Here is a 144,179-nt window from a genome sequence, read left to right on the forward strand (position 1 = left end):
TGCCAGTTCAACAACCCGTCGAGGCTGCTACAAAGCCTCATCAGTGCCCAGGAGGACTTGTGAGAGGGAACATTTATAGGCTCTTTCAAGCCCTCCCCTCCAATATTCATTAAAGGAGAAGAAGGCCTGGCTTTGCTGGGTCACATAAAAACATGATCCCATGATTTCACTCAGCCTTCATTAGCAGCAGTGGCGTAGGAGGTTAAGAGCTCGTGTATCTAATCTGGAGGAACCGGGTTTGATTCCCAGCTCTGCCGCCTGAGCTGTGGAGGCTTATCTGGGGAATTCAGATTAGCCTGCGCACTCCCACACACGCCAGCTGGGCGACCTTGGGCTAGTCACAGCTTCTCGGAGCTCTCTCAGCCCCACCTACCTCACAGGGTGTTTGTTGTGAGGGGGGGAAGGGCAAGGAGATTGTCAGCCCCTTTGAGTCTCCTGCAGGAGAGAAAGGGGGGATATAAATCCAAACTCTTCTTCTTCTTCTTCTTCTTCATTAGTGAAAAACCTCCTCTCCTCTGTTTTAATCGCAGTGTCCTTCAACCAAAACATGTTGTCTAAACTCTTCTAAATTGAATTACAAATACTTTGTCCCTATGAGATCTTGCATCGCAGCTTGGAATTTATTGTTGTGCAGCTTGATCATCTAGTGATCTTCATAGGATGAGAATCCGAATCCAGAGTTCTCCAGTTCCTAGTCCAATTCGAAACCGCACTGCATATTTTCTCACAGGAGAATTTGCAAGTGGATTGTTCTTTCGGCTATGAATCCATCGGTAACAAGAAGGTTATCTCAATGATTATTGCTGTATTCATGGGCTGGATTTCTGTTCGTATTCGCAAGTGTCTGTCACAACCAGTCATGAAAGAGTTAACGTCTGTTGGTATGTCAACAGGATGCTGAGGTGATATTGTAATGAGCTGACCTGTCGATTAGCTGTTGGTCAGTCAGATAGCCATTGCTCATATGTTAGTGAGCATGTACATCAGAAGTTATAGAGCTGATTTGTTTTCTTTGCTCTGGAAGCATAGAATAGAATAGAATGTGCAGTGTAGCAGAGCATAGTAGAGCACAGGGACAGAAAGAAATAGGATGGAGTCAAGATGTAATCTTGTATAATTAGTTCGGTAAATATGTAACGGAGCAGTACAGCATTTATTTGTTTTTATTCCATTTAACCCTGCCCTTTAAGTTAGTAAACATTTATATAAAGCAACTCAAAGTATCTGGCTCTCTTTTCTAGTGGATGCTGCTTCTGTATCTCTGCTAATTAAGAATATCTTTATATGTATACCCACAATTTTCCAATTTGCAGAATGTATACAGGGATTATTGGGAGGTGAATGAGTGTTTTGCTGATACACTTACAACCTTCAGCCTCCTTCACAAATTTAGTAAATCCTAATAAAAGTAACAATCTCTGCATTGTGCCAGTAAGCATTTTAATTTCTCCCCACCCCCCAGAATCTGTCTTTCCCAAGGCCTGCACCTAGTTGCAAAATGCATTAGCACTAATGTCAGAATTCTTACAATCCACCTGGCATTAAAGAGCTGTAAAATGTTACCATGTGGATTTTCTGGACAATGTCATTTAAAAAAAACAATGTGTGCAATGGAATTAATTAAGAGGAGGAACATGTATAAAAACCATGTATTTTTTACTGTTTCTTATGTACCATAACATTTGCAAGAAAGAAGGGCCTGGGAAAGCTGTGTAGTGCACAGGGCATCATATCGGGAACGCTTGGAAGGAAGCAGATGGAAAGTTTGAGGATGGAATCAGAACAGATGGGTAGTCGGATGGTGAAATCTAAACAATGGCATTTTGGAATTTACAACACAGAATGTAGCCTTGAATCAATGATGCTCTAATAAAGTGTTAAAGAAAGGCTCCGCTGTGACCCAGGATGCTTCTTTACAGAATCTTAGGCCATTCATGCACAGCCAATTACAGAGTTGTGCTGTCGGTGTTACTGGCAATGCTGCAGCAACAATGCTTTTGCATGGGCGGACGCTCTGTAGACAGGTAGCACATTGGCTGAACCCCAGCACTTCGCATGATTGTGAACCTGGGGAGCTTAGCAAATGGCGGGTCGTGTCCTTTTGTGGTTTGGCAGTTTGCATGCAGCCCCCTCACTTCCTGCCACAAAAACAGTGTTCAAGCAAAATGTAAGGATGCTGTGTTCAAGACTTTTCTTTAATAGTTCACCTTTTTAATGTCGAACGTGTTGATCTACTGATAGATTGATAGGTTGATCCATTAATCTATTGATAAGAGTGAAGATGAAAATTAAAAATTATATTAAAAATTATAGCACGCATGCACAACCGAGAAGCCGCGAAACGTCACCCCGACCCCCGGACACAAGCAAAAAGCCAGCTGATGGGTAATGACTGTCCCACTGCAAACAGGGCAGTGGGTCATAATGCCGAACATGCCCCGAAACAAAGACTCCTCCGCCAACTCTCTTTGAAATTGCGGAAACCTCACCATGAGTAATTGACTGAGTTGAACCTTCTTTACTGGCAATTCTCATCTCTCCCAAATGTTTCCTACAAACTAAGCCTAAGCATGTTTACTTGCAATTAAACTCAGTTAAATTAAGTGGGGATTACTCTCAGGTAACTGTACAGAAGACTGCACCTGCAATCTGTTTTCTGGTCTCCCCCACACCATTTTTTCTGCATATTGTTCTACCCAACCCACCCTTTCTACTCACTAACACACAATAATCAAAATTTAAAAAAATGGAAAGGTTTTTATTTTAATTTCTGTTGTTTCTTATGTTATGATTGTTACAGCCTTGGCCTAACAGCAACATATAAACCTGTTGGAACAGAAAGAAATCCAGAACATGCTGTGATGTTCATGGGATATAGGATCTATATCATTTCAGACAATTGCTCCGACTTTCCCATTTTCAGCCTCCCCCCCCCCGCATCCCGACAACAGAAAGCTCAGAACTAAAATCCAAGTGAATTTGTTTCATTAGAAATTAAATTGTTTATGATACTTTATGAAACACCCATTTCAGTGTCCTCAATAATGGAATGCTGTATTTATGAGGCAACACATATGAAAGGTAGTATAATTTAAGTATTGTAGAGTTATGGCATGCCAAAAATATACTACTTTTGTCATTAGGGAATTGTTACGGTAAGCAAAAGAAAAATTGGAAACACTCAAATATAGAAGGTCCTAAAAACACAGTGAAGTTTTATGGCATATTGTTCTTTGGTGGTCTAGCAAAAAAAAAAAGAATGCCCATTCACATTCTAAGTCTTGATTGATAGTCTTTGATTTTTACATTAAAAACCACATAAGCGAGCTTAAGAAGTTGTTGCAAATGTGCTTGGACCAAGAGTCCAGGGTGAAATTATTACAGTATTAGACTATCACTGAAGGAACCTGAAGTCAAATCTTTGCATAGCCAAGACGCTCAATGGATGATCTTGGGTCTGCCACCCTCTAAGCCTAGCCCAACTTCTAATGCTTTGGTTTATTTTTTATTTTACTTTATGTCCCGTCTTTCTTCCCAGTGGAGATCCAAAGAGGCTTACATCATTCGCTTCTCCTCCATTTTATCTTCACAACAACGCTGTGAGGTAAGTTAGGCTGAATGTATAACTGGGCCAAGGGTTGCAAACTTCCATGAAAAAGTAGGGATTTGAACATGGGTTTCCCAGATTCTAGTCTGTCACTTTAACCAGTATACTGTGCTGGCTCTTTGGTGTGAGGATGAATTGGAAGCAGGAGATCCATGTATGCTTCTCATGTCTCATTGGAGTGAAGGCAAAATGTCAAAAAATTGATAGAAAGGGGTTAAGCCTTTTCCAGGCTCTGCTCCCTTACTGTGTTTACTGAGGGCCCCATGCTCTCCTCATGCCCCCCTTGAAGCCCCTAACAACAGGCTACTCGAAGAAGCAACATGGGCAGCAGGGGTCCCAGCCGTCATTAATCTAGTTGGGCTGCCAATTTCCAGCTGGGGCCTGGAGATCTCTCAGAATAACAGCTGTGGAAGAGGTCTTCAGTGTTATTAAGAAAAGAGTTTTGAACAGAGAATTCCAACAGATGGTGGAGGCAGCCAATAAAACCTGCTCCCCTGAGTTCTGGGAATCTCCTTTGATAGATTAACGGCTGTCAGATATCTTCACCTATTGATTGAGGCTCGGCGGCGTAGAGCACTTACTCTTGCTAGGCGTAATGTTCTACCTTCCTGCCTCCAACAAGGACGCCATCTTGGGATTCCATATAACGATAGGAAATGCCCATGTGACCAGGACTGTGTGGAATCTGTATCTCACATGTTGTTATATTGTCCCTTCCATGTTCAAGATAGGGAAATGTATATAACCCCTTCTTGCGTGAAAGGGAAGGGACAACTGATAAACTGAAGGTTATATTTCTTTTAAACAGTCATTGCTATGGGGTGCTGGAAGCTGTGGCCAAATTTTTAAATGGTGTAATCTTAAATTGTTCTAACTTGCATTAATTGGGATGTTGTGATGTTATGTTTTTGTTTATGTATATGCCAGGTTACAGGGATCAGTCCTTCTACAGAAAATGGCTGTTTTAAAAGGCATGTTGTCTGGTATTATACCTCACTGTGGTCCCTCCCTTCCCCAAATGCCCTCTTACAGGGTCTTCCTCCTAATTTCCTAGAATTTCCGCACTCAGAGTTGGTAGCCCTACAGATCTTCTTGTGAGGTACTCAGAACTCAAAAGGCAAAGTGCACCTAAGCTTTGAAATCCAACAGTCCATTGAACACTTTTCAAAGGAAATGTGGGTATGTGGTAAAATTTGATCTGGGCAATCATTAGGTCATGCGACCGAATGCCATTTACGTACATGTGTTCTCCTTGCTTACATTACAATTTTTAAAAAATGCATGCATTTCTCCCTCTTTTTTAAATGCATGCATTTCTCCCTCTTCAGCACTGATTCCTCTTTCAGTTCTGCAATTCCCTGCATTTTATGATTGCTCCCAACATGACATTCCCCCCATTCTTGTTGCTTGTCTGTATGGCTGATTATACCCTGGTGTTCTGTCCCACAGTGAAGGCAGATTCTCTTTGGAGCAGACTTTCTGATATAGACACCATATCCCCCCTCTCACACTCACCGTGCCGCAGATCCGATAATCTCTGTGGCTTATGAAAGTGGGCAAAGAGCAACCTTTTTCCTGGCTTTGAAGGGAACATGAAACAGATGGTTCTGCATTACTCTTTACTCAGACATTTTGGTTCCACCCAGCCTTCCCACCTCTGCTTCCAACAGTAGGGATGCCTTTTTTAAAAAAAACTTTAAGCACTTGGACTTGTATTAGATCTATTGAAATAATGCTAGATCTAATACAGGAAACAAATATTTCAATAGATCTAATATGGTCCATGTGCTTAAAATTTTTTAAAAAAACACCCTCCTGATCATTGGCACAGGTGGAAGCAGAGCGAGAAGGCGAAGTGGAGCCAAAAATGGTTTTGAAAGGAGCAAGGAAATCAGCGATGGGTGGGTGAAATGGGGGCTCGGCTTGGCTCACTTTGCAACAGGGTGATTGGATAAAGGCAGAAAACTGCAGGGAAACTCCACTGTGAAGTGAGCAGCTGCAGGGAAAGTGGATCATGCGGAATGGGCTTATATCTACCAACTGATTTCGAGACAGGAAGCACAGCACTCTCAGCCAGAAATAATAAACTGTGCACTCATCCACTACATTATGCCCATCAGTTCATCAAGCTAAGTTTTTTAAAAAAATGCTTGCAGGACCAAGTATTTATTTTTTTGTTTATTCATATGTTCCTCTGTTTATTTACCTGTGTTTATTTAAAACATTTACACGTTTGCCTTTTTCCTGACCAACTCAGGTATCAACAATGTAACAACAGCAATATAAAATACAGAATCACAGTTAAAGCAGTAAAGATGGAAACAATCAATAAAACGACACGATAAAATAACACGAAATAAACCTTATGTGTAGATTAAACAAAAACATTCCCTGACTCAGACTGCCCCAAAACTATCTTCAATAATTCAGACTGCCCCCAAAACTGTTTTGAATAATTCTGACTTACAGGGTAGAACCTCCTTAACCTCTTCCTAAAGGCTGTTCCGTAAACATGGGGCAGCCGCCTTCGGGGATCGGGTGGTATAGAAATTGAAGATATAAATAAAAAATAAAATAAAATAAAAATATCTATTCCCTGGCCTCTGCAGAAAATGCCCTAGACAAGGGGACACAGATATGGGAGTGCTCTGTCTGTCTGCATTTTAATCCTGCCTTGTCAAATGCAACTTAGAGAAGCATACATCATTCTTTCCTCTTCTGCTATAACTGAAAATGGAGAGGTGAACAGAAATCTTCCTTCTCATTCACTGGCCAGTATGCACAATGCAGGGAAATAAACGAACCAATCCTACTTCCCTTACTTACTAATTAGCTCCTGGTCTCATTGGCCAGGAGATGAGAAGGCTGAGGCAAGCTTCCTTCCTATTGAGTCATTGGTTTTTTTCCACAACCAAAATAAGACATCTTGGGGACATCTCAAAAAAAACCCCAAAACCCATCTCTTCATTTTTTGTCTGGACAACATTGATAAAAAGAACAAAGAAAAAAGGAAGAAGAAGAAGAGTTTGGATTTATATCTCCCTTTTCTCTCCTGTAGGAGACTCAAAGGGGCTTACAATCTCCTTGCCCTTTCCCCCTCACAACAAACACCCTGTGAGGTAGGTGGCGCTGAGAGAGCTCTGAAAAGCTGTGCCTAGTCCAAGGTCACCAGCTGGTGTGTGTTGGGAGTGCACAGGCTAATCTGAATTCCCCAGATAAGCCTCCACAGCTCAGGTGGCAGAGCTAGTGGTTTTTCCCCCCTAGCCTGGTTTCGGGTTTTTTTCCTTCCTAATGCCCGCCATTTTCTACTGCTTGACTCCTTTATTCTGCCCACCATTTGCTAAAGTTTCCCCGGGACGTTTGCTCTTCAGACATCACTGCTGGCCATCTTTTTAGCTTATCAGCTACGATTCAACTCAATGTTTCCTGCCAGTTCCAGCAATGCATCGTTTTTAAGGTTTTAAATGTTATTTGGTGTGGTGTCTTCAAAGACACGAACACGATATGAGAATTGGATGTGTTTGTGTCTTCAAAGAGAACTCATCAAAAATGTTTAAAACAGGAAAGCTAAATATTGCCAGAATTGGCTCATGTACCTTATAAGCTAAAAAGGTGGCTAGGGGCAATGCCTGCGGAGCAAACATCCCGGGCCTTTGCAAATGGCCAGTGGCATGGAGGAGTTAATTGGCAGAGACTGGTGGGTTTGAGGAAGACAGCAACTGAAAGTGAGCTGTGTGATTGGATGGGAAAAATAAGTCATCTCCTGAGCTCCTCACAGCAATTAGGAGACAACTTTAAGCTGACTTCAGAAAAAAAAAAGATTGCTAGTTTAGTATTATCAAAAACTCCCAGGGTTGAGCTGAAATAAAACATCCTGATGATGTTTTTGGGGGAAAAGCTGTGTGGAGTCCCTCCCCAAAACTCTTCACTTTTATTTGTGCTGTGCAGAAAGGACTATTGGATAGAGTACTGTGCTATGCTTTTTAATTTCTCTGCAAATAAAACAATTTTGAAAGTTTTTTTCTCTTTTAAATATGGAGGAAAGGAGTCTAGCCTATCCTTGAAGGAACCCTGGTTTTTCACCAGGCTGTCTGTGGCCATTGTCCTGGCATGTGGTTCCATGACCTCTTAAACGGCATTGGGCCACTCTGGTTTGCTTTGACATGGATACAGTCATTGACTGTGTTAATGTGATGCATGCTGGGAAGGTTGCCATATAATTCCTGCCAGAAATAGATCTTCCGCCTGCTTCTGCTTTGATCTTGTAATACCAAAGCCATTTGACAAATACCAGGGAAGCCCCAGTGTAGATTCGTGATGCCTCTCAGCAGTGGCCAGAGTGTAACACATGTGCCTACTTTTGTCAGTGAGGCATCTCCTGATGCACTGAAGAACTCACGGGAACGTGAAGGTACAAAAGGCCAGTGGAACCTGCTCGGTCTCAGGCAGGCCCAACAAATTCACAAAGAAATGACTTCGATAAAACCAAGCCACCAGGCATGAATAGTCCTTTTCTTTCGTTTTAGCGAAACATAATAACACTGAGATTTGTAAGGGAGGGAAAGAAAAGCTAGGTTAATAGCATTGTGGTGACGACAGATGGCAGCTGGTAGTATTCCCTGGAAGAGAAGTAATACACCCTGACACAGCTCTGAGGCAGCCCGAGAAGAATTTATCCCAGAAATATTGGACCACACACGTGCTATGATTACACTTAGGTTAAATTCCTTTCTCTGTCTGACTGTTTTAAATACTCCAGAGTTTCCATTTCTCTCCCTTTGAGATTTTTCTCTCTGCATACGTGTATGCCCTGGATTGTCTGCCTTTACATAATTTTTCAGGTCTCCTCAGACTTTCCAGACATTGAAGACAATACTTTCTAGCCTTGCTATGAGACACAGGGAGGTGGGATATCATAGGTGGAAAGCAAATATCATTTATTTAGTTTACTGTCATATTTTTACCACTATACCTGTGGGAGGATAATCTGGATTTTCTGTCTGAAGTACCAGAATATTGGGTGGTATCTCTGAGTACTAAACATATGGATCTCTGGAATGATGCTTGGGTGCTCATTTGAAAAAACTGGATCAGATGCCGCCCAGGAAATTTGCAATTGCTCTAGTTAGTCCTCTAGGAAAGAAATCTGTGGGTATAATCTGGTTAAAGCAAAGCACTTTTAAACTCTCCGCCGGGACAGAGTGACAGCTACAAACATAGCTTTAAGAAGAAACTACAGCTTCATAGAGAATATGGTGACTAGTCATGGTGACTAACCTCCTTGCAGGAGGCAGCATCATGGGAACTTGATTTCTAAGCTTTGTTTATGGCTACTTCAGGGCAATTGGTACACAACAGGATGCTGAACTAGATCAGTGGTTCCCAAACCTTTTTGGGGTGTGGTCCCTTGGCTTCCAGACCATGTCCTTAGTACCACCACCCTCAGCTGAAGGAATGCCACACTGTAAACTAGAGCAAGATCCAGCCCCTGCATCATCTAACAATGTTCTGATGTCCTACCAGACCATATAGCTTTAACAAGGGTGTGATCTGGAGGTGGGGCAGAAAGTGTCATTAAATCAACTACTGGCCACCCTGGCAAGAGGTGTTCTGAGGTGGTTTGCCATTGCCTGCCTCTGTGTAGCAATCCTGGACTTTCTTAGTGGTCGCCCATCTGAGTACTGACCAGGGCTGACCCTGCTTAGTGCCTGAGATCTGTTGATGTCAGAATGATCTAAAGCTACATGGTGCAACAGAACTTCCTGAAGCTATCTGGGCCTCAGTATAGATTCTGCCCAAATGGGCACCTCCTGGGAAATGGGTGTATGACATTGAATTCCACAGATTTCCTTGAAGACAGATGAATGATGGTGCAGTACAGTGGTTACAGAGTCTGACTAGGACCTAGGATGACAGGGTTTGAATCCCTGTTCCCCCAGGGATGTTTGCTGGATGACACTGGACCTGTCAAGCCCAACCTACCAAACAAGCTTGTTGTGAGGATAAATGGGAGAAGGGGAAAATGATGTGAAAAGCCACTGTATGTGTAAATGTATTAAGAAATAAAACCTACTGTAGTTTTATATTGTCATATTTTGGATTGCCAAGGCAGAAACCCAAAACACAGTGTGATGATTAATAAGCCAGATACAAATATTTGGTATGGCTTTTAGTACGAGCATCTGTTTTGTTTCACTAAAATACTATATTGAAGTTGACAGAAAATGAAAAAAACCCCCACATTCTTTGATTATTTGTACATATCACGCGCTGTCAAGCTTTAATACAATCTTCAAGCACATCACTTACTCTTAAGTAGAATTCTGCTTGAATGAGAGGATGTATGTGAGCCATTTAGAGTGTCTCTGCAGCTTTTCTTCGGTAGGTCTATAAATTAGGATCTAAGAACTGAATCTGAAACTCGACATATATATTTGCATTTTATTTGCCCCCAGATAGCTTCTGAGGGTTTGCTGGCAAAAACTGCCAGCAATCTCTTTAGGGCAACAAAACCCTTCCACCACTGCTTCCCTGGTCACAAGCTCTTTTAAACCTGCTTTTCCTTTTAAAAATGACTTTCGGGGGCTTTGTTGCATGTGCTCACCTGTAAAAAGCAGTAAGGCCTTGAGAATTCCTTTACGGCATTTGGTGTCATACCTGGTGATGGTGGTGAAAAAAATGTTGGGGAAAGAACCTGGGCGGTATAACTGATTACAGAATTGGTGGGTTGGATCCGACCATCTTTTACACTAGAGAAAAAGAGAAAAGAGTCTACATCAGTGATGGTGAACCTTTGGCACTCCAGATGTCATGGACTACAATTCCCACCAGCCCCTGCCAGCATGGCCAATCCCAGGGGCTGATGGGAATTGTAGTCCATAACATCTGGAGTGCCAAAGGTTTGCCACCATGGATCTACATGATACGCAGAACATGTGAGGGTTTACTGGCACATGACTGGACTCGTCATTGGATGTATATTGGCGGAACTTTCTGTAAACAGTGTGAGTTCACTTGGCAGTCTGAGGGAGCATGGGGGGGGGGGTGAACCTCTGGTTTTCCTCCCACCAAGTTTGCAGAAGCAGACACTGTGTGTGTGTGGGTGTCTCCATATTTCCTTCCTGGGATGGAAAGGAGATAGTGAAAAACCCTTATGCTGTCCTTTCTGGTGAAAACTCCACCCCTCCCCTGCCCCTCACAGTGCTGAGCAAGTGAGTGCTCTTTAAGATGACTTCCCCAGAGGATGCATATTGGTTATATTGTGTAGTTTGGCCCTCAGTACAACTGAAACAGCAGTCCCTGAATTGTCACACTGAAAATGGTAGCTGTGTACCAGGTGCTACCGTATGTTGAACATTTCATACGTGATCGCTTTTAGCAATAGCGAAAATTGGGATATTATGCACATCTAAATATTTATGTGGATGTACATTTTGGGCATTTTGGGGAGCTGGCCTTCTTCACTTGCATAATAATCCCATTTCTTCCAAAGAGAGCTCGTGGAATAAGTGGCCATTGAAATCATCCACAAAGGCATTATTTTGTGCTTCTGCTTGCTTTCTAAGATACAGTGGCCCTGCTTGTAAGTGTGACCTACATTATCATTATATAATGGGATGAAATTAAGGATAATTGAGGCTGATAATCATGGGGGGAAACATCCAACAATGAGATCTGTTTGAGCAGGGGAATACACTTGTAGGGAAAGGCTCACCCCTTGGGCCTTTAAAATTCTGTATAGATCATTTAAAGTGGGAAATACTCCTACACTGGTTTGGAAAAATCAGCTAAGAGATATTTTTGCTTATGTACACAATGCTTTTTAAATCCCGCCCATTTCTTTTTTGAGCGCTTTAAGAAGTTTCTGAAAATTCTTCCAGTCTGTGCTAAATGGGTGAGATATTACAATTAAATATTGTTAAATACTGGTGATCGTTAGCATTCCTAGGACTCTCCTGCATGCTTTGTTTATGCAACATGGAATTGAGAAATGTTTCTTCCAGCCTTTATGAAATATTGGCAGTGTCAGTTCTCATAACCATCAGTCTGCCAATTATTTGACAAAATGTGCTGATTATTGTAGCTGTGCGGCAAGTGGTCTCTCTGCCAAAATACGATTACCATGTAGTCTTTTCTGCTCAGAGGACAAAGAAGGTGTCCTGGGAGCCTCTCGGGGTATTGCCACATGCTGTACTCGAAAGTTTTTTTTGTGACTTGTAGCATTTTGAATCATCTACTTAGTAATATGGAGAAATATTGCAGCTTTGATTCCAGGGGTTTTACTATTTGCATATAGTAATGGACCAACTCGACCCTTGCAGGCAAAAACAGCACATATAATGAGAGGCTTTGGTAAGGATGGGAATTGGATGAGATCACCTCTTTCTCTCCTCTGGAGAATGTATAGAGGAGGAAACCATGTGTTGCTGGGAGATACAGGGAGCTGAGCTGACTCAATAGGGGACACTGTGGCCCTCAGTTTGTAAAATCTGAGCAACGATGTTAATAATATGTCTTTTTACAGATCATGAATACATGGGGTTGCTATGTAGTGGGTGGGAGTAGCTTGACAGCATATAACACGCACCTACTAATGGAGTCCAATGACTTGTTTCTGCTAACCCCCCCCCCTCCCCAGAATTCCACTGGCATGTTAAAAACTAACATTTATTTAATCAGGAGCTTTCATGAATCAACCTTGCTTCTTCAATGTATTGTCGAAGGCTTTTACAGCCGGATTCAACTGGTTCTGGTGGGTTTTCTGGGCTGCGTGGCCATGGTCTGGTGGATTTTGTTCCTAACAAAATCCTAACAAAAGGAGCAGCAGTGGCATAGTGGCTAAGAGCAGGTGCACTCTGATCTGGTTTGATTCCCCGCTCTGCCGCTTGAGCTGTGGAGGCTTATCTGGGGAATTCAGATTAGCCCAGGGGCAGGGAACCTGCGGCTCTCCAGATGTTCAGGAACTGCAATTCCCATCAGCCTCTGTCAGCATGGCCAATTGGCCATGCTGGTAGGGGCTGATGGGAATTGTAGTTCCTGAACATCTGGAGAGCCGCAGGTTCCCTACCCCTGGATTAGCCTGTGCACTGACCTTGGCCTAGTCACAGCTTTTCGGAGCTCTCTCAGCCCCACCCACCTCACAGGGTGTTTGTTGTGAGGGGGGAAGGGCAAGGAGATTGTAAGCCCCTTTGAGTCTCCAACAGGAGAGAAAAGGGGGATATAAATCCAAACTCCTCTTCTTCTTCTAACGTTTCTCCTGCATCTGTGGCTGGCATCTTCAGAGGTGTATCACAGAGAAACAGACTTTTCTCTGTGATACACCTCTGAAGATGCCAGCCACAGATGCAGGCGAAACGTTAGTAACAAAACCCACCAGAACCACTTGCTTCTTCAGTTGCTATGAGGAAGAAATGCTTTCAGCTAAACCTTCAGTTTATGGAATAAGTCTTTTTCTTCTGGAGGAAGTCTTTCTCTATCAGAGGAAGACTTTCTCTGTTGAAGAAATGCTTAGCAGCCCATGAGAAGTCATCTATTCTATGACAAAATTAAGTATTTCTTCTTTATTTACTGCATTACTGAGATATAGAATTTTACAATGCTCTGTAAATGGAATATTCAACTGCTGGTTTCTACTAATAGGGCTATTGGGTCTTGATTTTAGGTAGAAACTAGTGATTTCAAGGAGACTGATTTTTTTTCTGGAGAACTTTGATACTGTATGAGCATTCACATTTTAAAAAGGCTGCTTGGAGACATATTTTGCTCTAGCGGATGCATCATCCTGTTTCCTGAATTAATATCTTGATCAGTCAAGAATGATGCAATGAAGACGACTACCTAACATGATGGTATTTCTGTAGATAAATTGATACACTCAATCATATATTTTGGTTCAGCATAATATCACTGGAGGCAAAAGAGGGCAAAGGAGAACAGCTTAAACTAATTAGGGAACTATTTGAGAGCAATGTTAAAGGAAACCAGTTTCAACTGTGTCAAAAAGGTTCACATTTCCCCCACCCTTTTTCCGAGTCACTGAACATGGCCTACACCATTCTTTCCCTATGTCCATCTCACAACAATCCTGTGAAGTAGTCTAGGTTGAGAGTATGTGACTGCCCCAATGTCACCCAGTGACTTTCATGGCAGAGTAGCAATTTGAAGTCTGGTCTTCCAGATCCTAGGTCCGTGGTGGCAAACCTTTGGCACTCCAGATGTTATGGACTATAATTCCCATCAGCCCCTGCCAGCATGGCCAATTGGCAGGGGCTGATGGGAATTGTAGTCTATAACATCTGGAGTGCCGAAGGTTCACTACCACTGTCCTAGGCCAACATTTCCCTCATGAGTCTCAGCATTAACAAAAATAGTGAGTGGTCATTCAGTCTTAGCCATAATAAAGGAAGGACAATTTTCATTTTCAGGAACCTGACAGATGTTAAGGGCAAAGAACAAAAACATTACCATAAAGTGATTGGCATTTGACTAGACACTATCAGATGATGCTGACTTAGGCCGATGAGTGGTTTGAGTCAGCACGACTGTCCATCAGACTGGCCAAATATAGGGAAATAAATTCATCCGAAGATTTAGATCAAAATAGTGCTGTTCTGCTACCTCAGAATTCTGACACACCGTTTTGCCATCCTTTCAGTAAATCTACCAATAAGTTATGCTTAGGTGCTTATACATTAGGTTTGCTCATAGTATCAAAATTCTTGTGCTGTTTCCAGTTGTCTGCACAAGCCACTTCTGTTGTCATGTCATTTAAATTCTTTACAGCAAACTCAAGTTTTCTTGAGTTCGCTTTATATTCATAAACATGACCAAACATGTAAAACTCAACTTTTTATACTACTGTAGTAAAGAACACTTGTGGGAATATAGCCAGGGCCTTTATGTAAAACAAAGAACGGATGTCATTCAATGGATTGTCCTGAACTGACCCACAGCACAGGATTAAAATGGGCATTTTTATGGTTTCCAAGATTGGCAGAAAGACTTGCAAAGTTAAGTAATGAAGCTAGACACTGGAGGACTATATTTCCCAAGGTGCACTAAGGCAGGGGGCTCCAATGTCTTAGCATTGAAGCACTAAGAATTGATCCCCTGCCCCACCTGGCCTCCTTTCATGGTTTAGGCAGTCCTGGCCATGTGGTGACTGAAGCAGTAGCAACTCTTGCTCCATCTCCATTTTTGACTGATGGGGTGGAGGGGAGAAAATGTCTGCCACCTCTCTACTAGACTAAGCTACCAGCAGCTGCTATATCCCCACTGGAACACTAGCTTCTGCGAGCATGTTATAAGGCAGGGATCAGCAATCTTTACCACCCAAAGAACCATTTGGATCTATCGAGACGGAGAGGCCCCAGTTTGGCCCCTCCACTCACCTTTCCTGGAGGGACACGCCCATGCTACCCTCTGACCTCCAGGGCACACAGAGCTGCAGTAGAAGGCTGAAAGAGCCGCATGCGGCTCCGGAGCCACAGGTTGCAGACCCCTGGTATAAGGTATGGAGAAAGAAACCATGCACTTTTTATCCCCCCCCCCCTTCTTTCCCTCTCTCTGACCTCCGTAATTTCTGTTACCACAATCCTAAAAACAAAGTCTTTGGTGGATTCCGCACCGGGCAAATATAACAGGTGTAGGGCGCAATACAAACCATTTTTTTTTGCGGGGTGGTGGTGGTGGCTTCGCACAGGTCCTGACCCCAAAACAAGTTAGGCCCCATTTTATTGTCCTCAAACCGGGATTTTTGAAAATTGTTGAATCAGCAATACTTTTGCAAAATCCAGGATTGGAGCCGCTTCCACACAAATTCTCTCACGAATCTTTACTCCCTAGTCCACCTCACCACCTCATGATCCCCCCCCCCCCCGCAGGGTCAACTGGGAGCTTAAGTAGCTGTTATGGCATCCCCGGATCTACCATAGGGATGTGCTTTTTTTTTAAGGCTGGGATTTTCTTCTTGTGAAAAATTTTTGGGGCCCAATGCTGAAATCCCACTTGATGGCTTCCCAACTGGGCAGAGACACAGGCAGGCTTCCTCCAGTCTGCAAATATATGAAGGGAGAGAGAGGAGTGTGGTTCCTGCATGCTTGTGTAGTGCACAGGTAACAGCCCCGGAGACTTTCATGGCTTCTCTTAAGAGCTCTGGGTTCCTTTCCTCATTTAGTGGAAGCTGGGGCTCCTCCAGTCAATGGCTGCCCCAGTTGCTGCTGAATATGACCCACTGAAGAGAATCCTGCATATGGTGAGGAATATCAGTTTCCAGATGAACATTCATTTCTATTCTCTGCTATAAAACATGGAACAAAACAAGAGGGAACATCAGTATTTGGTCCTGTGAGCCTCCTTGCTGCTTCACAATTAAACGGAACAAGAGCTTCTCCTGGGCATTTAACCTTTTCCTTTTGATTAACTTTGCCGCTCTAAAGGAATGAACCCACCACACAATGCAAAGTCCCCTGCTGCAACGGCCATATCAATTTAGCAAATGGATCACTGCCCTGTGAGCTCCTTTTGAACAAAGCAAAGTGCACTTCAGACAGGAAAGCAGAAATTCTGTACTGGATTGGAAGAAGTCAATTATTATTTCAAATCATATTAATTGATGGCAGCTACAAACAGCCTCTTAGCTGGCCTTCTCCTACTGTATATGTGAGTGCCTTTTGTTGATTATTGCAGGATGAATAAGACCAGCCTGGCTAAACCTTGTGCTATATTTAGCAACAAGTTCTGTTCGTGGCCTTGTGCAGTGATAGGTGTAGCTGTCATTCAGTGAGATCTTAGCAGCACAGTGACTTCACAGGACTCCAAGGACAATTGATAGGCAATTGATGTTGCAGAGGCGGAATGCCCTTCAGAGAAGGAAGCCTGCCTCACTCCCTTTGCTTTTCTCTCTCCATAGATAAGGTCTAAAGATCATGATTCTACAGAAATCAGGAGATGTCAATAAACACTATATAAAGATGAGCTACAAAGTATTCTCACACCAAGGTATTGTTGTGATTATTCTGATGGGTGGAAATCACACACACACACACACACACAAAACTTGGCAGCAAACCAGTGAAGTATTACTGAAAAATATTATTTAAGAAGCTCATCTCGACTTTTGGCCCTGGAATAGTCAGGATGTGTAATATTTCTGGGTTCACAGATCAAGGCTAGCAGAATGAAAACCGGATTAAAACAACTTTAATATGAAGAACAACTAAAACACCATACACAGCCTAGTCATGTGATCTTAGGGTAGTCTTAAGCAACTCTGTTCAATGTATTTACCTCACCTTTCAGGGAAGGTACATGGAGCTGCTAGATCAAAGCTAATGTTGCAGAATAGGCCTTCTGCACATTGACAAATTCCAATATGAAATTAAGGCCTTGCTGTGCATTTCAGAGAGCCCTGTCCTCTCATGAATAGCCCTCAAAACGTTGTATTTATTAACAGAGCAGGGAAAAGGTTTGCTAAAGGTTAATGCTAGAATCACTTTGCCTGTGTCCTCCTGCAAAGCATCTGCGTAAATGAAAAAAAGTGCCAGATTTCCATCTGCTAGCAATGCAGTTCTAGCCACAAAGACAACTGTCGTGACGACCAGTGAAGTTAGTCTTACAAATAAAACTTGTGAACAGCTACTGCCCTCCAGCCTCCACCCACTGCTGTTAACGGCATTAAATAGCACTCTAACTAGTATTTATTTTCTTAGGCGTTCCTCATTCGCACAGCTGCTGGCAAGTTGGTCTTTGATTTAAAATAAGCCCAACAGGATGAGAGTTTACAGTCCCTGAAGGTCATGGTGTGTGTGTGTGTGTGTGTGTGTGTGTGTGTGTAGAGTGTGTGTCTAAAAGAAACATTTAGCCAACCAACACTGATCTGTCATAGAATGATGGTATTAGATATATGCAGGCTTGTTTCTCACCTATTTTACATGGCCTCCTGTCTGGGAAAAGCAATGGTTCCTGTGATTTTTCCCCCCCCTGATGAAGGTTAACCACAAAGACCCCTGGTTGTTCTGGACAACTGGTTTATAAAGGTGGTAGGAAACAAGCTTCTCTTTCTCTGTTTCTCTCTCTCCCCTGCAGAGGTGTAGCTGGGCCAAACTGCGCCTGGTGCACATACTATATTTTCTGCCCCCCCCCGCAGCGCCCCCCCGCAGCGCCCCCCCTCCCACACTTACCTTAGTTCCTTTCCTTTTTGAGAACTTTTTCAGGCTGCAGAAGGCCTGTTCTCAGTAAAAACAGCCTGATGGGAACTATACTTCCCAGAAGACCTTGTGAGCCCCAAGGTCTCCTGGGAACTGTAGTTCCTCTGGCCGTTTTCACTGTGAACAGGCCTTTTGCAGCCTGAAAAAGTTCTCCAAAAGGAAAGGAACTAAAATAAGTGTGGGAAGGGGGGGCGGGGAGAAAGGGGGGACGGGGAGAAAGGGGGAGGGGCCTGGGGGCAATTTTCTGTACCCCAGCTTGAGCCCGGTGACTCCAATCCCCTTGTAGCTACGCCACTGCTCCCCTGCCCCCTCTGTCCTGCTCCACCTTCATATACTCCTGTTTTTCATCTAATCTTGTATGTTTTAATGAATTTGGATGACAAAGTCAACCAGTCTTTTCCCAGTGGTTCTTGAAATATGATGATGAAAGGGTTAGTGTTGAGGGACTTCAATGTCCATGTTGACTCAACCTCATCTTCAGTGGCTGTGGATCTAGTGTCATCCATGGTGATGCTGGTGTCTCTTCCATATGGACATCGAGGGCCCCACTCATCAAGGAGGCAACACTCTGCATGTGATCTTTGGGGCAGGTGTGGATGGGGTCCTATCCCCTATAGAGAAGAGTGCCATGGTCCAGCCACTTCACTCTTAAGGTCCAGATTGAAATTGCTATGCCTCCCCTGCTTAGACGACGGGCATATTTGGGCCCACCTGTGGAGTCTTATTGACCTCAATGGACCCCATTGGGTTCCAGAACATCCTGCAGAAGGTACCACCATCCAGCAATTCTCTCGAAGAGCTGATAAAGAGCTGGGAAACCATGTTGTCTGAAGTGATCAAGATTGTTGCACCATGGCGTGCTTTCCATCCCTGGTCCAAATTGGCCCCTTGGTATACTGAGAAGTGGAGGAGGACAAAACAGGAACTGAGACAACTGGAGCGAGTATGGTGATGTACTCGCAATGAGGAATCGAGACACTCGTTTAGGACACTTACGAAAACCTACGAGAGTGCAGTGAAGGGGGCAAAAGAATATTTTTTGCCACTACTATTGGTGCTGCAAGCTCATGCCTGGCACGATTGTTTAGGGTAATTCGGACACTTATGACCTTGAACACAAGTCCCAAACCTCAGAGATTGGCATTTAGCTGTGAGGCTTTTTTTCATAGATAAAATCTCATCTCTCTGCTGCGAACTTCCTGCCACGTTTAATACAGTAAATGAACTAGAGGCCCCTTGCCCACCTTCTGATCCTTGTTAAGACCAATTCAGACTGCTCAACCACACTGATGTCGACAGGATTCTGGCTGCTACTCAATCCACTACATGTCCCCTTGACCTTTGCTCATCCTGGCTGGTGAAGGCCAGTGAGGAAGTGCTATGGGATCTCCTGTTGAAAATTATCAACTTCTCCCTTGAACAAGGAGTATTTCCACAGTTAAGGTTAAAAGAGGCAGTAGTCCATCCACTTTTTAAAAGACCATCTTTAGATCCTTTGGATCTGGCCAGTTACTACCCAGTTTCAAATTTAAGGAAGAAAATGGATTTGAATGTATTTTGAAATCACCAGTATTTCTAAGGAAAGTCGAGTTGTATCAATCCAGTACATGTCACTTGCATGGTTTTACTGTACAAAACCATTGCGGCGAAAAGGGAACATACAACTAAGTGGCAAGCAGTTATCAGGGAGGAAAACAATGTAATATTCTGTAGGTGTTGCTGGGACCTGAGAGAGGGAGAGAAGGAGGTAAGAGATCAATCTAATTTTTTCTCATTGTAATTACAAGGTAGGTATTAACCCATGGACAAAAGTATATCATTTACCAACACATTCTTCTCTTTTTTAAATTGGATATAAATTTGAGCTTGATTTCTCAAAGGTAGAGAGCTATTCTACTATTAAGCGTTTTATAACAATAGGGTGTTTAGGTATTTTTTGTCTTCTTCCAAGTATATGATAAAACTATCTCAGATTCCCCCAAGTAGGTAAAAGGTAAAGTTTCCCCTTCAGTCCATTATTTAGACCCTGGGAATTATCCATGAAAACCAGTGATTTCTTAGAACAAGCTATTATTTTTGTGGGAATTGTTTGCCATTGCTTTCCCTGGCTATTCTTTACCCCCTAGCTATGTGCTAGGTACTCATTTACCGACCAAGGAATGGATGGATGGCTGAGTTGACAGCTGCCAGGATATGGTCTAATCCCCACTTGAAATTTGCATGCAGATCCAAACCTGTTCGTTGTGAAACTGGGTCCTCTTCATCGGAGTTTCTCCCTCCCCACCGCAGTGAGCACACAGCAGACACACCCGGTTGCAGAACTCTTGGCAATCCCCACTACCAGACGAGCTTGCTTTGCCGGTCTCCCCTGATTGGCTGGCGTGCCTTGATGGAAGTGGGACCTTTTCCCACTCTGGGAATGTACATTTGTAGAGGTGTGTGATAAAACAAACAGCGTGTAAAAGTTTAGATTTAACTATTTAACTGTACAAATACATGAGACTGTAAAACCATGAACGATTCAAAATTACAGCGTTTTGTTTTAATGTTTGCATCCCCCCCCTTCTGCGCACAGCCCGGTCCTTAAAGCGGAAATAGAATAAAGGAAAGGCTAAATTATTGCATCGGAGTTCTAAGTTAGTTTACCCCTAAATTCACGTCACACTCCAGAGCAGGAAGCAGGTCAGGGTTTTAACCCTCATCCCTCCCCCCCCCTCCCGGATCAGCTCCCTGAACTATATGTTAGTAGGGTCCTATCCCACTTTTTAATAGGTCCTGCCAGGCGCGGGTTAACATGGAGGAACAAGAGCACCTGAAGCGGGATCTACCCATTGGGGAGGGTCGTCCCTCAGAGCCCTGGATTAGTTTGTGTTCTAGAGCCTGGCTAGAGACGGTGAATTAAGAGTTAGACCTATACGTGACCCACAGGGGGCTCGAACTCCTAACCGTGTGAGTGGCAGTGTAAGCACTTAACCACTATGCCACATGGCTCCTCCCCAAGTAGAACCCTGGAAAAATCATGGGAAGTAAAATGCAGAGACTGAATTGCAAAGTAAGAACTCATTACCCACTCATCCCTTACATTTTAATGAATAGACAACGATAGACTAGAAAGAAAATCTTAACTCTAAAGGCCCAGCATGATAATGAGGTTATAAAAATGCTCCAAAAATATTTCCATAAGCTGGCAGAGAGAGGTGGGACGGAAGGAGGTCGTTGTACAGAAGCCTGCAGGCATATTTTAAAATGTATTGGGTTGTGAGTCATTAAAGGGGGGGGGGTAGCCCATATGTTTGGTGTGTAATGAATAAATAATATTTCTTACTTTTATTTTAATGCAACTGTGATTTGCTGGCATTAACCACCTTTTTGTAGGAGCAGTAGTCACTTTTGATAGTGTCATGCAATTAGGTATTTGAAAATTATCCAGAGGTTGTAAAAAAGTTTCAAAGTCCAGAGTGCAACCAACTTCTATACTTCAAGTTCCTTGAGCCAGTGGTGGGATCCAAAAATTTTAGTAACAGATACGAATGATTTAGCACAGATACGAATGATTTAGCACCGGGTTCCCCATCATGTGTCAAGGACTGACTTTCAATAGATCGTAGTGAGGGAGCTGCTCTGCTATGTACGAAACACCGATCAAGAATCAGGTCATCTATGAATGATTTAGCACCAGGTTCCCCAGTGTGTGTAGAGGGCTGATTTTCAATAGATCGCAGTGTGGGAGCAGAAAGAATCAGGAATCTCAGCAGGGTCAGGTCTTGGACTGGCTGGAGGCAAAGCTCAGGAGGTGTGGCACAAAGTAGGCGCTGGGAGGGCTTCCTCTTCAGCAGAGGTCTGTGAATGGGAGGGAAGGAAGGGGCCGGACCTGAGGCCAAAGGCTGGAGGGAGAACTCATAGGAGGAGCAGAGGATGGAGGGAAAGGAGCAATGAGGCAACTCTACCCAGATTAGATAAATCAGGGATGGAACATGGGAAAGAGGGACAGACAGGTGATGGTGGAGAGGGATAAAAGGGAAGCTTTGATGGCCAGGGAGGATGTAGGCTGAAGGGTTTGCTTGCCATCGCTACACTCTACAGCCAGGAGAAACAGGACCTCTTCTGGGTGAAGCCTGACTCCACTCTGAGGCCAGATAAAGGCTCCAATAGACACTTTGGAGAGTCTGGGGTGCTGGCAGCTCCAGGGGGCACCTCACAGACAGCCCATTATCCTTGTAATGAACTTGCAATCCACCTCTGTTCTATGTGTTTAATTGATGAGTACTCCAAAAGCAGCAAAACTAACAGTTCAGCCTTAAGCAGACTTATACCACTTTGGCTCCTTCCGCACATGCAGAATAATGCACTTTCAATCCACTTTCACAATTGTTTGCAAGTAGATTTTGCTATTCCACACAGTAAAATCCAGCTGCAAAGCGGATTGAAAGTTGATTGAAGTGAATTATTCTGCATGTGTGGAAGGGGCTTTAAGCCCATTGAACTCAGTAGTCCCAGTCAGTTTAGGACTGCAATGTATTACACTTATTAAGCCTGTGATGGTTGATACTCTGTTCAGCCTGGTGGATCAAAGTTATGAAGTCTGCTGGAGAACGTTTTTCTACATTGTTGGTGACCAATGCAGGGGGGAAAAGCCTCATTAACTGTTGAAACTTGCTGCATTCTCTTCTTTCAATATATACTTTGCCCTGCCAGTGTCTACCTGCTGTCATCAGCCAGTTTAGGGTTACAGAGTAAGAAATATAAATAATAGTAAATGGTCACAGCGTACAAAGGCACTTTCTGCTGCCGGATCTTCAGTTTCAGTAGCCTCTGTATAGACTCAATGGGAGTTTTGCTTTCCCAAGTGTGTTCAGTGTCACCAGCTTCAGAGCTACAGTATCAGAGTTCAGTGAAACATCTGCTCAGGAGATTAGAATTACATCAATGCTGGTGGCATTGCAGGAGAAATGGTGTGTGGAGTCACTTTGAAGGCTAAGAAGTGCTATTCAGAATGTTTGTTGGGAAGAAAAGCGAATTGGCTGAACGCAGAAATTCCATCCTTTATGTCTCCTTCCCTGTCAAAAGCTCACACAAGTCATAAAAATGTCTGGAAATACAGGATCAATCTTATCCCGGCTAAGTTATACATGCTGAAGGCCCATAAGAAATTATAGGAGGGTGGAAATAGTTTGGAACCCCCTCCCCACCTCAAGATTCTCTAACTTCTCAGGGGACTGAGTGGGCTGATTTCCCTTCCCCCCCCCTTTTAAAAACCCAACTGGCCCTTGGAGGAAGTGCGTGCGCGCTTTTTTATTTAATTTGTAATTCTATTCTTTTGTATCCCTGGGAAGTCCCTCGAGTACCCCCACAACAGGTTGAGCGCAGAGGTGAATTTCCACTAATAGACCCCCCCCTTCCAATTGTTCCCTTAAGGTCCCCTGCCACCCAGGAGCAGAATTGCAGGTAGCATTTCAAGCAAAAGAGGGGAAGCAAAAAAGTCCAGTCCCAGTGATGCGCATTTAGGCAGATAGATGGATCATAGCGTTGTAATGGTTCCTTCAGCATCATTCAAGAAAAATATACTGATGTATGAACATTTGCAAAAAACAAAAAAACAGGCATGGTCATAATGCCCCAGGGATCTTATGTGCCGTGGTGCTTTCCCCCCAGTTTTTTACTCCCCACTGCTCCCCGGTTCTTCCCTTGCTGTTTCCGCATGGCCCCAGGGTGTGAGGGAGAAACTATGGATTTTAGGCCGGTCTCTCTGTGTGTGTGTTTGAAAGTGCCCCAGACAGGAGGGGATGATTCTCTCAAACACACATGGATTTAGATGGGTGGGGTGGGTGGTTGGGTGGGTGGAGGGCACCAATTCTGTCAAGCCTGTTGATTGGTGGGGCAGGCCATAGTTACGAGGCAGAAAAAATGGCCCCGGTTCCAGTGGTGGGATCCAAAAATTTTAGTAACAGGTTCCCATGGTGGTGGGATTCAAACTGTAAGCATTAAGCATGAAGTAGGGCTAGGCTGGGCATTCAGGCGTGGCGGAGCATTTCAGGGAAGGGAGGCATTACCTAGGTGGGGCTGGGGGCAAGGCCCTTGGCAGCCGCTGTGCCGGTCCTTGGGGTGAGACTGGGTGGGCTGCTGGTGGCAGAGCGGGGGATCAAGTCCTGCCTGCTCTGACTGTGAAGCAAAAATTAAATTCTTGTTAAAAGTGGTCTTGCTTGCTATGGGAAGAATAGAAAGTGAAAGTGGGGCTTGAGGAAATATGTCCTTACAAGAAATCTTGTGATGACACACATTTGCCCCCATTGCACAGCAGATGCCTTGACCGTAATTGGCCAGTAAAAACCAAAGGAGGAGGGGAAAAATTCTAGGGCCATTACGTACTTGTTGTCTGCTCTTCAGTGAGCGTACATTCTCCTTGGGTCAGATTCTCGGTTCTAAACACATTTTCCCTGCTCCCTAACTCACTGAGCTGCAGATCAGAGAATCACCATGGTTTTTGAAAGCTGGTATAGTGCAACTTTCCCCCTGCCTTTGCAGGGAAAGTGTAGGAGATGGCCATGCATTATTCTTGTCTTCGATTTTTCTCATATGCTTCTCTGCCCTCCTCCACCCACAGCTTTTCCAGCTATGCTGTTCTTTTTATTTTCACTCTGCTGTTCTATCAATAATTCAACAGACCAGTACAATCGACATGTTCTATTGAATTATAGATAGACCAAAGATACCCCTACCCCCCAAAAAAAAGTCAGCAGGGAGGTTGCATGGAAAGGAAGCAGTGGGAGGGCAAAATGGTGGATTGGATCAGTGCAGCTAGGGATACTGCAGCCAGAGACTTTAAATGGAAAACTTGGAAAAACCCACTGTGAAGCACACACAGCTTCCCCACAAGTAGTAAGCACATTATAAGAATTTCTATGCATGTGTACAGGAGAGGAAATGGGCTTAGGAGTGTTGGCTAAGGCCTGCTTCTACCTTGCACCTCACAGAGATTTATGTATGAGCATTCTACTGCAGTGTAGCCAGATCGTTCCGAGATGTACAGACTAGGAATAAGAATAATTGTACCCACGTTTACATATGGAACTGTTAGACAATCACTTTCGCATGCTTATCCAAGCTGACTAATTTTTTTTTCTATCGGATTATGGCAGAGTTCTAAAACTTTTTTTTCCAACTCTGCATGAATAATGTCCCGTGAAGTAATTTTCCCTTTGAAGTCTTGTCTGTTTTCAGTATGAGTAAAAAAGGAGAGATACCAGAACAAGAATGAAGTGTTGACTAATAACAAGACTGATTGATTGACTCAGAAGGGTACGAAAGACACTCAGACTAGTGCGGGGATGACTGTGGGAGTATTTTGACATAAAGCTGTCTAAGAAAAGGGAGAAGATGACTTTGTACCATATGTATCCCCCCCCCTTCTTTGTAACCGATCTCTGAGTCGGAGGTCACAAGCCAGCTGTCACGCTTGCAGTTTTGTTCAGCATTCGAATGAATTATATTCCTTTTTCAGTTACTTATATCTTGGGTGGCTGAGGCTAGATGAATGCTTTTGTTTCTTAAATTAACATCTTATGAAGATTTTGAATTAAAAACAGGGTCAGTGGGGTAAGGTTTCAGAACGAAACCGCATGCTCCACTCAAACAGGTTGTTCCCCCAGCAGGAGTCATTAGATGTCATACTCTGTGTAACTTCCTAATTGCTACTGACACAGAGGAGCCTTTTGATCACAAACATGTTCTGCTAATTATTTAATCTTTAACAAGATAATAACACGTTTCCGCACATACCTTGACTAAGGAGAAAATATTTGCCCGAAGGCCTGATACATACATGCTAGTCTGGAAAGGAATGCATGAACCAAAAAAGGTCTGTTGATTCCAAAAAAATGATTTTAGTTGCAATATATGGGACACTTTCTCTGTTCTTCCTTATTTTTCTACGTATCAATCATTCCAGGTGGAGGTGATTCTCTGGGTATTTAACATGGCATTTTTTTTAGCCACATAAAGCCTAATTTCTCAATTTGTTGCATCTCTACTTCTGTTTTACTTTTTTTTCACCCAGTAACTGTTTTTTTAGTAGCTTAGTTGTAGCTAATCTGTCCAATTAGAGCATGTGTCCCCCACTCCTGATTCAGCCCAAAATGGTCCCCGAAATGCTGCTAGGGTGGAACTAGCACATGAGAAAATGATCAGTTGAGTACTGAAATCCTTTGCATTCTTTATTCTCCCCTTGGTAACAAAAGGAAAACGAAGTACTGCAGAAGTTGGTGGGATTGCTACTCATACATCATTTTTAAAAACTTGCAATGCAGTCCTATTCACGTTTAATAAATCACAAGTCCCACCGTGGCCAACAGGATTTGCTTCCAGGGAGGTTTATGCAGGATGGCAGCCGCAGTACACTGAAGAATTTCTTTCACAGGAGGGAATTTCCAGCGCGTTAAATCCATATTGAGGAATAGTTGGTTTGCTTTTCAAATTTCCCACTGCTTTATCATGATGCTATGCCAACTGACAGTGTACATTCCGACTTGATACTCTTTCCATGCTCTTAGAAATAACACAGTCAGCATTTTCTTGGGCTGTGTATCAATCCAAAAGAAAGTGTTCTGTTTCTGTATGGCAAAAGAGACAACACAAAATAGTAGTAATAGTAATAAGATGTTTTGCGAGAAAAAGACAGTATGTGTTCGTTTCAGTTTAGTAACTCTTAATACCATAATGTCTCAGGATTCCCAGATCACACATGATATTTAAGGTGCATGAGTCTTGATGTACTCTTAACTACCACATCACACAAACTTGATACAAGTCCAGCAACACTTTAGAAATCATTGGATATTTCTCTCTCAAAAGCTTATACCTTGAAAATCTTGTTGAAGAATGCGTTGACACTCGAAAGCTTATACCCCTTCCCCCAAATCTTGTGGGACCAGGGTGGGACCTCTATGGTGGGATCTACATTTTTGGAAGGGGGGGGTGAAAGTAAAGAAAATGCCCCTCATACATACATACCAGCCCACACCTCTTCTCCCCCCATGAATGTTTAGAACACCCCATCCCCACAGTCTCATGTGTCCAAAGCCTACCATGGCCACTGTCAACATGTGGTCATTGAAGTGGGTAGCAGGAATAAATGGAATTAGAACCTCCAGGTGGAAAAGAGGAGGGTGCCTTGCCCAAGGAAAGGAGGAGATTAGCAACACCAAGGAGGGTCAACTGGGCACACACCCTGCAGAACAAGCCATCTCTTCTAACCCCTCACCTTCCAGCAGCTGGCTAATTGAGGGACATGGTACACACACTGCAGAAACAAGCCATCTCTGCTAGGCGAATGAACTTCCCTCATCTCCTAGCAGCAGTATAAACGGGGGAATGGGTTGTGTGCATTGCAGACTGAGCCATCTGTTCTGGACATTTGACCTCCCCCCCACCTGCTGCCACCTTCTCTCTGCCTTCCACCATTACCCCACCTAGATATGGCTCTGCTAGATTCATATCTGGTACAACATGCAAACTATGCTTCACAGTTAGAGGAGATGGGAGCCTTACTCACTAGAACATAGGTGTCAAACTCGCGGCCCTCCAGATGTTATGGACCACAGTTTCCATCATCCCCTGCCAGCATGGCTAATTGTTCATGCTGGCAGGGGATGATGGGAACTTTAGTCAGTAATATCTGGAGGGTTGCGAGTTTGACACCTGTGCACTGGAACATGTGGAAGATTATCAGAAACTCCTGGCTTTGCTCATCCTTCAAGACTGTAGGGATAAAAGTGACATAAACCAGGCTTGGAGAGCCCATGTCTCAGAGCTTCTCTTCAGTGGGCAGATCATCCCTCCGTCCCAATTTAGCTCTTCATCCAGAAATGCAGCACAGTATGAAAGCTGCCTTTGGAATATTCCTCACAACACCATCAGTGTGCCTTCTCAGACCCATTTCAGAGAGACCACCCCCGAAGGGTGAGAGAGTTGTTTGGTTTCCAAGGCCTTTCTGTGTTTGTCCTTTGTGTGGAGATGCTGAACAAGGGCATTAATTAGTGCATGGCCTGAGTATTCTAAACAAATAAAGGAGGGAACAACAGTATAAAGAAAGATATGTGTTAGCTACTGGAATTGTGTTTTGACATTTATTTTGGACTTCATGAAGGCATACAGTCTTCTGAGATAATTGAAGAAGAAAAATAAACAGTCTCATTACCATTGGATCTGATGATGAGGGGAAATGGGCTGGGAAAAAAATCCTGGATCGTAGCTGAGCACTGTTCCACATTTAACAAAGGGGACAAGCACATTCTCTTCGGCCGTGCCATTTGTCCATTATGTTTAACAATCTAATTAGAAAGGCTGTGTCGAATTGAAACACATAATAGAAATAAAGAGACAAACCAAAACCAATTCTGGACAGCTGTAGTTTGCAGCATTGGACTGCCGTTCAGCTTTTTTTTCCAATGAACCCTCAGTAGGTGCCCTCTATCTATAGGTAGGAGGAGAACATAGTGCTTCTAAGAATGGGTGCAATTTCGATTATTAGCAAACAGGTTCTCGTGCAGTTGCTTAAGGAAATTGCTTCTGGTTTCTCTTGCTACTAGGCATGTGGACCCCCCCCCCCAACACACAGCCATTTAAAGTCAGTTTTTTTAAAAAAAAACCTTGAGTTTTTTCAGGAAGTGGGTGGGGCCATTGTAAGACACTGCTTGTATTTGACTGTCCTTATTTAAATGAATTTTCCAGCCGCAGCCACTGGGGGATCAGGATACACTCTACATACACGCTACAGGGGTCAGTATTATCAGTCACAGACCAGGAAAAGGATTTGGACATCTTAGTTGATAGGTCCATGGGAATGTCAACTCAAAGGAAACATTTCTTCACGCAATGTGTGATTGGTGTTTGGAATATGCTGCCACAGGAGGTGGTGATGGCCACTAACCTGGATAGCTTTAAAAGGGGCTTGGACAGATTTATGGAGGAGAAGTCGATTTATGGCTACCAATCTTAAATCCCTCTTTGATCACAAGTTACCGTGCCTTAACAGACCAGATTGATGGGGCCCCAGCAGCCACAGAAGGCCATTGCTTTCACATCCTGCATGGGAGCTCCCAAAGGCACCTGGTGGGCCACTGCAAGTAGCAGAGAGCTGGACTAGATGGACTCTGGTCTGATCCAGCTGGCTTATTCTTATATTTCTATGTTATTTCACTTATACACTTGCTTGCTGTAGAAAAGACCAAAACTCTATACTGCAGGGATGATTAGGAAAGGAGTTGATAATAGAAACTGCAGAGATTGTCATTACCCTTATATAAAACAGGAGTAGATGCGGCCGCACTTAGATTTTTTTAGTGTTCAGTTCTGGTCGCCACATCTCAAAAAGGATATCGAAGAGATAGAAAATGTGCAGAGAAGGGCAATGAGGATGATTGAGGGATTGGAGCACCTTTCTTATGAGGAGAGGCTGCAGTGTTTGGGACACTTTGGTTTGGAGAGGAGACATCGGGGGGGGGGGGATATGGTTGAAGTCTATAAAATTATGCATGGGGTAGAAAATACTAGAACCAGGGGGCATACATTGAAAATGCTGGGGGGAAGAATAAGGACTAGTAAAAGGAAACACTTCTTCACACAACATGTGATTGGTGTTTGGAATATGCTGCCACAGGAGGTGGTGATGGCCACTAACCTGGATAGCTTTAAAGGGGGCTTGGACAGATTTATGGAGGAGAAGTCGATTTATGGCTACCAATCTTGATCCTCCTTGATCTGAGATTGCAAATGCCTTAGCAGACCAGATGCTCAGGAGCAGCAGCAGCAGGAGGCCATTGCTTTCACATCCTGCATGTGAGCTCCCAAAGGCACCTGGTGGCCACTTTGAGTAGCAGAGAGCTGGACTAGATGGACTCTGGTCTGATCCAGCAGGCTCTTTCTTATGTCTTATGTCTTCTTATGATGTGTCCGCCCGTTCCAGGTGGGAGATGGGGATGCCTTGGAATTACAGCTCATTTCCATACCACAGAGATAGGGTTGCCGGCTCTGGGTTAGGAAATCCCTGGAAATTTATGGGGAGGGGAAGACTGATGAGGGCGGAGTTAGGGAATGGGAGGGACTTCAATGGGTCTTCAATACCTTCCAAAGCTGTCATTTTCTCCAGGGGAACTGATCTCTGTTGCACAGAGATCAGTTGTAACAGAGTGGTTCTCCAGCTATTTCCTGGAGATTGGCAACCCTATGCAGACATCAGCTCTTATGGACAAAATGAATACTTTGGAGGGTAGAGTCTATGGCATTGAACCTGCTGAAGTCTCTGACCTGCCCAAGCTCCATCCCTAAATCCCCAGGAGTTTTCCAGTCTGGCTCTGGCAACCCTACCCCTGATCTCTGTTGGTGACTAGCAGGGACCTGGCAATCCTAAATCAGGAAGACTAGCCACTGCCAAACTTGTTAAGGGATGGTTATGAAATGGCCTTACCTCTGCCGCCTTCTTCCAGTACCTGCCTTCCAGACAGTGGCTTGGATCCAGCGCAAAGACCTTGCCAGGACTCATCTTCCCGACTCTTCCTTCCCCCAGCAGCCATTACTGACCTCAGGAAAGTTTATAGCGTCTGTCAGCACCTTCTGCTGATGGATCACACAGCCCAACCCAATGCAAGCAAGCAGTGTGTTTACCTTTCTCCCTTGTATGTGTTCTTCCATTTCTGTCTGTTGTGAGGTGGGAATGTAATGTGGACAGAGGACGAAACGGCTCATGCAAGCAAGACTCGGAGGCAAATTATATATTTAACACAGGGCTGCTGACTTCATTTTATAGAAGACTTTGCCCTCAGTAGGGTTGCCAGCTCTAGGTTAGAGATTGGGGGGGGGGGTGGAACATGAAAAAGGCAGGGTCTGGGGAGAATAGGGACTTCAGTGGGATATAAGGCCACAGAGTCCACCTTCCAAAAAGACCAGTTCTCCCGGGGGACTGATCTCTGTCACCTGGAGATGAACTGTAATAGCAGCATGTCTCCAGGCATCACTTGGATGTTGGAAACCCTACCTGAGACTCCAATCCTGCTCAGGATTACAGCCTGCGAGTGGAGGAGCAGCCACCACACCCACGTTTAGAGCCAAGGGGTCTGCAACCTGCTTAGCTCTCCAGATGTTCATGGACTCTCGTCCAGTGTGACCCCTGCACCAGCACTTGTGGCCAATGGTCAATACAGGCAGGGGACTGATAGGAATTGTAGTCCATGAACATCTGGAAGAGAATATGGAATTGCTGAACCAGTTTAAAGCAATCAAACAACCATGTTTTTTTTGGCTCTTGAAAAAAGGAAATCCTACTTACCTCCCCACTGGATCACAAGCCCTTGTGGCATTTTTGAATGGTTGTTATCCTGTAAAAATGATGTCAGTGGCTATGAGTTGAACCTGTGGCTGCCCTATCATCTAGTTTGGTCCTCCTTCTATAATGCAAAAACCTTCTCTGATTCTTTGGTGCTGCAATGATAGTTGGAAAGCAGAAAGATTGTGTTTGGAACAGATAATCAAGATAATGCTTAGCTGAACTATCAGCCGTGTCCCGTCTTCCATAGATCTGCTGAATTCACTGCCCATCTCATTCTTGATTGTATGGGAAAATGAAACTAGACAGTGACTTGTCAAGATGATTGTCAGATAGAAGGTTTCCAAAACTGGCTTTTGTGGGTTTCCTGGACTGTGTGGCTGTGGTTTGGTAGTTTTTCACAGAATCATAGACACACAGAGGTGGTTTGCCATTGCCCGTTTCTGTACAGCAACCCTGGACTTCCTTGGTGCTCTCCCATCAATGAACTAACCAGGGTTACTATTCGGCAAGTATACCTAGGACTTTGCTTCAGGGCAGTAGGCTGCAAAGAAGTAAGGAATCTGGAATTGCAACTGCACTGGGAAAAATAGTTCCTGGAATCTTGGACTGGGGCATTATTATTTTGGCAGTCACTAAGTCTTTTCCGTCACCTCTGTTCCCTGCGGCCTCAAACTCATCCATGCTTTTCTTTTTTTGCCTTCCCCTCCTCTTTCAAGCAAAATGTACCAAGTGGTTTACGAGGAAGTGGTTTGGCTATAAATCACTTATTGCGTTCTGCTTGAATCCTGGCAGTGCGTAGATAGAGAAGCACTGCCAGTTGTGCGAGAGTTTCCATGAATTTCATATTAAGAAATGTTTCGCTGTCGGAGAGATAATCAGCTAGATGAGAAATCAGGGCTGCTAAGTGCAGCCCTACCTGGGACAATGCGATAGTAATAATCAGTAGTTGTGTCTAGTAAGTTTCTAGTAAGATTGTGGATAGAAGAATGTGTCTGCCTGCTGTATTGCAGTTGCTGTGTCAAACAGGGACAAAGGAGAAGTTATGATTGTGTGTATGGGGGATGGCTTTCTTTTCTCTATCTTTCCCCCCCTCAGTTTCTCTGCACATCATGGGTAGTGCTACTAGGGGAGTAGAGTGGAAAATTAGTATATTTTACAGTAGAGTAAGTGAGAAGGATGCAAATGCTTGCCTTGTTTGCCTTCCCCTTCTTCCCCTTCCTTCATGTCCAGTTTCTAGTTGCAAAAACCTATCTTCTTATACTTTAAAAAGCACAACAAACGTGACAACTGAGGGGTTTTTAAAAACAAAATTAATACCCTTCCCAGTTTTTTTGGCTTTTAAAAAAACTGCCATTTCTTTGCATTTAGTTCTCTTTGGATCGAATGTAATACCTTATGTGTAAATTGTGTCAACACTTGTATGATTAGTGACTGGAAAGAAGGTGGACGATCTGAGGAGAGAGGACATTCTGACAGGATTTTTCTCCTAACCACTGAAAACATTCATGCAAAGATATTGAGATAAAAAGCCACAAGCGCTCCAGGTGAGAAAACAAACATCATTTTTAATCCAGGCAGCAAGCAGCAAGACTGATATTTCTTTTTCTGCTAAATTTGTGTCCTGGTTGAATATGTTCCGCAGTTGTGACTTTGGCCAACTGTAAAAGATCCTGTACAAACTGCCAGTGTTTCAGATGAATCAGCAAATTCTTAAGATTTCTGTGTCTCTAATAGTAATGATGATAACTCTAATCTGATTTGAGGTGTCATGGGGAATATAGATATGGCTGTGATGACAGCTCTCCCGGCGTGGTCTGGCAGCAGAATGAGGTTGTTATGAGGTGGATGACTTGTACCACTCCAGACTGTAAGTGAACCAGCGCAGTGTAGTGGTTAAGAACAGTGGACTCTAGTCCAGTGAACTGGGTTTGATTCCCCACTCCTCCACATGATTAGTGGACTCTAATCTAGCGAACCAGACAAGATTCACTGCTGCTCCACATGGAGCCTGCTGGGTGACCTTGGGCTAGTTACAGTTCTCTCAGAGCTCTCTCAGCCCCACCTGCTTCACAAGGTGCCTTTTGTAGGGTGGGGTTGGGGAAGATGATTGTAAACTGCTTTGAGATGCCTTATGGTAGAGAAAGGCAGGATATAAAAACCAACTGTTCTTCCTCTTCCCTTTCTCGAGGGGTTGCATTTTTCAGCGTTTCCCACCTTAATAATTCCCTGTAAGTAGAAACCTAGCCCAACAGGCAAAATGCAAAGCTTCAAGCCCCCCCCCCCCCCCCCGATATACTTATTTATTTACATCGGATTTTTACATGGGAAAACAGTTTTTAAAAGTGCTATCCCCACTGACTGTCAGAACTGCTAGAGAATCAGGACTTTCACCACAGCCCAGGATTCTTCCACTTGGCGAGCTGTGCTGAGCGTGCCAAGGGTCAGCTCTGAGAGAGAGAGGAATTACCACAGAGAGAAGTTCTCGTTCTCTTCCCTACAAAAAAGTCCTCAGTCCCCCGCCATGTGCCCCCCCGCCGTGTGCCCCCCTGCTGCGTATTGATCAGTAGCGTTTATTGAATAGGCATCGAAGCACCACACTGGTAAAGCCAGTTCTGACAAAGCTGGCATTCACAGTCCCTTTTATCCTCAAAGAGACCCCCCCACACACGTTTTCCCAAGAATTTGTGAAAAACAGCTTTTGGAGCAAAGGCGCCCCAAGGTCAGTGGCAGATAGAAAGAGAAAGCCACCTGGCTTCCTGCCCTACGAGATAACGGATGTAACACCATTCCCATGGGACAGAAGTACCAGGGGAAGCCTAGTTGTCTACAAGCATGTGAAGCCATAATGTAAAGATCAAGGGAAGAATGCATATGTGGCAGTGGATACATATAGAAGAAGAAGAAGAAGAAGAGTTTGGATTTATATCCCCCCTTTCTCTCCTGCAGGAGACTCAAAGGGGCTTACAATCTCCTTGCCCTTCCCCCTCACAACAAACACCCTGTGAGGTAGTGGGGCTGAGAGAGCTCCAAGAAGCTGTGACTAGCCCAAGGTCACCCAGCTGGCATGTGTGGGAGTGCACAGGCTAATCTGAATTCCCCAGATAAGCCTCCACAGCTCAGGCGGCAGAGCTGGGAATCAAACCCGGTTCCTCCAGATTAGATACACGAGCTCTTAACCTCCTACGCCACTGCTGCTCCTTAGCAGTAGCAGGCTGGTTACATATATCTTTCTTGCAGTAGCAATTTGTTTCTTTAAGCAGTTGCATGACTCCTGGAATGTATCTCAGTCACCTAGATAGCATCCCCCTGACATAAACTGCTTGGAGCTTCCTTATGGTTGAGGAAAGTGGGGTATAAATCCAAACTCCTCCTCCTCCTCCTCCTCCTCCTCCTCCTCTTCCTCCTCCTCCTCCTCCTCCTCCTCCTCCTCCACCTCCTCTTCCTCTTCCTCTTCCTCTTTCTAATCATAACCACTCAGTAGGATGTGAGACCTGAACTGGGAGATGTACTATTAGGAGATGGTTTATCACAGCTATTCAAAACCTCCATTTCAAATTGTTCCCCATTTTCAGCAAACTGCACTGGATGCTTTCTTTGTTGGAAAATAGCCTGACAGTGGGAGAAGGAGATGAGAGCACAGATAGGAAGCCACAGGAAAGTTCTGCACTGGAAATTCCGGCAGTGGATTAGGAGGCTACAGCCATGTCCAAAAGCCAGCTGGTTTTATCTAATAAGGCCCCTTCCGCACACGCAAAATAATGCGCTTTCAAACCACTTTCACAACTGTTTGCAAGTGGATTTTGCCATTCCGCACAGCTTCAAAGAGCACTGAAAGCAGTTTGAAAGCGCATTATTCTGCATGTGCGGAATGAGCCTAAGCCACTGGTTGCATTAATCTCATCAAAAGAAAAGGAGCTTTGGAAACAATAGATCTCAAACCGCACGCAGAAATATCTGCAAACAGTCAATGCACCCAATGGTCACTGTACCCATTGGTCACTGCTTTGCCACCATGCCAAGGAAGCACGAGGTGTTGATCCAAGCCGCATCCTTAATACTTGCCCACCACCCAAGGACAATATCATGGTAACAGGTGATGATAAATCAAACGCTTTGCTTTCGCTTTTTATGAACATTACCTTTTACGCACTAGGGACTTCCTATAATTTAAAACAGGGCCATGGCTATACATTCAGCAACATGATCTCTGGTGGTTCCATGCCCCCCCCCTTCTTCTGCCGTCACGTATGTATTAAATTAAGGGAGACCGTATTACTAAGTGGATTGCTTCACTGCAAGTTTAGTCATTTGCTTAGTGTGTTGTTTTTTAATGTCCCACAAGGCAATTGTGGTTATTCACAAGTCTATTAATTAAAAAGAAAACTTGTAAGGAAATTACGCTGTGGGTAGATGAACCATTCAGCCACTTCAAACTAAGGGAAACATAAAAACAAATATGAGTGAGTGTGGGAGAGAGAGAGAGAGGCTTCCATTCCACTGAATAAATAATCAGACAGCAGCAATTGTTTGAACTAGACTTTTACGAGCCTTGGGGAAAGCAAGCGCTTGTCATCACTGCATTTAAATGAGGAACTTTACATTTGAGGAGGAGAGCAATGTGGTACTTGGGAGAATGTTAGAAACGGTGTTAACATCAACATTAAGGGAAAATAATATTTGTGTCACAAGAGATTAAAGCTGTAATCAGAAGCCTGGGATATAGGGGGTATCAAGTTTCCTGCTCCTAGGCAAATAGAATACTTGAATGAGCCAAGGGGAATTGTATCTGGAAAACAGAAAAAGAGGACCCAGATAAATCCCTTTTCTTCACACTGTGTCCCCATTTGGAACTGCTCCCTCCCTTCTGTCACCAGCTTTTGTCTTTCAAAAAAATACTGCTGGAAATCCTAGTCCAGAATCTCCCACATCATTTGTCGTTTTTCCCTCAGAGACAAAGACAACCTGGTGCCCGAGGAAAAACCCAAACAACGCCCCCTGCAAATCCTTAAGGCAGTGTTTTCCAACCTTTTCGATGTCACGGTACCCTTGAACTCACTCTTCATATCTCACGGTACCCCTGCCATCCTCCCCCCACCTTCCCCTCCCAGTTCCCCTACTTGCCACCCCCACCTTCCTCTCCCAGGGTGAAGGGAAGCACGGGGGTGGGGGTGGGTGGGAAATGGCTGCTGACCTTGCGGCAGGCCCTGCCCCCTGGGCCAGCTCCATATCCTTGCTGGTGCCAGCAGGAGACACAGCAAAAGTGAGGGGGGGGGCTGGTAGCGTTGCCACGGTACCCCTGGGACATGCTCATGGCATCCTGGGGTACCACAAAACCCTGGTTGGGAATCGCTGCCTTAAGGATCGCCCATGTGTAATTTAAATAATCACAACAAAGAAATCCTAAAACATATATCCTAGGCCAAAAACAGCAGTGTGAAAGTGGTGTGAAAATGGTGTGAAAGAGTTTTAAATGGTGTAAAAGGGTTTATACTGTTTTCAGTATAACTGTTTTCAAACCGTTTTCACAATGCCGTTTTTGGCCCATGCAGAATCAGCCCTAGGGAGGTGCTTTTTAATTCAGCTGTTACCGGCCCCAAGACTGCAAACCAGTGGTAAGATTCAAATAATTTAACAACCGGTTCCGAAAGGATTCAGTGGTGGGATTACACCAGCTCTCTGAACTAGGCAAAAAATTAGCTACCCGTTCTACCGAATAAGTGCGAATAGGCTGAATTCCACCCCTGCTGCAAACCATGGAGTTACAGCCCTTTGGCTCCTGACTGAGGATGCCAACCTCCAGGTGGGCCTGGAGTTGTTCAGGTATTACAACTGATCTAGACGACAGTGATCAGTTTCCCTGGATGAAATGGCAGCTTTAGAGGGTGGACTATATGGAAATACATCTCCACTGAGCCTTCTCCAAACTTTGCCCTCACCAAGCACCTCTTCCAAGACCCTATGAATTTTCCAGTTGGCCTACTCCTGTCCTTCAGCTCCTTGACAGGGGCTCGGGTCTATGACTTCTTATACCTGGAGTAGGGTTGCCAACCTCCAGGTGGTGACTGGCAATCTCCTGGGATTAAAATTAATCTCTAGACAACAAAGATCAGTACTCCTGGAGAACATGGCTCCTTTGGAAGATGGACTCTGTGGTATTATGCTAAGGTGACCAGATGGTCACCTTTGTGAACCGGGACGGGCGGGTGGGGGGCAGGTGAATTTAATGCATTAATGCAGCCCATGAGGAGGCCTGCAATAACTTCACAAGTGCCTCTTCCCCTCCTGCGACTGCAGTGTGCAGGAGGCTATCACTGCTGCCCAATACCACAGAAGGCAGTGTAGCAATACCTTTCAAAAAAAACTAGGACACTTGAAAACCAACCAGTGGGGCCCCATGGGACAAATTATTTTAAAAGTGGGACTATCCCTGCGCCATTTGCGAGACGATCTGGTCAGCCTATATTATGCCCCACTGAAGCCCTTCTCTTCCAAACCCTGTCCTCGTCACACTACACCCACAAAATCTCCAGGTATTTTCCAACTCGGAGCTGGGAACCCTACCTCACCTGGAGGCAAGTTACGCAGCTAAGAAGCTGCGCAATAGCAAGATGGTTCCCAAGCTGTTTCCCTGCTTTAGGAAAGTAGGCCGAATTAAAGCTAAATCAGAGCCAGCTCCAACCTTTATTATACTGGATGATCAAAGCTAAGGTAAACCAATATTTGGTACAACATTAAACACCAATGGATGTATTTCTTTAGCTTCATATATATTTAACTGTCTGCCAGTGCATTTTTTAAAAATAAATCTTACAACAATAAACAAAACGTGTGCAGAATTCTTCAGAGGATTAAGGAGGAGGCCAAATACACCGTATGAAGGAATTCTTCCTCTTGGTAGGAAAAAAAGTAGTTTCAGATTACTTAAGGAATTTACTACAGAGACTATTATCATGCCTTATCTTTTGGACTAAGATACAGAGCTATTTGTTTTCAAAGAATGGGATAAGGTTTAGACTAGGGGCTACAATCCTAAACCCCCAACCTAGAAGGTAATTTGTTTTGCTCGACAGAGGCCTCCTCCCTGAATAAACCGTACCCAGGATTTACTGCTTATGTCAGTCTTGCAAAAAAACTCCCTCTGTTACCTATAAGAAGGCCCACAATATAGCAACAGAATAAAGTTGGATTTAGTAAGAAATTAATTGTATAATCTGGACATTTGTGTGTAGGTATTTACTTGGATGATCCATTTCTAATTCTTACCCCTCTACTTCATGTCATATGGTGATGGCGATAGGATATAAAAGGGTATAAATAGAGTTGCACTGTACTAAATTCTGATTATTATATGTTAAAATTAGTAACTTGGGATTTCAAATGATGGCTTTAAGGTTTTACGTTATTTAACTGTTTACTTGTTAGTTTTCAACATGTTGTACACCACCCAGAGCCTTTCAGGGGTGGGCAATCTATCAAATTTAAATTATAAATAAAATAAATAAATAAGTAATTAATTCACAAAAGTACACAGATTAATTATTAAGGATTGTGATATGTGCTACTATGCTTAGCCTACTGAAAATAGGATCCTACTGTGTAATTTTTGCATCATTTAGTAAGTCATGTTAAGGCTTATGCTTGCTTTAGTTCTGTTTTTGGATTTCTGATTGGTTTTACAACTCTAATCCTAATTAATAGTTTATTGAATGCCCCATCTTCCAATAGTATTGACTCTGTGTAATCTGCCTTGAGTCCAAATGAGAAACTATAAATGTCACATATGATTTGCCATTAAATATCTTGTTTATTTGCATACTGGAGTCCTGAAGATCTCATACCTTGTATGAAGGCCCTTCAATCCCATATATATTTGAAGAGTCTTACACATCTGGCATCATAATTATATTGATTTCTTTCCAGTCTAAGGCCCCTTCAGCACATGCAGAATAATGCACTTTCAGTCCACTTTGAAACTGGACTTTACTGTGTGGAATAGCAAAATCCACTTGCAAACAATTGTGAAAGTGGATTGAAAGTGAATTATTCTGCATGTGCGGAAGGGGCCTAAGTTATGCTGGGATCAAATGAAAGGTTAGCCTACTGATACTTGTCTCCCTCGCAACTGTCTGCAGTACATAAAATGACAATACGATCCCTTTCTGGCTTAGTTTATATTTTGTTACTATTGTGGGTTAGTAAGGAAGTTTACTGTCAAGAACCAATATTTATAGTTTTTTGTGGGTTTGGGCTTTGTGCAAGTTCGCTCAGGAAACTGCTACTTCTGAGGCTGCTGCTACTGATTTTTAACTTGCAAATGTATTTCAGTTATAGCTCATTCATTTAAGAAAAAAGGTGTGTGTGCATGTGTGTATGTACCTTTTTTCTTAAATATATGTGTGTATGTATGAAGAATTTTGCTAAATTGTGTGGGTGGCAAAAACAGAAACTCTGTATATTCAAGATACCGGAGGAACAAATGGCCCTTGAAGACATTTTTATCTTGTATAAATAATATGTAGTCAACAAAATAGCTGACACATGTTGATTTAGTAGTTAAGATTAAGAGATACTATCTTTTCTATTTTTTCCTCTTTAAATTTTTTAAAAAAACACACAAGAAAGGAATTGTGAGTTTTGCTTGCTCCATTTCCAGCATGACATCCCTTCAAATATTTAAACTTGGCTATCACATCATCCCTTAAACTTCTTTTCTCCACATTAAACATCTCCAGCTCCCTAAGTCTCTCTTCATAGCGAATGGATTCCAGACCTTTTACCATATTGGTTGCCTTCCTCTGGACCTGTAACAGCTTATCAATATCCTTTTTGAATTGTGGTGCCCAGAACTGGACACAGTATTCCAGGTGAGGCCTGACCAATGCGGAATAGAGTGGTAGCATTACGTCCCTCAATCTAGACACTATACACCTACTTGAATGCACAACACACCGCTCAGTTTAAAAGAAACCCTCCCTGAGTCAGGTTTGTGAAGGCATCCAACAAGAAACCCAGTGAGGTTCCAGCCCATTCCCTTGTCCCATCTCTTCATGGGAGTTTACAGACCAGCGCACTTGATACACCAGAGCCTGGCTTCTTTTTGTTGCTTTTCACAGCGGTCCACTTCTAGATGATCTAGAGCCATGGGGGAACTAGGGCAGAGGAGGATGGGGAGGCGTGCAAAAACTCAAAGAGGGAGTAACATACACCATCCCCTTCACTTTACTTGTGAAGGCATGGAAAAATTTCATACTTTCTCTGCCTTAGGAAACCACGGGGATACTCTCATCTGTGATGCAGTGAGTTCAGAAGTGGGAAAAATGTGCAATAGAGAATCTGACCTGAAAGTAAAGCATTCTTATTGTGGAGCAGACCACAGTGCACAAATGGCCCATGTCTTTAGAGGGGTTTGGGGAGGGCACTTGTAGCGAAGGGAGTCTATCAACTGAGGTCCTGGATGGTGCAGCAGGGGAAAATTTAAGGAATGTAAATTGCTTTTCCAAGATTGTTGAGAAGGCCATAACAAAAACCAGCACCCTAAAGTTAAATCAGAACAATAAATTGTTTCCTAGAATTATTATTTTTGTAACCTGATTTAGTGAACAGACACATTAGATTGGAGGTGCCCGATTTGCCCTCGGAGTGCCCTCCATTAGCCATGTTTTGAAGTCAATGAATTCCCACAGCTAAATTCCAGGAATAATATCGATCAAACACTGAGTTTTAAGGACACTAGAAATGGCTTGAAATAGCCATAACTTGAGGAAATCCAATTAGACTGAGACATTAGTGAAATTTTGAAAAATCCATGTTTTGTAAACTCCATATAATTCAATGTATTGATATATTGTCCACGAAGAGGCTTTTCACAGAGGCTGAGGATTCAACTGGTTCTGGTGGGTTTTCCGGGCTGTGTGGCCATGGTCTGGTGGATTTTGTTCCTAACGTTTCGCTTGCATCTGTGGCTGGCATCTTCAAAGGTGTATCACAGAGAAAAGTCTATTTCACACTGTATCCCTAAACAAGAAGGGAAAGTTTAGTGCTTAGGTATATTGTAATGTCCCAGGGTGGGGAGACCAATCCACTGGAGTGTTGCGTTGGAACTTACTATTCAAAGGTGTAGTTGAGTGCATTGTATTGCGAATTTGGGTTATCAATTCCATTTTAGAAATTACTAAGACCCACAGGCTTTGCTAATAAGCTGCTACTTCACTACAGAAATCAGAAGAGCTTTAAGGCAAAGAGAAAAACCAGAGGGACTGAGGAGAAACAGCCCACCACGGGAAAAATATTTCTACCTTACATCAAAGGGGAATCTGGGTCAAATAGAGAAACTGAGTAGAAAAGCGGTACCTACAGACCATCTACTAGACCCTACAGGAAAATACAGCCGTCACTAAAAGCTACGCAAAGCAAAGGACCAGAGAGACCCCCCCTCAGCTACTGCAGAGGGTATAACCGCCAGCATGCCATAGCTGTGGAAAGATCCTACATAGGAACTAAAGGCCAGCATTCAGATTCCCGTATTAAGGAACCACAGCGAGAGACCCCTTAGCCGGCTTAACCATCCCTAGAAATCTACCGGTTTACACGGAACTTGTGTATTAGAAATAAGGCTGGACATAATGCTTTTATTTAGGGAACACTAGAATTCTAGGATGAATTCAGAGGCTTACTATATCAGACTACTTTTAGAGGCCATTTAGAATTCCACAAACACTGGGACAACTTCAATAAGAAAGAAGAGGCGTTAAAAATTAGCAAAGCCCTGGCTCCCAATTGCTTAAAAAATGGGACTGATAATCCCACCTGCAATTACAATTGCACTCAACCCGCACCTTTTGCATATGGGGTTCCACCCCAAACACTTGTAGTTGGACTTCCCCCACTTCCCTGGGACATGGACCATTGCTACCACACTTCGACTTTCCCTTCTCACTAGGAGGCCCTTTCCGCGCAGGCCAAAGAGAGCTTCCACACCGGCAGGAATTCTGCCGGTGGAGAGATAGGGAGCCGTTCACTTGCGAGGAGCATGCGAGCTGGCCCCGCAGAGGAGCCCGGTAGCAGGAGAGGTGGCTCCGCATGGAACCGCCTCTTTGATCCCTCTCCCGCTCACCTCGTCGCCCGTTGTCACCCTGCTGGCCTCCCACAAGACCAGCCCAGCTACTGCCCTCCGACCTCCAGGGGTGAGGAGGACAGCGAGAGAACCGTCTTAGGAGGCCAGCAGGGCGACGGCGGTGAAGTGGTCAGTGGGAGAGGCACGGGGAAAACAGCGCATTCCCATTGAGTGCTGTTATTACGCGGGAGATTTTTTTTAGGCGGCCCGACACCACCCTGGGGGACAGGGGAGGGGAACCAGGTCGGTGCTACTGCGTTTTAGCAAGCGCCGCTTATGCGATACGGCAGCTCCCTGGGGGCAGCATTTTTTACCGTCCCCAGAGCACTCCCGTTTATAACCCGTACCGAAGGGGCCTTAGACACAGTGTAAGAACAGACTTTCTCACAGTGACACACCTCTGAGGGTACCAGCCACAGATTAGGCGAAATGTTGCATTTCCGAAGATATCACCCAGACCACGGCCACACAGCCTGGAGAGAAGCTCACCTGGGAATCCGCGCCTGTTCCATTTGAGGTGGCGACACTTGCATCATCCTTCTTCCATTGCCAGGACCCACCGAAGAAGAGCCATGGGGTTTCAGGACAATTATATTCCTGTGAGACAATTATAACCGGGCCTTGGTTTAAGTTAGGTTACTGCAAAATGTGTTTTTTGACTGTTTCTTGGGGCCATCTGTCAACAAACTCAAGAATACAAAAAATATACTTGTATACAACACAGATCAGGGCTATGTAATTGCTACAGTGAGTCCCAAGAAGATTTTTGGACTGGTGGTTCTCAAAGATCAACTCCCCTCCTTAACCACATTCCTGTTGATAAACAACTCCCAATGTACTAGCATGTACAAGCTCCAATGTACTAGCATGTATAAGCTCCAGCTCTAAAGAACCTCTTTGGATCCCAGTCAGTTTAGAAGTATATAATTATTAAAATGAAATATCAATTGATCACTCTAATGATCTAGAAAGTAAGATACTGTACAAATCACTTTGTTATAATCTACATGGAAATATTTTAATATAAATAAACTTTTTTGTCCTACATAGGCATACTTTGGTTTCAAGAAGGCAAATCTAATGAAGAGTAACAGATTGAGATTTCTCTCCCCACAATAAAATGCTTTTAAAAAAATCTGACCTTAACTTGCATAATATAGCCAACTTCAAACAATTTAGTTGCTTATAGGGTAAGAATATGCATCAGAGCCATTTAAGATGGGTTCCTACTCAGTTTTAATGAATGCGACCTTGACGTTCCCAAGGTGTCTGGATCTGGAAACATTTACAGTACATCTGTTATTATTTTGGTTCAACCTAAGTTTCTTTTACAGTTTTATTTCAAGACTGTTCCTACAAATTGCTGTGGATAAAAGGCCCTTTGCAAGCCCATGATCACAATTATTTATTTATATGTGGTGTTTCTTTTGAAAAAGTCAAGTTTGTATTTGCATGTGTCATGTTCCACTTTTCTCCTTCCAGAATGTCATGGAAACAGATATTGGAGGCAGCAGAATAGGAGCTGGTGAGACTTCATAGGAATCCAGTATCACTACACAGGGAAAAAGTAATCCTTTAGTGGACATCTGAACAGGACTGAAATTGCCTCATTCTATACTGAATGCTTCTGGATGAGGCAATTCTAGGATGAGTACCCTTTCGAATGGGAAATGTGCAAAATCCCTGCTCGACTAATCAAAACTGGTAACTTTCTTTGAAATTCAACTCCTCAGATGTTTTTCCCAAAGGTGCATGAATCATTCCCCTTAAGAAATTTCAGAACTTTTATTGAAACTCCTTTGGACTTCCCTTTGAAATTCCTCAGATGTTATTGCCTGAGGAGGAACCTCCAAACTACACTTCAGATTATGTCTTTTTAGGTGAAATCTGGTGACAATTGATGTATGTTTCAAGATCCCTTGAGAATTCTCCTTAGTTTTATTTAATTTTTGGCTTGCCTTAAAATCCTTCAAATACTTTGCCTAAATAAAAACTCTCCAGTTCACTTCAAATTTAACTTTCAGTGAAATGTTAATTTCCACAAAGGAAGAAACATTTGTATCAATGTTCAGTTCAAGAGCTATTCAGTAGCAGTTTAGAAAAAGTACAGACACTCCTTGAGAAATACTAGTAGTCTTATTGGAAATCTCCCCCCCCCCCAATTCCCTTTAAATTGTCTAACAGGAAAACCTTAACATTCACCTGAAAATTTTGTTTCAGAGAAAATTCAGAGTTAGACACAGTAGAGATTATAGAGCTATGTTTATTTTCAGGAATCTAAATTACAGCTGTGATTGGAGCTACATGGGGAAGGGTTTTAAACCTTCCAGCCACCATGTTTATGATAACCTGTTGTTCGCAGTTATAGCTCATTAAAGAACAAAATGAGCATCTTCTTGACAAAATGTTCATTTTGATTGGCAAATGTATGAAGGGATAAATGTGTTGAATTCCTTCTCTCCTGATCTGAATTGGAGCGAGGGGGAAATGAACTCAGGGCATGCACACACCCTGCGCCCCTGCTGCGGCACAGCTCGCCCCCGCCCTGTTCCAGAACGCCATGATCATTGCTGCACTGGAACCTGTTTACATGTATTGATCACTTCTAGTACTCTTTCAGTCACCGCCAGCTTCAAAATTGCTCTCTGCCATAATGTTACAGTGGTAGTGCCATATGAAATTGACAAAGCTGAGTCAATTTACCGTACTAGTTTGTATATCTGCCTCAACATGTCTAGTTCAATATGACAAAGAGAAAAAAAATTAAATTATTTTTGAAAATGGAGAAGGAAGGGGAGGAGAAAAGGTCTGAAGGAGAGGTTGGGCAACTGTACAGGGCATCCATAATGGCCAGATGTTTGCACAAAATGGTAGCAAAAAGAAAGCTACTGGAGTTACTTAAAGAAACGGGAACGTATAGCCAGAGACGTATCAAGGGGAAATGGAGCCCTGGGCAAAATGTGAGTTTCTGCTCCCCCTCACATGATTAAATGGCCTCTGTCCAGGGACATTTGTCACCACATGTCCCTCTGGCAGGTACACCCCTGCATGTAGCCTTCTCCCCCCACACACAAAGAACCACATTTTCCAATCAAATTAGAGCTGCAGTAACAGACAATTGTTACTGCTGTAGTTTCTTGTCAGTTTCCTCCCACAAAAGCAGCTTCCCTTGTCAATTTCATTCAATCTTAACTGTCAATACAGTGTATCATTGCCTTAACATTAGATCACTAATTCAGTATGAAATTCATAAAGTTGATACAGTCAACCTGACTTGTGTTTATATATTGCTAATGTGATATGACAAAGAGAATTTTTAAAATATCTTTGGAAAAACAGAGAACAAGGGGGAGGAGAAAATGATTGAAGGGAAGTTTGGGCAACTACATGGAGGTGTTTGGTGGACTGGAGAAATAAAGACCATTTAAACATGATCCCATACTCAAGGGAAGCTGGCTCAGAAATGTATAAAAACATTGTGATAAAAGTGCTCAGGAAAACTACAGGGGAAAAAAAATGAAAGAAAACATTTTCAGAACCAAATGGAGGGGGGAAATGTGTGGAATTAAAAGAAGATTATAACATTTGGTGGCAAGATATGTTGTACATAACTCATGTGGAAAAGTGTTAGTCTAAGCAATTCTTCAGTCATGAAACAGTTCCATCATGAAAGCTCTTCAGTCTTGAAAGAGTTAAGAATGCTGTTTGTGAGTAAGCAGATAGCTAGTTAGCATATGGCCAATAGGTCATCGAATAGCTACTTACCTGCATTAATAAGGTGGTCTACTGATTATCATTGGCTAATCAATATATTGCAAACTTGGATGTGCAGCGAGTCATGTAGATAATCTCAGAGAAAGTTGTAAAAGTAACTTCCCCTCTTTGTTCTAGTCTAGTCTACATTTTTTACAATGTAAAAGAAACATGTAGATCAAAAGACGGCTGTGAATTACCGTGGGCCAAAGTTGCTGTGAAGGCAGGGGTGGGACAAGGCAGGGCCCAATTCCCTGTTCAAAGCCTCAGCCAGGGAAGTGACAGCAGAGTGGTCGAAGCCATGTTAGGGCCATGGGGGAACTGGCAAGCGTCAGTGTTCTGGCAGCCGCCAGCTACGTCAGGAAAGGGGAGGGTAGCCCGAGACTTTAAAGGGCCAATCCATTCTTTGTGCCGGCCATGTGCTTGGGTGAGCTAGCAATTTGCCCGCAAACCTCACCCTTGTTTTGCTTAGTTTTGTTAATGCATGCTAGATTATCATAGCCTTCGGTGGTTTGGGGCATGGGTATTGATCTGGAAAGGCCAGGGGAAGGGAGCTGGTGAGCTAACCCTTCCCCTCAGGAATGGCCGACAATGGCAAGGGGCTACCGCCCTGCCAACAGGGCATCTGGGGAGCACCTCTTGCCAGGAGCGTCTACCCTGCAGAGCCACACAGCGGAGCGGAGCTCCAGTACGAAGCATCCGCCCACGGGAGCTTCACTGTGATGCTGATATGATCAGATCAAGACCCATGCTGCACCTCATGCTTCTATGTGATTAATAAAGAATGACTATGGCCAATTGATTTACCCCGGCCAGAAAGTATGTGGTGTGATTACTGGGCAGGGACTTTGCCCTGAATGGGCTCCACCCTCAGACAGCAACTCCCTATCTATCTTTATTGCAAAACATTATTATAAGCTAACCAGCAGTCTCTGTGATTATTTACTTTGCTAAACTATATTTTTACTTAGCAAAAAAGCCTTATTCTTGCACTGTTCAGTAAAAGAAACATTCAAGTGTATCCATCCTATCGGCTACTCTGAACAGCTCTTTAAATAGCCTCCTTTCCTTGTTTGCTATCTGTGCTAGGAATACTTCTCGCCTTCTGTGTTTGCCCCCATTTGCCAGGCTGATCCAGCTATCTCCATTTAGCTCACTACCACCCCACCCCCTGCCTCTTGGGCAAGTCTATCATCTGTACGGTAGCACCCAAGCAGCTGTTCTGTTTCTTTTTCTGTGTTGCCAATACAAAAAAGCGGAGTGGGATCAGAGAGAACTCAGAAGTTCTATTCCTGACTGTGACACAGAGTCTTTGGGCCTCAATCAAATCAATTGCTAAACTCAATTGCTAAACTCAAGATTGCTAAACTCAAGATTCAAATATTTTAGTCCCTCTAGTTTCATGGATTTCCCCCCCCCCGTTTCTGAGCTCTGCTATTATTGCCTAGCTGATTTTATAAATGTTGATGTTCCCAAAATTATAATGTGTGTGTGTGTGTGTGTGTGTGTGTGTGTGTGTGTGTATGCAAGTTGTACTGTCTTATTCTGGGATGTTGCAGGGGATACTGAGAGTGAGATGAGGAAGGTATTACAACAAGGAAGTGTATCATAATTAACTTTTAATTGCTGTGGTTACAGATTCAAGTGCTAAAACCTCATGAATTACTGGAAATCTTGAAACAAACTATTTTATAACACAGCCTCAGGCCCTTTCTGCACAGGCAGGCGAGTGTAACCCACAAGCAAAGGTTACACGAGCGGGGGTGCACTGACATACTTGCAGTCGGTGCACCCCCCTGGGGCCTTTTGCATGCCGTTCTGTGAATGGCCCTGGTGTCCCAGCTGCCCACAGGGCTGCCTTTGCAGGGGCTGCCGCTTTTTTCCTGCTCTTACCTCTTCTCGGCTACCATCTGAGAGGAGGAAAGAGAGGGGAAAAAGTGGCACGGGGAAAATGCCGGCTTCCACCCAATGCCATTTGCTCGGCACCGAATGGAAGCTGGTGTTTTCAGAGGTGGGATCCAGCAGGTTCTCACAGGTTCCCAAGAGTAGGTTACTAATTATTTGTGTGTGCCGAGAGGGGGTTACTAATTGGTGATTTTGCCACGTGATTTTTGCCTTAGTTACGCCCCTCCTCTCAGCAGCAGCGCACGGAACTTGAAGCAGTCTAGCAGGAGGTGCACCGGTGTGCGTGGCAGCCTGCACCTGCGTGCATTCGTTTCCCGCCCAAGGACCGGCGCAGCGGCTGCGTCCTTGCCACAGCACCGCCCAGGAATGCCCCGCCCCCGGAATGGCCTGTGAAAGGAGCCTCTGAATCTACATTATAAAAACTCTGAGAAAAATTCTAAATCACTGAATGGAGAATTAGAGGACATGAATTCAGCTCTCACCAAAACCTTGGAACAGTCTCTGTTTCTTAATGCTAGTTCCCTAGTGTTGACCAGGGGCTTTGACTTTTCAGATTGTTTCACAGCAAATGTAACAAGGTCTTCAATAAGTATCCAATATGCATTGAAGTGGTCATTAGTTAACCGAAGTGGTCATTAGTTAACTGTGGTCCTTGCCACAGCACCGCCCAGGAATGTCCCGCCCCCGGAATGCCCGGCTACACCCCCGTCGTGCCCCCCCAGTCCCATTGGTGCTACGCCACTGTTTGAATCCCACCACCATGGGAACCTGTTACTAAAATTTTTGGATCCCACCACTGGGCGTTTTCCAAAAGACTCACTCAATGAGCGTGTCAAGAAAATGCCGGGGGGGGGGGCTATTAGCTGGTGCCACTGCACTCCAGCAGTGGCAGCGGTGTGAACACCTCACCCACACTGGCGTTTTTACCGGCCCCTCACCACTCTAAATGGCCTGTGTGGAAGGAGCCTCCGAATCTACATTACAAAAACTCTGAGAAAAATTCTAAATCACTGAATGGAGAATTAGAGGACATGAATTCAGCTCTCACCAAAACCTTGGAACAGTCTCTGTTTCTTAATGCTAGTTCCCTGGTGTCTCTGGCTACAGCAGTAGATTGAACCTGCCTATACTTTTTAATGCAGAGTGGGTTTTGAGTGCCCAGCAAGCATTGACTAGGGGCTTTGACTTTTCAGATTGTTTCACAGCAAATGTAACAAGGTCTTCAATAAGTATCCAATATTGCATTGAAGTGGTCATTAGTTAACCGAAGTGGTCATTAGTTAACTGTGGTCATTAGTTAACTGAAAACCTATGCAAACCACAGTGAAATGTGTTACAGAACTGAAAAGATCAGTGCCATTCAACCACTGCAGTACAATTTGAATTCAGTCAGCTATTTTCACTCTGCTTTGTAGAGAGTGGATTTACACATTTTGCCAGATGTCCATTTAGGAGAACTTTAGGTCCTTATTTTGTACGTTTGAGTTTGACACCTCTAATATGCCGAAAAAACTACTGTAGTATGTTAAGGCTTGCCAAGTCTACTATTTCTCCCCAAGGACTCTGGATTTTTGGCACTCTCTTCTGGGAAATCTAGCCTTTCTGCAGTTTTTCACTAGCACTAGATTTAAACTTTAGTGCAGAAAATGAGAGAACAATTTACCACTACTAAATAATAGATTTGGTGCTGAAAAGCATTGCTATAATCTTTTCTTCCTTTGTGTTTTCTGAAAGTGTAAATGATCCAAGTACACATTATCTGCATTTTCTCTGAGGACTTAATTCTTCTCGCCAAATATTTTTCTTTCTGTTTCTGTTTTTCACATTAGAATTCACATCCCCCCCCCCCCTTATTCCTTGTTCAGGTTTCAAGTTTGCTATAGAAACCTCCCAGGACTAATTGTGCAAAATCTGAATTGCACAAATTATGCCCTCAGGCACAAGAATTGTGGAGACGATCCAGTCCAAGTTAAGCACTTTTAACTACATGCAGAAATTCAGTGGGAGAAGAAAGTACATGCATCTCTCCTATTGAAACAGATGGGACTTAACAAATTTAATATTGGCCTAATATCTTCTGGTCCAATATCTTGCAACATAATCTGAATTGTGCACAGATTTTTATTGAAATTAGAAAAGAAACATACCTTTGGTAATCTGTTAGGTTTAATTAACTAAATAAAAACATCTTAGTTGACAAAAGGACACCCTAATGAATTAGGTTTTTTTTAAAAAAAACATTCAAGTTGTTATCATCAATATTGCAATGTCCTCCCTTTTATAATCTTGATGGCTTAAATTCTGAGGTGAAGACCTCAACAAATAATTTAATAAATAATTCTTGAGGTCCTCAACAAATAATTTAATATTAAGCAGACATGGTGTATTCTGCACAAACTTCATTTTTGCCTTGTTTCTTTGCAACAGATCATGGACATTAACTCTAATTTTTCTTACCTCAGAAATGAAGTTACTTTTTTATTTATTTGTTTTATAGGCCACTCTTCCTTGGAAGGTTTGCAGCAGGTACCACTGCAGTAATGAAAATTAAAAAAAACCCAATAATATATTCCTGTCATATCTTGGTGCCATTTTAATATCTGAGGGACAACATATCAAATACAGCTGCCCATAAGGACAACAAAGTACTTCAGAAGGGAGGAATGGGAAGGGGATCCAGCTAGATGGGCACCATAGCAATCCTCAAACACAGGCCTGACAGAATAGTTCCACCTTACAGGCCCTGAGATGCTGTAATTACGTCAATTTAAATCCCCATATTAGCAAGACCAGTGGTTCTCAACCTGGGGGTCGGGACTCCTTTGGGGGTCGAACGACCCTTTCACAGGGGTCACTTAAGACTCTCTGCATCAGTATTCTCCATGTGTAAAATGGACAAGTGTTAGGCGGATTCCTCATGGGCCAAAAACAGCGGTTTGAAAACGGTGATTAGCCAGCGGTGTAAAAAAAAAAAACCCTTTTACACCATTTTAAGCCCTGTTTTTCACACCATTTTATTCCTAGCCATGTTTTGGCCCACATGCAGAATCAACTTTTTTAGTGTTAGAGTCCCTGCCAAAACATGAGGAACTGTATTAAAGGGTCGTGGCATTAGGAAAGTTTTTATCATTATTTTGCATTTGGGTGTTTATTTAGAATGTGGGTATTTTGTATTTATTTATTTACAACATCTGCTGCAGAAGTAAAAGAAAATGGAAGATGTAAATGGAAGATTCTCCAGTTACTGTTCCTTATTGTTCCAGCCACCAAAACACTGTTAAGTCACTGTAACAGCTTTACTAATTTGATTTCCTGTACATAAACAATCTTCTCTGGGCTTTGAAGAGTTTGACTAAAAGTACAAATAGGTTCAAATTGCAATAATTCAGCTGAAAGCATAAGACTAATCCATCTTCCTTATAAATCAGCAACACAGAAGTTAATTAAAATGTAAACAATGGGGTGCATTGTTCCAGAGAGGTCTGTGGAAGAAGGCTTTGACATTCTTTCCATAATGGCTTTTACCTGACTGTTCTCACTGCTGGGTGAGGTTTAGTGTAAGATTGCATTGCCAAATGAGTCCCTTCCTTCCCCTTTCAATGGAATACTGTTTTCTTTCTACATTTGTTCTATCCTTATAAATAAGAATTAACAGACAGAAAAAAGAAAATGGAATCAAATCATAGTTATAATTACAATTACAAAGACTAACAGTCGAACAACATTATACATATATAAAAATTAAGAAACATTTATTTATTAAATTTATATGCCATTATTGATGTAAACTCTAACAATCCAAAATAGGTTTAAAAAGCACTGATGAATGGTTAGAAATACTATTTTCTTGTATTGGTGATTGTGATCTGCATTTTCTGTTTCAATTTTGTTGTTCCTTTGCACAAAGAGTTATCTCTTTATTTTTCAATTATATTCGTGCACCAATGACTCACTACACATATATATGTACGCTGCCTGGGACCATCGTATCTTCGAGACCGCATCACCCCATATGTCCCTGTATGGCCTCTTCGATCAGTTGAGGCCAACCTACTTGTGGTCCCTGGCCCCTCGGTGATGCGGCTGGCCTCCACACAGGCCAGGGCCTTCACGGCTCTGGCCCCGGCCTGGTGGAACGCTCTTCCTCCAACTGTCCGGGCCCCGCGGGGACAACCCGAGTGAGTTCCGCCAGGGGGCCTGTAAAGGCCAGAGCTGTTCCGCCGGGCCTTTGGAGGAACCGGCCGCTGATGGTGCCTCCCCCTTTCATGGCCCTCTGCCTCATGGCCCTCTACATCTGGGACCTGCCATTCCTCCCTCTTGGGGAGAGGATTTCAAATACGGAGCAGCTGGATGCCATTTATATTTATTATTGTATTTTTATTGTATTATATTTATTATTGTATTTTTATTGTATTTTACTGTATTGTATTTATAAGATTTAGCTTTTACTGTTTTATCGCAGCTTTTAAAGATTTTGCCATTTTATTATGTTTATTGTTGTACACCGCCCGGAGCCCCTCGGGGATAGGGCGGTATAAAAATCTAATAAATAAATAAATAAATAAATAAATAAATAAATAAATAAATAAATATACATTGCCTGTATCCACGTTAATAATTTTTCTTGTTTGTATGAATGCCATATAAACTGCATTGCCCCCAAACAACATGCGTAAATAGTGCAGACAAATCTACAAAAGCAAAAGCAAAAAGTGGGGAACAAATCTGCTGGCAAAAATATAAACTGAAACAAAATACAGAATTTGCCCATTTGTAATGCAAAGTTTGAAATGTTAACCTAAGAGTTGAAATGACTTTGTGACTTACTTAAGTCTAATGTATTATATCATCATCATCATCATCATCATCATCATCATCATCATCATCATCATCATCATCATCATCATCATCATCATCATCATCATCATCATCAACCTTTTATTGGCATGAGTTTAAAATACAACAGAGAGGTTGAGGAGAATCAAGTTAAAATAAGTAGGTTCAGACATTTCCAGCAGTTAAAACAACAAACAAACAAACAAACAAACAAACAAACAAACAAACTAAAATCTGTGGCGAATCTGTTGTGCCAGCGCCAGGAATTTGGCAACGTCTAGGGATTTCTGAGGAGACTGATCACAAAGCAGATAGAAAGATTTGACCTTGTCTGATGAGTAGGCATAGTTCTCAGTATATGGGTCTATATATTGTCTTCTAGATGAAGCATATAGTTCGCAATCTAGGAGGATGTGCTCGATTGTTTCGATGGCTTTTTGTGAGCAGAGACACGTTCTTTGTTGGTATGGGATCTGGAGAAATGTATTATATCCTGATCTGACTTTTTTGGGGGTGGAGGTGGGGGGATGCAGTTTATATATTAATACTATTTACTTAGGGGTTTTAAGGTGGGACTTACTTCTGAGTAGGCTGCTTAGATTGCTCCAATGCATTATAAAAATATAGAGTTCAGCAACTGGTCATATTACTGCTTTTAATTCAGTTATTAAAAGTAATGTTTTCACTCAAGTCACGTTTCAAAGCAACATTTCAAAAAGGGCGAAAATTCTTCAAGACAAGTTCAGACGCAGATTTTTTTTTGCTGAATTTCAAGCTGTGTAAAAATTGAGCCAGTAGTGAGCAAACAATTTTCATAAACTGCCCAAGTGCCAAGACAGTAGTAAGAATATTTCACATTGCAAGTTTAGCGCACAGTTTTCTCACAATGATGCGTTCCAAGTCAAATTTTACTTGCCTTTTTTCAAATCTCTATGTCACCCCTAACTGGGAATGTTAGTAAGAAAAGCCATACTAGAAGGCTAAATTTTTTTTAATGTGCAGGCAGTTTCAGATAGGAGCATTGTCTATTATTTCCCCCCACAGTCCATTTCACTTCATCTTGCTGAAGATACAGATTCCCTATAGCTACAAGAATGAACATCAGGGGTTCATTGATGGAATGAGAGTATTGTTTTGAAGCATTCCTCTCCCCCTCCTTGACTTGTGCACTTCACTGCACAAATTTTGAATCCTTCCTTCTCCCCAAGGCACTTCCTCCATTAAGTGGAGTGCCAGCGAACAACTCAAGCAAGGGCTTCAAGAAGACTTTGCAAAGTTTTGAAGCTTTCACAAGGCTCTGGAGCTCCATGCAAGGACGTAGGTAAGGGGGGGGGTTTCTCGGGTTCAAACCCCCCCCCCCATTTATGTCCGAAGCTCCGCACACACGTTTGTGGGATTTTAAAACATTTTAGTGTTTTTCGGTTTTTGGCCTGCAGGGGGCGCATTGTTTAGGCTAGAGGCACCAAACTTTCCGGGATTGTTTGGGGGATTCTCCTGATGATACCTGCCAGGTTTGGTGAGGTTTGGTTCAGGGGGTCCAAAGTTATGGACTCCAAAAGCGGTGCCCCCATCCTCCATTGTTTCCAATGGGAGCTAATAGAAGATGGGGGCTACACCTTTGAGGGTCCATAACTTTGGACACCCTGAACCAAACTTCACCAAACCTGGCAGGTATCATCAGGAGAGTCTCTTACTGATACCACCCAGGCTTTGCAAAGTTTGGTCCAGGGCGTCCAAAACTATGGACTCCCAAAGGAGATGCCCCATCCTCCATTGTTTCCAATGGGAGCTAATAGAAGATGGGGGCTACACATTTGAGGGTCCATAACTTTGGACACCCTGAACCAAACTTCACCAAACCTGGGTGGTATCATTAGGAGAGTCTCCTAAAGATACCCTAAAAGTTTGGTGCTGCTAGCTTAACAATTGCACCCCTGACAGCAGGCACCCCCCAAATTTCCCAAGATTCTCCTTTTAAATCCACCCCCTTTGGCATGGATTTAAAGGGAGAATCTGAGGTCCTCAGTTTAGAAGAAGAAGAAGAGTTTGGATTTATATCCTCCCTTTCTCTCCTGTAGGAGACTCAAAGGAGCTTACAATCTCCTTGCCCTTCCCCCCTCACAACAAACACCCTGTGAGGTGGGTGGGGCTGAGAGAGTTCTGAAAAGCTGTGACTAGCCCAAGGTCACCCAGCTGGCGTGTGTGGGAATGCACAGGCTAATCTGAATTCCCCAGATAAGCCTCCACCGCTCAAGCAGCAGAGCGGGGAATCAAACCTGGCTCCTCCAGATTAGAATGCACCTGCTCTTAACCACTACATCACATTGAATCCACCCCCAAACAGCATAAGTTTCAATGTTGTTTAACTGGGGACCCCAGATTCTCCCTTTAAGGTGGATTTAAAAGTAGAATTTGGGCTCTCTAGTTTAAACACCATTGAAAGTGATGCTGTTTGGGAGCGGATTATCACCAACCGTGAAATAGCATCACTTTCAATGTGGCGTAGTGGTTAAGAGCAGGTGCATTCTAATTTGGAGGAGCCAGGTTTGATTCCCTGCTCTGCTGCTTGAGCTGTGGAGGCTTATCTGGGGAACTGGAACCGAATGGAAGCCGACGTTTTCCAAAAGACTAGCTCAGTAAAAAATGTCATAGTGGGGAGGAAGCGCCACTGCTGTGTAGCTGTGCGATCTTCCCCCCCTCCACGGCGTTTTTCCGACCCCACACGGATCTAACTGGTCCGTGCAGCTCCACATCACTACCAGTGGCGGGAACCTGAAACGCGGCGTCGCCCCTGGACTTCCCCACGGTGTCGCGCTCTGCGGGGGTTTTGTAAAAGCTGCAGTTCCTTCCAGGGTTAGAAAAGACGCACGGTTAGGGAGAAAGAGGGCAGCAGAATCGGGGGCGGGGGGGCTACGTTGCCGCCATGGATGCAGTGGGGAGTGCTGCGGAACCCCGCGTTACTTGGCCTGAGTAGCGCGCAACAAAAGGTGAGTGGGGAAAGGGCCTTTGATCCTTTCCTCGGAACACAAATAAAAAAACCCTTGCAGATGTTTTAAAAAGAACCATTTGGCTTTTTTTGTCTGCAGAGTGTGGACAAAAAAGTGTTGCCAGGGAAAGCAGTTCTTTTTCCCACCTCCCCCCCACTACCTCTCACGCATACCTGCCATTTTCTCCTGCTTGAGATTCCACATCCCAACTGCCATTTGCTGTTTGCAACAGGTTTCTTCTGCTTGCAGCTTATCTGTGCACAATTTCACAGTATAAGGTACATGAATAAAGTTAGTTTGGATTGTCTAGCCTGCACACATTTTTTTTTTGTTTTGTTTTGAGGTGTCTTCGGAGCTATGAAGACCCAAAATATGCACATATTGCAGATTCTCACATTGTTTCGTCATAGCTCCCTCAAACAACAACAAAAAAGGAAAACCGACACATGCGTGGGATTGCCAGGCCAAACTATCTTTATCAATGTTCTTTATATAGTGAAAATCATGCATGGATGAGCTGCAAGCTGAGGAAACCTCTATTGCAAACCTTCAGCAAATGGTGGGTGGGACGGAGAATCACAAGTGGAGGAAAATTTGTAATCTAAAGCAATGCTCATTGATAGAAGTTGGGTGGAAAAAATAAGACGTTTCCTGCTCTCTGCACAGCAGGCAGGAAAAGTTTTGACCTTGTCTTGGGAAAAAAAGACAGCTAATTTATCATTTTCTAAATAATCCAGGTTGAGCAGAAATGAAACATCTTTAAGATATTTTGAGTTCTTCCCCAAATGCTTCTTTTAATGTCCTCAAGATGTGCTGGGCAGAGAGGACCTATGTGTTTGAATATGTAAGGTGGGGTGAGTTCAATGCTAGATCACGTGAGCTTTAGATTTTCAGAGGAGTTTCTTCGATGGTGGAATCGTGATCTGCCCACCTGCAGCCTGTTGTGTTAAAGTCTAGAGAAAGCTTTTATCTCTTAATTCTGTTGGATTTCTGGCTGTCAGAAAGGCAACACAAACATCTTTTGATTACTCATGCTAATCTGCTCCCTTATTTTGCTGGAGAAACTCCCACCTCAAGGGTTTTTGATTGGGCTTTGTAAGAAGAACTGGGCCACAAGGTGGTTGCCGGAGCTGCCCCAAGGGCCTTGTCTTTTCCCTTCCTCGCAGCTAATCCTGTTATTCCTGCCCTGAAAGAAAGCAAAGCGAAGACATGCCAAAAGGCGGAGCAGAAATCCTGGCATCAGCCCGGAGCAATGGATACCTGCCAGGTTTTTTTTTTCTATTTGGGTCACAAATCTAGTAAATAACACACCTAGTAATTGAACACGCACCCCAAGAGTTACACGAGTCTGAAAGCAAAACAACAAACCGCAGCTAGAGAAGTCTATGCTGTCAAAACGGCAGGGCACACAAGAGGACTTATCTGTGGCTTGTCTCCTCAGTGACGTGCCATTTTCTGAATTGTTTATGTATCACCTCATGTAACCTGCTGTGCTGCACGGCAAAGCCATTAGTGTGTGCATGCCCACTATTGCTCTGTATCACGTGGGCGAAGGCAGGTTCTCAGAGGAAACAAAAATTCAGTTCAAGACATAATTTTCTTCTACCATGCTTCGGTACGTACATTTTCCCCCTCTCAGTTCTGCAGTGATAGGTAAAAAAGTCAGACTTGTGGTGGTGATTTTTTTTTTCTTTCCAGAAACAAAACATGTCATTATGTCCAGGAAAAGACAGGTTTTCACAGATGAGCTTTCTCTCTGGCAAACCGTCTGACCTCACTGTTTATTTACTGCGGTTCCAGCTCACAGTTACTTTGCAGTTCAGCCTGCGCAATAGAGCAATGCGGAAAAAAAATACTGCTAATAAAGGCTTACTGTTACTCTTAAATAACATATTAACACTAGGCTGCCAAACAGCAAAAATGTCGGTGAATTCATAGACAAAATGCTGACATCTCTCTGAGACAGAATTCTAGTCAAGTAAGCAAAAGGGGCCACTTGACTTAAGTATAGTCTATTTTAGTCAACCCACTCAATATAGATGTTTGTTGAGGAAGACCAAATGAGCATACAGGCTATGTTCCGACTTTGTTTGCAGAAGTCACTAGTCTTTCTACTAGGATTGTTCCATGAAGGGGGAAGACTCAACTAGAATGGGTCTACAGGCATAGAGACCAACATCTTAAGACTACCTTTACCTTTATAACTGGTTGAACAGGTTGTGAATGGTGTCCCACTTGTGGTCTCCTTTGCATAGAGCATTCACTACCTTCTGGTTGGATTTTCAGATATGCACCCGTTTTCCCCACGCCTCAGATCAGAGGATCTCCATAGGTTCTGAAACCCCTTAAAGTGCAACTTTCCCTCTTCCTTACAGGGAGAGTGAAGGAAATCAAAACACATTTTGCTTCCCCCCCCCCGCCCCCGGTTTTCTCACTTCTGCAAGCTTTATCTTACCACATGTGGATAAGGGGGAACCAGTGGACATTGTATACTTGGATTTCCAAAAGGCTTTTGACAAAGTTCCCCACCAAAGACTATTGAGAAAACTCAGCAATGAAGGAATAAGAGGGGAAGTCCTTCTATGGATTAAAAACTGGTTGAGGAACAGGAAGCAAAGGGGGAGTGTAAATGGAAAGTTCTCGCAATGGAGAGATGTAGGGAGTGGTAGATCCCAAAGGCACCTGGTGGGCCACTGCGAGTAGCAGAGAGCTGGACTAGATGGACTCTGGTCTGATCCAGCTGGCTTGTTCTTATGTTCTTATGTTCTTATGCTCTTCTGGGCACCAGTTTAAAAGGATTAAAAGGACTATTTTTAAAAAAATCATGCTAAGGCCCCTTCCACACACGCAAAATAATGCATTTTCAAATCACTTTCACAACTGTTTGCAAGTGGATTTTGCCATTCTGCACAGCTTCAAAGAGCACTGAAAGCAGTTTGAAAGTGCATTATTCTGCATGTGCGGAATGAGCCTAAATGTCTATTGCTCCATCAATAGACCCTTGAAACTGACATAAAACTTGCATGGTCTAACAAATTGACACTAAAGCAAAGATGACAACCCCTCCCCCCCCCCAAAGGCAGCAGGTTACCTCCCTAACTGGAAGTTGCATAGATAGAACAAGGGAATGGGGGTGGGCAAAAGGATTGGATCAGATGGGGACACTTCGCAACAGGAGTTTCTCATTGAAAAAAAAGTGGAAAAAACCACTGCAAAGCAAACAGCTCCGAGGTAAGCGCTGCATGTATAAATGGCCATCCTGTGAGTGCAAATTCCCACAGCAAGGTTCTTTTGCTTTCCAGTGTCTTGTTGAAACTGAGGATAAAGGGAGACCTGGAAAGGGTGGAATGGTGCTAAACTGTACTGTATTATAGTGCACTGCACTGTTCTATAATGACGTTGTCAAAACAGCCGCGCTTAGAAAGAGCATTTCATCAGAATTCAGAATGAATGTCAAAGCCTTGTGATGTGTGTTGCCGAAGTGGAATTAAAAGTTCATATGCCAATCAAAATGTATGAGATATGCTGGGTCCACGATGAATTGCCTGATCTTTCCAAATAAATAGAAAAGAAAAAAAAATCCAACATATCTGGCTGTTCCAATGGGTCACTTGGACCTGATAGAAGTTGGGTGGAAAAAAATAAGTCATTCCATGCTCTCTCCACAGAATTATTATGAGCAATATTTGGCTTCTGTAGACTTTAAGAGGGTTCACTCACTTGTGTTCCAATGAGAAAGGCAGGCAGATTTTGAAGATTTATATAAATGGGGGCATTGTATGTTCAAAAGAAGAGAGGTATGTTTGATCTTAGCTGTTACTGATTTACCTTTTCCTCACGATAACATTCATTAGCCTGGATAAGGTAACTCTGCTGGTTTCCTTTTATACTGTCAACAGTTAAAATATAGACATCATAGGGTGTAACTTAGTCATGTTTCAAGGGTACATTTTTCTGTCTTGCCATGAAAAAAAGTTTCTCTTGTTAATTACTGAAGAGTTGTGGCATAAGTGAAAGGTTTAGATTAGAAATTATTTTATGGCATCAAGAACACTGGAACTCAAGAACTAGTTGGTTCTGTGGGTATCTAAAGGGGCCACGCTAAGCAAAGTTGCACCCTTCTAAGCTAGGGATGCAAGGTCTCCTACTATGGTAGGAGACTTCCAAGGAATCTTGTGTATTGCCCGCTAGTGCCTGAAAGGGGAGAAACAAAATTGGTGGAAATGGGGCTGAAAACTGGACATCCCACTTTCTCCTGAAAACTGGGGGCTGAAAACTCGACAACCCACTGTTGCCATTGTTCTCAGATTTATCAAAATCTGTAGAGTTTTGACAAATCCTAAAACAGCAGGGTCAGGTTATGATGTCACTTTGGGTTTTTACTGGAAGTGACATCTCATGTCAGCAGGAAGCTGGTGTGCATGTTTCCACCCACAGATCCTCCCAGGGGTGCCTGACCGTGGCCGGCATTGTATTCTATGCCCATGGACCTCTGTGGATTGAGAAAGCTGTAATTTGGTTTATGGTTGCATTGCAAGGCTTTCAGATCTTCTTCAGGGATGTGGCGTGCAACTTCAGCAACTACAATTAGCAGGCAGTATGAAAGTAGATTGAGCAAATAGTATAAATATTAAAAGCCAGGCTGTCTACATCTGGCTGCTCAGCACAGCAATGCTCATTGAATTTTCAATTCTAGATTCTTTTGCATCTGGGGGTGAGACGTGTGTCTTGCCATTGAACAGATACCTGTCATGTTGTAATGGGCAGCTGAAGCTTTCCACGACTTGGAGGTAAATAACATCATCTGGTTGGATGTGACTTCTCAAAATTCCTGGTTATTCTCTTGTGTGTTTACTTATGTATGTGTTTTAGGCTTCAAATGCTTTCTTGGTTCATATAATAATCAAAGTTTGACTGTCATTGAGTTGAGGTATCTGTTTCTGGACAGAGTTCTTGTAGCTGGGTCAGTTAAACAGTTTTAGTGCAAAGACTTAGCAGAATTTTCTGTTTCCAGAGTAGACTGTTCACTGTTTCTCTGTAAGAATCAGTGTTCTGAGACTGACCAGGAAAAAGATTCCTCTTGAACATTCGAAGCTGCCTTGTACTGTATCAGATCATCAGTCCATCAATTGTCTATTCAAGGTCTGTCCAAGGTCTCAGACAGAGGTATTTCTTATCACCTGATATGTGGTTCCTTTAAAACACAGGTGTCAAACTCGTGGCCCTCCAGATGTTATGGACTACAGTTCCCATCATCCCCTGCCAGCATGATGCTGGCAGGGGATGATGGGAACTGTAGTCCATAACATCTGGAGGGCCACGAGTTTGACACCTATGCTTTAAAAGGAGATGCCAGGGATTGGAGCTGAGACCTTCTGCACCCCTAAGCCTCATGCCTAGTTCTGACAGATAGAATTAGATGAGCCTAGGTTCATATTCCAAACTTTCTTGGTTATTAGTGAAATATGTGTTCAACCACCCTCCCCAAAGCTATCACAAGGTCAGAGAACAATGATGTAAATGATAGTACATCAGAGTTTAATCTCTGTTGCCATAATAATTTCCAAGCGAGAATGAACTTGGGTTTTCCTATATTCCCAAGGGGCAATCGTGTGCTTTGACAAAGGATAATGAATAACAAGGAAAGAACAAAACTACATGATTCAGGCACGAGCACAGTATTTTTGTGTGTGTCACTTGCACATGCCCATGGGGTCTCAGAGAACGAAATTACTTCCATCTCTGCCAAATATTTTCTTAAATACCAAGAAGTAGCTGGAGCAAAGGCATCTGTGTCTCATAGTATACTCCAGTGAAAGGGAAACTATGAAGGATTTAGTCTTTATTAATTGCAGGTGGCTCCAATTGTCTTGAAGGATCAGTTTCACAGCACAGGGGTCCTTCTGAAACCAGCTTTGTTGCAGGATAAACAGGATAGTGTCATAAACAGGGTACCTGTTCTTGTCGTCATTTTTTAAAGTTGTGAGGAGAAAAAGCATCTGTGTTCCTCATCCTCCAGTGGAAGGATCGGAAGCAAGAGCAATCTCACAACATATACAATATCCGCTAAAGCTGCTGACCAGGTCATGTTGCTCATCAACTGGCTCTTATCAAATGTCCAGTTAATCTGCCTCACGTTTTCATCTGATGTCTAAATTTCCTGTTAAATGGAAGCCAGATCAATATGTCAATCGAGCTGGGCCTGAATGTAAACTTTTTTATTTTAAGAGTTCCTGACTTTTAAATTTGCTCCGAAATCCAGAAACTAAAGAGTCACCATGACTCCAGGCTTTCTTCCCTGCCCCCTTATTTCATTTTTCTTCATCTGTAAGTCCACCTGTCACCACACCAGTAAAACTGCTGGAATTTGTCTTTGCCTTTTCTCTGTCTTTCATGAATACCCTATTCATGCCATAATCGCTTCCCATCTCCTCTGTTTCAATTGCACTGCAAATATGGCCTTTCTTTCAAAATCTCTTCCTCCTAAGATTTTAAGCTGCATTTCTCTGGCCTATGAATGACTGGATTTTGCTAAGAGGACTTGATTCGATAGCCTTTATTGGCATACAAAACAGACTAATTTAACATACAGTTAAAATGGTAAAGATAACTTCACATTGGTCAAGGATTCAGTTTACAGACCTCGGCCAGAAACTTTGCCACTGCAAGCCAACCATTAAAATCATTACAGTTTAAAAGAATAATTACTTTGTCGGGCTCTGGGTGGGCCTCGATAGGATCAATGACCCGAGTTAACAGTCTGGATCTTGGTTCCTGGTATAATGGGCAGTGGAGAAGGATATGCAGAATAGAATCCAGCTGCCCCGGGTTGCAGGAACAGAACCTCTTATTGCTTGGTAAGCCCTTAAGGCTTCCTCTATGGAGCGGGGATGGCATAATGTTGAATCTAGCCAGCTAAGAGGACCTACTGAAAGGGAGAAAAATAGACTTTATTAGAGCAAGCCTATGCAACCTGTAATCCACCAAGCAAAACACAGTTTACTAGCCTTTAATTAATTAATTAAATATAAATTAAACAACAAAAGTTGTTTAACAAAAGTTGTTTAAAACAGGCGCCTGATCTAAAGGCCAAAAAGAAAGGGAGGGAGTAGGCAGGGCCTGTGATGGAAAAATCAGAAAATCAGGCCCAACCAAGATGGAGAAAGATGGAAACAGGCAGCCTTAGTTTCAGTTTCAGTGGGGATACCAACCTCTAGGTGAGACCTGGAAACCCCCCAGAATTAGAGCTCACCTCCAGACTGCAGAGACCACTTGCCATGGAGAAAATGGATGTTTTCGAGCATAGACTCTATGGCATTGATTGTACCCCACTGAGGGCCCCGCCTTCTGCAGGCTTCACATCCAAATCTCCAGGAGTCTCCCAGTCTGGATCTGGGAAGCCATCCCCATCTGCCACTGGTAGCCGGGGGGATCTGGCAACCTTACTTGTTGAGTAGTTTGCAAGGAATAATAACTCGTTTCCATGAAGATAATTTTGCACTTGTGTGATCTCTCAGAATCACAACTGATCACACCAATATGATGCAGAGATCAGTTCCCTGGAGAAATTGGCTGTCTGCAAGGTGCAAGGTATGATATTATACCCCACTGAAGTCCCTCTTCCCCACTGACACAACCCTTTCTGAGTCCCCCCACCCCCTGCCAAAAAAACCCTTCTGGAATTTTCCAACTCAGTATTGGAAACCCTAACAGAAACCAGTAGATGTCAATCAAGAATAGGTTCCCACAGATGCCAAGTATGCCATGTTAGGTGATAGAATATGTTAGGTGATGAGAATCTTCATGTGTTTTATAATGTGTTTGTTGATTATTTTTTTATTGCATTTGCTTATTTATTTGGTATGAAGGTAATTTCTATTAAGAGTTTCCCTTGAGCTTTTAGGAAAAGCAGACTAGAAATGTTTTAAATCAATAGAAGGAAATGATATCCAAAAAGTGAAAGAAACCCAAATCAGTCAAAATGGGATATTGCAATTGGCAATACACTTAGGCCCCTTCCGCACACGCAAAATAATGCGTTTTCAAACCACTTTCACAACTGTTGCAAGTGGATTTTGCTATTCCACACAGCTTTAAAGAGCACTGAAAGCAGTTTGAAAGTGCATTATTCTGCATGTGCGGAATGAGCCTTAAAAGCAGAATACTATATCAAAATGTGATTTTTTTTAGATGCTGAAATTTGCTTGGGGTTCTGTTATTTATTCCCTAGACTCTTCATTTCTGCCTCACACTGACTTTATGCACACTGACATAAGCAAAGGATCACCACATTGCATATCCTCAATTAAAATGACATTCGGAAGGTCTTAGCAGCCGCCCAAATTCTGACTAATGTTCATATATATGCTGGTTCCCCCATGTTCCCGCCTCATTTAATAGGAAAGAAAGGATTTTGTTTAGCTGCTGCCTCTGTTTCCCAGAGACTGGCTGACTGCACCGGTGACTGACAGTTTGATTCAGCAATGCAGCTGGCTTTTAAGAAAAAGGGTAAGAAAAGGCAGGGAAGAATAGTTGTGAGTTGCCTGTTTCTGGGCCTGTGTGCTAGAAGTTGAAAGAGAGCCTTGCCTTCAGTTGTACATTGTACAAAGGGGGTCAGAATGAAACTTCTTTCATTAGCCCTCCTCCAGTTCATTAACTGCAGCATGACCTGCATGAATGTCACTGTGTATTTCTCTGTTAGGAAAAGCATTATCTGTTTCATCTCTGCATGTCAGACTGTCTTTAAAGGCACCAGTATAGCTGCAGTCATAGGTAGAAATGTCAGAAATGCATCCAGTTGGGATAATCCTAGGGTTGCCAACATTAGGTTGGGAAATTCTTGGAGATTTAGGGGCGGAGCCTGAGAAGGGTGGCTTTAGGGAAGAGAGGGACCTCAGTGAGGTATAATTCCATAGTGCCTACCCTACAAAGCAATTGGGGAAATGATCTCAGCAGCCTGGGAGCTGAAATTCTGGGAGATCTCCAGGTTGTATTTTGAAGTTGGCAACCCCAGACTATCCAGACTTACCCAGACTTTCCTGTGATCATAATTCTAGAAGGGTATATTTGGCAGTCATAACAAAATTACACAGGAATTGGGTAGCACCTTAAAGACGAACAAAATTCAATTCAGCACTCGCTTTCAGAGGCTGATTATTCACCGGTACTCTGCCCCACAGCAAGGGTAAGTTTCCTCTGGGACAGAAATTTCTGTACTGATGCGATCCCACTTTTTGCACTGAAGATCCTGGAAGCCCCGTGGTTAGCAAGAGCGAGGAAACCCTGAAGTTTTCCCAGGATGATGGAAATAGCGCAGGAACAACCCGCTTTAAAACTGCGGCAAACTTCTTGGCCAAACCGGGACATTTCCCTTGCTCAACCTGGGATATTTGGACCGTGCAGAAATGACCTCTGTTTTAAGGAAGCAACCAGTTGCATGGACACAAGAAAAGATGAGCTGCAAACAGTTCCAAAGAAATTGGTATGTGAAATGCCAAAGGCCCCTTCCGCACATGCAAAATAATGCATTTTCAAACCACTTTCACAACTGTTTGCAAGTGGATTTTGCCATTCCGCACAGCTTCAAAGAGCACTGAAAGCAGTTTGAAAGTGCATTATTCTGCATGTGCGGAATGAGCCTTAGAGATGATCCTGGGAGATATTGCCTCTTCTCTAGTAAATGAGCTGATTTTGTTATCAGACTTAGGGAAAGGATCTACCAGCTGCAAGGACCAGGCTGTATAATACAAGTAGCTACCATGCAGCACAAAGCTGCTTGTTGTGGTATAGTACTTGAGATGAACTTCCTCAGGGAGCAACTCTCCACATATGTAATTGAAGAAGTTTCTGCAAAGTAAGTTTGCTTGGCAATTGCGTCCAAATTTTGATAAGTCCCCTTAACACCCTAAAAGCCTGAGCTAAAATGCAGCTCCTTCCTCACCTCCTAAAGCAAATGAGGAATGAGTGGATCTTCCAGCAAATTCTGGAATGAAGAACCTGACTTCTTTTTCCAGCATCAGATGCCTCCAGGTGTAATAGAAAAAAGGGATAAGATGAGGCATTTTGGCTGTTTTTTGTACATTTTAAATAAGCAAAAAACCAAACCAAACCCCAGTAAAATAAAAGTTAGTTACAGGAGATATTCTTTTTCTTTCTTTCTTTCTTTCTTTCTTTCTTTCTTTCTTTCTTTCTTTCTTTCTTTCTTTCTTTCTTTCTTTCTTTCTTTCTTTCTTTCTTTCTTTCTTTCTTTCTTTCTTTCTTTCAGCAAAACAGATAGAGAAACTGTGAGTTAACACTTGTTTACAGTTTTTCTTAAAAGTATTTTTACAGATAATTGTGGTTGGACTGTAAAAACAAATCAAAGATATAGCAGTGCTATAAATTCTCTAAATGAAACATAATTTGAAGGAAGAGTCCAATTGCTAAAAATTCACTTCAGGTCAAATATACAATTTGTTGATTAGGAGTTTGAACAAATGCTTTTGATTTCTTTCCCAAGGGGAAGAGATGGTTTCATTTTAGTTCATATTTATTATATGGTATGCTCTGAAGCACAACTAGCAATTTCCTGACCTTCCAGCTGCTCTGTCTGTGATCCTGGGACACACCTGCAGATCACAGAGTCACAGTTGCTGTAACCTACTTTTTTTGGTGTGTTTGTTCTCACATGCCATATAGATCTGGATGGCTTCCAATAGTTTACTCCTAGAGAGCAGGGAAGAAGAATTCTGTATATCCCAAACCCATTTTACATTTTGTCCCCACATTCAAGGCATCAATAATGCTTTGGATAACCTGGAAACTAGAAATGTGAGTTTCTAACTTTTTATTAATATCCTCAGTCCTGGATTGGAGATGTCAATTTTCTTTTTCTTTAAACAAATATTGTGCCTCAGTATACACCATGGGCATTTTTTTTTTTGAACTGGGGTTGGTGAACTGTGACTGGTAATTCCTGCTGTGGCCTTTCTCAGCGACACAAAGCAAGCAGTGCATCAAGGAAGATGAAATTCAGGGCGCAAGATCCAGATATCAAGACAGCAGGGGAAGCTTCTTGTCCCCAATTGTAGCATTAATTAATAATTAAAAAAGAATTGATTTTCTTAGGACCAGGAAGGAGAAAAGCAGCCAGCTGAGCCAAGAGGGGACTTCCTGATTGGCATAATGGACAGAGTTCCTGGACTTTGGGAATTTCTTCAAATAAGTAAAGCAAGAGAGATTTCAAGATGGAGGGGTGGGTGGCACCTTAGAGACCATCTTGGTTACCTCATCAAGAAATGGAATACTGGAAACAGATATCAACCATACAGTCTTGAGCCATGTGGGAGAAGAAAACTTCATGAGCCAAGACATCAACCCTATCCATAGGTTACAGTGAATACATGTACATCTGGCCTGTACATGTGTATGTCTGTAAGAAAGAGCCAATGTAACCTCTATCTGTGGGTTCTGTGGGGCAGAACTTAGAATGCAACAACAAATTTTAAAAACAAAATGGTTTACTTTCTTAACATACAACATCAAACATCAACATTTAACATCAAACTTCAAGGTTCTGTTCAGGTTTCATTTTCAAGTCCTTGTATTTACAGTCTACTGATATTGCCAAGTCCAATTCTTCTTTGCAAGTGGGTTGAAGACTCCAAGGGCTTAATGAACATGATGAAGGTTTCCAGGAGAACTCTCACCCATTACAACCTCAAAAGAAACCCTGAAACAATAAACTCCAACATTTACAACATAGCAAAAACAAACAACTACCTTCCCACTAGTTCCCAACAACATTGCAGTTACCTTAACAAGGTGTTAAGGGCTTATACAAATCAAGGTCGGAGTCTAGCAGCCTTGTCTCCTCCAAACTACATGAGCTCTGCAGCCTCTTGCTGCTTTGAGTCTCCACCCCTTTCTGGGTCAACCCATTCTGAGCATGGGGGTTACACCAACACACATTCACTTTGCACAGAAAACCAGAGACCAGCACTTGGATAAATCTGGTGTCTGTATTGCATGTTCAACTGCATTAACTGCAACACCAGACCTACTCAATGCACATACAAAGAACAATCTAATGTATATTGTACATGGATTATATATACATTCACTGTAACCTGCAAAAAGGGCTAGTTCTATAGTGAAGATGGAACAGTTCTATTGTTAGGAACGAACATGTCTGTAGCAAAAACATACACTTTTATGAGGGGTGGGAAATCAGGATACAGATAAATAAAATAATGTTAGTTGAGTGTCAGAACTCTAAATAACAGTCCAAAAGCTTTAGCATTTAAGTTGGTTTGCATTTTTCTGAGTTAGTCATCCCCCCTCCACTGTGAATTATGATATAACTGATAAAAGACTGCCCTGCTTCTCCTCTGACATTTGTCTACTGTGTTGCAAATGACCCAACACCATATTTCATGGATCTACTTAAGTAGCAGTAATGAGCTGGTTGCAGTGTTAAGCCAACAAAATGGAGTCTTCATGGCAACCGGTGGCTTGCTGTGTATTTTTTGTAAGTTCAAGGAGACTAGCTTGTCAAGAATCAAATCCCATTTCCTCACCTCTCATTTTCACAGCTTCTAGGTTCTCCATTCCTTTTGCCAGTGGTGAACTATTTTGTTTTGTTTTGATACATTGGACACTAGAAGTCAGGATTTCCAGACACTCTTCCCTCAGTGCCAAAGGGTTAAAGAAGAAAATTGGCTCCTTTGGTAGGTTTTTCCAAGTGTTTATAGCCCTGATTTCTACATATCCCAAGAAATTCTTTTATATATATATATAAAGCCATCCATGAGGTATTCATTGTGGGGATTTTCAATGTTTTTTCTATAATCATTGTTGTACAAGTGTTGTCTCTATGATCTTCATGCTTTGGGATCAATTCATTAAAGGCTAATCCATTTTGTTTTTAAATTATGTTATAAGGAGATCTGATGGTTGACCTTGATAACAGTATTTTCATTTCTCTGCCCAGCACAAAGTCTATTTCTGGAGAGTCCTTACTGCAGGGGTGTACCTCAAGAAAATGGCACTTGGGGCAGTCTCTCAAATTGTACCTGCCAGCCTGTTGTGATCTGGATGTTATGCCCCTATTGATTTACCCCAAGATCATATTAGCCCTTCTTTGTCACTGCATCACACTGACTGCTCATATTTAACTTACTGTCCCCCGAACCCTAGAATCTTGTTCCCACATACTACTACTCAACAATGTATTCTCCATTGAGAGAAGAGGGGGGGGGAGAGAAAGGGGGAAAGAGAGAAAAAAGGGGAAAAGAGAGAGAGAGGGGGAAAGAGAGAGAAAAGGGAGAAAGAGAGAGAAAAAGGGAAGAGGGAGAAAGAATGAGGGAAAGGGGGAAGAGAGAGAAAGGGGGAAAGGGGAAAGAAAGAAAAAGGGGAAGAGGGAGAAAGAGAATGAGGGAAAGGGGAAGAGAGAGAAGGAGGGGGAGAGAGAAAGTGGGAAAGGGAGAGAAAAGGAGAGAGAAAAAAGGGGGAGACAGAAATGGGGGAAAGGGAAAGAAAGGGGAAGAGAAAGGAAGAAAGAGAATCGGAGTAAAGGGAGAGAAAATGAGGAGAGAGAGAAACCACTGACTCAGTATAAGGCAGCTTCATGTGTGTTCAGTGGTTGATACAATCATTTGCCTTTCTTGTATGATGCCCCTTTCCATCTTTGTTCTCTTACTGGCAGTTCAGGCTAAACAATCTAGAACATAGTTCATTTGGGGATAAAGATATTGCCATATTGTGCAATGTTATACTGAATCAAAGCTGACATTTATGACCAATCAGTTTCCTAATGGTAGACATCATTCTTAATAAATCTCTGGTAAATTCCCACATGCCAACTAAGTTCTTCAGATAGTTTCCTTGCAGGGACAAAAAGGACAAGGCTATCAGGTCATGCACTGGCTTTTTCTGTGGTGGGTCCAGTCCTTTGGAATGGTCTAATAGAGCAGGTGTGGAGGGTGTCTTCACCCACTGCAGCAGGGGTCCGAGCCTGTGGGCACTTTTGGAATTCTGGTATAGGGTGACGGGGCAACCACAAAATGGCTGCCGTGGGATTCAGAGCCACACATTTACACCCAGAAGAAGTCCAAGGGATGAGGTGAAAAGTGGTTTTAATTTGAAAAAATGAGAGAGAGAATAAAATTAACACTATGGTTGCAGCTGCCGCCAAAGCAATGTTCTTTTAATCTTCACAGCCAATCACATCTTCGGTGGCCAATCAGAAGCTGGGCTAGGCAAGAGCCCACTTGGCCCCACCCACTCTGACAACACTTGGTAGTTGTTGTGTAAGGTATCAGCAGGCATGAGAGCTGGACTGGGCACAGAAGCACATACTTGGCAATTTGACGCGTCCTTCATTCTTGCCTCTCACATAGGATTGCCAAACTTCAGATGAGCCTGGAGATCTCCCAGAATCCCAACTGATCTCCAGACTGCAGACGGTAACAAACTGCAGAGGGTAACAAAGTAACTGCAGTTACTTTGGAGGGCGGTCTTTATGTCATTATTCCCTCCCATTCCCAAACCCCACCTTCCCCGGACTCCATCTCCCAAATCTGCAGGAATCGTCCATTGCAGGATTGATGACTGTGCACAGGAGGTAGAGGAAACTCAGTAGTTCTTTGCAGAATCAAGGCCCCAGTCCTGGTTACAGGAAAAGAACGTTCTCTCAGTTCCCTGCATACTCCTGCAGATAAATTGCAACCTTTGCTGGTTCAACACCTTCTTTCAACCAGCATAAGCTTTAGGCTGGAGAGGAGCTGATTGCCTGCCTCTTCTGGAGAGCCCTGGTCTCTAGCTTCAGCTCCTGCCTTGACCTTTGGATCCCGCTCCGCTAGTTCCTTACTTGCCAATGCTCCTTGAAAGCTTGTTTCCAGTTTGCTAGAACAGGATAGTTTCTTCAGTGTTCACAAGTCATCTCATGCCCAAACATAGATGACCTCACTGGCTGTGGAAAATGAAAAACCCCAAATAGCCAAGGTGAGAATGGACGAAGAATGAAATCCAAAAATGACACCACGGTGCCTTGGCCAGCAGCAAAAGACAGAGCAAAAAAATAACTCTAGGTTGGAATTGGTCATTAAAAACGAGACATGGGTTTTATGAAGTTAGCAAGGCTGCTTAGGCACAGTCCAACCCAAAAGCAACAAACACACATGCTCTTTGCTCCACTCTTTCATCTGAACATTTATTCTTCCCTCTTCTCTGTGTGTTTTATTTAAACAGTCTGCTGACATGCATCCAGTAGCTCCAAGAAATTCATTAAAAATGTATACCTAATTCACCACCAGCACTGGAAGTGCTAAGTCAGTACTTCTGACAGTAAAAAATCCATCATGCTCCTTAAAAAGAATATTTATATTACAAATATATCAGTTTTTATGCCAACATAATTATCAAAGCTTTCTCCAAGGAATTCTGGACACTGTTGAAACTCAAGGGTGCTATCTTTTAAAAACTTGGCTGGTGTAAATGGTTCTTCCCTCATTTTATCTCACAGCGACCCTGCGAGATTGGTTATACAACAGAGAACAATTTGCTGAACACGAGTTTATGATACAATGCTAAAGAGAATTATGCCCTTCTAATTCCATTTAAATTAATGGGTGTAGAAGACTTTAGTGGCACTGTTAGTTACTGAATTGGGATTTGAATCCTCATTTGTTGGTCTTAATCAAACATGCTGTTAGCTTATCGTTGCTGAGAATTTAATGTTAGAGATTCCCCTCCCTCCCACACCTACATAATTCTTGAAGCGCTTTGAGAAAAGGTAAAGGATTAGTAAACCCATTTACAAATGTGGTGTAGCTCTGCTCATCATTAAATCAGATGCGAAATTGTTTGGGAATGTCTACAAGGGTCATAACTTATCACAGGATAGTTTGGGCTTATCTATAAACTTACACTTGTTAAAATGGTTTACAACCCTCTTGTGCCCTGTAGTTCTGGGAGAAGGTTTGGTGGGGGGCGAGAGCTAGGTATCTCTAACAGAGAATTCCCAGCACTCTCACCAAAATGACATTCCTGGGATTCTTTTGGAGAAGCCATAACCATTAAACTGATATATAAGTTTGTAGTACAGATAAGTTTTGGACCCATCAGATTACCTCACTAAATTAAAATTGTCAACCACTTTTGTTCAGCATGTTTTTTTTAAAAAAAGGTTTTGTGGATAAGAAAAGCCCGGATGAGTTGCAGCTCACCAAGACTAATATGGCCCACCTGCTTTGTATAATGAACCTGAGTGGCACTTCTGGATGACAGAGGTACTCAATCCTCTTCTACCAAATTTGTCCCTGGATTTTAGGGTTTTTATCAGAAATCATAATGCTGGGCATGCCCATATACATACACACACACACATACAGAAGCTTCCTTTGTGATGGGGGAAAGAGAAAGTGATGGGGGGGGGGAGAGAAAGAAACTTAGTAGCAAAGATATGCTCCAAGGGTTGGAAGTATGTGGCAGGCCTTGACGAGCATCACAAAGATGAACTAGATGTAAGATCAAGATGTAAGGAGTGGTGTCCCCCAAGGATCCGTTTTGGGACCAGTGCTCTTTAACCTATTCATAAATGACCTGGAAGTAGGGGTGGGTAGCGTGGTGGCCAAGTTTGCAGATGATACCAAATTATGTAGTGTGGTGAGAACCGCAAAGGATTGCGAAGAGCTCCAAGCGGACCTTGATAAATTAGGTGAGTGGGTTAAGAAATGGCAAATGCAGTTCAATGTAGCAAAATGTAAAGTGGTGCACATAGGGGCAAAAAATCCAAACTTCACATACACGCTACAGGGGTCAGTGCTATCAGTCACAGACCAGGAAAGGGATTTTGGGCGTCTTAGTTGATAGTTCCATGGGAATGTCAACTCAATGCATGGCAGCTGTGAAAAAGGCAAATTCTATGTTGGGGATAATTAGGAAAGGAATTGATAATAAAACTGCAAAGATTGTCATGCCCTTATATAAAGCCGTGGTGCGACCGCACTTGGAGTACTGTGTTCAGTTCTGGTCGACACATCTCAAAAAGGATATTGAAGAGATAGAAAAAGTGCAGAGAAGGGCAACGAGGATGATTGAGGGACTGGAGCACCTTCATTATGAGGAGAGGCTGCAGCGTTTGGGACTCTTTAGCTTGGAGAGGAGATGTCTGAGGGGAGATATGATTGAAGTCTATAAAATTATGCATGGGGTAGAGAATGTTGACAGAGAGAAATTTTTCTCTCTTTCTCACAATACTAGAACCAGGGGGCATACATTGAAAATGCTGGGGGGAAGAATTAGGACTAATAAAAGGAAACACTTCTTCACGCAATGTGTGATTGGTGTTTGGAATATATGCCTACCACAGGAGGTGGTGATGGCCACTAACCTGGATAGCTTTAAAAGGGGCTTGGACAGATTTATGGAGGAGAAGTCGATTTATGGCTACCAATCTTGATCCTCTTTGATCTGAGATTGCAAATGCCTTAACAGTCCAGGTGCTCGGGAGCAACAGCCGCAGAAGGCCATTGCTTTCACATCCTGCATGTGAGCTCCCAAAGGCACCTGGTGGGCCACTACGAGTAGCAGAGAGCTGGACTAGATGGACTCTGGTCTGATCCAGCTGGCTTGTTCTTATGTTCTTATGTTCTTAACTAATGGGAGACCTCATGGGTGCTCGAAGTCACATCTTTTATCTGAAGAGTACTTCAGAGGTGGAGCAAGATGGGAAAGCTCCCGGTGCACCCGTGCATTCTCTGCCCCATCCCACCCTGGAATGCCCCCGTCCCGCCCTGGAACATCCCTGCCATGCCCTTGGAACACCCTCCCCACACCCCCACAGGGGCACGTGCCCAGTGCATCATGCACCCCCATCCCCTTGGAGCTACGCCTCTAGAGTACTTCCTTGAGCTGCTGTATAAAGGAACCCCTAGCTGGCTTGGATCAAAGAGCGGTGTAGTTAAACATTCTGGTTCCAGCTGTGATCAGCCAGATGCTTCAGAGAATGCTAATAAGCAGAGTGAGGTGGGGTATAGTTCTTCATTGTTTACACCTAGTAAAAGAGAAGGGTTCACTACTATTTATACACACATGCATCTAGATATAGATTTTAAATACATTTCAAAGCAAATCCTTTGAGTGCTGAAAAAGACATTTTTAATTATTTGGGTTTATGTTTTGGAAGAATGCAGTGTGTTCTTCTGTGCCACAGGGAACAGTTCTAAGCAGGCCTTACAGGTCTACTCACAGGTAAGTCCCATTTTATTTAGAAAATGTTCTTAATAATTGTCACCATAATTTCCTCACCCAGCAAGAAGAAACCCATTGAAAACTAAATCATTGTATGCCAATTATACAATTTTTGCTTATGGGTTTATTCTATGTTGCAGAAGAATACATTTAAACTTTCCTTCAATTTAATAAAAGCCTCTTCCAAACTAATCCCTTGAGTACTAAAATCACAGTATTAATTTTTTGGGAACAAAAATGGGTAAATTTGGTAGGGTTTTTATCTTTGTTTTGCTTACACTGCTTAAAAGAAAGATTTTCTTTTGGGAAAGCAATTTTGATATATTTTACCATCTCAGATAATTTACTTTTCTTGCATGAAATTTATTATCAATGTTCAGCACTGAAAGCAGTTTGAAAGTGCATTATTCTGCATGTGCGGAATGAGCCTAACAGATGTGATTGTATGAGGACAGATTTCCCCAAATAATTTCTGTATTAACTATGTGTATAAACATGCAAATAACTGAAATGAGATATATTACTGATAGTAAAGGTTGCCAACTCTGGACTGTGAAATCCCTGGATATTTGTGGGTGCATGCTGTGTCCAATGGGGAGGGTAAGGACAGTAGGGTATATGCCATGAATTCTACTCTCCAAGCAGGCTATTTTCTTTTGGGGAACTGATCTTCAAGTCTGTGATAATTTCAGGAGATGTCCAGACCACACCTGGGGGTTGGCAATCCTATTTCTAGCTATTTTCTACAGCTCTGACTGTTCAAGCTCTAATTGTTAAATCAAATTCAGCCTTTTCTTCTTTTAAAAATAGATGTATTAAACTCTATTGTTTTAACCTAGCAATTTTCCCCCCTGCTGAGTGGGAAAAAAATGATAGCTATTGTGTTAGTTGAGATTCATGGAAGAGGGGAGCATTTTAATAGCACACGAGCATTTCTCCTCTTCCCCCTTTCTCCCTTTTATTTGATAATCTCTTGAGATTCAGAAATAACCTGACTTAATATATGTGCAAATTGCTCATGGTGTGTTCATGTCTCATTCATTAGAAGGTGCTCTGATATAGTTTTTAAATTAAGGGCATATGGCAACCCTCTCAATCCTGCTGGCTCAGTGGAAAATGAATCGGTAACTATTTAATATCTGTTGCTGCTATGAGGAAAAAGGAAGTTTTTACCAGGGATGGCAAATTGGATTCCCAGAAGGTTGGTTCTATTTTAGCCCCTTCCCCCCTCCCCAAGAAAATTCCTGAACTTCAGCCAATGCAGAGGAACATATTGACCAGCTGTTAGGCACATGTAGGATTATGGTAGAATTGGCGTGGAAAAGCTTGAATTCACAAGTATGGTAAACCATACTTGACATAGTATCTTATTTATTGGGAACTTTATAAAACACTTTCATTATAATTCTCTTCAAAGAGGGCTGAACGTAACATGTCTTTTTTTTGGTGCATTCCTCATTGTATTATAACCATAAGCTGTCTTACTGAAATGTAATACTAAATAAGACTACATTTTGAAAGAATGACGAACAAAGCATTTTTTTGCAGTGCAAATTAGGCACTTGTAATTGAAAATAATACAAATAACTTGACAAAACCAAGAATCTGACTTTTTTTTGGTGAGTCTATGCTGCTATGCTGGTTGTTAAGCTATAAGCTCAATTTTTTTGCTTTAACATACTTAGGCATACACTCACAAGATAGCCTTGTTCTCTTACAATGTTTGATAGTCAAGCAATAACTTTAAAATTAATACACCCAAGTAATTTAACAGAAATCAATCCCAATGTCCAGGGTTTTCGTTCTATTAACATATGTGGAACTGAATTAGAAAAGTAGACAGAGAAAATAACTCGGGGACACAGGGGGAGATAGAGTGTGAGAGAACACCAACAAAAGTGACACAAAAGAGAAACGGAGTGATCAGGAGATAGAACCATTGCTAATAAAGATTTTTTCCTTATTAATACTGCCTGCCTCTAAATTAATACCTACCTTACCTGAAGCACTTGTGAGAGCACCTGTTAAATATCATGAAGAGGAGCTCACACAGTAGGTTCTGGGTCTTTTTGACCTGGACCAAACAAGGAGGGTAGAGGAAGGGGAAAAAGAGATCTCAAACCAGCTGAAAGGTAAAGTAATGAAAAGGTTGAGAGAAACAGGCAAAGACAGGGCTGCTAACATACAGGTAGGGCCTAGAGATCTCTCAGAATGGCAACAGATCTCCAGATTACAGACATCAATTTTCCTGGAGAAAATAGCTGTTTTGTTCCCTTCCCTTCTGTGTTCTGTAGGCAGACGTCCCTGAGGTGTGCTGGCATTAACATACACTGATTGACTGCTAGCTGACATAGAGCATTGCAGCATGCAACTCCATCATTGTTGCGTTGCGGCATGGTTGCCTTGGACTCTGATGTCATTGCTATGCTCTCATCTACTTACACATTTTTAGTACATATTCTCCCTCTGCTGAGCTAGTGTGGGATATTGACCTGGGATACTGGCACCAGAATTAGTTCAGACCTCATGTTTGGACTGACAACTTCTAGCTTTTGTCAAGGCATTTTCTAATAGGAAAAGGGATCTCTAACAAACCAAGTTTTACTTGCTCAGTGGATGTAGAATTTTGGAAAAAAATATGTATGAATCAATGGGTGACTCATTGAACTAAAGACATTAAATTTACTGAATGTAAAATTTTAAGAGAAAATTAGTATAAAAAGTTTTTAGATGGTATATTACACCCAAAGAATATTGCTAAAATTAATAAAATTATATTGGTAAATGTTGGAAATGTTAAAAGGTAGATGCAATTTTTTCATATTCAATGGACATGAAAAAAGCAAGAAAATATTGGGTTAAGATTCAGGATGAAATGCAAAAGATAATGAAAGTTAAGTTTGTATTAGTACATCTTCTAGATATATAAAAGGTAGGACGTATTGACAATGACTCACATTTTAAAGAGCTGTGCAGGTGTGCAAACTGAGGGTGTAGGCCATGTGACGTGACAGCGTGCAAGGCATATTGACAATTACTCAATTTTCTAGAGTCCAGTGTATTTTTTTCACACAATGGGCTTTATTGCTAGTTGTTAAATATTCTGCCATTTAATGTATCAAAAGTCTATAATGAGTTGTTTAAGTTCTGCCTTGCCATGAACTAAGTTTATGGTTACAACAGCTAGAATTGCATTTGCAGCAAGATGGAAATCAGAGCAATTTCCGTATCTTATGGATTGCATGAACAGACAGACAGAACATACAACAATTTCAAAGCTGACCTCTCGGGCTGTTTTTGCATCGTCAAAATATCCTGAGGTGAGCACGGAAAATATCCCTGTGCAGCTTGGAATTCCACACAGTTCCCCGAAGCTGCACAGGGTCTGCTCTGGTTTTGCACCGTTATTTTCCCTTTGCCCTGTGACTTTCAAAAACTACTTTTCAAAATGCTCCTGTGTGATCCCGCTGACCCCACTGCCATGCAAACACCATGGGAGCAGAACTGGGGCAGAACTAGTCTATTTTTCCTGCCATGCCACTCTGGTCCACCCCACCAATCAACAGGCGCTGGGAGCAACAAATTTTTACGTTGGCTTTGGAACTGCTTAGTTTTGCTTGAGAGAATAGCTGCCCTCCTGTTTTTTTGCTTCCCCCCGCTTTTTTCTACCTTAATCCACAGTTTCTCCTCTGTGATTTTTCCCCACTGCAATAAAGTGATGCTTTTTATCTTCACGAAGGAGTTTTCTCTGTGTATTTGGGTTCAAAGTCAATTAAAACTAAACTAGTGAAAGGGAGTGGGGAAATGGGGGGGAGAATCAGCCAATCAGAACGCGGGAAATGGAGATTGTCTGCGCATGCGTGGAAGAGTTTGCAGTACAAATGGAAAAGAAGTGAGCTAGTGTGGAAACAGCTGTGGCATTATGTCCCAGTTCTGCCTTGAGTTCTTGGAAGCCAGCGGGAGCTATGCGGAAGGAGAAACAGCAACAAATCAGCCGCAGTATGTATGATCCTGGTTCTACCCTGGGATATTTTGACCGTGCAAAAACAGCCTCTGATGCATAACAAGTCAACTGCAGAATATGGAAATGAATTGAATCTTTTTGGGAACTACATAGATCAAGGTCTGGAACAATAAGAAGCTAGATAATGAAAACTTAAGATATTGATAAGATGTAAGTAAGTTCCACAAATCATCATGTTAAGTAATAATGTTTTTGTTTTAATTTCTTTTAAAACAAAATTTAAAAAAAGATTTACTTGCTCAGCAGCTCAGGTCATCTCAGAAGATATCTGAATTAGTAGAAGTTAATTGGACTTCCACCTTGAAAGGAAAAAATGCTAGGTCTTGCCAAGCATGGGGAACTATCAGGAACTGCCTAGGCAGTGGTTTCAGGATTCAGACTCTGAAGCAGTTTGACTTTGGCTAAGTTGGGTCTAATTCAAAGGTGCTTAGACAGCCGTAATAGTTCCATTGATTAGATATAATATTAATGAGGTCATTTGCCTGCTTTCCTAGGACAACTGCTGTCTAATTCATGAATCAGGAGCTTCTGCAGTTACAGGTTGCTACGCAGAGCTTCTTGCAACCTCCTTTCCCATATATCTGATTTTGGCATTCAGAACACCTGGGAACTGGTATACAAGCATGTTGGAGTTCTTAGAACTCAACCTAGTCTGGGGACTGGATACGATTTCCCCATTCCACTTTGCTATACCAGTAAAAGTATAATTGCTTTATTCAGTTTACAAAACAGGCATAGTTGTGGATTTTGTGGTAATCAGTGATAATTAACATATTGCATAATATAAACATAGCAGAAGCTGAAACTGCTGTTAGAGGAACTTGTTTGATTCCTCTGCACCATGTTTATTTTGAAATTATTTATCTTATTTATTCTAATCTGGAGGAACCGGGTTTGATTCCCCGCTCTGCCGTCTGAGCTGTGGAGGCTTATCTGGGGAATTCAGATTAGCCTGTGCACTCCCACACATGCCAGCTGGGTGACCTTGGGCTAGTCACCGTTCTTCTGAGCTCTCTCAGACTCACCTACCTCACAGGATGTTTCTTGTGAGGGGGGAAGGGCAAGGAGCCCCTTTGAGTCTCCTACAGGAGAGAAAGGGGGGATATAAATACAAACTCTTCCTCTTCTTCTTACATGTAAAAGTGAGGAAGGGCAAGCCTTGGGAATTCTTAACAGGTAGACTGAAAAATTATGGAAGTGGGATACATAGTGTATCTAAAATTGTTTAGACTTGCTTCCTTGTTTCTGAGCTTTTAGAAATGGGTTTCTCCACTTTTTTTGAATGGATGTTAGTAATCATGAGGGCTGGAAACATAACGTTTAAAATATTTCAAATAGAAGTGCAGTTAGTCATGGCTGTGATCACTGAGTGTGAAGAGTGGCAACTACCCTTGTCTGTTTATTCAGTTGCTGCTTTCTATCTGCTTTATGCTACTCTCAGTACAAGTCTAGCAGCCATAATTTGGCTGGGCTGTGTTTTTCCAGACTGGTTTGGGTCTGGTTTAATGAGCTGTTGCTTTTCACATAAAGGACATAAGATGGCTACTCCCCAAATAATGAAATAAATACTGTTTGTTTGCTTGTTGTGTCTCCTACCTTACAGCCAACAAAATCACTGTCAAGTAAAAACATTAATATAAGAGTGTTCTTTCTCCTTCTGACCTCCTTAATGGCAGCTGGTAGCTAGGAAGGGGCAGGATTCCACTGAAGCAGAATTCAAGCTGTTTGTTTTGTTGCGTGGTGAGTTTTGCCCTAGATCCTCTGAAGAGTTTTTTTTTAATAATTAGTTTCACAGAAGTGGGATTGTATGTGTGGCTCCTATAACATAAGAGCCAGCAAGAGCAGGTGTACTCTAATCTATAGAATTGGGTTTGATTCTCCATCCTCCACATGAGAGGTGGCCTATAAGCCAGTGAACCAGGTTAGTTTTCCCACCCTTCCACATGAAGCTTTCTGGGTGATCTTAGGCTAGTCATAGTTCTCTCAGAACTCTGTCAACCCCATCTACCTCACAAGGTATCTGTTGTGAGGAGAGAAAGGGAAGGAGTTTGTAAGCCATTTCAAGACTCCTCACAGGAGAGAAAGGCAGAGTATAAATCCAAACTCTTCTTCTCAGTGTGATGGGCTCCAGTAGGAGTGCAACACTGAATCCAAATATGTAGCTTGGAGTTGGGAGTGTCTGCTTTGTTTGCTGATTACCAGTTTCCAGTTTCAATCTCTGGCATCTCCAGTTTACAGAATCAAGTAGTAGATGATGTGAAAGCAGTGCTAGATTTACCTATAAGCTTGGCAGGCTGAAGCCTAGGGCCTCAAAATCTAGGGGGCCTCCACCCAAGGTGTAAAAAATTTTTGACACTGTCAAATGCCTTTATTACACATGCTGTCATAACACACTGTGTCAGAACAATCCTTCAACCTAATTATGCACAACGTGTCTGCTGTGTGATGGGGGTGAATGTCTATCATAGCAAGATTTCTTGTATGGATGTATTTTCTGGAACCCTGCTTTCACTTTCCATTCTCTCTACAGCAACTGAGACCACTTAAAGCACAACTTTAATTTGCTTTGCTGCCAGAGTGGGACAGATATGCCAGTGAGCTTTGCCCTGGACCTCTTCCCTCCACCCACAGCCAGCCTACTTAGCTTTATCCTGCTGCCCCTCTCCCCCTCTTTCGTGTTGTTGGCTCCTTCCTCCTTGTCTAAATGCTTATATCGAGATACCAACATCTTGGTATAATAATACTATTCATAATGAATAGTGCACACAGAATCTATTTTTTACTTCACCCCACCTCCCCTGCTCTACTTCCACCCTCCCTGATGATCGGGAGGATTTTTAAAACTTTATTTCAAACCAGCCTTTCTTTTAAAACAAGCCTCTCTTTTCCCTGCTGTGGCAGCAGTGGCAGGAAAACACACACACACGGGGGGGGGGGGAGGGGAGGGGAGGGGAGGGGAGGGGATTGGGATGGGTCTCACTGGTAGTATAGCCCAGGGCCTCTCGTCATGTAAATCCAGCACTATATGAAAGATCTCCACCTAAGATCCTGGGGACTACTTTGCATCAGAGCAGGCAATACTGACCATGATAGGTCAGTAGTGCAATCCTAAACAGTATTACTAAACTCTAATCCCAATGAAATCAGTGGTCTGAGATTGGAGTAACTTTGTTTAGGATTGCACTATAAAGGTCTGACTCAGGACTTGTCACGCATAAGTGTTCTTCCATCAGCAGTGGCGTAGGAGGTTAAGAGCTTGTGTATCTAATCTGGAGGAACCGGGTTTGATTCCCAGCTCTGCCGCCTGAGTTGTGGAGGCTTATCTGGGGAATTCAGGTTAGCCTGTACACTCCCACACACGCCTGCTGGGTGACCTTGGGCTAGTCACAGCTTCTCGGAGCTCTCTCAGCCCCACCCAACTCACAGGGTGTTTGTTGTGAGGGGGGAAGGGCAAGGAGATTGTAAGCCCCTTTGAGTCTCCTACAGGAGAGAAAGAGGGGATATAAATCCAAACTCTTCTTCTTATTATTATTTGTAGAAAGAACTTGAGAGACGATTGGGGTTTTTAGTTAGGTACCTGAATTCTCTTTACCCTTTCTAGTCTTCAGAGCTAACCCCCATGATTCTCCCCCTTTACCTTGCTGCTTATTTCCCCCATTTCTCCCATAATGGGAAGACTACAGCATGACATCTATTATCATTGCATCATGAACATCTGTATTCTTATCTCTCATGGCGGCTGCTGGAGGCCAATGGGAAACTCATAGCTTTTGCTCCGAAATTTCGCACATTGATATTCCACCCTTTTGCACATTAGTTCAGGCCGGTACCTGTGAGTGGGATGATGACATACATGATACTTCTCATTTCAGTAGAGTTTCAGTAGATGATACAGTGAAGAAGGTAAGAACTAGATAGAAGGGTGGCATTTAATCCAGGCTTTATGTTTACAATTTAATAGCAAACAACTACTTATTACTCAATAGAAAGCATAGAAAGAATACCTATAATTCTCAGTGCTACAAATTAAAATGGTCTCTCATTAATCTTCCACTTGAACTAATGAATGGTTGCTGCTCTCCCTTCTCAAACATTCCATTGTCCAGGCAATAGGAGCTGGATACTGGATGCTGGTGAGCTGTGGGTGAGATGCGCTGAAGGCCCTAATAATTTATCCTGCCATATATCAACAGGTATAATTAAGAACAGCAAATAGAAAACTGCGGGAGGAGGTATATCTAGCAATGTTGTTCTTATGAGGGTTGTCTCCTGACCGGCATATATCACATTTGCAGATTAAATTAATTTTCTGTGGCCTAAAAGAGCTTTTCTGTATCCAGTCATTACCATTTTAATTTAACCATTTCCATATGTGGGGAAAACTTGCCTTCGTACTATGATGTAAAACTTTATTATGGCAATTGAGATACTCATCTCCTCATGTTTCTGGGCCTTCATATGCTTTGGCTGCTGGGAGACAGCATAAGGAACGTAAAATTTAATGATGCAGTGATCCATAATGATCACTTCTGCATAAGTCATGCAAAGACGGCCTCATCGGGGTACAGCTGGGATGACAGAGCATCTCTTTTCCAATTACAGCCTCAGAAAGTGTATGGAGATGATCATAATGGAGCGCACCTGTATGCAGTAAACTTGAAAGCCCAAAGCCCTTCTTTATTTATATATTTATTTTGAATATGTATACATTCTCTTTTCTCCTGAGCACCTCAGGACCCAAGGCAGGTAACAACAATGTCCAGATAAAATTTAAAACCCCAGCCACATACCCACTAGAACAGGGGTAGGGAACCTTTAACACTCAAAGAGCCATTTGGACCCGTTTTCCACGGGAAAAGAAAACACTTGGAGCTGTAAATAATTTTTGACATTTAAAATAAAGATAACACTATATATATATATAGGGTTTTTTTTAACCTTTTACTCCGCTCATTCTGAGAAGCGCATGGATGCGCCCGCCCTGCTGCCTGCAGGGTGGGCAAGGATGAAGCCGGCGGCTCGGCCTCGCCGGCCGCTGGGAAGGCACCCGCCCCGCTCCAACGGGGCGGGCGACAGGGGAAGCCCGTGGCATGGCCCAGCCGACCGTGGGCAGTTGATGCGCCCGCCCTGCAGGCAAGGATGGGGCCGGCGGCTTGGCTCGTGGAGCCACAGTGCAAGGGCAGAAGAGCCGCAGGTTCCCTACCCCTGCACTAGAAGATATTATTCCTCCTTTTACCAAGTTCAAGCTGCCCACAAAGTCCTTTTGAATAATCCTGCAGACTCACTAGTAAGTCAGGCATGAATGTGTGAACAGATTTGAGTAGAAGCTCCCCTCACCCCTAGAGGCTCTGTAAGTAGAGGCACCAGCAGCTACACTGCAAGTTTTTGCTGGTTTCCCTCTCACTGCAGATTCCCACTTTATTACTCAACTGTGCAGTTTGTGAAGCTCCCTGAAGCAGAATTTCAGAGGTCTCCATAGGATGCATCAGGAGAGGCTAAAAAGGTCCCTTTTCATGAGTGCTCCCCTCACAGTAATTTGTGTCTATTCCTCAGCATGTAAGTCATTTCATAGCCAACAATGCTATATGTATTTCCTAATTTAATACAATGTACAAATTCAAACATTTCTCACATCCAAATTATGCCATTAAAATGAATGGAAACTATATTGTTGCTCTGGTGGTGAATGTTGTCACAAAGGTCTGTTATACCTTCTGCATGATGATAATTTCATAAAGCAATCTGAAGCAGAGTTATACCCTTCCAAGACCACCGACTTCAATAGACTTAGAAAGGTGTAACTGTTTAGGATAGTACTATTACATACATTCATGTATCATGTACTATAGGATATATTTCTCCTCTTCATACTCCTTCCAAAAATACTTTCTGTCCCCAACATTCCTATTTTCTGAGGCCATATTTCCAGAGGTGGGATCCAGCAGGTTCTCACAGGTTCCCGAGAGTAGGTTACTGATTATTTCTGTGTGCCAAGAGGGGGTTTCTAATTGGTGATTTTGCCACATGATTTTTGCCTTAGTTACGCCCCTCCTCTCAGCAGTAGCGCGCAGAACTTGAAGCAGTCTAGCAGGAGGTGCACCGGCGTGCGTGGCAGCCTGCGCCTGCGTGCATTCTTTTCCCACCCAAGGACCGGCGCAGCGGCTGCGTCCTTGCCACAGCCCCGCCCAGGAATGCCCCGCCCCCATCGTGCCCCGCCCAGCCCCATTGGTACTGCACCACAGTTTGAATCCCACCACCATGGGAACCTGTTACTAAAATTTTTGGATCCCGCCACTGCATATTTCTCACATTGACCAAGCCAGGACAATATTAAAAGATCCGGTTTTCCTTCAATCACTGATGTAAATATAAGATAGGCTTACAGATTTAGAATGAGTTGAAGCTGTTTTCAATTAGAATTGAATTTTTCATATGATTTATGCAGGTATCTTTGTGGAAGGGCCTTACTGAGCTACAGCCTTTTAAGCCCCATTGACTTCAGTGGACTTACAAGGATGTAACTTTGGTGAAGATGGCATTCCTTGGTCCCCTGTCTGTTCTTTGTTTCTTGAAGTCTCTCAGTGGATACAGTAGAAATGAGGAAGAAATAGAGTCACATTTGAAGGTCCTCCCTTCTTTCACTCTTTCTCTTTGACCTGTTGAATGTGGGAAGCTGCTTCTCTTCAGGAAAGGGAAACCTCGTGATATGGGGAACTTATGTGGTTCCCTCCCATTCTGACATTGTACATGAATTTATATATGCATAGAGTGGGGAAATCCTACCACTAGCAATCTTGGGATCCACACAAATACTACACTGATACATGACAGTGTCCTAGGTCTCTGGGTGAGGCTTGAATTGTAATGAAAGGACAGCAACCAGCAGCTGTGATTCTAAACAAAATTAAATAATAATGATGATGATGAAAGGCCAACATCCAGCTAAGAACTGGCAGCTGTGATATTTTAAAAAAATCAAATAATAATAATACACAGTGCCACATCTGACTATGCAGACCTGAACTGGTGTTTTTTCTTTTAGTGTGCAAGCACAGTACATCTTTACTTGATATATCCCATTGGACACCTTTAAGAAATGTATCAAAGAAAGACTTGAGTTATACCCCCTTCTTCCTTTATACAGTGCAGATGCAGCAGTTCTTTACTATTTTAAAACCCCAAGTTGATGCCCTTTTTGCAAGAGGGAAAACCCCTCTATATGTGCTCAGTGTCTCTAAGCCAAAGGTTCTCCTGGGGGTGCAAGGGGAAGAAACTTTGTTTGAAATCCGTTGTTGGCAGCTCCACCTTGGTCCTGGGATTGAAAGTCCATTGGCCAAATGTTTGTGATAGGAAAGGTTCTGAATCTATGCCATTTACTTTTCAAATGCCAGGCTATTTCTGCCTGATTGGATTAAAGTCCATTTTACTGTAAGAACTAGTCAAGCCCTTAGTGATACAAAGGCAAGAAAGCAAAAACACCAATGACAGTAGTGATGGTTTCTATCAACATTTCACATCTGCTCTTAACTTAAAACAGATGCAGTCTGAAATGAACCATTGTTTTGTACTTGAATGTGACAATACACTTTGATGCTTTCTCCTTAATTGTAACATCATGTAATGAAGACCTTTCACTGTGTGTGTGGTAAATTGCTAAAATCTTTGGTTAGAAAAAAAAATAATTGGTTAAAAAAATTCTCATGGACCTGTAGTTATTGTTCTTCTTTAGAATCAGATGATTCCTTTCAAAATTGTGAAGATGCCAAATGGGGATTCTGGAGCTGCAATTGACAGTGACATACATAAACTGTATTTTTTTTTTTTGCCAGCTTCACCGCATGGTGCTTCCTTAAGAATGTGAACACTGAGGAATCATCCACAGAAGACAAATCTTGTATGACAGAAATGCCACCACTGTCAGAGAGGCTACAAAGGAAAACATCCGAGGGAGGATGGATCTCCTGAATGGAGCCACAAAAGAAAATGGCAGACAGCTTTGTTAAAGTGTCGCTTCAAGCACTCCCTTCTGGAACCTGCGGGAGTTGAATTCCTTCAGAACACTATATCAACATCCTTTTGTTCAGCAGTGGCATAGTGGCTAAGAGCAGGTGCACTCTGATCTGGAGGAACCGGGTTTGATTCCCAGCTCTGCCGCCTGAGCTGTGGAGGCTTATCTGGGGAATTCAGATTAGCCTGTGCACTCCCACACATGCCAGCTGGCTGACCTTGGGCTAGTCACAGCTTCTCGGAGCTCTCTCAGCCCCACCCACCTCACAGGGTGTTTGTTGTGAGGGAGGAAGGGCAAGGAGATTGTAAGCCCCTTTGAGTCTCCTATAGGAGAGAAAGGGAGGATATAAATCCAAACTCTTCTTCTTCTTCACAAACTTCTTGTCCTAGCAAAACTGTGGTCAGCTTTCCTTTCTGGGTGAGTAGTGATGGTTGTTGTCACATTAGCAGGTGAAGCTTCAAAGGAATGAATGGGCAGCTGGAGTTGTTCCTCATAAACCAGCACAGTTCTATCTCTTTCTTGTCAAGCACAAACATTTTGTATATTTTTGAGTCTGTAGATTTTTAGTGTCACAATAAGAAGATATATTTGTTTGAAAATAACTGTCTGAAGTTATCCTCTTCATGAAAAAAAGTACCTGCTGTTAACATCCATAGGGCATTTCTCTGGTTTGTTTCATTCTTGCATGCTCCTCACCCAGTGTATGCAGCATGATCAAGCACTTCCTGTTTTGGGAAGCCCCTCAGTCAGACTCCAGTTTGCCACGCCATCCGGATCCTGGTTCCCTGGCAAACTGGAATTCATTTTGTATTGCAAATTGGGATTTTAAGCTACAGTTTAATTATATAGACAAGACAACCTTTAATGGCATAGTTAAAATTATTACATTGAATATAATGCTTAGTCCATCAACGTCTCTGTTAGACATTAATCATAGTCTTTACTTAGTTCCATTAGCAAGACTACGTAATCGTTGATCAGAGACCCCTAATAAAAAAATTGCCATGTCAAAAGTAACAATTGAGTTCCGGTCCCTTTATAAGAATTGAAGGAGCACATGTTTATTCATTCTGTGATAAAATGGTGCTACAGTCCTATACAATTTCTCCATTAAATATTTATATAGTTGACAATCCAACAGGATATCAGACAGGGAATTTAATTATGTAACAAGCTGTGCTATCCTGAATGGACAGGTTTGATTTGTGTGGCTCCTTCTGCACATGCAGAATAATCCATAAAGTGTGTGGCTCCTTCCGCACATGCAGAATAATCCATTTTCAAACTGCTTTCACTGCTCTTTGAAGCTGTGCGGGATAGCAAAATCCACTTGCAAACAGTTGTGAAAGTGGTTTGAAAATGCATTATTCTGTGTGTGCGGAAGGGGCCTGTGTGTGTGTGTATGTGTTTGCTGGACTGATGAAGAATGAGTGATAAATTTCACCCTGAACCCAAGAGAAGTATGGCTTAGTAAACCTGGACCAGGTAGTTGACAGTTCGGTGCACTACTGGAAGAGGGGGGATGCTAGCCACTACTCATTTGTTTAAGTTAGAAATGTTCTTGTTCTTAAAATAAAATCTCCTTCTTTCAAAAATGAAATCTATTGAGACTTTAATGTAACATCCCTTTTTTTTTAAAAAAAGAGAACATGGGTGGCTCAGATGGCATTGCACAGCAATTGCCCCCACTTTGGTTGGAGATTCTATTGTCCAACTAGTGGTACTCATACGGAATGAAGCCTGCTTAGATAAGCCTGCTTAGATAAGCCTAGCTGGACTGGAGTTAGGGTAACCTTCAGGTGGGTCCTCGAGATCTTCCAGAATTACAGTGAGAGAAATCTGTTCCCCAGGAGATAATGGCTGCTATGGAAGGTGAACACTATGGCAGTATACCCTGCTGAGTTCCCTCCAATTCCCACACCCTGCCCACCTTAGGCTTCACCCTCAAATTTCTAGGTATTTTCCCATGTTGACTTGGCAACCCTCAGGACTGATTCAGCATGACTGCTGCAGGAACAGTGACAGTAGTTGCAGGGTCCTATAAGCAGGAGACTGAGCAGTTATACTGAGATGGCTGCAGCAGCAACTGCAGCCCATCCACATTGAGACATATCAGATTCAACAGCAGTCAGAGAATTAGTGGCATGGTGTATGGAGACATTTATTTATTTATTTATTTTTTAAGCTTTTAAGCCCATCCCCGGAGGGCTCTGGGCGGTGTACAGCAGAGGGAAAACAATGTAAATAATTAAATTAAAACATTTAAAAGCAGCGACAACCATAAAACATTCCTAATAATATGATAAACTACTGTAAAATAGATGGCGTTCACTAATCTACTATAGTAATTTCGTCACCTCCCCCAAAAGGGGGGGCGTCCAGCATTCTAACCTAAAAAATTCCCTCCCCCTTCCAAAAGGGAGGAATGGCGAGTCTGAGATGACAGCTGGCCCAGATGTCAGGGCCCGGCCCAAGTATCAGGGCCGGGCCAGGGGGGGGGGAACCATCAACGGCTGAGTCCTCCAAAGGCCCGGCGGAACAGCTCCGTCTTACAGGCCCTGCGGAACTCGCCAAGGTCCCGCAGGGCCCGGACAGCTGGAGGAAGAGCGTTCCACCAGGCCGGGGCCAGAGCCGTGAAGGCTCTGGCCCGTGTGGAGGCCAGCCGTATCATCGAGGGGCCAGGGACCACCAGTAGATTGGCCTCCACCGATCGGAGAGGCCGTGCAGGGACGTATGGGGTGATGCGGTCTCGAAGATACGATGGTCCCAGGCCGCGCAAGGCCTTGAAGGTCAATACCAGCACCTTGAAGATGATCCGGAATTCCACCGGGAGCCAGTGCAGCTGGCACAGTATAGGTTGAATATGTAGCCAGGTGGCACTACCTGCAAGCAGGCGTGCCTCATGCTGGACCAGTTTTAATCTCCGGATCAAACGCAAGGGAAGGCCCGCGTAGAGCGAGTTACAATAGTCCAATCTGGAGATGACCGTTGCGTGTATCACAGTGGCTAGGTCCGCTTGGGAGAGGAAGGGCGCCAGCCGCCGGGCCTGGCGAAGATGGAAGAAAGCAGCCCGGGTTGTATGGGCCACCTGGGTCTCCATTGACAGAGACGAATCCAGGTGGACCCCCAGGCTGCATACGGAGGGGGTCAGTGCCAAAGTGGCCCCCTCCCACACCGGCGGCTGGAAAGACTCTCCCCCCCCCCACGGCCAAGCCAGAGGATCTCCGTCTTCGATGGATTCAGTTTCAACCTGCTCTGCCGCAACCAACCAGCAACCGCCTCCAAACAGTGCTGTAGAGCCACAGGGGCGGCGGCTGCTCCCCCCTCCATCAACAGAACGAGCTGAGTGTCATCTGCATACTGATGACATACCAGCCCGAAACTCCGTACCAGCTGAGCAAGGGGTCGCATATAGATATTAAATAGCAGCGGGGATAGTAGTGCCCCCTGGGGTACACCGCATTGAAGCGGGCACTTCCGGGAGGCTTGATCCCCGCACCTCACTTGCTGACTCCGGCCCCGGAGAAACGAGACAATCCATTGAAGGACAGTGCCTCGCACTCCAGAGGCAGCCAGGCGGTGGGTCAAAAGGTCGTGGTCGACCACATCAAACGCTGCGGTGAGATCTAACAACACCAGCAGCGCCGATCCGCCTCAGTCAAGCTGAATACGGAGTGTATCTGTGACGGCGACGAGAACAGTCTCCGTCCCATGCCCAGCACGGAAGCCGGACTGGAAGGGGTCAAAAGCCGATGCGTCATCCAGAAAACCTTGAAGCTGCTCCAACACCACTCTTTCAATTACCTTCCCCAGAAACGAAAGATTCGAGACGGGGCGGTAATTGGCCAGATCACTCGGATCTAACGATGGTCTTTTTAAGAGTGGGCGGACCACTGCCTCCTTCAACCCATCCGGGAAGGTTCCTTGCTCAAGGGAACCATTGATTATACTCAACAGATGGGGTCGTAGCTCCGCCCGGCAGGTTTTCACAAGCCAGGACGGGCACGGATCCAGAGGACAAGTAGTAGGTCTAACAGCAGCTAAGGCTCTGTCGACAGCGGCTTCAGAGAGCAGGGAGAACTGGGCCAAACAAGGGCCCGAAGACGGCAAGGGAGTCTCCAGTTCACTAATTGTAGCTAATGTGGGCGAAAGGTCATGGCGGAGCGCCGCAATCTTATCCGCAAAAAAGCTCATAAATGCCTCACAGCTGATACTCAATTGGGAATTTGAAGATCTCTCCGATAAGGAGGTCAATGACCGAATTATGCGAAACAATTGTGCTGGGCGAGAGCTAGCGGATGCGAGGGAGGAGGAGAAGAAGGCCCTCTTCACTTCCTTCGTCGCCACCTCATAGGCTTTCATAAGCGTCCTATAGGGTGTTCGCGCAGCTTCGTCGCGAGTTTTCCTCCACACTCGCTCTAGACGTCTAAGTTCCCGCTTCATGCGGCGCAGCTCCTCTGTATACCACGGAGCGCGTCGCACGCGGGGACGTAGAGGGCGCCGGGGAGCAACAGCATCGATGGCATCGGAGAGCCGGGAGTTCCAGTCCTCCACCTGCTCATCGAGTGTGCCGGCGGGTTCAGGGTCCCGCAGAGCATTCAGGAAACCAAGTGGATCCATAAGTCTCCGCGGGCGGGCGTAAATTAGCCCATCGCCTAGACGGGGTTGATGCGGCAAGTCCACCTGGACCTTCAGGGCATAATGGTCGGACCATGGCACTCTTTCAGTAGAGGATACGACCAAATTTATCCCCGACCCGAAGACCAAATCCAGCGTGTGCCCAGCCTCATGGGTGGGGCCAGAATTTATCAAGGAGAGGCCTAGCGTCGCCATGGATGACACTAGATCCGCAGCCGCTGTACATGAAAACCATAGCATAGATGGACACATGAATGGACACATGAAAACCATAGATGTTGGCCTGTTCAGTCTGTGTAGAACCCTGGAATTTCAAGACTGTAACAAACCTTTCTTCCAGGCTTGTAAATGTAATAAATGAAAAAAAGCAGAGAGAGAGAGAGAGAGAGAGAGAGAGAGAGAGAGAGAGAGAGAGAAATATACGTAGTATATTGCACTGGGCAATAAATTATGTCTAGACTTGGGGCCCTCAATTACCAAGTGGAAAGTCTAAGCAGAAATATTTATCTGATAAATTAATTGTGAGAAAAATTCTTGGTGGGAAAGAGAGCAAGGTCTTCAATTTGTCTTCCTATATAGGTTTGCTTGCCAATAAACAGCTCTCTTGTGGTAGCTCAGCCAAGAGTCACTTTTTAGAAGTCTTGTATGGAAGCCCAGACTTCTTGCAATACTACATTTCCATCCCTTGCCAGGCATTTTTGGGAGGACAGATAGCACATCTCTGGTTGCTTTACAATATTGTGCCATTAAGATTTCAAATTGAGCATTTTTTCATCATCTTCTAGCACTGTTGATGCTTCTTGTTGTTCCCTTCTCATCCAGTTATCTGAGCTTGTTCCTACATTCAAGCAAAGTATTCTTATCTTGTGGCAAGTTTTCCCAGGACAACTTTCCCTCTTTCTCTTGCTAAGTGATGACCAGATGTTACATGTACAGTGCAACTCTGCAAGACTTTCTATTACTTTCTTCTCCCTTCCCCACTAACTTGACCAACATCTTTTTGGGGCCATAGCAACAAGCTGAAGAACAGACATGTGGATAAGGGGGAACCAGTGGACATTGTCTACTTGGATTTCCAAAAGGCTTTTGACAAAGTTCCTTACCAGAGACTGTTGAGAAAACTCAGCAATGAAGGAATAAGAGGGGAAGTCCTCCTATGGATTAAAAACTGGTTGAGAAACAGGAAACAAAGAGTGGGTGTAAATGGGAAGTTCTCACAATGGAGAGATGTCGGGAGTGGTGTCCCCCAAGGATCCGTTTTGGGACCAGTGCTCTTTAACCTATTCATAAATGACCTGGAAGTAGGGGTGGGTAGCGTGGTGGCCAAGTTTGCAGATGATACCAAATTATGTAGGGTGGTGAGAACCACAAAGGATTGCGAAGAGCTCCAAGCGGACCTTGATAAATTAGGTGAGAGGGCCCAGAAATGGCAAATGCAGTTCAATGTAGCAAAATGTAAAGTGATGCACATAGGGGCAAAAAATCCAAACTTCACATACACGCTACAGGGGTCAGTGCTATCAGTCACAGACCAGGAAAGGGATTTAGGCGTCTTAGTTGATAGTTCCATGGGAATGTCAACTCAATGCATGGCAGCTGTAAAAAAAGGCAAACTCTATGTTGGGGATAATTAGGAAAGGAATTGATAATAAAACTGCAAAGATTGTCATGCCCTTACATAAAGCAGTGGTGCGACCGCACTTGGAGTACTGTGTCCAGTTCTGGTCGCCGCATCTCAAAAAGGATATTGAGGAGATAGAAAAAGTGCAGAGAAGGGCAACAAAGATGGTTGAGGGACGCTGGAGCACCTTCCCTACTCGAGGCTGCAGCGTTTGGGACTCTTTAGTTTGGAGAGGAGGCTGACTGAGGGGGGATATGATTGAAGTCTACAAAATTATGCATGGGGTAGAAAATGTTGACAGAGAGACATTTTTCTCTCTTTCTCACAATACTAGAACCAGGGGGCATTCATTGAAAATGCTGGGGGGGAAGAATTAGGACTAATAAAAGGAAACACCTCTTCACGCAACGTGTGATTGGTGTTTGGAACCAATAACCTTACAGGAGGTGGTGATGGCCACTAACCTGGATAGCTTTAAAAGGGGCTTGGACAGATTTATGGAGGAGAAGTCGATTTATGGCTACCAATCTTGATCCTCCTTGATCTGAGATTGCAAATGCCTTAGCAGACCAGGTGATCGGGAGCAACAGCCGCAGAAGGCCATTGCGTTCACATCCTACATGTGAGCTCCCAAAGGCACCTGGTGGGCCACTGCGAGTAGCAGATAGCTGGACTAGATGGACTTTGGTCTGATCCAGCTGGCTTGTTCTTATGTTCTTATGTTCTTATATATATTGGTGCCCAAAATCTAGAAGGAATGGAGTATTCACCCACCTCCCTTTTCCCTTCAGACTTCCCCAAACTACAGGATCACTTCAGAGCTTTTGAAGTAAATCAATCTCAGAAATAAAGGCGGGAATTCTTCTCCCACACAAGGTTTAAATTCCCTTCCTGGCTAGTGACGGGTCACTCTCAGTCACCATTTCTCTCACTCAGCCAGGACCCTTTGTTCTACACAATTCGAGAGATGAACTAGCTCCATTCTTAGAACCTGGATTGGGAATTCATATTCCCCTAGAAGTATATTCCTCTCTTTGGCTAGAGTAGGGTCCTTTCCCCAAAAAACTCTTTACCTGCCAACACCACAGGTCAACACACTAACACTAAACACATCTAAACCCTCCAGTTCCAAGAATCCCTCCCAATAACTCTGTCAGCAGCTCTGACTGAGTTCTAAACTCCACTCACTCCCAGCATATCACTCTCACAGGTACTGTGAAGAATTAACCCTTCGCAGCCAGGTTTCTTTTCCCTGCCTGTACATGTTCATAGCTTTGAAGTAGAATTATACAGGACGGAGTTTCTATATAATATTTTCCTTTGGTCCGTCACAAGAGGACCAGAAGCCCAGCTGTTTTACCTTTTCCTTTCTCTCCTTTCCAAAGACCTTGTCTCAGTGCCTACTTTAACATACGTTACACATCAGGGTGAAACTGATTTATTTTCTCACGTATTTGATGAAATAACTGATACAAGGCCTATTCTGTGCTATCAGACTGATCTTTTACTTGTTTACTACTTCTATGTTTTAATTGTTTCAGTGTAATCTAAGTTGAATGTTTTATTCTTGACTCGTTTTGTCACTTCTTATGCAATCTACTCCAAAGATTTTTGGTTGGAAAATTGTTGTAAAAATCTTTGAAAATGCAAAAAAAAAGCAAACAAAGCAAGGATCTGTCTTAGTACTTAATGATGCAGTATGGCTATTGCAACTTTTTGTAATGTGACTTTTTGTCTTGCATTTTTCCCCTGCATAAATTAAATTGGACATTTCATAAGAAACATATCAAAATAATAAATATACAAAGCAAGCAGTAAAGAACACCTGCACAACAGTGATTTATAACTGGCCAGCCAAAAAAAAAGTTCAACTTTCCATTACTTGAATAGGATGGTAACTGATTTAAGGATTGCTATTGATGCCATAGTGTGTAAGTCTTTCTTCACAGCAAACCCCGTCTGACCAAATAAAAGGCTCTACTAAAGCCAATATGGACAGCTTCAGTCTTGTACATGGTCTTAATCTATTCCTTGCTTAATATTATATTTCACCTGGAATATGGCTGCAGTTATGGAGTGCTTTAAACAAAAGCCAGATTGAAATGAAGGAGCAATCACTTTGTAAAGGCACTGAGCTGTGTTTAGTGTTTACTTGGAGGCATAACCATACGGCAGTAAAATGACCCTGGGCTTTTATTGACTCATTTTTACATTTATTTATTTACGTAATTAGTTGATTTCTATCCCACTCTTCAAAAGTATCCCAGGGCAGGTGGCAACAATCTAAAAATGCTCCCCATGTTACAATAAAAACAGTATCATATACAGATAAAAATTCCTAAAAAACACACCTAAAACTAAACATGCCTAAGACAAAAACATACCTTTAAAAACATACCTAAAACATACTCACCCCCACCCTAACCCTCCCAGGTGTGGGTGGAGGACAGGTTGTGAAAAAGCCTAGTGGACTGGGGGTAGATGGCTTCAATCATTCAAATGCCTGGGTGAAAATGATAGTATATATAGTGTCATTGTCTGTTGGACCTTGAGTGGGAGGGCATTCCATAAAGTGGAGGTTATTACAAATAAAGTCATCCATGCAGCCCCCCCCCCCCCCAATAACATTTACTAGTCAGACTTTGTTTATGGGATAATTTACCATTGCCTTACCCAACCAACTGCACTTTACCCCCAACAAGATGGATACTCATTTTATTGATCTCAGAAGGATCGAAAGCTGAGTGAACCATGAGTTGGCCTCCTGAAACTGACTTCCATCAGAATCGAACTCAAATCATGAGCAGAGATTTGACTGCAGTACTGAAACTTACTACTCTGCACCACAGGGCTCTGTTATCTCTCCATAAAATAGAGAAAATAGCAATCCAGCGCTGAAAACTACTGAGAGAACAAATATAATCAAATAATGTCGCCATTTAGAACTGTGACGACGACGACGACGACGACGACGACAATAATAATAATAATAATAATAATAATAATAATAATAATAATAATAATAATAATAATAAACTACTACTACTACTACTACTACTACTACTACTACTACTACTACTACTACAAAATAGCAGTCCCCGGTGACAGCAGGGTCATTGAAAAAGAACACAAGAAGGTCACTAAATACTGCGATTTGAACGAGCTTCAGCATCTATGGCACAAACCAGCTGAGGTCGTCCCAGTGCTAATTGGCACGCTGGGCGCCATCCCAAAAACACTAGGGCAGCACTTGAAACATCTTCGAATTGACAAAATCAACATTGGTCAAATTCAGAAGGCAGCCCTGCTGGGATCCGCACGAATACTATGCCAATACATTACAACTTCCTAGGCCTCTGGGTGAGGCTTGAATTGTAATGAAGGCCAACAACCAGCTAAAGATCTGGCAGCTGTGAAATCTACAATAACAACAACAACAACAACAACAACAACAACAATAATAATAATAATACATTGTAGTTACAACACAGAGTCTTAGATTAACTAAATGGATTGTGAACAGCATAGGTAAATATTCTATTTATTATCTGTAATTTTTTACACTACAATTCTTTTATTTAATTTGTAGCAATGAGTATATCAGAGAACGCATTTTGATAGTGGTGACTTCTATCTTGCTAACATATAGCAATCCGTTGGATTTGGAAACTTAAAAATAAAAAATCACCAGACTTCTTTCTCTATGACTGTTTTTCCTTTCCCCTTTTTGTGTGTGTGTGCGTGTGAAAGAGAAAGAGAGAAAGAAAGAGATAGACACTCTCTTTTAAATTACATTCATTGGGGTGACCAAACCCAGCTACATTATTCCATTATATCTATATTTTCATTAACAGGTCAGAATAGTGTGTCTGCCTGTCTATAGCCATGCACCTGTTGCACTGTTTCTGCTCGGGAATGCTGCAACCATACAATTGGATATCCATAGGCCTTATTCCAACCTTTAACAGGCAGAAGGAAGACGAAGGGGGTTCTACTGTTGAAAAAGGAAAGAAGGCTCTCCTTTGACCCCCCAAAAGGTCCATGTGTGGGGCCTGCATGAATAAAAGGCAAATGGAAAGGGGGACTATAGCAGTGATGGCGAACCTATGGCACGGGTGGGGGGCGGATATTTGCAATAAATAAGTGGGGTTTGGGTTTCAGTTTGGGCACTTGGTCTCAAAAAGGTTCGCCATCACTGGACTATAGCAAGGAGGAGAATTGGATGAGATTGAGTTAAAAGGTTGGCTGACTCCAATTCAGCACAACCCCATTTCATTAACGACATACATTTACAGTCCAATCCTAAACAGAGTTGCCCTTTTCTAAGCCAGTTGGCTTCAACATACTTAACAAGGCATAACTTTACTTATGACAGCCCCCTCAAAATATCATTAACAATGGTATATGAGAGTAAGACAGAAAGTATGGGAGACTTTTTCTTGGATATTGATAGCACCTGCTAATATTGCAGTGGGGTGATGAATTCAATGTGTTTGCAGAATCCATCTGCTAATGACTGGGGTTGTTCTAGTCTTTAATTCATTAATCTGAGTCATTCTAGCATCACCAAAAAATAGTGTTTCATTTCTTTCCAAAAACCCAGGTCTTTTAAATAATATAATAGAAAAGAAAAGTTGTTGCTGTTGGGTTTCTTTCTTTTTTTAAAAGCTGTATTTCCATTTCAAAGTTGAATGTAAATATCAAAACCAGCAATCCATCTGCTTCATCTGTTCCTTTTGCTATGTCTTATTTCCTGGCAGAAATGCATATGTGTCAAGGGTCATTTCAGGACAGCTATTCCCAACTTTAACCCAGTTAATGGTCATGAATCTGAAATGACTGCAACGTCCAGACCTCAAACCAGTTCATACATCTTGATTATGTAAAAAAGCACTGCTGTGGTGATTTCCATCCAAGCTCGACAGGTTTATCTGGTGCAGTGGGTCTCAACCTTCCTATTGCCGCGACCCTTTAATACAATTCCTCATGTTGTGGTGGCCCCCAACCCTAACATTTATCCATTTTACAGATGGAGAGAGTGTTAGGCGACCCCTGTGAAAGGGTTGTTCGACCCCCAAAGGGGTCACGACCCACAGGTTGAGAACCACTGATCTGGTGACTCCAATGCATCCTTACCTTCTTGGTGCCCCCAAACCAGGGGTTAAGATAAACTGAAATAAGATCCTTGGATGGAGTCATTAGGAGAGCACCACAGGTGTGTCTGCAACTGTCTGATCTGTTGTACAACCAGTTATAGACCCAAACTACATATTATGCAGAATGGGATTCTAGGCTGATCCACCAAACCATATACGGGCAACATATTTTTGAATAATAAAATAACAATCAAGTGCCATTAAGTTCTACATGATGTGGCTTTCAAGGCAAGAGTGGAGCAAAGGTGGTTTGCCATTGCCTTTCTTTGGATAGCAACCCTAAGTTTCCTTGATAGTTTTCCACCCAAGGACCAACCTTGGCTGACACGGCTTAGCTTGTAGGTTCTGATGAGCTTGGGCTAGCTTGGGTTATTTAGAAGGTATATTTGGAAATTGAGGGGAGAACACCCTGCATTTAATAAACTGGAGGTAAACTTACAAAGAAATGGATGAAAAGCTTGTGTTTACATGGAGGACATTCGGAAATATGATTACCTCATCCACCTGCATTCTGAATTGGAACAAACCAGATTTCTTTCATCTCAGCCTACCACTTCAACCTACATAATAGATACACTAGCTTTAGCTTCCAAGAATCAATTGCCAACACATGTGTGGCAAAATCCTGGATGCAATCCATGCACAACATGATGATGCAGGCACTGTTTGGCATGTTGGAGAAACCCATAAGTATATGTTTTGATTTCCCCAGTGGGAGGTCTACAAGTTGGGGAAATGACGTAGAAAAGTCAAAGGCCATTTTTTGGCATGTTTCACAGTTGTGATCTGAACTGGACAAGTACCTGGGACAACCAAGTTCAAATCTCTGCTCTGCCGTGGAAAGTCATCAGGTGATCTTGGTTTTCTCAGATGTTGTGAGGATCACATGAACATATGAAGCTGTCTTATCAGACCATTGGTCCACCAGACCATTGGTCCATCAAGGTGAATCAGACCATTGGTCCATCAAGGTCAGAATTGTCTACTCAGTTTTCCAGGGTCTCAGGCTGAGGTCTTTCTCATCACCTCCACTTATGTCTCAATTGGGGAGAAAGTAGGAGATAAATAGAAATTTATATTTTAAAAAATTGGGCCTGGCACATCCAAGCATTGGGTATGGCACCAGTGGCATAGTGGCATAGTGCCAACAAGGCAGGGGGAAGTGACACCCCAGGTAGAGCCACGGCAGGGGCGTGGCCGGGTTGTGGCAGGGGCATTCCAGGGTGGGGGCGGGCAGTGCTGAGGCAGGGGCTCAGGGTGCGCAAGCATAGTTTCCCCTCGCTCCACCCCTGCATGGCACCAATGTAGCACACACAGGCATTAATTTGGCATAGTTACAAAGGACACAGACTGGGAGTCTAGACTCATTCAGTTTTATTTCTTAATGTGTGATGAGACTGCCTTGAGATACCTGTGAAGTAAAGTGGAGATATATGTTTGGTTGTAAAAAAATTATAAAGTCATCTTTAAATGTTAAAGTTCAATGCAATTGCACAGTTGGCAGAAAAGCGTGGAAGCTCATAATGTAAATGCTGCTTAGCCATCAAACATCATTGCATTTGTTGCCCAGTAGCGATGACAGGAAATAAAACAATGGCTGATAGCTTGCCACCAAGGTCTTTCCCTAAATCTTGGCTAAATCTTGAGAGGTTTGTTTCCTTAATAGGAGCCAGAAAATCATAACAGTGGGAGAAAACATTTAACAGCTATTTAAAAGCATTTCAACAGACATTAAAAATAAAAATATAAAAAATAATCAGTCCTGACAGAATAGAATCTAGTGAAAAAAAGACCTGAAAAAATAGACTAAAAAAATAAAATATTCAAACATGCACTTCCAGTCCAATACATAATTGGTTTCCACTGCATTAGACTGGATTTATACAATGCTGATAGTACAAATAATGGTTTTGGTTTATCAATCATACTGTTCTAGAATATCATCAATGATTGAGTCACATTTTAAGAACCTGAACACTTGTGATATTTCCCCAGGGGTCTCAAGTCCATAGAATTTTACAATGGACACAAAAACCAGGAAAAACTACTTCTGCCAGGGTTCCTAGCACTTAGAAACAGCCTAGCATTGTGGTTAATCTAGAGAACCAGGTCTGATTCCCCATTCCTCCACATGAAACCTGTTGAGTTACCCTGGCCCAGTTGCAGTTCTTTCAGAACTCTCTCAGCCCCACCTACCTCTCACGGTATCTGTTGTGGGGAGGGGAAGAGAAGGTGATTGTAAGTCACTTTGAGACTCCTTAAAGAAGAAGAGTTTGGATTTATATCCCACCTTTTTCTCCTGTAAGGAGACTCAAGATGGCTTACAAGCTCCTTTCCCTTCCTCTCCCCACAACAGACACCTTGTGAGGTAGGTGGGGCTGAGAGAGTTCTGAAGAACTGTGACTAGCCCAAGGTCACCCAGGAGGAATGTAGGAGTGTGGAAAAACATCTGTTTCACCAGATAAGCCTCTGCCACTCAGGTGGAGGAGTGGGAAATCAAACCTGGTTCTCCAGATTAGAATCCACCTGCTCTTAACCACTACACCACGCTGGCTGGAAGGGGAAGGGGGGTGGATGGACACCAATATCCTGATACACTGTTTTAACCTCTGGCCCAATTGGAAGTGATGTTAGCAGGTCACTGGTGATGCTCTAGTAATTAGTCAAAACTCTATGGTTCTCTGTCATTGGGTTCTGAGCTTTCGTGAGATAGGTGGATACATAAATATTTTAAATAAATATTTTAAGCTTTGATGTAAGCAAATCTGCAAATGGAAGGGGAGGCAGGGATATGCAGGCATAAAAGTAAATGGTTCACAACTATATAGTTTTATGAACAATGGGATGAGAAAATGGAAATTGTTGACTTAGAAAATGTGCAGTTCAATGGCAAGAAGCATTGTGTGATGTCTCAGTAACCCCCCCCCCCCCCCCCCCCCCCCCCCCCCCCCCCCCCCCCCCCCCCCCCCCCCCCCCCCACCACCCCCCCCCCCACCCCCCCCCCCCCCCCCCCCCCCCCCCCCCCCACCCCCCCCCCCCCCCCCCCCCCCCCCCCCCCACCCCCCCCCCCCCCCCCCCCCCCCCCCCCCCACCCCCCCCCCCCCCCACCCCCCCCCCCCCCCACCCCCCCCCCCCCCCACCCCCCCCCCCCCCCACCCCCCCCCCCCCCCACCCCCCCCCCCCCCCACCCCCCCCCCCCCCCACCCCCCCCCCCCCCCACCCCCCCCCCCCCCCACCCCCCCCCCCCCCCACCCCCCCCCCCCCCCACCCCCCCCCCCCCCCACCCCCCCCCCCCCCCACCCCCCCCCCCCCCCACCCCCCCCCCCCCCCACCCCCCCCCCCCCCCACCCCCCCCCCCCCCCACCCCCCCCCCCCCCCACCCCCCCCCCCCCCCACCCCCCCCCCCCCCCACCCCCCCCCCCCCCCACCCCCCCCCCCCCCCACCCCCCCCCCCCCCCACCCCCCCCCCCCCCCACCCCCCCCCCCCCCCACCCCCCCCCCCCCCCACCCCCCCCCCCCCCCACCCCCCCCCCCCCCCACCCCCCCCCCCCCCCACCCCCCCCCCCCCCCACCCCCCCCCCCCCCCACCCCCCCCCCCCCCCACCCCCCCCCCCCCCCACCCCCCCCCCCCCCCACCCCCCCCCCCCCCCACCCCCCCCCCCCCCCACCCCCCCCCCCCCCCACCCCCCCCCCCCCCCACCCCCCCCCCCCCCCACCCCCCCCCCCCCCCACCCCCCCCCCCCCCCACCCCCCCCCCCCCCCACCCCCCCCCCCCCCCACCCCCCCCCCCCCCCACCCCCCCCCCCCCCCACCCCCCCCCCCCCCCACCCCCCCCCCCCCCCACCCCCCCCCCCCCCCACCCCCCCCCCCCCCCACCCCCCCCCCCCCCCACCCCCCCCCCCCCCCACCCCCCCCCCCCCCCACCCCCCCCCCCCCCCACCCCCCCCCCCCCCCACCCCCCCCCCCCCCCACCCCCCCCCCCCCCCACCCCCCCCCCCCCCCACCCCCCCCCCCCCCCACCCCCCCCCCCCCCCACCCCCCCCCCCCCCCACCCCCCCCCCCCCCCACCCCCCCCCCCCCCCACCCCCCCCCCCCCCCACCCCCCCCCCCCCCCACCCCCCCCCCCCCCCACCCCCCCCCCCCCCCACCCCCCCCCCCCCCCACCCCCCCCCCCCCCCACCCCCCCCCCCCCCCACCCCCCCCCCCCCCCACCCCCCCCCCCCCCCACCCCCCCCCCCCCCCACCCCCCCCCCCCCCCACCCCCCCCCCCCCCCACCCCCCCCCCCCCCCACCCCCCCCCCCCCCCACCCCCCCCCCCCCCCACCCCCCCCCCCCCCCACCCCCCCCCCCCCCCACCCCCCCCCCCCCCCACCCCCCCCCCCCCCCACCCCCCCCCCCCCCCACCCCCCCCCCCCCCCACCCCCCCCCCCCCCCACCCCCCCCCCCCCCCACCCCCCCCCCCCCCCACCCCCCCCCCCCCCCACCCCCCCCCCCCCCCACCCCCCCCCCCCCCCACCCCCCCCCCCCCCCACCCCCCCCCCCCCCCACCCCCCCCCCCCCCCACCCCCCCCCCCCCCCACCCCCCCCCCCCCCCACCCCCCCCCCCCCCCACCCCCCCCCCCCCCCACCCCCCCCCCCCCCCACCCCCCCCCCCCCCCACCCCCCCCCCCCCCCACCCCCCCCCCCCCCCACCCCCCCCCCCCCCCACCCCCCCCCCCCCCCACCCCCCCCCCCCCCCACCCCCCCCCCCCCCCACCCCCCCCCCCCCCCACCCCCCCCCCCCCCCACCCCCCCCCCCCCCCACCCCCCCCCCCCCCCACCCCCCCCCCCCCCCACCCCCCCCCCCCCCCACCCCCCCCCCCCCCCACCCCCCCCCCCCCCCACCCCCCCCCCCCCCCACCCCCCCCCCCCCCCACCCCCCCCCCCCCCCACCCCCCCCCCCCCCCACCCCCCCCCCCCCCCACCCCCCCCCCCCCCCACCCCCCCCCCCCCCCACCCCCCCCCCCCCCCACCCCCCCCCCCCCCCACCCCCCCCCCCCCCCACCCCCCCCCCCCCCCACCCCCCCCCCCCCCCACCCCCCCCCCCCCCCACCCCCCCCCCCCCCCACCCCCCCCCCCCCCCACCCCCCCCCCCCCCCACCCCCCCCCCCCCCCACCCCCCCCCCCCCCCACCCCCCCCCCCCCCCACCCCCCCCCCCCCCCACCCCCCCCCCCCCCCACCCCCCCCCCCCCCCACCCCCCCCCCCCCCCACCCCCCCCCCCCCCCACCCCCCCCCCCCCCCACCCCCCCCCCCCCCCACCCCCCCCCCCCCCCACCCCCCCCCCCCCCCACCCCCCCCCCCCCCCACCCCCCCCCCCCCCCACCCCCCCCCCCCCCCACCCCCCCCCCCCCCCACCCCCCCCCCCCCCCACCCCCCCCCCCCCCCACCCCCCCCCCCCCCCACCCCCCCCCCCCCCCACCCCCCCCCCCCCCCACCCCCCCCCCCCCCCACCCCCCCCCCCCCCCACCCCCCCCCCCCCCCACCCCCCCCCCCCCCCACCCCCCCCCCCCCCCACCCCCCCCCCCCCCCACCCCCCCCCCCCCCCACCCCCCCCCCCCCCCACCCCCCCCCCCCCCCACCCCCCCCCCCCCCCACCCCCCCCCCCCCCCACCCCCCCCCCCCCCCACCCCCCCCCCCCCCCACCCCCCCCCCCCCCCACCCCCCCCCCCCCCCACCCCCCCCCCCCCCCACCCCCCCCCCCCCCCACCCCCCCCCCCCCCCACCCCCCCCCCCCCCCACCCCCCCCCCCCCCCACCCCCCCCCCCCCCCACCCCCCCCCCCCCCCACCCCCCCCCCCCCCCACCCCCCCCCCCCCCCACCCCCCCCCCCCCCCACCCCCCCCCCCCCCCACCCCCCCCCCCCCCCACCCCCCCCCCCCCCCACCCCCCCCCCCCCCCACCCCCCCCCCCCCCCACCCCCCCCCCCCCCCACCCCCCCCCCCCCCCACCCCCCCCCCCCCCCACCCCCCCCCCCCCCCACCCCCCCCCCCCCCCACCCCCCCCCCCCCCCACCCCCCCCCCCCCCCACCCCCCCCCCCCCCCACCCCCCCCCCCCCCCACCCCCCCCCCCCCCCACCCCCCCCCCCCCCCACCCCCCCCCCCCCCCACCCCCCCCCCCCCCCACCCCCCCCCCCCCCCACCCCCCCCCCCCCCCACCCCCCCCCCCCCCCACCCCCCCCCCCCCCCACCCCCCCCCCCCCCCACCCCCCCCCCCCCCCACCCCCCCCCCCCCCCACCCCCCCCCCCCCCCACCCCCCCCCCCCCCCACCCCCCCCCCCCCCCACCCCCCCCCCCCCCCACCCCCCCCCCCCCCCACCCCCCCCCCCCCCCACCCCCCCCCCCCCCCACCCCCCCCCCCCCCCACCCCCCCCCCCCCCCACCCCCCCCCCCCCCCACCCCCCCCCCCCCCCACCCCCCCCCCCCCCCACCCCCCCCCCCCCCCACCCCCCCCCCCCCCCACCCCCCCCCCCCCCCACCCCCCCCCCCCCCCACCCCCCCCCCCCCCCACCCCCCCCCCCCCCCACCCCCCCCCCCCCCCACCCCCCCCCCCCCCCACCCCCCCCCCCCCCCACCCCCCCCCCCCCCCACCCCCCCCCCCCCCCACCCCCCCCCCCCCCCACCCCCCCCCCCCCCCACCCCCCCCCCCCCCCACCCCCCCCCCCCCCCACCCCCCCCCCCCCCCACCCCCCCCCCCCCCCACCCCCCCCCCCCCCCACCCCCCCCCCCCCCCACCCCCCCCCCCCCCCACCCCCCCCCCCCCCCACCCCCCCCCCCCCCCACCCCCCCCCCCCCCCACCCCCCCCCCCCCCCACCCCCCCCCCCCCCCACCCCCCCCCCCCCCCACCCCCCCCCCCCCCCACCCCCCCCCCCCCCCACCCCCCCCCCCCCCCACCCCCCCCCCCCCCCACCCCCCCCCCCCCCCACCCCCCCCCCCCCCCACCCCCCCCCCCCCCCACCCCCCCCCCCCCCCACCCCCCCCCCCCCCCACCCCCCCCCCCCCCCACCCCCCCCCCCCCCCACCCCCCCCCCCCCCCACCCCCCCCCCCCCCCACCCCCCCCCCCCCCCACCCCCCCCCCCCCCCACCCCCCCCCCCCCCCACCCCCCCCCCCCCCCACCCCCCCCCCCCCCCACCCCCCCCCCCCCCCACCCCCCCCCCCCCCCACCCCCCCCCCCCCCCACCCCCCCCCCCCCCCACCCCCCCCCCCCCCCACCCCCCCCCCCCCCCACCCCCCCCCCCCCCCACCCCCCCCCCCCCCCACCCCCCCCCCCCCCCACCCCCCCCCCCCCCCACCCCCCCCCCCCCCCACCCCCCCCCCCCCCCACCCCCCCCCCCCCCCACCCCCCCCCCCCCCCACCCCCCCCCCCCCCCACCCCCCCCCCCCCCCACCCCCCCCCCCCCCCACCCCCCCCCCCCCCCACCCCCCCCCCCCCCCACCCCCCCCCCCCCCCACCCCCCCCCCCCCCCACCCCCCCCCCCCCCCACCCCCCCCCCCCCCCACCCCCCCCCCCCCCCACCCCCCCCCCCCCCCACCCCCCCCCCCCCCCACCCCCCCCCCCCCCCACCCCCCCCCCCCCCCACCCCCCCCCCCCCCCACCCCCCCCCCCCCCCACCCCCCCCCCCCCCCACCCCCCCCCCCCCCCACACCCCCCCCCCCCCACCCCACACCCCCCCACCCCCCCCCCCCCCCCCCCCCCCCCACCCCCCCCCCCCCACCCCCCCACCCCCCCCCCCCCCCACCCCCCCCCTTCCCCCCCCCCCCCACCCCCCACCCCACCCCCAACCCCACCCCCCACACCCCCCCCCCACCCCCCCCCCCACCCCCCCACCCCCCCCCCCCCCCCCCCCCACCCCCCCCCCCCCCCCCCCACCCCCCCCCCACCAGGAATGGCAGGGAGGCCTTTAGTTACTTCCCTCAAGCAGCAAAGTCTCAGTTCGCCCCTCCTTTCCTCCGTTGATGTTAGCCCTTGCCAGGCATGGGTCCACTTCCCCTTCTGCCCTTACCTGGGCGGCACCCGCTGGTTTCGCCTCCTCCCACCCCGAGCAGCAACCGCGTCTTGTGGTAATTCACAGACATAAGAACATAAGAACTAGCCTGCTGGATCAGACCAGAGTCCATCTAGTCCAGCACTCTGCTGCTCGCAGTGGCCCACCAGGTGCCTTTGGGAGCTCACGTGCAGGATGTGAAAGCAATGGCCTGCTGCTGCTGCTGCTGCTCCTGAGCACCTGGTCTGCTAAGGCATTTTCAATCTCAGATGAAGGAGGATCAAGACTGGTAGCCATAGATCAACTTCTCCTCCATAAATCTGTCCAAGCCCTTTTTAAAGCTATCCAGGTTAGTGGCCATAACCACCTCCTGTGGCAGGCATATTCTGTGTGTGTGTGTGTGTGTGTGTGTGTGTGTGTGTGTGTGTGTGTGTGTGTGTGTGTGTGTGTGTGTGTGTGTGTGTGTGTGTGTGTGTGTGTGTGTGTGTGTGTGTGTGTGTGTGTGTGTGTGTGTGTGTAAAGAGCCATAAAGTTGCTGCTGACTTTAGGGTGACCCATCAAGGGCTTTCAAGACAAGTGATTAAGCAGAGGTGGTTTTTGCCATTGCCTTCCTCTGCAGAGTCTTCGTTAGAGGTCTCCTTTCCAAGTCCTGACCCTGCTTAGCTTCTAAGATCTAATGAGATCAGGCTAAGCCATAATGCCTTCCCTCCCTCTCAGCTGGTCCCCTGTGGTTCTTCCTTTGAGTTCTTTCTTGAAGGTCTCCCTTCTAAGTACTTATCCTGCTTAGCTTCTGAGACCTGATGAGGTCAAGCTATGTCATGCCGAACAAGGGAGAGGGTTGTTCTTCCACATCATGCATGACATCCCACCACTATCAGTAATAAGGTATTTTCAGCAATAGCATGTAAAATAAATGCAACTGAAGAGACAAGGGGTAAAAACCCAAAATGACAAGGGGAAAGGAGGTGTGCAGAATGATGTCACAGAAAACATTTCCAAGACCCATGGTTTGACCACTGGGAAAATCTATGGTAAGCTGTGCATGTGGAAAAGACCATTAACTGAAACTTTTAAAAATCTAGTTTAAAAAAATCTAATGCGGCTTGTATACCTAGAAACAGAAACAGTTGCATGGAAACATAACTCATACATATTTGAATAGTGACCCTCATCTGTTCAGTGTCTGTGAACAACTGCACGGTAAAACTGCAAGAAAATGCACATTTTTTTTTGTTGGAGAAGAGTAATAAACAAATGAGGGGAAAAAAATCTCTGTGAAGTCATCTAGAAGATCAATGATTTATACATCTATCTATGCTCCAATAGATGTATTATGACTCTATCTACACAAAGCATAATTCGTGGAGCCTGGGAAGGACTCTGGCCTCCCAATGAGAAATTAAACAGAAATAGTAGAATTCAAACAGTTCATGGAAAAATAATTATTATACCTGTAGGGCAAATTTCAAGACTTTGTTGAGTCTTGGTCTCCAGTTCTATTTTACACTTTACATGCACCCTAATTTCCCAAATACCTGGGACTCAAAGTGTAACATAATTTCCCTTTTGCATAGTTTGTATAAAGTATATCAATTTATGTGAATCCCATGGGCAGTGACTTAATACCATTAGTATGAGTAAGTTTGATTAATGGTATAAAGTTTTGAAGTTTCTGACACTTCCCCCCCCCTTTTCCCCCTGACCCTCAAGTGTTTTAGAAGATGAAATCGAAACACTGAATTTGAAAATGAGATGAAACTTCTTCAGTCATGAAACTATAAAACCTTACTAGAAAACATAAGTTGTTTGACACCTAACACTACCAGAGATTAAGAATGAAACCTATATCTAAGGATCTTATCACATTACATTTTTAGTTGTGTACCTAGAAATGTAGTATGTGATAAAAATGTGGAACACATAAGTACACTATCAAAAAGGATGGATTATCTGACTTACCCTGTGGTCAGTCCCTGTCATATCCAGTTAAAAGAAGAAGAAGAGTTTGGATTTATATCCCCCCTTTGTCTCCTGCAGGAGACTCAAAGGGGCTTACAATCTCCTTGCCCTTCCCCCCTCACAACAAACACCCTGTGAGGTAGGTGGGGCTGAGAGAGCTCTGAGAAGCTGTGACTTGCCCAAGGTCACCCAGCTGGCGTGTGTGGGAGTGTACAGGCTAATCTGAATTCTCAGGTGGCAGAGCTGGGAATCAAACCCGGTTCCTCCAGATTAGATACACGGGCTCTTAACCTCCTACGCCACTGCTGCTCCGGAAGAGGTAGTAGGAAGTAGAGGAAGAGGTAGTAGAGGAAGAGGTAGTAGGAGATAGTAGTAGAGGAAGTAGAGGAAGAGGTAGTAGAGGAAGAGGTAGTAGGAGACAGTAGACAATATAATAGTAGACAGTGTATAGTACAATATAGAACTTGACTGACCAATGGTCTGACTCAGTATAAGGAATCTTCTTCTGTGCTCAGCCTGCGACTTGTTTCTTTTTTCCCTTTCTTTTTTCCCTCCCTTCCTCCCTCTCTTTTTGTTATCACCTCTGACCCATAGGGTTTTTAAGGCAAGAGATGTTCGGAGGTGGTTTGCCATTGCCTGCCTCTGCATCATCCTTGTGTTCTGTGAAGGTTCTCCCATCCAATTACTAGGGATGGTCAGGGCTGAAATTGTGATTGTGCCCAAGGTGACCAAGCAAACTTCCATGGCACAAGTGCAGATCTGAATCTGAGTTTTCCAGGTCCTAATCCACCATCTTAATCACTATACCACATCAGCTGTTAACATATTAAGCAACCTTGTAGGGTTTTCTAGGCAAGAGAAGAACAGAGGTAGTTTGGCATTGCTTGTCTCTGTATAGTGATCCTGGACTTGTTTGGTTGCCTCTCATCCAAATAGAACCAGGGCACAGAGACATAGCAAGGGGGGAAAGTGCCTGGTGCACTGGTGTGTTCTCTGCCCTGGAACACCCCCCCAGAACACCTCCGCTCCTCCCTGGAACACCCATGCCATGCCCCCACCACGCTCCAGCCACACCCGCATCACCCCCCCACAGGGCATGCCCGGTGCATCGCACCCCCCCCCGTTCCCTTGGGGCTATGCCTCTGCCAGGGTAGACCTTGCTTAGCTTCCAAGGTCTGACACAATTGGGCTAACCGGGGCCATTCAGTTTCTGTACAGAGATCCCCCCACCCCGTGCATAGGTCTCTGTGTGAAAGCTTTGCCTGCAGCCAATCAGGAGTGGGGCAGAGGTTAGAGGCTTTAAGCTGCAGCATCCCTCCCTTTAACTCTTTAATATGGCTCCCCTCTTTAACAACCAGGCTGTGATGCAGCTGTGAGCTATTGGGGCGGGGATTTGAATTGTCGGAAGCTAGGCAAGAGTCTATTCTATTTTAGTCTGGCAATAGAAGAGATTTATTTTTATCATGTCACATAAAGAAATGCATTTTAATCTATCCATAAAAGATGTCTTAACCCAAGCAGCTAATGAAGTAATTTGAAATAAATTGGTATTAAACCAGGGTGAAACAACTGTCATACCAGGACAGGGAAACTGATTGCACTTTGGGGGAAAAAACCTCAGGATGGGGGGGAAAAGGGGGGGTTCCCAGGCATCAGTTATTCAAAAGTAGATGACAGGTTCAAGTATTCCTAATTTTGTGTTCTACTGGAAGCCATTTTGATATCATTGTATGGGCAATGTGGGGCAGAAATATTTTAAATAAATTGACAAATAATTGTTACCCAAAGTGGTCTGGTCTGTTCTTTTAATAGTTGTGGGGAATTAGCTGGGAAACAGTCTGGCAATGCAAGAGTCAGGTAGGGGACCTCCATCAGGGTATGCAGAGGTCAGTACTTCAAGAAATCTACTCAAAACCAGAACTGCAATGCAAAAAGTTACAACTTCATTGAGGGGTTAAAATAATAAAAATATATACTTGCAAGCACACAGAATTTAAGAAGCCTAGGAGATAAAATGATGAGCAATAGGGAGAATAAAGGGAGAGTGATAGTTACCATTCCAGAAGTGGAGTGGTCCATGGAGAATGGGAGAAAGCCAGTGCTCTCTTGGGGAAAAACTATGTTGAGCTTAAGGATATGTTTGGCCCAGTGGGCGGTTTATATATTTGATATAGAAATAAATAAATAAATAAATAAATAAATAAATAAATAAATAAATAAATAAATAAATAAGGAGAACGTTCAAGTGCAAATTGCCATGAATTGTGTGCAGGTGGGGGTCTAGTTATAGGAAAAATTGACCCTCTGACAATGATAAGAGTAGCACTCTTACTGAGACAAAGCGAAGTTGAGTTCCTAAGCATGGACAATGCTGTTGAAAATGATGTGATGGGATTAAAATCTGGGAGACCCCAACACTTGATGAGTTTTGGACACTGCTGATGACATTAAAGCAGGGACATTTCAAGTCTTGACGAGCTTGCACTGCTGTGATGAAATTAAAACAAAGAAACTCTGGAGGTTTAACGACCCTTAATAGTTGGAGTGGGGGTTGCTGAGATTAAAATAACAATGCGGGCAAAGAGTGCAGGGCAGTACAGAGTGGGAACATTTGCAAGGTCTTTGTGGAGCCAGAGCCCAGTGCACAAACTCAAGGCTGGACTGTTGTTCACCAGACTTGAGTGACTCTGTCCTTAGAAGAGGCATTATCTGAAGCCCTGCATTCTTAAACCCTGCATTTGGGGAGGCTGGCCGTTGATGGGCCCCCTCCCCCTCCCCCTTTATAACATCAGTGGATCCTGCCATCCCCCTCCCCTCTTTCTTTTAGGGGACTTGATAGGTGTTGATTTTAGTATGCTGAGTTTTAATGGGGTGAGGTTTTATTTTATATAGAGCCAAAATAACTAATATTTAACGGATTTTAGTCTTTGGTCTTATGTTCTCTATTTATGTTTTTGTTTTTCACCGCCCTGAGCCCTCCGGGGGAGGGTGGTGTATAAATATAACCAATTAATTAATTAATTAATTCAGGAGAGGAAAGAATGATGTCATATAGCAGGCAGACCCTCTTGATATAAAACCCTTGGATTTAGGCTTGAATCCATTTTACCTTTGTTCTGTTCCACGAGTTAGGGCTGTACATGATATCTATAAATGGTAGGGTACTGTTGCAGAAATGACCCCCCCCCCACCGTCTGACTACAGGCTTGCCTGGATTTCATAATTATTAAGAAAATAACAATATGCTCCATTCCCCAGTCTGTGAACTACGTGGACTAGATGATGTGCATGAGTCAGCGTGGTGTAGTGGATAGAATGTTAGATTAGTATTAGGATCTGGGACACTCAGGTTTGAATTCTTTCACTGCTGGGTGACCTTGGGCCTGTAACGTAAATAACTGTTGGCGAGAGGGATGTGACTCAGCAGTAGAACATCTGCATTGTATTCAGAAGGCTACAGATTCAGTCCTTAGCATCTCCAGTTTGAAGGATGAGATCCCAGGCAATGTGAAAGACCTAAGACCCTGGAAAGATACTGACAGTCAAGAGACAAAAATGACCTTGATTGGCCAAGGTTATGATTCAGTATAAGGCAGTTTCATGTGAGGGATTATAGAGTTTCCAGACCAGGCCTGGGAAGGAGAAGAGGTTGGATTTATATCCCCCCTCCATTTTTCTCCTGTAACTTTACAAACTCCTTTCCCTTCCTCTGCCCACAACAGACACCTTGTGAGGTTAGATGAGGCTAAGAATGTTCTGAAGAACTGGGACTAGCTCAAAACCACCCAACAGGAGTGGGGAAACCAAACCTGGTTCACTAGATAAGACTCTGCTACTCATGTGGCGGAATGGGGAATCAAACCCAGTTCTCCAGATTACAGTCCACCTGCTCTTAACTACTACACCACATTGGCATGAGAGGTATTAAAGAATCTGGGCAGCCACTGGCAGTCTAACTAGGCAATCCTGACTGTGAAGGACTGATGGTATGATTCAGTATAAGGCTGCTTCATGTGTCCATGTGTAAATAAATGAGTTAAATGAGGATATTCAGCTCCAAAAACAGCACAGACAGATATAAACAGCAAAATGTTTAATAGTTCTAGCTAAAAGCCCAATGTTTTTATTTTTTAAAACAAAATCTGGACTTGATCTCTGCTGAAGGATCAAAGTACTAGAAAGTTGCTTTTCTGGTTTTGGCTTTTGTAAGGAAAGGAAGGCTACAAAACAACAAGGAAACCCAAGACCCTTATTTCTTGGGCTGTGCTTCAGGTCAGATGGAACCCAAGCTCCAAATAACTTCTGATCCACCTCCTTATGCTAAGTGATAGTTACATGTTTCACAGACAGCTCTTGCCATTTCAGGCTACAGAAAAGGATAACAAATTTTACTTTTTGTCCTTGCTTATAGGGCAGTGATAGCGAACCTTTTCTAGACCGAGTGCCCAAATTGCACTTTTAAAACCCATTTATTTATCGCAAAGTGCCAATACAGCAATTTAACCTGAATACTGAAGTTTTAGTTTAGAAAAAACGGTGGGCTCCGAGGCACATGTTACTTGGGAGTAAGCTTGGTGAAGCAACTGTGCAATGCTTCAAACGGGTGACTCATGACCCTAGGAGGTTTACTCAGAAGCAAGCCCCATTGCCAGCAACCGAGCTTACTCCCAAGTAAAGGATCTTGACTTCCCACAAAAATGCAACAGGAACAGAAAAATAAAAGCAGTTCTAGCAAAGACCTTGGTGTGCTTTAAAAAAAAATCCTAAATGCATCTCAGTTCCACCACCTTAGGCTTCAGCTGCCCAGGTGATCGGCAAAAAACTTGGGTGTGAGCATTTCCCCGGTGTTTGGAAAGGAACACATTTTGTTTGTTCAACCCCTCGAGCAGCCTGCTCCAGCCTCCAGCAGGTCCTGCATGCACCCTCCGCGTGCCCACGTGCCCACAGAGAGGGCTCTGAGTGCCACCTCTGGCATGCGTGCCACAGGTTCGCCACCACTGTTATAGGGTATGTCAATATTTAAGTGCCTTTTAAAAAATCAAAAATGAAACCACTTATCTTCTGGCGAAGGGAGGAGAGAGTGTGGTGGTTTAACAATGACAACAATCCATTCAGTGGCACATGGACTGGAAATAAGTGGGTGTGGGCAGAAATATTATGCATGAGAAAAATGGCAACCCAAAATTGGCTTCCAGAAAAAAGTGGTCACAAAAGTAATGGAAAAAACCCAGGTGGGGGGGGGGGAACCAAAGTGAAAACTGACGCTTTTGACAGTACACGTGGAACAACTCTTCTCAGACTGTACTGCTACAAAATATAAGGGATTGTACAGAGGTGCAGGCTTTCCTGCATTTTCATTTTCCTCAATTACAAGTCCCTGTTTCTTTAGGAATGGGGGGGGGGGTAGTGTTCTTTTTTACACAGGTTTTGTTTCCTCTAGTCGTGGATTCAATGTTACACTGGTTTATGTCAGGTATAAAAACTTGCAGGGAGATATGCTGGCCATAAACAGATGTAATATTGAATCAATCACTAGAGGGAGCAAAACATATGAGAATGAACCCCAGCCCCACTCCAGAGAAACAGGAACTTACAAGCTAGTTTACATGCTAGCTTTCTATTTTCAGGTATGGTTTTATAACCATAAATAAAGCAGTCTATGAAGGGATGCTTTTTCTGAATGTGTTGATTAGCTCTAAGCCTATTTTCTTATAGTGGCACTCCTCATGTGAGACCACAGGAAGCCGCTATCTGCATGTGGCTACAAACTAATACTTATTTTGATTAAAATTCAGACTCTCCATTATGTTTGAATGTTTGTCGATTACCAAAGCTCTGATCTGGATGGCTCAGGTTAGCCTGTTCTCATCAGATCTCAGAAGCTAAGCATGGTTGGACCTGGTAAGTATTTGACTGGGAAGCCACCCAGGAATAGCAGGGTCATTATGCCTACAATCTTCTTGTGTCATATGTGGAATCCTTTCCCTTCAGTACTACCAGGATGTCATAGCAGCTCATATAGGTAGCAGAATTCCAATCCAGTAATTCTCTAGTTAGCTGTAAAGCCAAATCTGCCTTTCTTACTCTCATTGTGAGGAGGGGTTTCTTATTAAGGGAATTGTTGCTTCATAGCTCAGGGACATGGGGTGAGGAGAGAGAACCATCTTGCCTTTGACACTCTCTTTGCAAAGCTGCTTTGTTTCCATGGAGAAGTTTCACGCAAACCTGCTTTTTGTCAGCGGTTGGCACCTCTAATTATAGCTGACAGGACACTCCCAAATTTGACAAGGTTTTTTCCCCCCACCTTTGGTTTTCAAAGTCAGTCATGTGTTTCTGGAAGAAGCCGAGGAGGCATCCTGATCTCATAACCTCCTTTTAAAATTCTGTGTCATTCCACAGACTGGAGGGGGGGGGAGGGGGAGGGGGTTACCTCTAAGTTAGATACAAAATCAGCTGCCTGTATACCAGGTGAGAATTCATTTCCCTGGCCTTCAAGCAGACAATGGCTGAGGAAAAAAACTGTGTTTTCATGGATGACACTAATTAAGTTTTTCTTGAGCTTTCTGTGCTGCATATGAATGCTGTTAATTCTCTGAAGAATATCCAGAGAACACCTCAACGAATACATGTTTCAAAGTTTTCTTAAAAACTAACGGGAAATAAAATGTTTCTTTTAATGTTATAAAGCCTCTGGTATATACGTTATTTTCTGACTGGAGGTAAAGGGGTTTTTTTGTGTTTCCTCAGTGCAGACCTCTGCCTGGCTCAATTGTGCCCAAGCTGAGCAACTGAAGAACATTTTTTTTTACTTTTTATGTTAAGTATGGGAAAGCATAAAGTGGTGAAAAATAAAGTTAAAAACATTGTTCACGCTACTGCTTCAGTATCACAAGAGGAAGGGGGCTGCTCAGTCAAAGCCGTAACTGACAACTTTTGAGGGAAAATCTTCTCAGGGCACTGGTGGGTAGAAGGAAGGTGCTTGGGTGTAGCATACCAGGTGTCTCCAGTTGGGTGCAGCATACCAGGTGTCTCTGGTATTGTTCCGTCGGGCCTTCCGTGGAAGGGGATAGCAGCGGAAAGATGACATCCACTATGCTTCTACTGATTACCATCTTGACCACCCTCATGATGCATAATGAAATACCATCTTTGCCATCTGATTTCTTACATTTATTTATGTGTTATTCTGTAATATTGGGTTTTAAAATGTAAATGGTACTTTGTAAATTGTTTTAGTAATATAGTTTTAACACGTTCTGTACACCGCCCAGAGCCCTTCGAAGGTGGGTGGTTTATCAAGTCTAAATAATAAACAAACAAACATATAAACAAACAAACATAAAACAGCTGAAGATAAGGATCATTTGTGTAGACTAAGGGAGGATAAATACCAGAGTCCAATCACAGCTCCATGTTTGTGTCTACTAAACACAATTCCCCTGTAATAAGGTATTTATGTGGACACATGGATGGTCAAATGGCAAATTTGTTCCGTGCAAAAAGAGTAAATTGGTTGTTACTTATTAGATTAATTCATTTTCCTTGGATTAAAATTAATGAAAACCAATAGCATCAGAAAGCTCAAGAATTAAAAGGAATAGCAATGCTGGGAATTGGTTATACAATGAGAAAATAAAGGAAGGAGAAATATATGCTGTACAATGTACTCAGAAAACACTAGTTTTAATGGATACTTTACCCAACAGCCATCTCTCTCTCTCTCTCTCTCTCTCTCTCTCCCCCCCCCCCCCCCCAGTTAGAAATGGAAATACAGATTGCTCCGTTTGGATACTTTGAGCAGACTTCATTTTCTTGTTACCTTGGATTATAATTACAAAAGGAAAAATTGCAAGTTCAAATGAAAACCCCGAGCCATATTTGGTTTAAAGAGGTATACCAGAACTGCATACATTCTGTGTCTGGCATACCTATAGAAAGATTCTGTCAAAGCAAACCTGGATCCTTGAAACATATTAATTTAATATGAACAACTTGTGAGGTGATGTGTCATGAAGAATGCCAAGGCAAAGAAAATTAATATTTTTTTTTCCAACTAGACATTTTCTGTTAGATCACTTTCTGTTTTAGCATGTTTTCCGTCAGGATCCTGAGGCATTACTAAACTTTCTCACATACATTTTCCTTATATTCTTCAAACAATTCTGCCATTGTTCATGAGCGTGTTGTATATTATTCTTGCACATTTCCAAATCATAAATCAAAATGCCATCAACATACATTATGGCAATCCTTAATATTAGGTGGAGTTTTGTTTGAAATGGCTTTATCCTAATTACAAATCTTTCTACAGTGGTTTTTATTAAAAGGGCCAGCTTAGCGTGTAAACGTACTCCCTTGCATGGTGGTCTTGTCATCCTTTTAATATCTAATAATATTAAAACGTTGCCTGAATTTCCTTCCTGGCATAACACATACTGAGGGGTGTGTGGCAGCTGATGGTGGCATTTGAGGGGCTGTTTAAGTGCTCTGCTCTGTTCCAACATGTCACAAAGAACCTGCCAATAAGGGCTAATTTAGGGAGGACTATATTAAGGCACAGGGTCAGGAACTGGTTGCTCTTGTGATTGTGTTTCAAGAGTTGTGAGAGATAAACCTTGAATGCCTACATGTATTCAAATTCAAATGTTTCCATGTTGCAAGCTTTTATGCCATAATTTCTTACCCAACAACAGTCCTTGTTACTTGGGAAAATGTCACCTGTTAACATCTGTTGGTTGGATCCAATGGAAGAAGCATCCTTTCTCTGACGCTAAACTTCTCATGTAGTAAGAGGAAGCCCTAGGAGCCAACCTTGTAACTTTAAGTAAACATCTGCCTGCATGGTCTGTGGCTGTCCTTGTGTGTGTAAAGTGCCATCAAATCACAACTGATTTACGGTGGCTTCAGCAAGGGGCTTTCAAGGCAAGTGATTAAGCGGAGGTGGTTTGCCATTGCCTTTTAATGCAGAGTCTTCCTTGGCTGTCTCTCTTTCAAGTACTGAGACTTGATGAGATTGGGCTATACTATACCATTCCACATCCTGTGGTTATACGTATGCATACAAATATGCAATCAGTGCTCAAGTTCTGATATAGCTGGCCACCGAAATTCTGTTAAAAGGGTGGGTCAACATTTTTTATTTTACAAAATGTATATTCTGTCTTTCCTTTTTCACAGGGGTCACCAAGGCAGCTAACAAACAAAATATGTTGTCCTTTATGGACACTGTTTCCCCATGCAGATTTAAGCCCTGGGACCAAAAGAAAAAAGAAAGACACAATATGGGGCTGGGTTTTTTAAAAATTTTTTAAAAATGGCATGGGTTCAAAAAATTAGCCTTTGTGTCTCCATTGCTACAACCCTGGCCTACATTGTTTCCCTGTGACTGTTTTTCTACACCTAACCGTCACGTCAGGAGTTCCAATCACAAAACATCACAGGAGCTTGGTACCATGGTAGAGCATGTTGAAAGTCCTAATAGGTGCATCCTCAGTTAAAAGGATCAAGCCACAGGTGATGTGAAAGATCTCAACCTGAGTACCAGGAGAGCAGCTGCTAGTCAGAGGTTTCACTAGTTAAACAGCAACTTCATGTGGTCTTGGGTTCATAACTAAGGCCGCTTCCGCACGGAGGCGGAAGCAGCCGGGTCGGCGTAGTCGACGCCGACCCGACGCCACTGGGACCGTTCGCATGAATGGTCCCAGAAAAAACCGGGAAGACGTCGCCGCTGGGCGCCGAGGCCCGGTGGACTTACCGTTCCTGTGGCCATCTGGCGCGTCGCTGGGGCCTGGGGACATGCCTCTCCTGCCCTGCGCGCCTGCTTCAGCATTGCAGGGCAGGGGGGCATGTCCCCAGGCCCCGGTGATGCGCCGGAGGGCTGGAGACCAGGTAAGTGAAGGGAGGGAGTGGGGGGGGGGCGGAAGGAGCCTTGGAGCCGCTGCCGTTCACACGGCAGCGGCTCAAGCCGGCATTTCCAAACAACCTCGCTCCCAGAGCGAGGTTGGGAAATGCCGGCTTCGCGCCGGTCGGGCGGCGTGAGGGCGGCGCGGCTGCGCAGCAGCTGCGCCCCCTGTGCGAATGGCTCCCTGGGGATGGTGTTTTTGCCGTCCCCAGGGCACCATAAAACGCCCGTGCGGAAGGGGCCTGTAATGGGAGCTCAGGCATAAGGTACCATGTGGAATGGGGCTGCACTATGAACGTTGTATGTAAATGTTTGAAATTTAGATATATTTCATCCTTTGTTTAAAAACAAAACTGGATATATTTAATCCTTTAGTAATCACAGAACTATACCTGGGGAATCAGCTTTGTGCCAAATAAATAGTTTTTTTAAAAAAAAACAGTGTTTAGAAAAAGCATGTTACAATCCCATGAGAGCAGATTCACACATTACTCTTTTAACAAAGGAGCACATGAACACATGTTCCTAGATGAGGCTTAAACACCCATCAGCTTTCACTTTGTAAGCAGGGAGGAAACTTGTGCTCATTTCCAGCCTTCCTCTACAACTGCCAGTGAGCAGGGGCAGGGGGAGGAGTAGCAACTGTGTTGGTCCGTAGCAAAATCCTAAACCAAAATCTATGTAATTACTTTTAAAGAGCCACAAAAATGTGTTGTTTTTAATAGCCTGAATAACTCAGAACAAAAAAAAATTAGCCTTGTGGTACAGAACAAGAAAAAAAAAGCTAACCATGATTCAGCTAAATGGATAATTCCACTAATCTTGACTGCTATAATGTGTGAAATATGAAATGAATCTGGGAAACATCTGAATGGAAATTTCAGCAAACAAATATTTGTCAGATTACAGCACTCACAAGTGTAGATCATATAAAACTGAATTTGGTAAGTTCATCATGATTGTTTCAAGATCTGTCTGTCTGCCTGCCTGCCTGCCTGCCTGCCTGCCTGCCTGCCTGTCTGTCTGTCTGTCTATCTATCTATCTATCTATCTATCTATCTATCTATCTATCTATCTATCTATCTATCTATCTATCTATCTATCTATCTATCTATCTATCGAAATTGATGCCCCATCCAATTCCAGACCAAAGTTGGGTTCAGGGCAGCTTACAATCAAGGTTAATACACTAAAGTATCAAAACAGTTACCTAAAAATTAGTTCTAAAATTAATTCATACACAAGTTCTAAAATATGATTTGTGGCAAGGCAGTTAATAAAAAAAAGATGGCAAGGCAGTTAATAAAATCTTAGCCTAAATATAACTCAACCTCCACTCTCAGTTTCTTTATTTATTGGCAGGTGGGGGGGGGGGAGGAGGAGGATGAATTCTCCAGGTAGAAAAGCTCAGATTTTATTTACGATTTTTGATTTCTGAACACAATTTAAGGCATAGGTATACAAAAGAGTGAAACTTAGAATCAATTTTTGGTGAAGACTGGCCTAGACAGAGCCAATATAAAAGTCTTCAAGGATTTCCAAATGGAAACATGTGCAAATGGAAACATGGATTTGACAACTGCAGTTCTTTGATGGATTTAATGCCACTTTTTTGTTATGTTTTTTAAATGCTACATTTTTTTATTTCTTACACCCGCAGTATATTTTATTTAGATTGCAGGCCCTTTGTCTCTTTTATATGCCAGGTCTGTAACTAGTTAATTGAGGAGCAGAAGCTTTAGTATATAAGAGTCTTCCTGCTGTATGAAAGCATGTTTCCCCAAGTAACATTTCCTGTAATTTTGTTTTACGTCTTTTCACATTTCACTCACTGTCATCCACCCGTGTATGTACGGAGTGGGGCTTTTTTCCATTATGAGAAAGTAAGACTCCTTGTTTTTATTGAAATTCCAAGGATAGATGAGGCAAAGTTCATTCTCTTTATGTCATACACTCCAGCAACTTCTGGTAGCCATTAGTTCTGCAAAAATGAGGTTGGCATTTGATGCATTTGCTTCAGCTATGCTAGTGGTATTTGAGAACGGATTCTGAGCCTCACAAATAATAACATCCCCCAGGTGAAGCAGGGAAGGTCTGCTCAAGGTGAACTCCTGCCCTTGACTTGACACATGCTTTTGGAGGTGATGTGCCGTGCAGCAGGGCTGGCTAGACGTCTGGTATGCCATCTGGTTTCTTCTCTCCATAAGTTTGTGGGGTCTAAGGATGGCGGAATCTGCTGCTACCAGGCATTCATATAGCTAGTGGTTACTGCTAGCTGCAGCTTTGCTTTGTGAAGTTGGTCTTAAGAAGACAGTAATATGGAAGAGAAAACAAACTGCCTTTCTTCTCTTTGCTTTGCTGTTTGTAAGGATAATTATTATGCAGTGTGAACCTATAGGTTCATTATAGAGCATTTTCTTTGCATTCTGGAGATCCCAGTTTCAATCTCACACATCTTTTGTTAAAGATAACTGGGATGAGATACAGCCTTTATACTGTATCCAAAAAGATTTTTATCTCATCCCAGTTATCTTTAACAAAAGGTCTGAGGTCATCGCCCAGTATCCTGTGTAACAGTGAACAGTCACACAAGACTTTCTGGTTCTCCTCAATTTCTGTGCATGCCAAGCTCAATTTGGATTGGGACCACACTGCATGCACTGCAGGAAGGGGGCTTCAGCCTTCCCATTTCTCTTACCTGAAATGATCCTAGGAAATGCCATAATATTGAGAGACACTTTAGAAATCTCCCCTACCTTTACGGTCTTTAACATAGAGGTCAAGGAAATTCCTACAGTGTCACTTAATTAAGTAACGTCACTTCCAGGCCTTCTTCCAAAAGCGAAGTTGATGCACTGAGCAACAACACTTCCCCACATTCCTCCTCACTAGTCTATTGTATGAGGGGGAGGGGAAAGGAGCACTGATGGGGGTTTGGCCACCAAAAATCGCACCCTGAGTCACACAAGAAAAGACACCTTTTTCATGGTGGTTCATCTCACATCTAGAAAAAATGAAAACAGCTAGGGCATAAGCACAATCCTCCCCCCTCCCCCCTCTAGTCCACTGCACAACACATGGTCTCATCCAATGAGTAATGGAAGAAAAATTTCTATTTCATTTCTGAAGTGACATAAATAGGCCATTTAAAGGGGCCAGAGGTTCCTGGAGTGCCAGGGCCCAATGAAGTGCACTCGTTCACCATCCTCCCACCCTGTCATGTTTGGCCTCTGCAAGTAGCTGTGGTATATATGCCAGACCTTGTTTCTTTAAATCTATATTGAATTTTCTGCTCTGATACACATTTCTTCCCTTCCCCCTCACCCCAAGTAACATGGCAGCATTTTTCATTCATAGTATTATCTCATTGTTATGCTTTCCGGCAGCCGTGTCACCAGCTAATAGTGAAACGATGACATCATGTCTATAAAGGAGTCACAAATAAACACTACATATTAATAGCCCAGAAATTCAAAATCAAAAATTCAGAAACTCTAATGCTGTTTAGGTTCACTTCAGATGTCCCAAACCTGTGAAATCATCCAGTTTTTCTTTTCTCTCCATTGGTTTGTTTTAAAACACACACACACACCCAATTTGCTTTCTGATCTCTCCTGAATCCATTAGCCATATTTTTAATTTGCCAAGTTGGGGGGTGGGGGTGGGGGTGGAAATCTTTCTGGATGCTCAGTTACTGTAAATACATGCAGAAACTACATCCCCCCACCCCCCCCCCCCACCCACCCCCCCCCCCACCCACCCCCCCCCCCCCCCACCCCCCCCCCCCCCCACCCCCCCCCCCCCCCACCCCCCCCCCCCCCCACCCCCCCCCCCCCCCACCCCCCCCCCCCCCCACCCCCCCCCCCCCCCACCCCCCCCCCCCCCCACCCCCCCCCCCCCCCACCCCCCCCCCCCCCCACCCCCCCCCCCCCCCACCCCCCCCCCCCCCCACCCCCCCCCCCCCCCACCCCCCCCCCCCCCCACCCCCCCCCCCCCCCACCCCCCCCCCCCCCCACCCCCCCCCCCCCCCACCCCCCCCCCCCCCCACCCCCCCCCCCCCCCACCCCCCCCCCCCCCCACCCCCCCCCCCCCCCACCCCCCCCCCCCCCCACCCCCCCCCCCCCCCACCCCCCCCCCCCCCCACCCCCCCCCCCCCCCACCCCCCCCCCCCCCCACCCCCCCCCCCCCCCACCCCCCCCCCCCCCCACCCCCCCCCCCCCCCACCCCCCCCCCCCCCCACCCCCCCCCCCCCCCACCCCCCCCCCCCCCCACCCCCCCCCCCCCCCACCCCCCCCCCCCCCCACCCCCCCCCCCCCCCACCCCCCCCCCCCCCCACCCCCCCCCCCCCCCACCCCCCCCCCCCCCCACCCCCCCCCCCCCCCACCCCCCCCCCCCCCCACCCCCCCCCCCCCCCACCCCCCCCCCCCCCCACCCCCCCCCCCCCCCACCCCCCCCCCCCCCCACCCCCCCCCCCCCCCACCCCCCCCCCCCCCCACCCCCCCCCCCCCCCACCCCCCCCCCCCCCCACCCCCCCCCCCCCCCACCCCCCCCCCCCCCCACCCCCCCCCCCCCCCACCCCCCCCCCCCCCCACCCCCCCCCCCCCCCACCCCCCCCCCCCCCCACCCCCCCCCCCCCCCACCCCCCCCCCCCCCCACCCCCCCCCCCCCCCACCCCCCCCCCCCCCCACCCCCCCCCCCCCCCACCCCCCCCCCCCCCCACCCCCCCCCCCCCCCACCCCCCCCCCCCCCCACCCCCCCCCCCCCCCACCCCCCCCCCCCCCCACCCCCCCCCCCCCCCACCCCCCCCCCCCCCCACCCCCCCCCCCCCCCACCCCCCCCCCCCCCCACCCCCCCCCCCCCCCACCCCCCCCCCCCCCCACCCCCCCCCCCCCCCACCCCCCCCCCCCCCCACCCCCCCCCCCCCCCACCCCCCCCCCCCCCCACCCCCCCCCCCCCCCACCCCCCCCCCCCCCCACCCCCCCCCCCCCCCACCCCCCCCCCCCCCCACCCCCCCCCCCCCCCACCCCCCCCCCCCCCCACCCCCCCCCCCCCCCACCCCCCCCCCCCCCCACCCCCCCCCCCCCCCACCCCCCCCCCCCCCCACCCCCCCCCCCCCCCACCCCCCCCCCCCCCCACCCCCCCCCCCCCCCACCCCCCCCCCCCCCCACCCCCCCCCCCCCCCACCCCCCCCCCCCCCCACCCCCCCCCCCCCCCACCCCCCCCCCCCCCCACCCCCCCCCCCCCCCACCCCCCCCCCCCCCCACCCCCCCCCCCCCCCACCCCCCCCCCCCCCCACCCCCCCCCCCCCCCACCCCCCCCCCCCCCCACCCCCCCCCCCCCCCACCCCCCCCCCCCCCCACCCCCCCCCCCCCCCACCCCCCCCCCCCCCCACCCCCCCCCCCCCCCACCCCCCCCCCCCCCCACCCCCCCCCCCCCCCACCCCCCCCCCCCCCCACCCCCCCCCCCCCCCACCCCCCCCCCCCCCCACCCCCCCCCCCCCCCACCCCCCCCCCCCCCCACCCCCCCCCCCCCCCACCCCCCCCCCCCCCCACCCCCCCCCCCCCCCACCCCCCCCCCCCCCCACCCCCCCCCCCCCCCACCCCCCCCCCCCCCCACCCCCCCCCCCCCCCACCCCCCCCCCCCCCCACCCCCCCCCCCCCCCACCCCCCCCCCCCCCCACCCCCCCCCCCCCCCACCCCCCCCCCCCCCCACCCCCCCCCCCCCCCACCCCCCCCCCCCCCCACCCCCCCCCCCCCCCACCCCCCCCCCCCCCCACCCCCCCCCCCCCCCACCCCCCCCCCCCCCCACCCCCCCCCCCCCCCACCCCCCCCCCCCCCCACCCCCCCCCCCCCCCACCCCCCCCCCCCCCCACCCCCCCCCCCCCCCACCCCCCCCCCCCCCCACCCCCCCCCCCCCCCACCCCCCCCCCCCCCCACCCCCCCCCCCCCCCACCCCCCCCCCCCCCCACCCCCCCCCCCCCCCACCCCCCCCCCCCCCCACCCCCCCCCCCCCCCACCCCCCCCCCCCCCCACCCCCCCCCCCCCCCACCCCCCCCCCCCCCCACCCCCCCCCCCCCCCACCCCCCCCCCCCCCCACCCCCCCCCCCCCCCACCCCCCCCCCCCCCCACCCCCCCCCCCCCCCACCCCCCCCCCCCCCCACCCCCCCCCCCCCCCACCCCCCCCCCCCCCCACCCCCCCCCCCCCCCACCCCCCCCCCCCCCCACCCCCCCCCCCCCCCACCCCCCCCCCCCCCCACCCCCCCCCCCCCCCACCCCCCCCCCCCCCCACCCCCCCCCCCCCCCACCCCCCCCCCCCCCCACCCCCCCCCCCCCCCACCCCCCCCCCCCCCCACCCCCCCCCCCCCCCACCCCCCCCCCCCCCCACCCCCCCCCCCCCCCACCCCCCCCCCCCCCCACCCCCCCCCCCCCCCACCCCCCCCCCCCCCCACCCCCCCCCCCCCCCACCCCCCCCCCCCCCCACCCCCCCCCCCCCCCACCCCCCCCCCCCCCCACCCCCCCCCCCCCCCACCCCCCCCCCCCCCCACCCCCCCCCCCCCCCACCCCCCCCCCCCCCCACCCCCCCCCCCCCCCACCCCCCCCCCCCCCCACCCCCCCCCCCCCCCACCCCCCCCCCCCCCCACCCCCCCCCCCCCCCACCCCCCCCCCCCCCCACCCCCCCCCCCCCCCACCCCCCCCCCCCCCCACCCCCCCCCCCCCCCACCCCCCCCCCCCCCCACCCCCCCCCCCCCCCACCCCCCCCCCCCCCCACCCCCCCCCCCCCCCACCCCCCCCCCCCCCCACCCCCCCCCCCCCCCACCCCCCCCCCCCCCCACCCCCCCCCCCCCCCACCCCCCCCCCCCCCCACCCCCCCCCCCCCCCACCCCCCCCCCCCCCCACCCCCCCCCCCCCCCACCCCCCCCCCCCCCCACCCCCCCCCCCCCCCACCCCCCCCCCCCCCCACCCCCCCCCCCCCCCACCCCCCCCCCCCCCCACCCCCCCCCCCCCCCACCCCCCCCCCCCCCCACCCCCCCCCCCCCCCACCCCCCCCCCCCCCCACCCCCCCCCCCCCCCACCCCCCCCCCCCCCCACCCCCCCCCCCCCCCACCCCCCCCCCCCCCCACCCCCCCCCCCCCCCACCCCCCCCCCCCCCCACCCCCCCCCCCCCCCACCCCCCCCCCCCCCCACCCCCCCCCCCCCCCACCCCCCCCCCCCCCCACCCCCCCCCCCCCCCACCCCCCCCCCCCCCCACCCCCCCCCCCCCCCACCCCCCCCCCCCCCCACCCCCCCCCCCCCCCACCCCCCCCCCCCCCCACCCCCCCCCCCCCCCACCCCCCCCCCCCCCCACCCCCCCCCCCCCCCACCCCCCCCCCCCCCCACCCCCCCCCCCCCCCACCCCCCCCCCCCCCCACCCCCCCCCCCCCCCACCCCCCCCCCCCCCCACCCCCCCCCCCCCCCACCCCCCCCCCCCCCCACCCCCCCCCCCCCCCACCCCCCCCCCCCCCCACCCCCCCCCCCCCCCACCCCCCCCCCCCCCCACCCCCCCCCCCCCCCACCCCCCCCCCCCCCCACCCCCCCCCCCCCCCACCCCCCCCCCCCCCCACCCCCCCCCCCCCCCACCCCCCCCCCCCCCCACCCCCCCCCCCCCCCACCCCCCCCCCCCCCCACCCCCCCCCCCCCCCACCCCCCCCCCCCCCCACCCCCCCCCCCCCCCACCCCCCCCCCCCCCCACCCCCCCCCCCCCCCACCCCCCCCCCCCCCCACCCCCCCCCCCCCCCACCCCCCCCCCCCCCCACCCCCCCCCCCCCCCACCCCCCCCCCCCCCCACCCCCCCCCCCCCCCACCCCCCCCCCCCCCCACCCCCCCCCCCCCCCACCCCCCCCCCCCCCCACCCCCCCCCCCCCCCACCCCCCCCCCCCCCCACCCCCCCCCCCCCCCACCCCCCCCCCCCCCCACCCCCCCCCCCCCCCACCCCCCCCCCCCCCCACCCCCCCCCCCCCCCACCCCCCCCCCCCCCCACCCCCCCCCCCCCCCACCCCCCCCCCCCCCCACCCCCCCCCCCCCCCACCCCCCCCCCCCCCCACCCCCCCCCCCCCCCACCCCCCCCCCCCCCCACCCCCCCCCCCCCCCACCCCCCCCCCCCCCCACCCCCCCCCCCCCCCACCCCCCCCCCCCCCCACCCCCCCCCCCCCCCACCCCCCCCCCCCCCCACCCCCCCCCCCCCCCACCCCCCCCCCCCCCCACCCCCCCCCCCCCCCACCCCCCCCCCCCCCCACCCCCCCCCCCCCCCACCCCCCCCCCCCCCCACCCCCCCCCCCCCCCACCCCCCCCCCCCCCCACCCCCCCCCCCCCCCACCCCCCCCCCCCCCCACCCCCCCCCCCCCCCACCCCCCCCCCCCCCCACCCCCCCCCCCCCCCACCCCCCCCCCCCCCCACCCCCCCCCCCCCCCACCCCCCCCCCCCCCCACCCCCCCCCCCCCCCACCCCCCCCCCCCCCCACCCCCCCCCCCCCCCACCCCCCCCCCCCCCCACCCCCCCCCCCCCCCACCCCCCCCCCCCCCCACCCCCCCCCCCCCCCACCCCCCCCCCCCCCCACCCCCCCCCCCCCCCACCCCCCCCCCCCCCCACCCCCCCCCCCCCCCACCCCCCCCCCCCCCCACCCCCCCCCCCCCCCACCCCCCCCCCCCCCCACCCCCCCCCCCCCCCACCCCCCCCCCCCCCCACCCCCCCCCCCCCCCACCCCCCCCCCCCCCCACCCCCCCCCCCCCCCACCCCCCCCCCCCCCCACCCCCCCCCCCCCCCACCCCCCCCCCCCCCCACCCCCCCCCCCCCCCACCCCCCCCCCCCCCCACCCCCCCCCCCCCCCACCCCCCCCCCCCCCCACCCCCCCCCCCCCCCACCCCCCCCCCCCCCCACCCCCCCCCCCCCCCACCCCCCCCCCCCCCCACCCCCCCCCCCCCCCACCCCCCCCCCCCCCCACCCCCCCCCCCCCCCACCCCCCCCCCCCCCCACCCCCCCCCCCCCCCACCCCCCCCCCCCCCCACCCCCCCCCCCCCCCACCCCCCCCCCCCCCCACCCCCCCCCCCCCCCACCCCCCCCCCCCCCCACCCCCCCCCCCCCCCACCCCCCCCCCCCCCCACCCCCCCCCCCCCCCACCCCCCCCCCCCCCCACCCCCCCCCCCCCCCACCCCCCCCCCCCCCCACCCCCCCCCCCCCCCACCCCCCCCCCCCCCCACCCCCCCCCCCCCCCACCCCCCCCCCCCCCCACCCCCCCCCCCCCCCACCCCCCCCCCCCCCCACCCCCCCCCCCCCCCACCCCCCCCCCCCCCCACCCCCCCCCCCCCCCACCCCCCCCCCCCCCCACCCCCCCCCCCCCCCACCCCCCCCCCCCCCCACCCCCCCCCCCCCCCACCCCCCCCCCCCCCCACCCCCCCCCCCCCCCACCCCCCCCCCCCCCCACCCCCCCCCCCCCCCACCCCCCCCCCCCCCCACCCCCCCCCCCCCCCACCCCCCCCCCCCCCCACCCCCCCCCCCCCCCACCCCCCCCCCCCCCCACCCCCCCCCCCCCCCACCCCCCCCCCCCCCCACCCCCCCCCCCCCCCACCCCCCCCCCCCCCCACCCCCCCCCCCCCCCACCCCCCCCCCCCCCCACCCCCCCCCCCCCCCACCCCCCCCCCCCCCCACCCCCCCCCCCCCCCACCCCCCCCCCCCCCCACCCCCCCCCCCCCCCACCCCCCCCCCCCCCCACCCCCCCCCCCCCCCACCCCCCCCCCCCCCCACCCCCCCCCCCCCCCACCCCCCCCCCCCCCCACCCCCCCCCCCCCCCACCCCCCCCCCCCCCCACCCCCCCCCCCCCCCACCCCCCCCCCCCCCCACCCCCCCCCCCCCCCACCCCCCCCCCCCCCCACCCCCCCCCCCCCCCACCCCCCCCCCCCCCCACCCCCCCCCCCCCCCACCCCCCCCCCCCCCCACCCCCCCCCCCCCCCACCCCCCCCCCCCCCCACCCCCCCCCCCCCCCACCCCCCCCCCCCCCCACCCCCCCCCCCCCCCACCCCCCCCCCCCCCCACCCCCCCCCCCCCCCACCCCCCCCCCCCCCCACCCCCCCCCCCCCCCACCCCCCCCCCCCCCCACCCCCCCCCCCCCCCACCCCCCCCCCCCCCCACCCCCCCCCCCCCCCACCCCCCCCCCCCCCCACCCCCCCCCCCCCCCACCCCCCCCCCCCCCCACCCCCCCCCCCCCCCACCCCCCCCCCCCCCCACCCCCCCCCCCCCCCACCCCCCCCCCCCCCCACCCCCCCCCCCCCCCACCCCCCCCCCCCCCCACCCCCCCCCCCCCCCACCCCCCCCCCCCCCCACCCCCCCCCCCCCCCACCCCCCCCCCCCCCCACCCCCCCCCCCCCCCACCCCCCCCCCCCCCCACCCCCCCCCCCCCCCACCCCCCCCCCCCCCCACCCCCCCCCCCCCCCACCCCCCCCCCCCCCCACCCCCCCCCCCCCCCACCCCCCCCCCCCCCCACCCCCCCCCCCCCCCACCCCCCCCCCCCCCCACCCCCCCCCCCCCCCACCCCCCCCCCCCCCCACCCCCCCCCCCCCCCACCCCCCCCCCCCCCCACCCCCCCCCCCCCCCACCCCCCCCCCCCCCCACCCCCCCCCCCCCCCACCCCCCCCCCCCCCCACCCCCCCCCCCCCCCACCCCCCCCCCCCCCCACCCCCCCCCCCCCCCACCCCCCCCCCCCCCCACCCCCCCCCCCCCCCACCCCCCCCCCCCCCCACCCCCCCCCCCCCCCACCCCCCCCCCCCCCCACCCCCCCCCCCCCCCACCCCCCCCCCCCCCCACCCCCCCCCCCCCCCACCCCCCCCCCCCCCCACCCCCCCCCCCCCCCACCCCCCCCCCCCCCCACCCCCCCCCCCCCCCACCCCCCCCCCCCCCCACCCCCCCCCCCCCCCACCCCCCCCCCCCCCCACCCCCCCCCCCCCCCACCCCCCCCCCCCCCCACCCCCCCCCCCCCCCACCCCCCCCCCCCCCCACCCCCCCCCCCCCCCACCCCCCCCCCCCCCCACCCCCCCCCCCCCCCACCCCCCCCCCCCCCCACCCCCCCCCCCCCCCACCCCCCCCCCCCCCCACCCCCCCCCCCCCCCACCCCCCCCCCCCCCCACCCCCCCCCCCCCCCACCCCCCCCCCCCCCCACCCCCCCCCCCCCCCACCCCCCCCCCCCCCCACCCCCCCCCCCCCCCACCCCCCCCCCCCCCCACCCCCCCCCCCCCCCACCCCCCCCCCCCCCCACCCCCCCCCCCCCCCACCCCCCCCCCCCCCCACCCCCCCCCCCCCCCACCCCCCCCCCCCCCCACCCCCCCCCCCCCCCACCCCCCCCCCCCCCCACCCCCCCCCCCCCCCACCCCCCCCCCCCCCCACCCCCCCCCCCCCCCACCCCCCCCCCCCCCCACCCCCCCCCCCCCCCACCCCCCCCCCCCCCCACCCCCCCCCCCCCCCACCCCCCCCCCCCCCCACCCCCCCCCCCCCCCACCCCCCCCCCCCCCCACCCCCCCCCCCCCCCACCCCCCCCCCCCCCCACCCCCCCCCCCCCCCACCCCCCCCCCCCCCCACCCCCCCCCCCCCCCACCCCCCCCCCCCCCCACCCCCCCCCCCCCCCACCCCCCCCCCCCCCCACCCCCCCCCCCCCCCACCCCCCCCCCCCCCCACCCCCCCCCCCCCCCACCCCCCCCCCCCCCCACCCCCCCCCCCCCCCACCCCCCCCCCCCCCCACCCCCCCCCCCCCCCACCCCCCCCCCCCCCCACCCCCCCCCCCCCCCACCCCCCCCCCCCCCCACCCCCCCCCCCCCCCACCCCCCCCCCCCCCCACCCCCCCCCCCCCCCACCCCCCCCCCCCCCCACCCCCCCCCCCCCCCACCCCCCCCCCCCCCCACCCCCCCCCCCCCCCACCCCCCCCCCCCCCCACCCCCCCCCCCCCCCACCCCCCCCCCCCCCCACCCCCCCCCCCCCCCACCCCCCCCCCCCCCCACCCCCCCCCCCCCCCACCCCCCCCCCCCCCCACCCCCCCCCCCCCCCACCCCCCCCCCCCCCCACCCCCCCCCCCCCCCACCCCCCCCCCCCCCCACCCCCCCCCCCCCCCACCCCCCCCCCCCCCCACCCCCCCCCCCCCCCACCCCCCCCCCCCCCCACCCCCCCCCCCCCCCACCCCCCCCCCCCCCCACCCCCCCCCCCCCCCACCCCCCCCCCCCCCCACCCCCCCCCCCCCCCACCCCCCCCCCCCCCCACCCCCCCCCCCCCCCACCCCCCCCCCCCCCCACCCCCCCCCCCCCCCACCCCCCCCCCCCCCCACCCCCCCCCCCCCCCACCCCCCCCCCCCCCCACCCCCCCCCCCCCCCACCCCCCCCCCCCCCCACCCCCCCCCCCCCCCACCCCCCCCCCCCCCCACCCCCCCCCCCCCCCACCCCCCCCCCCCCCCACCCCCCCCCCCCCCCACCCCCCCCCCCCCCCACCCCCCCCCCCCCCCACCCCCCCCCCCCCCCACCCCCCCCCCCCCCCACCCCCCCCCCCCCCCACCCCCCCCCCCCCCCACCCCCCCCCCCCCCCACCCCCCCCCCCCCCCACCCCCCCCCCCCCCCACCCCCCCCCCCCCCCACCCCCCCCCCCCCCCACCCCCCCCCCCCCCCACCCCCCCCCCCCCCCACCCCCCCCCCCCCCCACCCCCCCCCCCCCCCACCCCCCCCCCCCCCCACCCCCCCCCCCCCCCACCCCCCCCCCCCCCCACCCCCCCCCCCCCCCACCCCCCCCCCCCCCCACCCCCCCCCCCCCCCACCCCCCCCCCCCCCCACCCCCCCCCCCCCCCACCCCCCCCCCCCCCCACCCCCCCCCCCCCCCACCCCCCCCCCCCCCCACCCCCCCCCCCCCCCACCCCCCCCCCCCCCCACCCCCCCCCCCCCCCACCCCCCCCCCCCCCCACCCCCCCCCCCCCCCACCCCCCCCCCCCCCCACCCCCCCCCCCCCCCACCCCCCCCCCCCCCCACCCCCCCCCCCCCCCACCCCCCCCCCCCCCCACCCCCCCCCCCCCCCACCCCCCCCCCCCCCCACCCCCCCCCCCCCCCACCCCCCCCCCCCCCCACCCCCCCCCCCCCCCACCCCCCCCCCCCCCCACCCCCCCCCCCCCCCACCCCCCCCCCCCCCCACCCCCCCCCCCCCCCACCCCCCCCCCCCCCCACCCCCCCCCCCCCCCACCCCCCCCCCCCCCCACCCCCCCCCCCCCCCACCCCCCCCCCCCCCCACCCCCCCCCCCCCCCACCCCCCCCCCCCCCCACCCCCCCCCCCCCCCACCCCCCCCCCCCCCCACCCCCCCCCCCCCCCACCCCCCCCCCCCCCCACCCCCCCCCCCCCCCACCCCCCCCCCCCCCCACCCCCCCCCCCCCCCACCCCCCCCCCCCCCCACCCCCCCCCCCCCCCACCCCCCCCCCCCCCCACCCCCCCCCCCCCCCACCCCCCCCCCCCCCCACCCCCCCCCCCCCCCACCCCCCCCCCCCCCCACCCCCCCCCCCCCCCACCCCCCCCCCCCCCCACCCCCCCCCCCCCCCACCCCCCCCCCCCCCCACCCCCCCCCCCCCCCACCCCCCCCCCCCCCCACCCCCCCCCCCCCCCACCCCCCCCCCCCCCCACCCCCCCCCCCCCCCACCCCCCCCCCCCCCCACCCCCCCCCCCCCCCACCCCCCCCCCCCCCCACCCCCCCCCCCCCCCACCCCCCCCCCCCCCCACCCCCCCCCCCCCCCACCCCCCCCCCCCCCCACCCCCCCCCCCCCCCACCCCCCCCCCCCCCCACCCCCCCCCCCCCCCACCCCCCCCCCCCCCCACCCCCCCCCCCCCCCACCCCCCCCCCCCCCCACCCCCCCCCCCCCCCACCCCCCCCCCCCCCCACCCCCCCCCCCCCCCACCCCCCCCCCCCCCCACCCCCCCCCCCCCCCACCCCCCCCCCCCCCCACCCCCCCCCCCCCCCACCCCCCCCCCCCCCCACCCCCCCCCCCCCCCACCCCCCCCCCCCCCCACCCCCCCCCCCCCCCACCCCCCCCCCCCCCCACCCCCCCCCCCCCCCACCCCCCCCCCCCCCCACCCCCCCCCCCCCCCACCCCCCCCCCCCCCCACCCCCCCCCCCCCCCACCCCCCCCCCCCCCCACCCCCCCCCCCCCCCACCCCCCCCCCCCCCCACCCCCCCCCCCCCCCACCCCCCCCCCCCCCCACCCCCCCCCCCCCCCACCCCCCCCCCCCCCCACCCCCCCCCCCCCCCACCCCCCCCCCCCCCCACCCCCCCCCCCCCCCACCCCCCCCCCCCCCCACCCCCCCCCCCCCCCACCCCCCCCCCCCCCCACCCCCCCCCCCCCCCACCCCCCCCCCCCCCCACCCCCCCCCCCCCCCACCCCCCCCCCCCCCCACCCCCCCCCCCCCCCACCCCCCCCCCCCCCCACCCCCCCCCCCCCCCACCCCCCCCCCCCCCCACCCCCCCCCCCCCCCACCCCCCCCCCCCCCCACCCCCCCCCCCCCCCACCCCCCCCCCCCCCCACCCCCCCCCCCCCCCACCCCCCCCCCCCCCCACCCCCCCCCCCCCCCACCCCCCCCCCCCCCCACCCCCCCCCCCCCCCACCCCCCCCCCCCCCCACCCCCCCCCCCCCCCACCCCCCCCCCCCCCCACCCCCCCCCCCCCCCACCCCCCCCCCCCCCCACCCCCCCCCCCCCCCACCCCCCCCCCCCCCCACCCCCCCCCCCCCCCACCCCCCCCCCCCCCCACCCCCCCCCCCCCCCACCCCCCCCCCCCCCCACCCCCCCCCCCCCCCACCCCCCCCCCCCCCCACCCCCCCCCCCCCCCACCCCCCCCCCCCCCCACCCCCCCCCCCCCCCACCCCCCCCCCCCCCCACCCCCCCCCCCCCCCACCCCCCCCCCCCCCCACCCCCCCCCCCCCCCACCCCCCCCCCCCCCCACCCCCCCCCCCCCCCACCCCCCCCCCCCCCCACCCCCCCCCCCCCCCACCCCCCCCCCCCCCCACCCCCCCCCCCCCCCACCCCCCCCCCCCCCCACCCCCCCCCCCCCCCACCCCCCCCCCCCCCCACCCCCCCCCCCCCCCACCCCCCCCCCCCCCCACCCCCCCCCCCCCCCACCCCCCCCCCCCCCCACCCCCCCCCCCCCCCACCCCCCCCCCCCCCCACCCCCCCCCCCCCCCACCCCCCCCCCCCCCCACCCCCCCCCCCCCCCACCCCCCCCCCCCCCCACCCCCCCCCCCCCCCACCCCCCCCCCCCCCCACCCCCCCCCCCCCCCACCCCCCCCCCCCCCCACCCCCCCCCCCCCCCACCCCCCCCCCCCCCCACCCCCCCCCCCCCCCACCCCCCCCCCCCCCCACCCCCCCCCCCCCCCACCCCCCCCCCCCCCCACCCCCCCCCCCCCCCACCCCCCCCCCCCCCCACCCCCCCCCCCCCCCACCCCCCCCCCCCCCCACCCCCCCCCCCCCCCACCCCCCCCCCCCCCCACCCCCCCCCCCCCCCACCCCCCCCCCCCCCCACCCCCCCCCCCCCCCACCCCCCCCCCCCCCCACCCCCCCCCCCCCCCACCCCCCCCCCCCCCCACCCCCCCCCCCCCCCACCCCCCCCCCCCCCCACCCCCCCCCCCCCCCACCCCCCCCCCCCCCCACCCCCCCCCCCCCCCACCCCCCCCCCCCCCCACCCCCCCCCCCCCCCACCCCCCCCCCCCCCCACCCCCCCCCCCCCCCACCCCCCCCCCCCCCCACCCCCCCCCCCCCCCACCCCCCCCCCCCCCCACCCCCCCCCCCCCCCACCCCCCCCCCCCCCCACCCCCCCCCCCCCCCACCCCCCCCCCCCCCCACCCCCCCCCCCCCCCACCCCCCCCCCCCCCCACCCCCCCCCCCCCCCACCCCCCCCCCCCCCCACCCCCCCCCCCCCCCACCCCCCCCCCCCCCCACCCCCCCCCCCCCCCACCCCCCCCCCCCCCCACCCCCCCCCCCCCCCACCCCCCCCCCCCCCCACCCCCCCCCCCCCCCACCCCCCCCCCCCCCCACCCCCCCCCCCCCCCACCCCCCCCCCCCCCCACCCCCCCCCCCCCCCACCCCCCCCCCCCCCCACCCCCCCCCCCCCCCACCCCCCCCCCCCCCCACCCCCCCCCCCCCCCACCCCCCCCCCCCCCCACCCCCCCCCCCCCCCACCCCCCCCCCCCCCCACCCCCCCCCCCCCCCACCCCCCCCCCCCCCCACCCCCCCCCCCCCCCACCCCCCCCCCCCCCCACCCCCCCCCCCCCCCACCCCCCCCCCCCCCCACCCCCCCCCCCCCCCACCCCCCCCCCCCCCCACCCCCCCCCCCCCCCACCCCCCCCCCCCCCCACCCCCCCCCCCCCCCACCCCCCCCCCCCCCCACCCCCCCCCCCCCCCACCCCCCCCCCCCCCCACCCCCCCCCCCCCCCACCCCCCCCCCCCCCCACCCCCCCCCCCCCCCACCCCCCCCCCCCCCCACCCCCCCCCCCCCCCACCCCCCCCCCCCCCCACCCCCCCCCCCCCCCACCCCCCCCCCCCCCCACCCCCCCCCCCCCCCACCCCCCCCCCCCCCCACCCCCCCCCCCCCCCACCCCCCCCCCCCCCCACCCCCCCCCCCCCCCACCCCCCCCCCCCCCCACCCCCCCCCCCCCCCACCCCCCCCCCCCCCCACCCCCCCCCCCCCCCACCCCCCCCCCCCCCCACCCCCCCCCCCCCCCACCCCCCCCCCCCCCCACCCCCCCCCCCCCCCACCCCCCCCCCCCCCCACCCCCCCCCCCCCCCACCCCCCCCCCCCCCCACCCCCCCCCCCCCCCACCCCCCCCCCCCCCCACCCCCCCCCCCCCCCACCCCCCCCCCCCCCCACCCCCCCCCCCCCCCACCCCCCCCCCCCCCCACCCCCCCCCCCCCCCACCCCCCCCCCCCCCCACCCCCCCCCCCCCCCACCCCCCCCCCCCCCCACCCCCCCCCCCCCCCACCCCCCCCCCCCCCCACCCCCCCCCCCCCCCACCCCCCCCCCCCCCCACCCCCCCCCCCCCCCACCCCCCCCCCCCCCCACCCCCCCCCCCCCCCACCCCCCCCCCCCCCCACCCCCCCCCCCCCCCACCCCCCCCCCCCCCCACCCCCCCCCCCCCCCACCCCCCCCCCCCCCCACCCCCCCCCCCCCCCACCCCCCCCCCCCCCCACCCCCCCCCCCCCCCACCCCCCCCCCCCCCCACCCCCCCCCCCCCCCACCCCCCCCCCCCCCCACCCCCCCCCCCCCCCACCCCCCCCCCCCCCCACCCCCCCCCCCCCCCACCCCCCCCCCCCCCCACCCCCCCCCCCCCCCACCCCCCCCCCCCCCCACCCCCCCCCCCCCCCACCCCCCCCCCCCCCCACCCCCCCCCCCCCCCACCCCCCCCCCCCCCCACCCCCCCCCCCCCCCACCCCCCCCCCCCCCCACCCCCCCCCCCCCCCACCCCCCCCCCCCCCCACCCCCCCCCCCCCCCACCCCCCCCCCCCCCCACCCCCCCCCCCCCCCACCCCCCCCCCCCCCCACCCCCCCCCCCCCCCACCCCCCCCCCCCCCCACCCCCCCCCCCCCCCACCCCCCCCCCCCCCCACCCCCCCCCCCCCCCACCCCCCCCCCCCCCCACCCCCCCCCCCCCCCACCCCCCCCCCCCCCCACCCCCCCCCCCCCCCACCCCCCCCCCCCCCCACCCCCCCCCCCCCCCACCCCCCCCCCCCCCCACCCCCCCCCCCCCCCACCCCCCCCCCCCCCCACCCCCCCCCCCCCCCACCCCCCCCCCCCCCCACCCCCCCCCCCCCCCACCCCCCCCCCCCCCCACCCCCCCCCCCCCCCACCCCCCCCCCCCCCCACCCCCCCCCCCCCCCACCCCCCCCCCCCCCCACCCCCCCCCCCCCCCACCCCCCCCCCCCCCCACCCCCCCCCCCCCCCACCCCCCCCCCCCCCCACCCCCCCCCCCCCCCACCCCCCCCCCCCCCCACCCCCCCCCCCCCCCACCCCCCCCCCCCCCCACCCCCCCCCCCCCCCACCCCCCCCCCCCCCCACCCCCCCCCCCCCCCACCCCCCCCCCCCCCCACCCCCCCCCCCCCCCACCCCCCCCCCCCCCCACCCCCCCCCCCCCCCACCCCCCCCCCCCCCCACCCCCCCCCCCCCCCACCCCCCCCCCCCCCCACCCCCCCCCCCCCCCACCCCCCCCCCCCCCCACCCCCCCCCCCCCCCACCCCCCCCCCCCCCCACCCCCCCCCCCCCCCACCCCCCCCCCCCCCCACCCCCCCCCCCCCCCACCCCCCCCCCCCCCCACCCCCCCCCCCCCCCACCCCCCCCCCCCCCCACCCCCCCCCCCCCCCACCCCCCCCCCCCCCCACCCCCCCCCCCCCCCACCCCCCCCCCCCCCCACCCCCCCCCCCCCCCACCCCCCCCCCCCCCCACCCCCCCCCCCCCCCACCCCCCCCCCCCCCCACCCCCCCCCCCCCCCACCCCCCCCCCCCCCCACCCCCCCCCCCCCCCACCCCCCCCCCCCCCCACCCCCCCCCCCCCCCACCCCCCCCCCCCCCCACCCCCCCCCCCCCCCACCCCCCCCCCCCCCCACCCCCCCCCCCCCCCACCCCCCCCCCCCCCCACCCCCCCCCCCCCCCACCCCCCCCCCCCCCCACCCCCCCCCCCCCCCACCCCCCCCCCCCCCCAAAATGCACTCAAGGTTACTTCACCATCAACACCATTGAATCCTTTACAATTAGGCTCAGACGCGTACGCTCCTCTCCGCACGTAGCCAGATGAGATCATGCATCACATGATGATCTCCCGACCTCCCGCTCTCCCGGAACTCCCCCCGGTCCTCCCTCCTACACGCCCCCGATAGAGTAACAATAAAAGGTGCCAGGAACCGGCAGAGGAGAGACTTCGCTAGGAACCGCCCGGACCTCCGGTCTCCCGCTGCTGGCGATCTCCACCAGATGTTATCTCGGCGTCTCCGTCTGCCGTTCTTACGCTGACGGCGTGGAGTGCGACTACAAGCTGGTGCCGAAACCGAGGAATCCTCGAACCTCCACCCTGCTCACCGATGCCTGGGGAAGAGACGCTGATACCGAAGAGATCAGCTGGATCGGCGCATCCAGGGACCACCGTTTCGATATCGCCTGTCCTCTGGATCGGCGCATCCAGAGACACGCGGCATCTAAGGACGCACTCTCGTCCGGGCGGAACACCCGGTGAGTATGGGAGCTTGCAAAAGCAGGAGCTTATGACAAAGCCGCGTTGGACCGAACTGAAGCGTTAGCGAAATGCGGCAGGGTCCCCGTAAAGAGAAGGGAGGCTGCGCCAAATTGGTTGAGGAGATTGAAGCTCAGTGTCCATGGTAGTGCCAGAGGGGGGGACGGTGAATCTTAAGGACTGGGGAAAACATCGAGCACTCTTAAGCACAGAGCCCCTAAAGCATGGCGCCGATAATAAAGCTGCTACTGGCGGTGGAGACAATGTTTTGTCGCCATCAGCCTGCAGAACCTACCAGGCTCCACTGCTGTAGGCGCCCTCGCTTTCGAATCTTTCACCTTCAATTTCAACCCCGGAATTTTCTCTATCCCACTAAATTGAATGGCACAATCACTCCTTCTGCCCCTCGCTCCTTCACCCATTTCAAAACTCTCCCGCGGCTCAGCAGCCCCCTCCCCTTGCCCGCCTTCATTTTTCCGGAAGCAGCTGCACCTCCGTCAGCGCCACGCATAATGGCGTGGCGGGTTTCAAAACTCTCGCCAGAGCGTATTAGCCCGCGATCTGCAGAAGAAAAAACCCTGGAAGCGGAAGAGCGATGCCGATATCCTTGCATTGTGCCCGTCCACTTCACCAGATACCGTGGGGGAGGGATGGCATAGTTAGGTTGTCGATGCAGCCCGCCAGGCTATAATATCCTCACCGAGCTCCATAGCGGTCTGCGGGGCCGTGGAGTCACCAGACCTATGACGCAGAAGCATGCTCGAGGCAGTCGCGAGGAGTCACCTAATGGTTCCGGACGACTGGAAGACCACCTTCCGCATGCTCACAGGCCCTGCACAATTTGTGATCTGGAAGCCCGAGTTTCGCCATGCAATGCCTTAGCAGGGCAGAAAGCGCCTACACAGCCGCTCCAGCTTTGCGGTTTCGATGCTTTACCGCCGGCCAGCCAGCGATCAGATTGTCCTGCCTGAGGGCCACCCTTACAGTGCAAAGCCTCTGGAAGATTAGCCTATAAGGCATTTATCAAAGTCCCCAATGCAGAGCCAGCCAGCCCATTGAAGTTTCTCCCACCATCCGGCAAAAGCCAAGAGCCCAGCCTATGCGGAGTTTGTGAGACAGGCTCCAGGAGGCCCTCAAGAGGCAAGGTTGACAACGAGGAGGCCCAGAGGCCGAGGAACTCCTTAAGCGCCTTGCCAAGGAGAGCGCATACTCGCTGAGTGCCGCCGCGATCACGAGGCCTAGGAAGGAACCCCGAGGCTGGCCCGACGACATGCTCAAAGCTTGCCAGGATATCCGGTCTTTAAGCCCATCAAAGCCCGACCCTTCCTAGTCGCCGCCCTCTCCGCTGCCATGAGGCAGCCCCGAGGCGAGTGTTTCAATTTTGCGGCAAAGCCAGGACATTTCCGGAGGAATTGTAGGCTGCCAGGCGGGGGCCTACAACCCTGGCGGAGGAGGGTCTCTCCCCAGAGAGCGAAGACCCCCAAGGAGAAGTCTAGGGCGGGGCGCTCCCAATGCCCCGCTGGGGAGGCCAGCGCCCGGGTGTCTCCCCAGCCCAGAACCAAGATCCGCACCTCAAACCCTTCCCGGAGCTCCCCATGAGATCTTAGCCCATGCTCCAGCTCAGTATAGTGATCCCCATCCCCACACTTACCCGAGGAGACCACCATTAGGCTGAGATGCTTGCCAAAAGCTTCCGCCCGGCTGAACAGGGGTTGTTCATCATCCAGGGGTCATCGACCCCATGCACCGAAGGGAGCCATCCACATGAAGCTATGGACAAACATCCGCAGAAACTGCACCAAGTTCACCTGAACACCCCTGCCTCTATGCTCTCACTTGAGTCTAATCTAAGTTCAGCTAATCTAAATCCTCGATTGCTCGCTCCCCCCCTACGTCTATACTTCCTGCTCTGCTAGCCCCTTCTACTTCCAAAGTCACCGGTTACCTCTGCCAGGTGCCCCAGAATGTGCACGCATTTCAAAATCTCTGCAGAGTCCACAGTCCACTGAATTGCAACAGAAAGAAATGCTGGCCGTGAGAGAGGGACTGCCGTTTTGAACCCTCACTCAGGAATGCCCCATAGCCAATCCACAGGACAATGAGGCATGGAAAGGAAGATGCTCACACAATGGCCTTAAGCCAAAGTCCTTCGTGAAGAAGAAGCCCCCTTAGCCCTCTCCAGCTGTAAGGTTCAGAGCCAAATCTCATAGCCTCTAAGCCTGTGCAAAGCCCCACAAGCTCAAAGCTCCCAGTGGCAGCAAAATCGTCAGTACTTCAGAGAGCAAGATCTCAAATCAGAGTTGTAATCCACTCCTTGTTACTTTATATGTGCTCTGGTATGCCTATGTATGTTCTGTATGTCTTGCCCCTTTCAAAGGAGACCCACTAAAGTTTTTTCCCCTCGCACTTAGGGGGGATTTTTCACATTGCTTCCAAGCTATGCTCGCCTTGTGTGCTTCAATTAAAGTTTTCTCCTTCTGATTATGTGTGCCAATGCGAAGGCTTGGCCCATTGCAGCATCAGCCTTAAGCGGGACACAGCTTCGTCGTGCTCCCAGGATACCGATGGGACCTGCTTCAAGCCGCCTCCATCTTAGTTTAAACCTTCAAAACTTTTCTTCAAACCTCTCCTTGAGAACCTTTTCCTTCGTAAAACTGTTTCCCTCTCCCCTCCTCTCCTCCTTCTGTTTTTCGACCAGTAGAGGCGGGAGGGAGGCCAATCTGGCTGACTGGCCCTCCCTGGATTAAAATCTGGGCCCGTCCTGATACCGCAGCACTGTCAGGACAGGCCCCAGTTTAAGGGGGAAGTGGTGTCGGCATTATAGCACTATCATCACTTCTAAGATGCTTGGCCGAGTGGTTTCGGCGGGCGGCATCTCCCAAAGATAATTCGATCACAAAAATTTAGCACCATCCCGCTTCCTGCATTAGCCACCAAGGTCACGCGGTAAGTGCAACTCCCTTGCAAAAGAAACCCCCCCCCTTCCTTTTTCCTTTGTGTGGCCAATTAGCGAGGAATTTGCCTCTAATTTGCCTGATTGCTTCATTCCCGGATGCCCCCATCCCCCCAAAAGGTGCTTCCAAAGCCCCTTTGTGTTGCTGATTAAGCATGCATACCCTACAATCCCCCCAGGACCCGCCTGTTCCCTCCCCCCTCAAGGCTGGGACCCTCCAGCCTTGTAGCAGCACCCTGATGGCTCTGAAGCTGGCAATTCCCACCAGAAGATTGCAGCCTACCTCCTGCCCTCCCCTGTCAAACAACAGCTTAAAGAAGGAGTGTAGGCCCCAGGGAGGGTTGCATTTAAAAGCAACCTTCACAGGCTGCAAAACAAGCCTTCCTCTCTTTCACAGGCTGCCAAAACAAGCCTTTCCTCCTTCCCCATATTAATCTAAACACTAACTTCGATCCCAATCTCCCGCCATCCGGCTCTAGAACTGAGCCTGGGCGGGACCGGCCCCGTAACCTGGGAAGAGGGGTGTTGTGTTTCAGATCCACTCTTCCACCACAGGTTCCGTGGACTCCGATTACATCACGACAGGCCAATACATGTGGAATGGCGCCAGGAGGAGAGCCAGCCCCATCCCAGGAGATGGGCGCATCCCTCTAGAAGAATCCCAGCCCAGCGATCTCAACAGGAGCAGCCCGTGCGCCAACGCCCAAAGACCCGGATGACCTGGGGGGGGGAGAGGCGTCAAAGGCGACCACCAGCTTCAGGCCCTAGCTGGCTGCTGCTAGCCGGCAAGACCACCCCGAGACACCCGAGGAACCTCTGTGCCTCTGCGCTCTCTGCGTCATCACCACCCAACTCCTTGCAACCACCATCCCTTTGCCTGCTCTGCACTGCCTCCTGCCGATGGCGATGCGGCCACCCCTGTGAGAGCTTTCACCAGACCAACATCCTGGGGAGCAGTTTGCTGCCGCTGCCAGCGATCTCATCTTTTCTTGCCTGGGCCCAGTACACACAGGAGTCGGGAGCCTGCTGAGCTCCTGCCTGCTCCCCGATCCTGCAAAGGCACCCGGGAGACTTCCCCTAGCCAGGAGTCTGGGCTGGAGGCCCTTCATGAGATGCCTCATCCATCCGGAGGATACTCTATGGCCGACTGGGGACCCGATCGTCCAAACCACCTCCCGGCTGGCTCTCCCTTGTCACCAAGACTGTGTTGCTTTAACTCCACCGAATCTAACACCTGCGCCCGCATCACCGGCGCCCAGCCAGCGAAGCGAGAACTGCGAGCCGGGCCCGGTCGGTCGGCTCGGCCGAGTTGGAGACTGCACACACATGGAGGACATTCCCCGTGTTCGGAACATCCTGCTCCCCAGGGGCTGGTTCTGGACCTGCGGGGAGAGAGCGTTTAATTATATCCCCGCCCGAGCTCTGCCGGAACTCTTTGTTGCCTCAGTAAAGCCTCACCATCGTTCTACCCCAGGCTCCACCCCGGGAGCCGGGACTTGCCCGCCGCCGCCGCTCATCTCTGCTGCTTTCGACCCACTCCTACAGTGGGCTTGGCCACGCGATTAGCCCTCTCCGAAGCGAGGAGTTAGATCTCTCCTGCGCGACTTCCCTGAGTGGGAGTCCCGGACTTCCGCTTTCCTACAATGCTAAGACTATTGTGCCCGGCTGTGGCCTGTGCCCTTCTTGCTTGAAGTCCATCAACTCCTACGCCTCCACCGCTCTGGATGCCCTGGCCTCGAGCAGCAGGAACAAATCGTCAAGCGACCCTGGGCACTCGTGCAGCTATTGCATTACTTGTTGTTGTTACACCACCAAAGGTTGTGAGAATGTACATAATATGTGTTGTTTTAATCTTTCTGATAATTCCCAGTTGATCCCACATGTAGAAAGTCGCGTGAGCTGCAGGAAGTTGCCATCTAATCTGAGAGTATGATGTTTTGCCCCACGGTGGTGGTCAGCCCTCTGGAGCTGGCTGCGGGGAGAGATAGTTGAGTGCTATTGTACAGCTCTGCATTGGTTTTAATTATGTGCCTTATTATGCCAGGATCTTGTTTTAGGATTCAATCGCGTGTCTAATATTGCCTGTAGCGTGTGTAAGAAGCCCCTCGCATTTCCCTTACCCGCCTTAAAGTTCTAATGTTACACAAGCAGCTTGGTCAACTTGATAGCAATGAGGAGGAGACAAAAGCGTCCCTTTAAATCGCAGCCCTTAAGCGTTTTATTTAGACCCCCGTTTTCTAAAAAATGTAAAAAAAAGGAGGAGATGTAGTAGTGCACTGCCGACACAGCAGTGCCGTAGTAGAACGTTGGGACGCCAACGGACCTGCGGCCTTGCCGGTTGCATCGCACCCCCACTCCTCATCCCCCCATGAGTCACGGGTCATAGAACTGTCTGACTCAATCACCGAGCGCATGGGACAATGGTCTTGCCCCCAGGTGAGGATTGAGTGTAAGGAATTCCATGAGGCGCCAAGAAATAAAAGGCTTTGGTAGTGAAAGTCCATTTATTAAGACATCTTAGGCTCCAAGTACCGCAGCCCAGTGTACCCAGGAATGACACTTCCCGCCAGAAGCACAGGTTATAATACCATTCACCCCATCCCCTTCCTGATTCCCCATGGGAGCGGAGACTTCATCTCCAGCGCATGAGATAAAGTCTCCGCCCGATGCCTCCTGGCCTTATCGCCCGAGGGCTGTGGAGATGCACTCAAGGAGTTACTTCACCATCAACACCATTGAATCCTTTACAACACTGCACTTGCTCCTTAAAGAAGACCCCTTCCCCAGGTTTATCGCGGAAGGCGGTGGAAAGCAGAAATAAGAAGGTGGGGGAGCTTCAATGTTTACCGAGGAATAAACCCGTGATTATACCCAGAGGAATATCCCACCCAGAAACTAAATATTACTGGCGGTTGCGATTAAAGCGAGAAGTCCAGGATAAGCGTCAATTTCGTGGATGCTTGTGGCCATCAATAATAGTCGGAGGGGCCTCTCCAGTAGTCGTAAATTACTCAGGCACCGAGGCGGGGAGCGCCCTTGAGCAAGCTGGAATGGAAGACAGGATGGATGTTACTAAAGAGTTAGGCAAATCTAAAGCGGGCAGTGACATCATTAATCCCTTTTAGTAATCTGAAAAGGTCCACAAATCTCTTGCCAAGGTTGGAGGAAAATTTATGCACGTCTCTGAGATTTTTTTGTAGATAAATACACCCAGGAGCCCACGCGCGAAGGAAATCTGGCGGTGTTTATCCGCTTACAGTTTGGGGAGGTCCTTTGCTTGCTGTAAAGAAGCGGTCTGGACCGGAGCTTCCATCCCTCGACTAGGGATGAAATCCATTGTTGTTGGAATTCTGGGGGGGTCCAAGCTGCTACTTGAATTAGTTGAAGTAGCGGCGGGAAGGAAGCGACCAGACACAATTTCAAAGGGGTTTTCTTTGTACTACTATGAACGCATTGTTGTAAGGCGTGCTACGCATAAGCGGAATAAGCTTCGCACCAATTGTTGTCTTGGTGGTGGTTGGTGTGGCTGGCGTGACCACTGCTCTAAGGGTTCTGTTGGTTCTCTCCCACGTCTAGCCGTCCACTTTTGAAGGCGTGGTAGGGCGGCGGCCGAGCTGACTCCCAACAACCCCAAAAGCGCTTTCCAGAACTTTGAGATATGAATTGGGGGCCTTGATTGGAGACCACCTTAGCGAGCGGAATGGAGGCGGTAAACATGTTGAATAAACAGCGGAGTGCCAACTTAGGAGCAGAGGGATGGGAAGCACATGGAGATAAAATGGGCTTGCTTAGAGAATAAGTCTACCACCACCCATAAAACCGTGTTGCCATGACTTTTCGAGACCAATCTTGTAATGAAATCCATGGAGATGACTTCCCCGAAGGGCTACCGGGGAGAGGTTCAACAGTCCATGGGGCTTTCGGGGATTAGGTTTGGCTTCTGCACAAACCGAGAGCAGCCTCTAATGTAAGCCTCAATGATAACTTCGCATTGCGGCCACCAAGAACTACCCGGCCGGGCTAAGTGCAGAAGTTTTCAAAAAAAATAGCCAAAATGTCCAGCCGAGCCGGGCATCGTGGCGAAAGCTTCAAAGAACTTGCTAGCGAGGAGGAGAGCGCGTGCCAACATTCCCCCTCCGCCAAACTCTCCGGTCTCCAAAGCATGGTGGGGAGTCCCCTTCGGCAGCTGGGGGGCTCATGTAGCCAGCCTCCACTCCAATTCCGCAGGAAAAGGAGGCGAGACTGGGAGCGGAGGGGTGGAGGGGGGGGGGCCGTTTGAAGATGGGGTGACAGCCAACCCCAACTGGATCAATCTGTAGTAGTCGCGCGAGGAACCCGAGATTAAAACACAGTTTCATTAGCTTGCTATCCTGGCATCCGAGGAAAGTATTAAGCATCTCATCGCGTTCAGAGCCACTCAGGAGGGAAGTCGGGCAGCGCGCGAAATTCCGCGGACAAATTCTGCAAGCGAGGCGGTTGCCTTGCTGGAATGGGTTTTGATGAAAGTGCGGATAGCTTCATTCTCGGCCTGGATCTTAGCCAGCGCTCTCAAAGCTTGGAGGAATCACCGAGGGCACTGTCGCGAGAGTCCCTCATCCTGCAAATCCAAAACAGTCCACCGAACCAGTCGGCTGCCGCCCATCTAGGACTGAGCCGATGTCCGGTATTTCCGGCGTTCAGACCCGGTAGAGAT

The sequence above is a fragment of the Sphaerodactylus townsendi genome, linkage group LG04 (genome assembly GCF_021028975.2).
Source record: "Sphaerodactylus townsendi isolate TG3544 linkage group LG04, MPM_Stown_v2.3, whole genome shotgun sequence".
Lineage (NCBI taxonomy): Eukaryota > Metazoa > Chordata > Lepidosauria > Squamata > Sphaerodactylidae > Sphaerodactylus > Sphaerodactylus townsendi.